This window comes from Anopheles nili, chromosome X (genome assembly GCF_943737925.1).
Source record: "Anopheles nili chromosome X, idAnoNiliSN_F5_01, whole genome shotgun sequence".
Classification (NCBI taxonomy): domain Eukaryota; kingdom Metazoa; phylum Arthropoda; class Insecta; order Diptera; family Culicidae; genus Anopheles; species Anopheles nili.
The window spans coordinates 1,882,027-2,020,077 of record NC_071293.1 but is presented as its reverse complement, the minus strand read 5'-3'; the positions used below and the strand labels follow the sequence as shown (position 1 = coordinate 2,020,077).

The window sequence follows — 138,051 nt, the reverse complement described above, 5'->3', positions numbered from 1 at the left end:
TGCCTTGAATAAAGTAGCGAGAAAGAGAAAAACATGCAGAGAGTGCGCGAGAGAGAGTGCAGGATAGGAAGCTTATGTACAGAAAGAGCAGGCGCGGGGATTAAAAAAACACCCAACATGATATTTTCCCCCATCCTTTTTTCTCCGATTATTTTACACATCGCGCAAAACCATACGGGTGAGAACGAGCGGCAGATACACGTTGCCGTCTCTATCACACTATGTAACTGGAGCTTTTGCTGTACAACCCAGCCGCAACATTATACATGTAGGTTTGCATCACGAACAGATAATAGTTTGGTTTCCATGCATCATTTTAGACATTGCCTATGTTTAGAATAGCTAAATGCGGAGCTAACGATTTATTGCACGCATCAAATTTGTTTTTCCAACGACCAGATGTGTAAGCATATCGTGCTGTTTGTTAGCTATGCTCAGCTACGTGCTAACAAAATATGTTCTCATCACCATGCTGATGCACATGGTTGCCTTGGGTTTTGCAAGTGGAGCACTGCTAATGCTGATGTTTTCAATTCCAACACTGTCTAGACAGCATCCGCCCTGGGCACCATGATGCTTTCGCAATTTCTCAGGAAAGGTTTGTATCATAAGCCTAGGGGAATGCCAAAATGATGCTCGAGTTCTTCGGAGAATCTAGGTCGATGTATGCATATGACGATGATTGCGTTAAGTTGATATTTTAGATGCTTGTGTTTTAACTAAAATAAGTAGACCAACGATGTAGGGAGTTCGAACAATGGTACTCGTTGTTTCCTGTTTTCTTTGCGTAGGCTCTGCGCCAACTTTCTACAAACGCAACGTATTTATAGTAAGCTTCGTGAACCGGGCTCGGTATCGTGCAGGAACGGCTCTTCACATAGGCAGGAAGCATTTCATGCGGAAATTTCCAAATTTTTTTCGAATAATTTCTTTTCCAACGTTTTTGGTTATTTCGGAACATCCAATGATTGTTTTTAAATCATATGCAAGCAATGATAAATTTAAAAACGTATAAAATAAACGAGTTTTGTTGTTAACTGAAGCCAGTACAGATACTCGAATATTCTAGAGAAAGAAGGTAGAAAACAGAGAGAGAGAAAATACTTTAATTAACTTTTTATTGTTCTGGTATGGGCCGCTGGGTGCTGGCTTGTATTCCACTAACGAATTGAATCACATCCAGATGTGTCCATTGGAAAAATTGCATACAACACACGCACATGCTCCTCCAGGATGCTTCGCCCATGTGTTACTCTCAATTTCGGCATGCCGTCGGTCTCGCCGTAAGATAAGCGAACACTCGGCAAGCCGTTTACAACAGCACGAACAACGCTGTAACAAGGGTAATCAGAGTAATCGTCGAAAACATCCGCACCAGTGTGGAAGAAGACGACCGCTATCATCGGGACAGTATCGCAATGGTAAAGATTAGGTCGATTATTGCGGCGAATCGGGCGCTTAACATGCCGTCGGCGGACCTTATCGCAGGCGGTTTGATCCGCGGAACCACTTAACAGCTCTGATGGATGGAAACAATAGAAGAAAAGCACACAACGAGACAGAGGGAGAGAGATACAGCTGAAAGAGAGAGAGAGAGAGAGAGAGAGAGAGAGAGAGAATAAAAAAAGTAAAACAAACTATGACGAACTTGACGTTTTCATGGGGTTTTACGGCGGTTGGTGGCCTTCAATAGCTACAAATTTAGCCGTCGGCTCGTTTGCAACAATATTTACCATTTTCTCAACTCCCACTGCTCGGCCTTGACCAGTGAGATAGTACCAGTAGGCCAGCAGGAGCATAGCTCAGCATAATGGATCATCGACACCACCTCTCAAGCTATCAGATAATCGATGAGCGTGCGAGAGAGTGATGAATGAACACGACGTCGCCGTCCATCGCAAGATGCCCTGTTCTAGGCGGTGGAATGTGCACGCATTCTTGCAACTTGAGGGTCGCTCTTTATCGCCTAAATTTACTACTCGATCGATCGCTCTCGAGGGTTGGCGGTGCCGTGAGTAGGGGTTGTTCTTTGGAAATAGGTACAGCTGTAATGGTTGATGGAAACAACATGATGCGCCCAGGTTCCCGGCAGTGGTGCAGGTGAACAATCGATCGAATACGAGTGAGACGGCTGTGATAAGATAAGCGAACCTGATGGGCAGGTAGGTTGTGTTTACGTTTCCGAGGGCTGAAGGGCACGCGGACCTGATTCATGAGCACGGACACCTACTCGGTAAAGTGTAAAGTGGCGAGTTTCCCTCGAATTTTGGCCTATGAGCAGGCACGTGACGCAACACCCGAGCCCGGTGTGGTGCTCACAGTCATCGCAGAAATTCGAGGGTTCGCTCCAATCGATCTCGTAGTGCCTGAGGTACTTCTGCAGGCGAACGCTTTGGATGATCGATACCCGCATCGAGGGCTGAGGTAGGTGATACCCGTAGGTGCGTAGAGCGACAGGAGGGTTTATCGATTGGATGGGAACACCCGGTCAACATCGAGACCCATCCACGCAGGTCGAAGCTCTCACTCTGCTCAGTCATCAGACGCACTCGACGCTGATAAGACACGATCGATTCCGTGCACGTTCCTCTGCAAGCGGTAGTTTGCTTGTTCGACTTAGTGAAGAACAGAACCTAGTGTTAACTCCGCCGGCCACCATCGGGAGGCTCGGGACCTCCACAAGACGCCACTTTCTCCATTCGCTCTCCGACCGATGCTGCCACCAACGGCACGGACCCTCTGAAGGGACACGGACAAGATGGACCACATCGTCGAGGTGACGGCCGGGTTTGCATACGTCCCGGCCGGCCTCATCTACGGCTATCTACTGCTGCTGCCACTGAGTGAGGACAAGACCATAGCCTGTCTGTACGACGAAACGCTCTACTGGCCGCATGTCATCGCGATCGTCGCTATGCTGATCACGGTCGTGGTGACCAACGGGCTCAAGCTCAACTACCGCAAGACGCAGTTCGTGCACCTGTACCTTCAGCTGACCGCCACCGTCTTCTCCATCACCGCCGGGCTCGTCTTCTTGCTTGTTGATGGTAAGTTGAGCTGAAGCCCTTCTGCCGCTCCGTTCAAGTACTGCTCCTATTGCCAATATCTATTCCCCGGTCCGACCTTATCTTATCTGTCGTGGCCATACGTGGCCGGCATAAGTGCTGTGTGGTACCCCTCAATGACCATCCCGTCCGGCCCGTCCGACCCGTCCATCACCTCCCCTGTCAACCCGTCACCACCTTCGGAGCTGAACAGCGCAGAACATTCTTGCCGCTGACTCATCGAACACCTCCACAACACGCTATCAAACAGAAGCATCTATCAACCGACGGCAGTACCGCACCCTCGCCGATTGCCAGATTGACAGCTGTCAAGCAGCTTCGACACGCGTGCTCCCGTTTTGTTGTTCCAACCGGCTGATGATGATCGCTATCAAAGCACGCCTCTTGCCGACACCTGCAAGGTGTTTACCCCCTCGCAATAACACACCCTCTTCTCTGTCTCTCTCCTCTCTCTCTCTCTCTCTCTCTCTCTCTCTCTCTCTCTCTCCCTTTTTGGCAGATGTCGTGCCAGCGATCTACCTGAGCGCGATCGCCCTCGGTCTGACGCTAGTGCCAGGTTTAAGCTACCTACACGTCAGGGCACGGGCTCGCCATCGCGCAAGCCTAATGTCCCTCTGCACGGTCTGGTTCTTGGCCGGAGTGGCGTCAACGGCCACCATAGGAGCGTTGGCCGCTTCCGACTCGACCGGGCAGGAACAACTGCATCAGAACGTGGCGATCGCGCTTCTAGCCAGCAGTGTATTGGTACTTGTCCTGATCGGGCTGGTGGAATTACTGCAGCGTGAGTCCTTGGTGGACTACCGACGTCCGCTTGACTACGACACGGCGATGGCGCATGACAGTGGGCGGCTATTGAGCGTTGAAAGGCGCTCGTTCGCGCCCTACGCACAGTTCGGTAGAGCTGCGCCAGCCCTTGGAAAGGGCGTCACGGGTGCCGGAGTAGGTCCAGGCCCAGTGTGGTCAATGGATCGTACTGAAGGACCGGGTTGTCGCTTTCGAGGGCTCTGGACGGTGTACGCTATCGGCACGCAACTAGTAGGCGTTCTCGCGTTCTACTGGGTGTTGTTGGTGTTAGGCATGAACGCAAGTGTGGAGCTACTGGAGCATGAGGACGTCTGGTATGTGCCATTCTGGCTGCTCACAGGTGGAGCCCTAGTCTCTACTCTGCTAGCACTTTGGCTTGCCCCAAAGACGTTGTTCGTGGGTTCATCCGCGCTGTACGTGGTGGCATTGGTGTTGGCTATCGCCTTCTATTCGGCAGATTTGCTGCTTGTAGAATTCGGTGTGGCCAAGCTGCTGTTCTTCTGCTTCATTGGTGCTGCGATGCCTTTGCTTGCCATTAACGTACTCGAGCTGGCTCCACTCAACTGCAACGAGGCGGCATTTGCTCTGGGCAAAGGAATGGAGCTGCTCACCATTGCCTTATTGCAGTACTTCGGCACTGCTGATGGTACGCTGTTCGGGATGGAGCAGATAGACCCTGCTGAGGATGCTACACGCACCGATAACCACAAGGACGTGATCGCAGCTCACTACATTGCCGCGATCGTTCTGGGCGTAGTGGGTGCTGTGGCTACGCTCTGGCACGTCCCGAACACTGGCGGAAAATCCCTGCCAGAGATCGACCGTGACCTCAGTCATATGCGCTCCTACTTCGCATTCAGCCGCAGCCGTCGTCAACCATCGACTCAGCCGCCGGCCCCAACAGTTACCGAGCCACCGATCGAGCAAGAGCCGCCTCTACCAGCAGCAGAACAGCTGTCAGCACGAAATGCGGCACGGTTCGCTGCCTTCTACCCAGACCCGGCAGATCCGATCACATCCGACCATAGCCCAGCCAGTCGCAGCCGCAGTCGTAGCCCTTACACCGATCTCACCGATCAGCACCACCTGCAGCTACAACATCACCAGCAGTACCTTACCGACCCTCAGGACCTGCTAGATCTTCATCAGGAAGCGCTCCGGAGGCAACACGAGGCGAACTATTTGGCCGCCCGGCAACTCCAGCAGCGAGCTCTTGGTCGAGGGTCACCCAGTGGCTCCGACCTCCTTGCACCCGTCCGTCGTGCCTCCCCCGATGTCATTCAGCCCCTGCCACTGTTACCTCCGCTCGTAGCTCGCGCAGGATCTCGATCGGAACCTCCAATTGGGTCACTGACTGTGAAATCGGAACCAGGCGCAGCCCTTCGGCCGATCCTTATGACGCAACGGAGTGACGCCCCAGCCCCCCCACCGATGCCTCCTGCGGACTACCTCACCAAATCGCTGCCGCGCGTCAAAGCCGTCCGCCAGTCACGCATCCCCCCGATCGTACCCAAGCCGGAGCAGCCCGAGGAGGTGGTGGTGCCGGGGGTCGAGTACTCCCACAACCTCGTCCCAAGCCAGTTCCTGCGTCAATCACTGCAGAACTCCCAGCTGTTCCGCTAGAGTTGGACCTCGTGTGCTGTCTTGGTGGGAAATAAATGCCCGATTCAAACCTAGAGAGCTGCGTTGATGTTTTAATTTTTCGAGAAAAAGCTCACGTCAGGGAAAGTCACTCGAGAAGAGCTTTTTAAGCATTGCTTGCTCAGACTCATGCAAGCCATCCCCACTCACTGAACCGCATTTTGTTCGATGTTTTCAATACTCCAGAACAGTCAGGTAGACTTCTAGACTTTTTAGATCGTGGAATTTCGGAAATGAAGCAAAATTTTTGCAACTGCCCATTTTATTTCTAAGGCTCAAATCACCGGTCCATGATGTCACGGCAAAAAGCGTTTTTTTTTTGTTTCTTGGGACAAGCATAGCTTTTTATCATTCAAATATCCACTGTATTGCGTCGTTTTAGAGGGTGCATATAATCGCTCCTCTCTTCACACAACCACTAGTATTCGCTTTCATACTCAATAGCCTCAAGGAAAGAATAAAAAACGACTGATTTTGCACTCCCCCTCCTTTAACGAGTAAGTTGTAGAGGAAATAATATAGTTAGAACGAGACAAGATGATGCTGACGACATAATAAAGAATGCAACAAAAGACATACAAGTATGTGAAGGTACATTGCTTTCAGGACACACTTAAACACAAGCTCTTGCAAGTAAATGCTTTCGTGCTTTGGAGGGGATACGATCAAGAATGAAGTAGGCAGTTATAAAGGAAAATAATTTTTAGATCTCCAATAACTCCGTGTGCATGACGTCAACTTCAAAGCTGATGTTCATATTATTGGATTGAGCAGGGACAGTACGACCGATCTAGGTGAACATATCCCCTCTTTTAGAGTAAATATTAGAGGTAGTAATATAGTTAGAACGAGTCAAGATGATGCTGACGACATAATAAAGAATGAAACAAAAGACATACATGTACGTGAAGGTACATTGCTTTCAGGACACACATAACCACAAGCTCCTGCAAGTAAATGCTTTCGTGCTTTGGAGGGGATACGATCAAGAAAGAAGTAGGCAGTTATAAAGGAAAATAATTTTTAGATCTCCAATAACTCCGTGTGCATGACGTCAACTTCAAAGCTGATGTTCATATTATTGGATTGAGCAGGGACAGTACGACCGATCTAGGTGAACATATCCCCTCTTTTAGAGTAAATATTAGAGGTAGTAATATAGTTAGAACGAGTCAAGATGATGCTGACGACATAATAAAGAATGAAACAAAAGACATACATGTACGTGAAGGTACATTGCTTTCAGGACACACATAACCACAAGCTCCTGCAAGTAAATGCTTTCGTGCTTTGGAGGGGATACGATCAAGAAAGAAGTAGGCAGTTATAAAGGAAAATAAATTTTAGATCTCCAAGAACTCCGTTTGCATCGATAGAGGGGATAATTGAGAAAACCCAAAAAGTATGAGGAGCAAAGGAAAGCAATGTTCACAAATAAATACAGACCATAAGGTACATAGCCATACATGCAACTCTTTCTCTCTTAAGTGATTTTCATTGCTTATGATGGAAAGAAAGAGAAAACGAAAATATAAATGCGATATAATATAAACTTATATGTATAAATATAAATACGCGCGTTTGGCCCATCCCACATAATGTGGAGGGGAGTTGAAGATCTAGTGGAAAGAGAAAAAAAATAGAGTGAGAGAAAAGAATTGAGAGAAACGAAGATCGGGAAATTTAAGAGAATATGGTTGTAGTGGTGTAAAGATCGCTCTCCAAAACCCGTATAAAATCTACGCCATTCGCAGCTTCTCTTCAGTTGATCTTCAACATTGCGATACGTTCATAGTGAAAAGTGAAATTCTACTGAAAAGTTAAAAGTTGTTAGTGAAAAAGTATAGTGAAAGTGTCACGATTCCTACGAGTAGTCTTTCAAAAGTTGTGTACTGTGCTTCGTGAAGAGTTAAATTTTAATTTAGTGTATTGTGTGTTCCGAGAGTTGCTGTTTGTAATACAAGAAATAAACTGTTTTAACGATAATTTTCCAGTAAGTCAGAACATAAACTTGCTAATATACTTTTGTCGTACAATAACGCGTTTTTTACCCAATTTGTTCTTTTTATAACTTAGAAAAATGTTATGTTATGTATCAGAATTTGTGTGGCTTATGGTACAAAGCTATTAAAACAAATCAAAAGAGTTTTCTCTTTATTTCAGATACAATCACATTTTTTTTCTTTTAAATACAAACGCATTTTTCCTTCATTTCAGATACAAACGCTCTTTTGTTATCTAATCAGGTCAAATAAACATTTAATAACAACATATTTTGCAAACTTATATTGTTCCATGTAATGTTTATATATTCTTATACAACGCTTTTTCATCTTTCCAGCTCGTGTTAGATTTAAACCCATTGATCAACATCCCATACCACGGTAAATAAATTGATTATTGAAATTCTCGTAGAACGATTGCTAACCAAATTAACAAAATTGTGAAAGGAAAACCTGCAAAGGTCTTAAATCTACAAAAGGTCTTAAAATGGCATTAACTATAAGGCTTAAGCTACGAATATTTGATTCTAGCTTATGATACCTGTATTACCGACGACTTCTCATTACTTAGGTTTATGAAGCCGACGGCAGGTTTTAATTATATGCCTGTGCAGCTGCAAATAGTTGTTGTTTAGTGAACTCTTTTACCGAAGGCATTTCCTAACTATGTTTATAACTTCTCATTCAAAACTATCTTTCCTAAATTATTATTTCAAAAATGTTGTGTGAGGATAATTATTTGATTTGATACGACTGTTGTCTGTTGTATTAAAAATAAAAGAATAATTTGAGCATGCTTATAATGAGCAATCTTGAACTGTTATATCTATAACGCTCCGAAGACTTTACTTATAAACATAAATAATCAATGAATTTATGATTCAGAGGTGCAACTAAAGATGCAATAAACCTTCAAATTGCTTTGATTAGATTGATAGACTGCCAATAATTGCCTCCAGCATAACACACCTGTTTTGTTTACAACTTTTACTTATTATTTCTAAATAAGTGTTCAAATCATTATATAACATAAGTACATTTTACAAATTCATATTATTTCATATAATATAAATATATTCTAATACATCCCTTTTTCATCTTTCCAGGTCCGTCATAACTTTAACCCATTGCTCAAAATCACGTGTTGCGTAAGTAAATCAACTGTTGGAATGCTTGCAGCAAATGAAAGGTAAACGAAACAAAAAATGTTTAACATTTGTTTCGTTTCCAAAGTGAACGAAATCGGATGTTTCCTCGATTTAACAATCCTAGCAATAAACAAACCAAGCTTAGTATGTAGTTTAGCATAATTGCTATTTACTAACTTTGATAGTGTGTTTATGTATTGCTGCTAAATCATTAACGCTTATAAGACTTATACGAAAAGTTGTACATTTAAGTTGTTAAGTACATTTTACATAATAACACTTTTGCTATTCTTTCAGCCATTATTATATTCTATGATATATTTTTTATTACTTGACATATTTTTTATTATTATTTTATTAAAATAAATCTAATAACGAAAAGTTGTACATTTAAGTTGTTAGGTACATTTTACATAATATAACTTTTGCTATTCTTTCAGCCATTAATATATTCTATGACATATTTTTTAAAGGTCGAAGATAAGTGGGCCACGGTTGTAGTAGGAAAGAGGAAAGTCTTCATTTCGGAAATGTAGGGGCAGGAAAAATATCAAACGGGATTTTGTGATAGGGAAGATAGGTATGTTTTGATGGGAGAGGACAAATCATAGATAGTAGGTATTACGTTTCACGCTACGTTTTACATGGCATGAAAGGCATGCCGACGATCGTTGCTTAGTTTGATTGAAGGATTATGGAGCAAGAGAATGTGATGGATGTACCTAACTGCTTTTCAATGGGGAGAAATTAACAGTGAGAGAGAGTATTAATGATTTAGTGCATTGGAAGCTAATAATAGATGTTAAGAATGGTCACAATAGTTGGTTTATAATTAGTAAACAAACATGGATAAATAGAAACAATTTTTTATAACATCGGAAAAAAGTGCAAAAAAGTAGACCATAAAATCCACCAATGGTAAGAAAAGTCAAAAATGTTCATGGTATGTGAATCTTGAAATAATTTTCCCACATGACCAAAAAAGTATTTCCGTAAAACAACATCGTAGCAGCTGAAATTATATAACTAGCAGTAGAAAAGAACTAAATAGATAGGTTTGATATATAAAATGAAAATCTCATCAAGCTGGTATCATTGAAGAACATTGAAATCAAGCAGCGATAAATTGAATTCATAATTTATTTCGCAATATTCATCATAGGCAACGCGGTTCCTAAAACAATAAGGAAAACGAGAAAAGACTGATAGCTGGCCTGATGCTGCATCTTTGTAATTTGCTCTCTATATGAGATGATGATACTTGTAACAGTAAATTTTATCGCTCCATTTCTTTGGCGGAGCGTTGAATCAGCAAATTTTGTTGCTCCATTCCTTTGCTGGAGTGTAATCGGATGGCATCCGAGACCTAATGGTTGTGACGAGTTGCCATTCATTTTTTTTTTTTCGTATCCGTTGGGTGGATACATGGTTGGCAAATGGTGGTTGATAGTGGCTTTAAGCCACGGTCTCACAACTCCGATCCCTACCTCCAAGTGGTGCCAACCGGGGTACGATCTTTCTTCGTGGTCGTACGCAAACAGGGACGGAGGCTACTGAGAGCTTGACAGCGACAGAAAACGTTCGATCAAAGTCTAGCTTCGTTCAGATGGCTTTGCAAAACTGTTTTTAGTAGGTTGTTAACAGCCCTACAATCTGACTTGTGTTATTTGGAATTGATTTTTAAAACTACTAATATCTAACTTATATCTAAACTAACTAAACTAAACTATAATAGCCTAAATTTGGCAGTTACAAGGTTCGATGCACGTAAAGAGGCATTTGTCACTGTATTCAGAACTGGCCATAGCCGTTTGTTTAATAATTTTGTAATCGAGGTGTACCTAACAGCTCGTTTAACTATTCTGTTTTTAAGCCTGTCAAGTTTTCTTTGCTCAAAGTGCGCAAGTGTACTATTTTTACCATCGGTACGCCGCGCTCTTTATTTTAAACTCATCTCTTATTACTAATTCTAATTACTAATTATCTAATGGTACAAACACTAATAACTTGATGAACACTATAATAACACTTTTGATGAATAGCGAAGTAATTTGTGGGATGAACAAATTGCGATAGCTATTCATTTCTTCGCCAATCTATTTTTGTGTACTGTATTGACCTTTATGCCCTCACAAACGGGTCATATGATAACTACTTGTTATTCTTAGTCTTTCTTCTTCAGATGTTACCCACTCTGGTGGCGTAAATAATATTATAATAATGAAAATGGCTTTGTTTGCGATTTCCTTTATTGTTTGAGTTTGAATAATTACGTCTCTGATGGATAATGCCATCCTGTTTTTATACAAATATATATATATATATACACATACATACATACATACATACATACATGTATACATACATACATACATTCATACATACATGCATACATACATACATGCATACACACACACACACACACACACACTTTTGATCTTAGGTATACGAGAAACTCCAACCTCTTGGGAGGGGTGGAGAACTTCACTAATTTCATGGGGGGAATGGTATGGAATGGGTTTATGCAAAAACTGTATGAACCACTTCTGAATCTGTCCTTGAGAGAGTCGGACGTACCTTTAGCGCACTAAATTCACGGGCCACACAGTCACATAATCACTGATTTGAGGACTTGCTTGTTTGCGTACGAATGACGGACGTCATTAAATCAAACTGCACGTGCTACTAAGCTTATGTCTTCGTAACGGGAAATACACATATTTTGGTAATTGGACATTCCTCGTGACTATTCCTTTTGCCGTTTTTAGTTTTACCACGCGCGTAAAATGATCCTGTTCAGGGTGTATATCGACGGGGATGGGAACAGCATACATTGATGTTCCGATTAAGAAGTGTGCAGGAGTAAGCCCCGCCAAATCATTAGGGTCATCCGTTAGTGGCAATAAAGTACGCGAGTTCATTGCTGCCTAGCTGCCTGTAGAGGTTTCTTTTGGCAGTCTTTACCGCTGCTTCCCATAATCCACCGAAGTGTGGGGTCTTAGGCGGTGTAAAATGCCTGATGATAGATTGTGTTGACTGTTGTGTACATGTCTCGTGTCTTGCGTTGTGTATAAAACGGGTGCAATATGCAACTACGTGTAAAAGCTTGGTGTATCAACGATGTCAAATCGAATGGCTCAAAGCGACGAATGGCTTGAGATCAAGGCAGACCGAGCTTTTCGGCGAAGTCGGGCTGTTTTGAGAGGCGAACAACCGGTGTCGTCGCGTTCAATGGTGGCCTTGTAAAATGTTTCGCAATATCGTTCATCAGGTGAGTATGTATCATTTACGGTTAGTACCTCTAGGTTTCAAAATCGTTGTAGCGACTCCTCCAAGGAGGTCATACAGACGGCCGTATACGATGTGGTAGAATCGGTGCGATCGCTAGTGGCATCGTGTGTGTGGTGTGGTGGTGTGGTGCAACGTGTATTATTGTGTGTGAAGTGCAGTTTCGTGTGGTGTGCAGCGTTACAGTAACGGCATTTGTATAGCTATGGGCACTCACGAGCCATGTGATTTTCCCTCATACAATTCAGACACGCGGTCATGGCAAACCGATGACGCTCCTTCGGTTCCAACCCTTTCCAACGCGGGCGTTTAACAAGATGGTGCGCAGAATTGCATAACTTACAATTTTGGGCTTCATGCGATGTAGCAGCAAAACTGACATTGCGAGTTTGGGTAGGCGTCATTCGATGCGTGCTCCTCCCAATCACGTAATGTAATTATGGGCTGCTTGGTGCAAAGTGGATGCTCCAGAATGCTACTCCAAGTGCCCGTTTCTTCTCCTAAGTGCTGCAATTTCTTTTTATGCCGTTTAAATTTATCCACAAGATGGTGCAGTGATGCTACGCTTTCCATCTGTGCAGCAGGAATGGCAAACATGGCTTGTAAATGGCGTTTTTTAAACAGATATTTCTTAGAGTATCACTCGCTTAATGTGTTCCACGTTAAATCGTAGTTAGCCGCGCTTATGGTGATTGACTCTATCACTTGAGCCGCTTCTCCTCCTGAACCGGTTCAGAAGCTCAAAGACGTGAGCTTTTGAACTGGGAAGGGTTTTAGTATAAAATGCAGAACAGGGGTCCTGCGAGCTCTCTTTTTTCGCGACCATAATGAAGATCTCTTTAAAGTTTTTGTCATTTTCTTCCTATACCGTTTGGAAGATTACTAAAAAAACGTCTTTTTATTGGTGTGCAATTGCATTCGCAACATTCTTTACATAGAGTGTTTAATACGAAGTATATTATAAGAGATATTTTGCAGCGGAATTTCCGATAATTCAGTACCCTAGCCGCTTAGTTTCACTAAAATCCACCCGCGTGTCTGAATAAGTCGCCGAGAACGTTCGTGAGAGTCCCGAAGTGAAGTGTATACTCGAAAGCGCTAAGTAAATCCACGGAGAGTTACGGGAACGGAGCTGGAAAAGCGTGAGTGAATAATAAGGACGAAACAAAAAAGTGAAGTGCATCGAGATGAATAATAACCCCATGGAAGGAGGCTCTCAGTGTGTGCAAGTGTCCGTGCAGCAGGACCAGCGGGCAGGATCGACCCCAATCTCGATGCTTCGCAAGCCTTTATCGATGCTCCGTCTCCCTCTTACGCGATGGCATCTCGTGAGCTTTTAGCCCGAAGAAAACGGCTCGACCTGGAGAGGCTTGAGTTTGAAGCCAAAAATGCACGGCGAGAGCTCGAATTCGAAGAACGCGAGCTAGAATTTAAACCGCGAAATGAGAAACAGAGCGGAGACGCCGCCACAGCCCGCGTCCATAAAACAACGCAATGGCTATCGGAGACAGCCCCCGGGGTGACGCGGTCAAGTTTCCCACCACTGTACGATTGCACTTGAGCATTGGACCAGCAAGCAGCCCAGGAACGTGAATTTGCGGAGTGGCGATACGCAGTTGATGCGTCGATTGAGAAAATACACATAAGCCAACGCGGAAACACTCAAAACACTCCCGTAGATAGGTGAATATCACACACAGCCCGATCACTAAATCATAGTTTACGTTATTAAACCAGAGCCAAACATTGGCGCGACATACGATCAGTAAGGATCTCCCAACCTTTTTCCCGGCGCTATTGAGCAACTAAACCAAGAAACTAGACTTTGGAAACAGGACGTGACCCCGACCGATCGCGAACAGAGGCTGGTCGATCTGTTGAAAAGTGCCCAGGACGAACGGGAAGGCTTGATGCTGAAATAGGAGGAAACAAACGCTGAGGTGAACGAGCTGAAAGGAATCATCGATGAGATAACTGGCCAAGTGCCACGGACTCTGGCTCGGATCAACATGCTTGAATCGTCCCTCGAAGCAGCAAACGCCGAAAAGAAGGATGTAAACGGGCAGCTGATGGAATCGAAGCAAGATGCTTCCGTAAAGCTGATGAAAGTCAGTCGGTTGACCACGCTGCTTGAGAACGCGCGGGCTAAGATTGACGAACTCGAGCAGGACCGTGCGATGGGTGACAAAACGGACCTGGAGGATCTGCTGGATGGGTTCCAGTTTGAATAATCTAGCAAAAATTAATCATCAGGAGGTGCCTGTTGGAAAGGAGGCACAAGAAAAGCCGTCAACAAAAGACAATTATGCAAATGATGGTTTAAAATCGAACCTCAGTTTACGTAATAGACGATCAAACTAATCAGTTTGTGCTGGAGGAAGAGCTTCTTAGACGCAGACAAGAGCGGGCGAGACAAGCGCCAATCTTGCAGGCAGCTATCATCCAACTATCATCTAGCCTCCGAGAGACTGTACGAAAACATCCCGATGGATGACTTCAACATGCATCTGACAGGTGACATCCACGCGGCTACGGTGGCAAATAATCTGCTGGCAACGCAGCTGGACGCACTTATTTTCCACGAGGCAACCCAAACCGACCAGGCTTTGTACGAGCGGCTGGTGTCGGCCATCAAGGGATCACGCAAGTTCGCCCCGATCCAGCTACGTCGACTAAAACGCCTTGACATCGACAAAACGGACCCGTACACTCTTACGCCGGACGAGATTTGTCGATTCGCCCGACTCAATGTCGACCCACACAAAGTTGTTTGGACGCGCGGGCTGGAATATTTCGGGCCACTCTACGCCGTTGCTGGACGCCGTAAAGAAAAACGGAGAGGAGCGCTATTTACCTGCCTCACAACCCGAGCGATACACCTGGAACTGGCATCCAAGTTAAATTCGGAATCCTGCATTTTGGCAATTCAACGATCCATCGCCAGAAGGGAAACGCCGAGAGAAATCATCTCCGATAGGGGCACCAACTTCGTAGGAGCGTCGCGAGAACTCAAGGTGGCTGTCAAGGAGGTAGATAAGGGGAAATTAATTGAACGATTTGTGACTCCAATTTTAAGTGGACGTTTAACTCCCCAGCTGTTCAACCTACCCCAGCTGTTTCGACGCGAAAAAATACATATCGCGAATGATGTTTTGCAACGGCCGGCCACTAACATCGCGATACTCGATGTAAAGTGCCAAAAAACGCGAGGCGGACGAATGTGACAGCGCGAGAGAATTGGTCCTGCGACTAGATATGGAAATGGCCATCATGCTATAATACAGCTGTAGAAGTTTTATGGGAAATATAGATTCTTTTAAAGTTTTAGTGGGCCAATACAATTGCGACGTATTTGCCCTTAGTGAAACTTGGCTTACCCCCGACATAACAATCTCCTTCCAAGGATATAATGTCAAGATCGAATAAGTTAAGGGAATGTTAGGCGCGGTAGGGAAGCTGGAATAGGCATTAGAAATAGTCACAGTTTCTATAGACTCCCAATTTCCTCACTGCAAGTCGTAGAAGCTGTCGTAATCCAGGCCAAGTTAGGCAGTTTACATGATGTATCACTTGCATCCAATTATATCCCTCCGGAAGCCAAGATTGATCCCAAGAAGATCGATAAAGATCTCGAAAAGTTAGCGATGGCTCTCAAGAGCCATTTTTTATTCTAGGTGACTTTAATTTACATGGATACGATTAGGGCTGCAATAAAGATAATCGCATAGCACCAATAATCAGGACCTTTGTTACAAGTATAGATTGAAAATTATAAACTCTGCCTCACGAATATATGCGGGCTCCGAGGGATCTCTGCATGGCACGCTGACAGATGCTATGGAATACGGATAAGTTGGGGAGGTTCCTCTACTCGGTTTGTTTCCTCGGTTTGTTTGTTCCTCTAATCCATCGGTTTTTTTCGGCCAAGGGCTTGGTCATCTGATTCCCTACCAGAACCCCCCCCCCTCCTCCCACTCTCATCATCACATTACCATTACCGAACTGTCCATGTTGATGGGAGGAAATGCCCACCAACCATTGAATTTTTAAAAATGGAATTTTGTATAATGAATAACGTAGATTAAGAACAAAACGGGCAGGCCGTTACTATTATAATAAAAAAAAAATTTTTGAAAAGAAGATACTGCTAGCTGACTTGATGCTGCATGTTTGGAGACAGAGATGATACTTAAATCAGTAAATTTTATCGCTCCATTTCCTTGGCGGAGCGTTGAATCAGCAAATTTTGTCGCTCCATTCCTTTGCTGGAGTGTAATCGGATGGCATCCGAGACCTAATGGTTGTGACAGGTTGCCATCCATTTTTTTTTCGTATCCGTTGGGTGGATACATGGTTGGCAAATGGTGATTGATAGTGGCTTTAAGCCACGGTCTCACAACTCCGATCCCTACCTCCAAGTGGTGCCAACCGGGGTACGATCTTTCTTCGTGGTCGTACGCAAACAGGGACGGAGGCTGCTGGGAGCTTCTTCTTCCTCTTCTTCTTCTTTACTAAGGTTTTAACACGGTACGATGCAGAAGTCCAGCTACCTGGGCCCTCCTGTATTAATCCGTGTTCTGACTCCACTCAACCTTAGTAGTAACTAGGACCGGCAACGACACTGGGAGCTTGACGGTGACAGAATAACATCGAGTGTCGCCGATACAACGCTCGAGTGTCGCCCCAGTAGTTGTTAGTGAGGAAACGCACGCGCCTGTGCAGTTAACAGCAGGTCACCAGCTGATGGCATATGAAGCCGAAAAAAGCCGAGCTATGAGACGTCCCAGTATTTTTGCTTGCTGTGGAGTTACAATAGTATGGTGAGTAACACAAACCGTTCATTAGATTTTCTCTGCTTTCACTCCAAAAATGGGCTACTGGGGCTTTTCCGGTATCGTTTCGTTTAGCAAGGACTGGCTTGGGTTCGCTTGACAGGCTGGTTGAGCTGAGTTGCATGTATAGGTCATCTCTTGAACATATTGTGGCCTTTTCCCGTTGAACTATGGATTCTCGTTCGTTGGCTAACCCTGCACTCTCATGGCCGTTTCTCTGTGTCTATTTGTTCTCTCACGCTCATTTCTCTCGCTCTCTCCCTCTTTAAGCCGATTGTGAATCTCTACTCCGGCGAAATTCGACATTGTTTGCAACACGAAGCTCCTTGTCAGCAGTAGCAACTGAGACAGGGAAAACGTTCTGCATAGACTTTCCGCCGCACAGAGCCACAGAGATTTACACGAGTTAATAGTGAAACGGTTCGAAGATAGTGATAGAGATAGTGTTGTCATCCTCATGAGACACCGCGTTGACTGAACATTGTGTTTAGTCGCATAGCACCCGGGGAGACGTTCGTATTTCGAGAAAACACCACATCTCACAGACACGGGAATCGTCATCTACCCACGCTCGACAACCGTTTCCGAGCCTGTAATAGAGGCCCGGCCTAGCAAGCAGAGGACGATGGCGCCGCGAGTATGTACGCCTGCATCGGTTTACCAGCCGGCTCGAACATCTGTAAGTGTCAGTGCAGTGCCTCTGTCCGACGAACTTTGAATTGCTAGCTCATCAGCTGATTGCGGCAGTCGCAGTACACGAGCAGGTTCGTCTTTTTGAGCCTGACAGCGCCCAGCAGTACGTGGAGCTCCACGACGACCGGACGACCGGACGACCATCAACAGTGCATTTCAGGAAACCCGGTTCAGCTTTCAACCGCATGTATGAGTTGCCCTTTAACGTCCTCGAATCGTATTTATAGGTGAGTAGATTTGACTACGTAGATATGTTTGATGTGCAAGTTCAAAGCAGTTCCGCACGCTAGAGTAACGAAACCTTTTAATGCGATAATGATTGGATTAATAATTGGATTGTAATGTAATTACACCACCGTTCGGTGCCTACGGTTGGTGGTAGCTCTATCCTGTGTTTGTTTCCGTGGTTATTTCTGGGTCTGCCTGTGATGGCAATATGCTATCGAAGGACAAAGCGTGAATTGATCCGAGCATCCTACTTAGCATGCAGTAGCCATAGTTTGAACGATGATTCTGTTTAATACCGCCAGCACATGACGCCACTACAGGGTTATGGTGAGCTACTCAACCCCGATGAATCTCCATCCAGCATACGTACTCTGCGGAAAAGCTCGACAGCAAAGGGATGCTGTATAGCTGCGTGTGGCGTGGAATCGTTTTACCACCCATCATCTCCTTTCTGGCGGAGGTTAAAGGGAAGCCAAAAAATACACACATACCCAAACAAACAGTGGTGTGGAGGACAACAACAAGCGTGCCTGCAATCACTGCAGTACCATCGGAACGTGGCAGGAAGAGCGAACGACTGAGGTGAACGAGAGCAGCTCTCGCTTTTCTCGTTGTATTTTTCATTCGACGCCAACTGCTTCCCTTCTCTCCAACATTCCGACGGGCAGAAGTCAAACGCCGGTTGCCTGCTCCCATCTCGTTGTAGTTCGCATTGCGACAACAGCACGCGGAGCCCGTTTAGGGACGGAAAGAAGAGGAACGGAGAGTGGGGAGGCAACGGCTATGGCATTTTAAAATGTTGCCTCGTTTGCTGCAATCCCCTGGAGGGCTTTATTTTTAGCACTTTAGCTTGTACCGCTGTGGAGCGTTGTGAAGTGTAGAGAACAACCAAAGGAAAGACCGTAGGCGGAAATTGAGATAAATATGGGCTAAAATGGAGAGCGACGACGCCAAGCTTCAGTTGGGTTCTTGTGAGAGGCTCAGATTGACCATTGAGTGAGCGTACAAAGGATACGTCGCTCGCTTGGAGCTTTCCACGTGCTTTGGAAGCCGACCGGGAGAGAGCCCTGAAATCATGCGGGAGAATCATTCATCCACACATTGATTTGTGTTTGTGCTCCACACCACATTCGTTTTACTTCTTGTAAAGCTGCCACTCAATCGACGAGACTTTCACTGATTCGGTGCAAACCACACTAACCGGGAGGCGAGTGAACAACCAGGCGCCTCCATTTGGGCCGTACGCGAAATGAAAGTTACTGCAAAATGGTATAATTTGGAAACTGTTGCAAAATGCAACGTTCTAATTTTTCTCACGTTTGCCATTCACCGTTCTAAGATCTCTTAGTTTTTTTTTTGTATAAGAGAGATAGAGAGAGGCTACTTCTAAATCTCTCCATTTTCCCTTTAACAGCTTGAATTCTTACATGCTTTTTACTCTCCTATTTTCTCATCCGCTCGCGTTTTTTACTTTCTCTATCTCCCGCGTTTATACAGATTCTGCACGTGGTTTCTGTTTTTAATTTTTTATGAGCAGTCACTGCTGAATTGCCTCGGCAATTATTAATAGCCGGAAGGCACACGGGTTTATCTTCATGAATCTGACATGCCCCAAAACAGACTTTACTGCAGATAAGCAAGCTGCCCTGGAAAGCAAACGATAAATATCTAAAAGCAAGCATCTTTTCAACACACATTTTTTTTTAACAATTTTTGTTACCTATTTCTCTTAGCAAAGATGTGGAGCGGTTTTCCAAAATGTTGCGTCACGTAAAAACATTTCCATCTGCCGCTACCATTTAATTTAACATATCGTTATATTCTGGAATTTGTTTGTTGATATCGTTACGTCTTTGTATGGAACTACCAAATGCAGAACACGCAAATGACTTTTTAAATCACAATTCTTCAATGAATCACTTTTAATATTTCCCTACGTAACGATCCAACCTTAATTTCGATTTTCTAAAAAAAATGGAGGCGTAATATATCCCTGCTGTTTTACTGAACAGAGCTCCTGCAGGGGACAAAATAAGATCCCAAATACGCTTATTCATTGCTCTCTTTCCTGTCCTTTTGCAGGCATGCAGCACAAGCAGTTAAACCGCACGATCGCTATCACGATCGGTCTGGTAATGTGTGCGGTGTACGTACTATACACGTTCCATGCCTGTCTGCTGTCTGGTCTCAACCGCAGCTTCCATCAGGTAAGCCAATCGAGTCTATATCCTGTCGCCAGTACGAGCTACCTAACCACTCTTACCGTTACAGGCAGCGGCTGTGGCTACACTAGAACCAATCGTGCCCGTGACAGTTGTCGAGCCAACACCACTACCGCAAGTGCGTATCCTCGGCTCGATCGTCCGTATCGTACCACTAGTGGCCGATGACGCAGTCTCTCACCAGGTGACACGTACAGTACACCTGCTCACTCCAAACGCGACCGATGGGTCACCAAAGTACCGCTTCCTGCGCCAGCAGGGCTTGCAACCATCGCGCCACCTACCCGACGCGCTCATCATTGGTGTGAAAAAAAGTGGGACACGAGCCCTGCTAGAGTTCGTCCGATTGCACCCAGACGTGCGGGCAGCCGGTTGCGAGGTACACTTCTTCGATCGACACTACGAGAAGGGTCTGGCCTGGTACCGACACCACATGCCACCCACGATCGAGGGTCAGATCACGATGGAGAAGACACCGAGTTACTTCATCACGCGCGAGGCTCCACGCAGAGTGCGCCATATGAACCCGGCCACGAGGTTGTTGGTGGTTGTGCGCGACCCAGTCACACGAGCCATCTCCGATTACACGCAAGCCCGCAGCAAAAAGCGTGACATGAAGCGATTCGAGGAGCTGGCGTTCACGAACGGATCCTCCGGTGGAGTCGTCGACACCAGCTGGGGACCAGTGCGTATCGGTGTGTACGCGAAGTACCTCGAACGGTGGCTCGAGTTTTTCCCACTGTCGCAACTGCTGTTCGTGAGTGGCGAGCGGCTGATTGCCGACCCAGCTGTGGAGCTTGGACGCGTGCAGGACTTTCTTGGGTTGAAGCGCGTGGTCAACGAGAAGCACTTCTACTTCAACTCAACGAAGGGGTTCCCGTGTTTACTGAAGTCGGAGGAGCGTTCCAGCCCGCACTGTCTCGGAAAAACGAAGGGTCGCAACCATCCACACATCGACGGGATCGCGATCGACAGACTGCGCGAGTTCTACCGGCCGTTCAACCAGAAGTTCTACCACCTGACCGGCATCAACTTCGGCTGGCCGTAGCCAAGAGACCCACAGCAAGGTGACGCGGTAGTTAGTGCTTAATAAGTAAGTAAGTATGGCGATAAGTCTATTTAGAATCTACTTGCAATATCTATTTTAAATCTAAGAGCATAACTTCAGAAGGTCGAATCGAATTTTAGGATAGCGAGGGAGAATAGATAATTTTGCAAAGCGTCGAACATTCTTTCCTAATCACTTCTTGATTAAAATACTCTTTTGTGTTGCTTCATAACCTGCAGGGTTTGATCCGACACAGGTGACCAGGTCAGGAACGAATATTGCATTCGCATGTCATCATCTTTACATACTGCGATTATAAATACGTGCTCTGAATATCGTTTTACGTTTTCTGAGCCATTGCGCTGCGTAGTTCACAAACTCTTATGTAAACCTATATCTTTTCAATAAGGACGATTAGTGCTGTCACTGTTGCAATACGATAATTAATTAACTTTTCATTCGAACTGACTACAACAAGGGGTCAACGTTTTACGTTTTCTGAGCCATTGCGCTGCGTAGTTCATAAACTCTTATGTAAACCTGTATCTTTTCCATAAGGACGATTAGTGCCGTTACTGTTGCAATACGATAAATTATTAACTTTTCATTCGAACTGACTACAACAAGGGGTCAACATTTCGCTAAAGATACGAAAACTTGTATGTTGGATGATAATAATATTTTTTATAATGGCTCAAAAACAGGTGTACGGCCAAGGCCTGTTCCAGGTGTTAAGCCCACTAACAAGCATTTATGTAAACCATTCAATTTAAGCTCCTGTTGAATTTCAGACATTTGTATACATCACATTCGATATTATATACATTATACGACTAAAGTTTATGAATGTCGCTCAACACTAATCAAGACGATTCGCTTCTGAGAAACGGATTTTCCTTTGGCATACGATGGGTCTTATGGTTGAGGCCACAGTTGTTGCATTTAAGGGCCTCCAACTGGTCGGCCTGGCACACACTCTGCCTGGATTTATTCAATCACTTACCTTTCTAAAATCAAAGGCATAAATTGTTGCAATTCATGTCCTTGATAATTAATTATGTTAATAGCTTGTTAATCATCTCACTACAGTTACAACCACTTGAATTATTGTTAATAATATTAATTTTACTAGCATTTTTTGTTGCTGCTGATACTTGTGTTAATTCTGCTGCTGGTTCTCGTCCTACTGATACTGATTCTCGTCCCAACAGCAGATGCATCCCAGGCATGGTCTTTATAGTGGGTATAAGTGAGCATTGTGGTGACACACCAACAGCTCATCAACTGATTTCTTGAATTTTTGATTCATTAGCTGTTCAACGGAGTGGAAGATTCCTATTATCTATCAACTTCGAACAGCTGAGAAAAATAATTGACATAAACGGAGACATAGGAGGTCTCATGAGCCAGATCTATACTGCATGTAGTAGATGAGTAGATGGATATTGATGGCGTCCTAAACTTCACCGAACTAAAATTTGCCACTGACTATAGGGTTGTTTGATTAGAGCATGCTGCCTAAATGCATGAGATTCGATGCTCAGTAGTTTGCTCGTTTGATGAATTATCCCTGTGGGAGCTTTTGTTCGGTTTCACATGTTTCGGAAAGAAATTATGTTTTCATTATGTGATTTCTTCAATCACTTGTTTTTTGAATATCAAAGGCATGAATTATTGCAATTCATGTCCTTGATAATTAATTATGTTAATAGCTTGTTAATCATCTCACTACAGTTACAACCACTTGAATTATTGTTAATAATATTAATTTTACTAGCATTTTTTGTTGCTGCTGATACTTGTGTTAATTCTGCTGCTGGTTCTCGTCCTACTGATACTGATTCTCGTCCCAACAGCAGATGCATCCCAGGCATGGTCTTTATAGTGGGTATAAGTGAGCATTGTGGTGACACACCAACAGCTCAAAAACTGATTTCTTGAATTTTTGATTCATTAGCTGTTCAACGGAGTGGAAGATTCCTATTATCTATCAACTTCGAACAGCTGAGAAAAATAATTGACATAAACGGAGACATAGGAGGTCTCATGAGCCAGATCTATACTGCATGTAGTAGATGAGTAGATGGATATTGATGGCGTCCTAAACTTCACCGAACTAAAATTTGCCACTGACTATAGGGTTGTTTGATTAGAGCATGCTGCCTAAATGCATGAGATTCGATGCTCAGTAGTTTGCTCGTTTGATGAATTATCCCTGTGGGAGCTTTTGTTCGGTTTCACATGTTTCGGGAAGAAATTATGTTTTCATTATGTGATTTCTTCAATCACTTGTTTTTTGAATATCAAAGGCATGAATTATTGCAATTCATGTCCTTGATAATTAATTATGTTAATAGCTTGTTAATCATCTCACTACAGTTACAACCACTTGAATTATTGTTAATAATATTAATTTTACTAGCATTTTTTGTTGCTGCTGATACTTGTGTTAATTCTGCTGCTGGTTCTCGTCCTACTGATACTGATTCTCGTCCCAACAGCAGATGCATCCCAGGCATGGTCTTTATAGTGGGTATAAGTGAGCATTGTGGTGACACACCAACAGCTCATCAACTGATTTCTTGAATTTTTGATTCATTAGCTGTTCAACGGAGTGGAAGATTCCTATTATCTATCAACTTCGAACAGCTGAGAAAAATAATTGACATAAACGGAGACATAGGAGGTCTCATGAGCCAGATCTATACTGCATGTAGTAGATGAGCAGATGGATATTGATGGCGTCCTAAACTTCACCGAACTAAAATTTGCCACTGACTATAGGGTTGTTTGATTAGAGCATGCTGCCTAAATGCATGAGATTCGATGCTCAGTAGTTTGCTCGTTTGATGAATTATCCCTGTGGGAGCTTTTGTTCGGTTTCACATGTTTCGGGAAGAAATTATGTTTTCATTATGTGATTTCTTCAATCACTTGTTTTTTGAATATCAAAGGCATGAATTATTGCAATTCATGTCCTTGATAATTAATTATGTTAATAGCTTGTTAATCATCTCACTACAGTTACAACCACTTGAATTATTGTTAATAATATTAATTTTACTAGCATTTTTTGTTGCTGCTGATACTTGTGTTAATTCTGCTGCTGGTTCTCGTCCTACTGATACTGATTCTCGTCCCAACAGCAGATGCATCCCAGGCATGGTCTTTATAGTGGGTATAAGTGAGCATTGTGGTGACACACCAACAGCTCATCAACTGATTTCTTGAATTTTTGATTCATTAGCTGTTCAACGGAGTGGAAGATTCCTATTATCTATCAACTTCGAACAGCTGAGAAAAATAATTGACATAAACGGAGACATAGGAGGTCTCATGAGCCAGATCTATACTGCATGTAGTAGATGAGTAGATGGATATTGATGGCGTCCTAAACTTCACCGAGCTAAAATTTGCCACTGACTATAGGGTTGTTTTATTAGAGCATGCTGCCTAAATGCATGAGATTCGATGCTCAGTAGTTTGCTCGTTTGATGAATTATCCCTGTGGGAGCTTTTGTTCGGTTTCACATGTTTCGGGAAGAAATTATGTTTTCATTATGTGATTTCTTCAATCACTTGTTTTTTGAATATCAAAGGCATGAATTATTGCAATTCATGTCCTTGATAATTAATTATGTTAATAGCTTGTTAATCATCTCACTACAGTTACAACCACTTGAATTATTGTTAATAATATTAATTTTACTAGCATTTTTTGTTGCTGCTGATACTTGTGTTAATTCTGCTGCTGGTTCTCGTCCTACTGATACTGATTCTCGTCCCAACAGCAGATGCATCCCAGGCATGGTCTTTATAGTGGGTATAAGTGAGCATTGTGGTGACACACCAACAGCTCATCAACTGATTTCTTGAATTTTTGATTCATTAGCTGTTCAACGGAGTGGAAGATTCCTATTATCTATCAACTTCGAACAGCTGAGAAAAATAATTGACATAAACGGAGACATAGGAGGTCTCATGAGCCAGATCTATACTGCATGTAGTAGATGAGTAGATGGATATTGATGGCGTCCTAAACTTCACCGAACTAAAATTTGCCACTGACTATAGGGTTGTTTGATTAGAGCATGCTGCCTAAATGCATGAGATTCGATGCTCAGTAGTTTGCTCATTTGATGAATTATCCCTGTGGGAGCTTTTGTTCGGTTTCACATGTTTCGGGAAGAAATTATGTTTTCATTATGTGATTTCTTCAATCACTTGTTTTTTGAATATCAAAGGCATGAATTATTGCAATTCATGTCCTTGATAATTAATTATGTTAATAGCTTGTTAATCATCTCACTACAGTTACAACCACTTGAATTACTGTTAATAATATTAATTTTACTAGCATCATGATATGATGTTACTGATATTAGTGATGTTTCTAGTACTGGTTCCCGTCCTACTGATACTGGTTCTCGGCATGGTCAGGTCAGGCATGGTCAGGCCAGGTAACGATACACACGATAGTATCGAAATCGTATCTCTTCTGAACCCCCTCTCCCCCATCCCCTTGTACCGATTGTCGGGAAACGTTACGATACACACGACAGTATCGAAATCGTATCTCGTCTGAATCCCCTCTCCCCCCTCCCCTTGTACGCATTGCTGTAGCGTTATTAATGATATTATTTCTGGCGTGATATTATTTCTAACACCATTAGCCGCACCAGGGAACGATAGATACACCTTATTAGCTCCAGTAGGGCTCCCAAATTGCATCTGAACGCCCTCATCAGGTCGTTTACACTTCGCGGTAGAGCCATGATCCAGGTGATGCAGGATTTCTCCACACCACAATGTAAGCTTTCTAGAGCCTTCGTTCTCTCAACCGGGAGTGCGCGAAATGTTGTCAAAGGCATAAATTATTGCAATTCATGTCCTTGATAATTAATTATGTTAATAGCTTGTTAATATCTCACTACAGTTACAACCACTTGAATTATTGTTAATAATATTATTTTTACTAGCATTTCTGTTGCTATTGTTACTGGTGGTAAGTGTAGCACTGCGGTGACACACCAACAGCTCATCAACTGATTTCTTGAATTTTTGATTCATTAGCTGTTCAACGGAGTGGAAGATTCCTATTATCTATCAACTTCGAACAGCTGAGAAAAATAATTGACATAAACGGAGACATAGGAGGTCTCATGAGCCAGATCTATACTGCATGTAGTAGATGAGTAGATGGATATTGATGGCGTCCTAAACTTCACCGAGCTAAAATTTGCCACTGACTATAGGGTTGTTTTATTAGAGCATGCTGCCTAAATGCATGAGATTCGATGCTCAGTAGTTTGCTCGTTTGATGAATTATCCCTGTGGGAGCTTTTGTTCGGTTTCACATGTTTCGGGAAGAAATTATGTTTTCATTATGTGATTTCTTCAATCACTTGTTTTTTGAATATCAAAGGCATGAATTATTGCAATTCATGTCCTTGATAATTAATTATGTTAATAGCTTGTAGATCATTTCACTAAAGATACAACCACGTGTATTTCTGATAATTAACGGTTAATTATGTGACCTTTATAATCCATTCGCTTAACAATTGTCTATCCATTGGAGTAATCGTCACGGTGTCAAACGGGCCAACATTTGTATGTTATTGGATCAACCACTCCCGGATGAAGCATACTGGGTCAGTGGCCTTGTGGTTGAAGCCACAGTTGCTGTATTTAAGGACTTCCAGTTGGTCGGCCTGGCACATACTTTCGTTGTGCGATTTTCTGCAGCTCGCACACTGCATCTGTAGTTTGCATTTGCGGATTCATGTCCAAACTGCATGCAGTGGTGGCACGTCACTAGTAGGTACGGTGCTTAGCTCGTATATGTTGATGGTAACTGTCTTCAAGGATACCAAATATAGCACACTAATGTACTGATACTGGTTCTCGTCCACTTCCGCTCGCGATAGCCCTAACATCCGTGGGGTGCGTACGATCGTCATGTGACTTATCCGGACGTCGCGTTGGAGTGCGTACATTGCTGATGAGACAGTCTTGTCGTCTTCCGTTGAGGTTCGCACGATATTGATTCTCTGATGGCTTCCGTTGGGGTGCACACGATATTGACTCTCTCATGGCTTCCGTTTCCGTTCATCACGATTCTCTTGAATTCAATATTGCTGAAGGGAAACTGTCTAGTCTGAGTCGTTACGACGTGCTCAATTGAGAACGGGCCAGTAAGGAAGGGGGGATCTGAGGGTTTTTGATATAGTATTAGAGCGCCATTAGAATGGCGCTGGACGACCCAGCCCATAAAGTCCTTTTAAGTTCTGGTTTCTCTTGGAGCAGGCCAAGGCCGCTTATCGGTTGTAGTGCCTGATAAGTGAGTTCACATGTATGTAGTTCAAAAAGGACATGAAAATTCCATATACTCGCGACGTAGATGATTTCAGAAGGAAATTATGTTTGCCATGAGTGATTTTTTTAAACACTCATTATTTGATTATCAATGTTATTTATTATTTTGAAAGCATGTTGATAATTTTACATTGCAATTATTATGCAATTCAACAACCGATAAAACAACTCAATTGCAATCATAAGCGGATATATCCGCATACAACCCACAAGGATTTATCTGATAGTATGGTGTTCGTATTGAGTATTTTGAAATATTATATTAATTTCAATATTAAGCTTACTACTTATTTGAACACTCTTTTCATCTCTCTATCAACATCGTATGAAAATGTGAAATCCACAATCTAAAGAATGCTGCAAAAAAATCTTGGCCTGGTCACCTGTGCGGAAATGAAAATCTCTATAAGTGAACTATGCATAACCATAAGCCAGCTGTATGGCCATCAATTCACAGTAATCACACGATTTTAATTCTACCTAGCAATTCTACGAGTGCTTTGTTATTTTAATTCACTTTGCACTTTCCTTATCTAATGAAGTTGTTTGTTGTTTTATTATTTTTTCCTTTAAATCAACTTAATGTATTGGTCAAGCAATAATAGAAGTAAATTAGGTAAAGTATGTTATGCAGGCACTATGTACATCATATAATATAAAGGCAATTAAAATTGTTTTAGTTGAAGCGCAGCTGCTGTACAGTCAAGGAAATATACGTATTTAATTTCCGCTATATAGGAAGCAATGCCAATCCAATCCATAATAAAAATAATAAAACATAATTGAAAGTACGAGATCTGAAAAAAACAAAATATAAAAAAGAACCACCACAAACCCTTCTTAGCACATGCTTCGTAGCTCAAACACAGTTTTTACGATACGCACAACTTGATTTTGATATTGAAGGAAAGCAAAATGTACAATGAAAAAATCAAAGTGCCATACAATGTCGAAGTGAGCCAAAACCACAATCAACGTGGCACATTTTGGAGATATAATGTAAATTTAACCAAACTGTTCTAGTATAATGATAGTCTTACGAATATAGTTAAAAAGATCGCAAACACCACAGCACGGCACTATATTGTAAATTTATGTTTGCTATGAATAAAATATACTGTAAAATTAGCCTTGGCTATGCTATGTAACCATACACTTTTGTTTAAAATCCGAAATTATTAACCAACAACGGTACACGAAGTACGCGTTCGGGCGAACAAACATACTGCCTCATTAACTCATTAACTTATTCTTCACTCATTAAAGGCGTGAAATGAAAGAAATTAACTGAAGCACAATAAAAACAAATCAAATTACTTTTTCAGGAAAAGAGAGACATTTTTTTACATAAGTAACGGGAGAGCATACCAGCTAAAGGCGACGCAAAAGACAGGCAAAAACTGTGCTGAAAAAAAATGTTCCTCGTATAACATAAACTGGTTGCCGTTTTACGAAAGCTTGCAGAACATGCATCGACGTTTCGTGTTGGCGACTACATACGAAAAAGAGCTAATTCTGGTGTCAAGTTATTCATTCCATTTCCAGCATGCACCCTGCTATTCCCGTTATTCCTTCATGAAAAATATGGAAAAATATGTTCTCTTCGCTACTTGATATGGAAGTGCAAGTTGTAATGAATTTCACGTAACTGTCATTGCTGAACGACAGACAATTTATACGAAGCTTTAAAGCTGCTTCAGAAAGCTATGCTACTCGGAACGACGAAAATGAACTATTAAAGATAGTTAAAAGATCTCCCCCTGTGGTAATTGAAGAAAAAATAAATTAATGCTTAATCTTAGTAATTAGTAATCAATGAAAAATTACAACTATTTAATCAGAGGATTCGAAAAAGTTTATTGAAATTCATAAACAAGGTATTCAGGTAAAAAACACTACATAATTTTTTTTCTCGTGTATATTCTATAATTTAAAATCTAAATCAAACGATGTGCAATTCGTATGTAATCTATAAGATTAGTTTCAATGCAGTTTCGAATAAATAAAATTTTCTGGCCTTTCACGAAACTTCCAAACATATGCAGCAGAAGAACATTCAAGCTGAGATATACTATGAATGAGTTCACTGCTACCAATAAAAATGTCACGATTTTGAGCCATTGAGAAAGAAATCTATTTAGTCCAAGAAACTTTAGGTATGTCGAAATGTTCAGTCAAACTATCGAGATGTTGGTTAAACTGTTCCACTCGCTGTTTGTGAGTCATTTGTGCCTTCTCAACGATGCGCTTATGTTGCTGTGAAATATACGATTTAAATGGTTATTAAGTTTGTAATAAATCTTAAATATATTAAACAAAATTACCATTTTCTCCTGCATTTTCTTAAATGATTCTTCTGCTTTCGTCAGCACCCTTCCTTTGCTTGAACTACCTTGTGGTTTTTGCTGCTCATCCAAACCACCTGGATTTTCCAACACGGCCCTAATTACTTTTTCCTTGTCCTTTTTCTTGTTTTTCTTTTTATGCTTTTTCTTCGAGTCTGATTCATTTTTCAGCTTCAGCTTACTCTTGCTCACAAGTTGATACTCGTTGTCCATTACTAGAAAATTGCTACAAAATAAATGCTTTGAATTGCTACTAGAAAATTGCTATAAATAACTCCAAATAAACACTGTGACACTGGGCAAACTATGTTACGGATGAAACATAAATTTCTGCTGTCGATAAGGTACAGCAAATTTGTATGTTACACAAACTCTATGAGCTGCTGCCCATCTAATACGCAGTAAACAAATTTTGTTTATATTGTTAGCTATGCCAGCCTCTCATTGATATATTTTAAGCTGAACCAAGGTAAATAGGTTTAAAGTAGGGTTACTTGTAGCTTGGTAATTATTTGTACACGCACTGCATGTATAGCTGTGATACATCAGTTGTATGACAGCGTTAGCACACGTAACACATGTCATACCGAAGTGTGTTTCAATGAAGTGTATGGGTATTCGTTGTTTTGCTTAGTATATATAAACAGTAGAGATATATTCCTGTAAAAACATGTTGTACATTTTATGCTTTAATGCAATACTATAACAATGTACTAGATGGCTGCACTAATAAATTCTATCCCACATTACAACTAGAGCGTGTATGAGCACACATGGCATGTACGCTCAACATAGCAGCAGTAGTCCCATTAAATTTGACGTTGTTGACGTTTATGTTATTTGTCTTTAGTTTAGTTTTCCCATGTGCAAGTATTTCAACGTTGTTTTCATGTTGTGCGTAATAATATATTCAACTTGCTTATATTCCTTATATTATTAACTTATATATTATATTCAAGTGTAAAGGCAGCAACACGATAATTATTGGATTTTTGTCTTACAGTGTAGGTGTTTCATATACACTTTTAGGTTGGCACTGGCGGCATTTGTACCATGTGGCTCTCCGTAACTTCTAAAAGAATACATGAGCCTAGCAAACATCTTATAAAATAGTTCTTCTATCGAATTATAGATATTCTCCACATAAGAACAAGTTGAGTAAGGAAAACAATGTCACGAATTATCGTGAAAAATATCCCAAATGGGGTAAGTTTGTGAAATTATTTAATTTTGTTTATACCATATTATCATATCGGAAACGTTACAGTTTGATGAATTGAAACTTCGCAACCACTTCAGTGCGTGTGGTATAGTTACAGACGTACAATTGAAGTACACACCTGAAGGTAAATTTCGTAATTTTGGCTACATTGGATACGAAACAGAGGAGCAAGCTAACAACGCAATCAAACACTTCAATAACAGCTTTATTAGAACTTCAAAAATTAATGTCGCAACTTGCGTTGCACTTAATGAATCCAAACATCTTAAGACTTGGAGCAAACACTGTCAAAAACCAACGGATTCAACCAAAAAACTCGAAGAAACCCCAGCGCCATCAAATATAGCTAAAACAAAGGCACCGAACGCGAAAGACGTACTAGAAAGCTACAAGGATGACCCTAAATTTCAAGAGTTTATTGACGCACATAAACGTGCCGGCAAATCATTATGGGACAATCAATTTCAAAAATCAAATATATTACCGACGACCGCATTCAGTGACGAAAATTCAGATAGTGGCAACGCTGAATCCGATCAAGAACAACCAACAGTCATCAAGAAAACACAGGAAACAAAGAAATCATCAAAAACATCAATGATTCCATTATTTGTTGCAAAAGTGCACAATATACCGGCGTCAACCAAACGGCAAGATTTGATACGGTTTTTCAAATCTGCAAAACCCTATTCGGTTCGAATTCCTCCCAAGCTCAAGGGGTTTGCATATGTGGGATTCAAAACAGAAATCGATCTAAACAAAGCTTTGTTGATGAACAAAAGCTTTCTTGGAGGAAAACAAGTAAAAATATATAACTTTTATTCGCGAAGCGAGCAAATTTCTGAACCAAAGGGAGAAAAACATCAAAAGTTAGCAAAATGGGAACGTCAAAAAGCGAATAAATCCACAGAAACTATTTGTGAGTCTGGAAAGCTATTTTTCCGGAATCTTAGCTATTCCGTGCAGGAAGAGGATATTCGCAAGATTTTCGAAAAATATGGACCCGTTTCTGAAGTTGATGTACCAATTGATTCCAGCACACAAAGATTGAAGGTAAATGAACATATCGTAAATTATTTGTTTAAAAATAAGTTTACACTGACTGTGTCATCATAATTTCAATTTCCATCAAACAGGGATTTGGAACTGTTACATTTCTGATGCCAGAACATGCAGTTATGGCGTACAATGAATTGAACGGCACTTTTCTCCAGGGTCGTATGTTTCACATTCTTCCAGCAATCGTTCAGTATGAAGATAACATTGAAGGTAGTGATCCTGAAAGTAGTAACTATAAAAGGAAAAAAGCGCATGGACTTAGAAAAACAGCACAATTGACTCACAACTGGAATACGCTGTTTATGGGAGAAAACGCTGTCGCTGAAGCGGTTGCGCGGAAATATAGTACGACTAAGGAAAAAATTCTACTCTCATCAGAAGGCGAATCAAGCGCGGCGGTTCGACTAGCACTCGGCGAGACAGAACTTGTCATAGAGATGCAAAATTTTCTACAGGAAAACAACATATCGTTGGACGCATTTAATTCGAAAGACGTGAAACGTTCAAACACGATAATACTAGTAAAAAATCTGGACCCTAGATGCTCTAAAGAAGCATTGCGGAATTTGTTTAGCCCCTTTGGAATATTAGGGCGCGTGGTTCTTCCTCCAAGTGCCGTAACTGGTAAGCTAACGTATTTAAAATTAGCTGACTGTACTTTTATTCCCAGATGACTAAGTGAGAACAACAAAGGTGACACTTTCGTCATATAGGAATATAGAACAATTTATTATTAGATCTAGAATATCTATTGTTTAGATGACCTTATGAAAAATTTGTAATTTACAGCTGTCGTTGAATTCCTCGATCCAAGCGAAGCTAGAAAAGCATTTAAAAAACTTGCATACACCATGTTTCAATCACTACCATTATTTCTGGAGTGGGCACCGCAGGATACATTCAAAATCCCGTTCCAAGGTGCATCTGTAGTAGATGTAAAGAATCCTGACAAACAAAACTCTAACAGTAACGTTAGAAAAGATGCAATAGATAGCAACAATTCAGCATTCACAGCAACTGACACGAATAGCGAGGCTTTTGACGAAACCACAGAACCAGAGGATGGTACAACGTTGTTCATCAAAAATCTGAATTTCATTACGAGCGAAGTTACCATTAGGGAACACTTCTGCGGTATCGGTACCATCCATTCCGTACAAGTGGTACGTAGTCGGGATCATTCAGGAGCAGACCGCAACGAAAGCCGAGGATATGGTTTCATTCAGTTTAAGAAGCGTCAAGTAGCAGAAAATGCGCTTAAAAATCTTCAATTCACCCTAATTGACGGACGCCAAGTCGAGCTTGCCCGAAGCGACCGCACGCTTAAAACGGCACATGATAGCTTGGAGTGTAAAAAATTGCAAACAGGTAGCAAGATCGTAGTGCGAAATATACCCTTCCAGGCAAGTGCAAATGAAGTGCGGGATCTGTTCAAGTAAGTCGACAAGCCAGATGAGCTACTACTGACTATTTCAACCGCTTTAATCTTGATATATGCATCTTATTTCAGACCCTTTGGTGACATTAAATCTCTTCGCCTACCAAACAAGATGGCAGCAAGCTTGGACGAGAGTCATCGAGGTTTTTGCTTTGTCGAGTTTGTGAGAGAACCAGAAGCCAAGCGAGCATTCGAAGCTCTTGGTCGTAGTACCCATCTGTATGGTCGACGGCTTGTGCTAGAATGGGCTGCTCCAGACGACGGAATAGAGGAGTTGCGTAAACGAACCGCGGACCATTTTCACCATACCGAAGGTGCATCCGCCACTGCTAAGCGAAGTTCCAATCACAGAGGTTTGATGAATGCCAACGAGTTCGTTGCTTCAAGTGCTTCGAATCGGAAATCATTCAATGACGACGAAGAAGAGTTTGACTAAAAATTGTGTGGATTCATGCTAGAGAGGGATAGCGTAAATGCGATCGGCATTAATTGATGGTTCATTTTCAAAATTTACTGCCGATATCTTTTTATTCCTTCTGTTAGATTCATGTTACGTTCTGTTACACATGTGTTGAAATGCAAAATATGTTGACATGTTGAACGATGAAAACTTATGGTATGGATTATAATGCGAGATACAAATTTGTTCATTTTTCTTTAGGGCTGTTGGTTACATCCTCAATCTTTGCTGTGGAACCTTGAGTAGTGTTAAGCTTATATATACTATAATTTAGTGCGCTAGCAAACGCACACCAGGCAAAGTACGGTACGAACAGATATCCAGCCAATTTGTTCGTTTGATAGAAAGCGATACCTGTTGCCGCCACAGATCCAGTGAGAGCTAGTATTTCCACAAAACTCTGTCAATACGAAGTAAATAAATAAAGTGCACAATATTATTAAAATAAAAAACATGTTGTTGGCCTATGGTCACTACACTTTCTTACCCATTTCAGTTCATGCATTCCGAAAAAAATAGGAGTCCAAGCCCAATTCAAGGCTAGTTGTGTACCGTACAGAATCAGAGGAAATTTGGCATCTCCGTTAAAGCCACCGCCGGTTTTCCAAACTAGGTATGAAGCGTATCCCATACCGGTGTACAGCGTTGTCCAAACGGGCCCGAAGATCCAGTTAGGAGGTTTAAACGACGGAAACTTAAGCTGGTTGTACCATCCAGTTATTTCTTTCCGTGTATTCCGTCCATTTACGAATCCGCCCACTTGCGGTAGTAGCAACGCAGCCACGATCTTTGCGATTTCACCGCGATTCTCCATAATAAGCGTTCCTGCTAAAATTGTACACTCAACCTGAATAAATGCACCAAAGAAAATGAACTAATCGGTCTTAAGGTTTTGTAGCCAGACTACTCAAATTGATAAGACGAAATTGAGATAACAGGTTAAGACAGATATCATCGGTAAACCGTTGTGATGATCTGGCAATTTCACAACATTATGCTACAATGACGATGTTGTTTATCAGTGCGAGAGTGTGCGTGAGATCAATATACACATATGGGCACTAACAATTTTGAATAGAATAAACACGTGAGTTAGAATTCGGCCATAAATTGTCAAACGTTGCTTTAGAAGGAGTAAACCAAAACACTGGATGAAATATACCCTTAAAAGCAAAATATTGTTTATTGAGAGTGTAAAGCTATCGCTGATCGCTGAGAACAGATATAGCTAAACCTTAACTAAAACAAACCAAACTGGCCATTCTATATTAGCTTACGATGCATTTAACTATTATCATGACGGATAGATTTATTTGAACAGCATTGCATCATGCAGTTAAAAATGAATATTCTAGACGAATACTTTCTTCTACCACATGGCTCGCTGAACACCGGATAATTTGTTGTAATCTGCCATGTGACGCCAGACAATGCGGCTCACTCTCCATTTATGGACGATTCCGCGTGGTCGCGAAGTTACAGCGCATCTTTCCCGCACACGCACTAGAGAGGAATCGCGCGGAAATGCATCAATTTCCTTGCTTGCTATATCCTGCAGCTCCGTTGGTAGAACGGTGTTTTTCCGCAATGAGTTTACCCTCAATCGGGCATCTGCATGTTGAATTACACATTGTCGACGTTTGTAATCTTTAATCATTCGCCAGTCAGCCCATTTATATCGCACTTGTTGAACCTGGAACTGTATTAGAAAAAGCGTTAGATATCAAATTAAATGAAACTTTTCCCAAACAATGTTTACATTGTGAATTGCTGCACAACATCCCAAAAAGGACCGCGATACAATTAAAGGAAACGCCGCTAGAGACATTTCATACACTATGTTCAATATTATTTCTTATGTAATTTAAAGTCAAAACAACAGATCAAAAATAAGCACACCAGGGTTGATACACAAAGGGTAGGAACATGCTTTAAACTAGGTGTACAAAATTTTAGTTTGACAGCTCTCACATTTGTTGGCTTACGCTAGAACTACACTGTTCGCACCTAAAGTTCGCTTAAGGACAAAAGCCTTTGCAATTCTTACGAGATTCTGACTTGATTACGTCCAATAATATAACCATTTTGAATTTAACATAGAATCTTAAACAAATACAATCTCAGTTCGAGAGCTATATTTTCAAAATATTAAAATAGTGAATTCTTACAGTATTCCCCATGTACCAAAGGCCAATAATAACAAATATATACTAATTTTCGGAACAAGAATCAAATCATGCCAATTGTATAGCATGTAAGCTCTTTATACTTTTAATCACACAAATTGAAATAATAATCTATATCTACATTTATTTTATTTCAATTTTCTTTACCTTCCAGTTCGTCCTCCAATGAGATCCATTCTAAATTCGCCACTAAAGCAATGTGATCGGAAGGAAATACAGGCGATGGAAGTGCTTCATACATCGATAGCTCTTCTCTGCTGGGCATAGGAATAACATCGTTTACTTTCAATACTCCCGTCTGATAGAATATATAATCAATACACGCAGCAAACCCAACGGTATAGTTTGTATACTCTGGGCATCCACAAGCCGAACCCATAATAAAGGGTTGTGTTAGCGAAACGTTCCGAGCAGCTTCATTCTTATTGCTCTCCCAATCGGGAAAATCGGGACCTACATATTGTTCCGTCAAGAGTTTGTAGATGCCACATTCTGGAACTGAATTGAAATCCCCACAAAACAATAATGCTATATTGGTTTTTGCTAAACCATATTCCAAACATATTCGATCGTATTGCTCACGAACATATAACATAGCAAAACCCATTTGTAGTAAACGCACATGGTCTGCATCCGGACTAAAGTATAGGTGCGTGTTAACGACGAAGAGATGCTTGCTAGGATTATTTTTACAACGAAGAAAAGTTAGTTGAAGTGCTGTAGAACGATTTCTTATACGTTCTACCAATGGTTTGTTGTCTCGAATCTTTTCCCATAGCTCCGGAAATCGTTCCAAAATTTCGCTCACAATAATCCCGTCATGTTCAAGCAAACTATATAATTATAAATGAGAAGAAATAGAAACATATAAAACTGAGAGAAACACACACACAAAATCGTGTAAAAACCAAATACTTACATAAACTTATCCACATCATAGAAAGTCGCCAAACCTTCAGCGACATTTCGTTTGGATTGATAATGACCAGCCAAACTTTTCTGACTAAATATTGGCACCAAATCCATGTTGAATATTTTTGCATCTACTTCTTGTAGGCATGCAATGTCAGTTGTATAGCCGAGAATTTCTTTTATGAATAGTTGTTTTCTGTAATCGATGTCCAGCGCATAAGGTAAAGTGTATCCGAACAAAACGTTCCGACTGTACTCGCTGTCTGAGTACAACTCTGCAAGAAGGTTGTATGAAACCACTCGAAACTGACTTCCTTTCAACTTTTGCTGAGTAAATAAGTGCCGTACTTCGAACGGACACTGGCCAGGTCCAGCTTGAACGGGATGCGGCGAAATTATTTCAGTTTTCGGCCCGGTTGTGCATGAATCATTTTTTGGAGTGCAACTAAATTTCAAATAATATCCAACATCGGTCTTTTGAGCCATATACGTAAACTCATTGCCAACATGTTCCCATTGTATTTGTTGAGCGTTACCTGATTTAGGCATCAGCCCACGGTACCATTTGTACTCACTACATTCACGAGTTGCAAAATGCAGCTCAAATTTTGAGGGATAAACGAAAAAATCGGCTAATACGGATGATGGTAGTTTCAGCGCATGCACCTCCGGACTGTTATAAGCGATTTGAAACTTATTTTCTAGTACAGTAAGATAAACTTCTGTGAGACTGTTTAAGGTTGACAAAAGTTCAGCAATGGTAATATTGCTTAATTTCCCATTTGATGTACTTATCGTAACGTCGATCGGTTCTTGTAACGGAACTGCTTCCACTTGGCTTATGTTTGAATCTACTTCGTTGCAATATGAAACTTCCGACGGCTTCTTAACTTTTTTCTTGCGATTTAGTTTTTTTGAAAACTCCTTCTCAACATTAGATCGAATGCGCTCTAAGCTATTATCAATAGACTCGGTCAAACTGCGATTGAAGTTAAATACTTTATCAATCTTGAATTTCTCGATGATCAAATGAAAGCTGATTTGGCATTGTTCATCGCCTGCCACATGCTTGAAGTATGCGGTTTTCATTTCGAAGCTTTGCTTTGGTAAAAAATTCGAACTGATTCTGTAGGAATGTCCGATCCTAGTCAGCAGTGGAAAATATGAAAATTTAATAATATTGATCGTGCACGCAGATGATGATGTACACAACATCGAATATCTTCGAGTATATAGATATGGAATAGATATCTTCGAGTTTTATATACTACTAGATGACTACTAGATGAGAGCGTTACAGTTGATACGAATTCTAAACCAGAAGCTACAAAATAAGAAACTGTTTAGTTTGACTCAATAACTTCAATAATTACCACATTTGTTTTCAAATGAACAACATACTTTAATTGAAGGTTTTGATATTTTAACAAACCCACAAAGCGAATAGTGAGTGAAATTGTTTATTGCACAAATAAATAGAAATTTCCCATATTACACCATTACCCAAAACAACAGGAATATAATGAACATATGTTATTTGACACATGAAACGAGGAACCGCAAATATATTAACAGTTAACCCAAGGTTATTAGAATAAGGAAGTTATGAAGTTCAGAGCAGTTCAGCCACGGTTGCACCGGCTCTAATTCTTCCCGTTCCACGTTTGTGATGAATTTTTGGCTTTCTTTACGTTCATTCGTATTTCTGTTCGGTCAAGACTTTGATGTATGAGAATAATAGCTGTTGTAAACATATAAAAATTACATTTTAAAATCAAGCGTTTTGCCGTCACCCAAAATGGGTGACATGACGTTATGGAAAATTTGCCGTCACATACTTTTAGGTGACGCGGCACTCAAAGTGTTAAATGTACGTTAGTAACAAGAATCGTTATCTCTTTGCTTTTCATTAAACGCTTCGTGATTATTTACAACATCTTTAATCCAATCAGTAAATAAATATTGTATAACCATTATTAGCTCTGAAAATAATGACAAAATGTGTTGTGGTGATGATCTTCAATATAAAGAGTTAATTTTAAAGGAACATATTTATTTCTGCATTTAACGAAACATGTTTGTTTCATATATCCTTCAAATGATTAAACGCTCATTTATATCTCCTGATTCACTATAATATACATCCTCGGAGGCACTTATTGTGCTGTTTTGAGTATAGCTATCATATTCGCATTCTTCTACATGACAGCTTGGTGTAGTATTGCTGTTACTAGAGGGATTTCCCTTAAATGTCAGCAAATTTGAACCAGTTTTATACAGTTCTACTTCAGATATATCCATAGTACTAAGCTCCGTATTATTAAAGTGTATTCCTACATCGAACCTATGATTGAAACGCCGCCAGTATATGTAAAATACTACAGCACTCGTTACTATGATTAAGACTGTGTACAACGTAATACTCAATATTTTTGACATGATCCCCGGGTCTTCGTCTGTATTTTCACTAGCATTTTTACTTATTTCAGCATGCGCTGCTTGGGTAAATGATGTTGAAGCTAAACTTTTATCCTTGAGCTCTGGGCATTTGTCACCTTCACGAATCTCGAAACCATTTTGGCATATACACTTGCCTTCCGTGGCCATTGGAATACAAAGATGGGAGCAGTTAAATGTTTTGCCATCACAAACGTTGTTGGTCAATGGTTGACGAGATTCCTGGACCAGTAATACTTGTTTAGAAGGTGGAACGTTTATGTGGAAACGGTCACATTTATACCCAGCAAATAGCTGACACTGAGCCAGAGTGGCCGACTCTCGGTTTACTATAAGTGCCTGATTTTCATACAAACTTATTTGTATAGGGTTTAGAAGAATCTGTGGCTGGTCACGCACTAGCACTTTCAGATGTTGACCAATATAATCTATATGGCTAAGTGTATTACCACTGAGTGTTGTAAAGTATATCATTTGACTTTGAGGATCGACAGCTATTGCAGATATTAGGCCAGCCTGCTTGGTAACTATTTCCTGAAGCGTTCCGTCCAGACGGGCTTTGAAAATAATAGAGTGTGGCACCTGAAAGATCCACGAGTACAATAAGGAGTAGAACATAAATTTGTTAACAGGATCGACACTGAGAGCTTTAACAAAATTACGTTGTGTGAAGGATATAACTCGAGCGCATGCTTCCTTCTCAAAACTGCATACTTTGATCGAGGGTTCAGTCGCATCAACGAAGTAAACATTTCCTGATATCCAATCGACTGCTAATTTTTCAGGCGTACCTACATTTGCTATCACAGTAGTTAAATTCGTTTTAAGGTTCAATTCATACAATGCTTCACTATTCTCAGATGAAAAGTAGACTTTTTCTTGCCGAATATTAATATCCATTGCAGTAATGCTGCTTCCATTTGCTTGCAGTAAGATTCCAATTTGGGGTGGGTTAACGGAAAGCTTACGTATTTGATCGAATTTCGTATAAAGTATAAATTGTGCAGATCCAATAGCCTTGCATGATACTTTATCTGATTTGAGCATGAACCCTTCGCGACACGAGCAGTGGAAAGAACCTTTAATATTAGTGCAGATTTGAGCACACGGATTACCATTGAGGCATTCATTAAAGTCGACACAATTTTTTTTATCTCCCGCCAATTCAAAGCCTTCCAAGCAACTGCATAAAGACCCGGACGGAGTTTTCTGGCATATCTGAGCACATGGCCCTAACCCACCAATGCATGCTGCAGCACAATTACTCTCTTCATCGTTACCGTTTGAACAATCTTTTTTACCATCGCACAGTTGGGACATGTTAATGCATTCTCCAGGTTTGCATTGAAAGGTGTTTTGTCCACACTCGCTTAAGTGCGTGTCTTCTGCCGTTCGCGCAGTGCTTGTACAATTTATTTCATCCGAACCATCTTCGCAATCAATATCCTTGTCACACCACCACTCCTTGCGGATGCATTTACCATCATTACACTGGAAGTCATGTAAACCACAGTTTGAGCAGCCTGCCTCATCCTCTCCGTGCGGGCACTCTGCCGTGCCGTTGCAACGTATAGCAACATCGAAACAGGTGTTGGACTTGGAACAGTGGAATACGGTAGAATTAGTGTAATCGGAATCACCGCACTGCGCAGCATGAGTTGGGTCACAGTTTTCTTCATCTGATCCATCTCCGCAGTCATCGTTTCCATCGCATAGTAGTGCATTTTCGATGCAGTACCCAAGAGTACATCTCGTGTACCCTTTCCGGCATTCCTTCGTGCTTGAGTGACAAAACGCATGTTCATCCGAAGCATCTGCACAATCGGGGGTGCCATCACATTCCCAGGATGCACCAATGCACTGACCACTGTTGCAACGGAACATGCCAGACGAGCATGTTGCAGCTTGCTCATGCTTACTCGCTAGCTGAGTACACCCTTCTTCATCTGAGCCATCTACACAATCTGCTACACCATCACAACGCTCGGTAGCATCGATACATAGCCCGTTCGAACAGGTAAATTGGTGTCGGGTGCAATTACTGAGCTTATCATAATTTTCGCATTTGGCTTCATCGGAAAAATCACTGCAGTCATTATGCTTGTCGCAACGACGGCTGTTTGAAATGCATTTGCTGCCGTCAGCACAACGGAACTCGTCCCATTTGCAGTTAACTAGGATCTTAGACTTGATAGGATCACAGTTTTGCTCATCCGATTGATCCTTACAATCAATGTGACCGTTACATCGCATTTTCATCTTTAAACACTCGCCCGAATCGCATCTGAATTCACAGCTAGCAGCATCGATGCACGTTTTGCTGAGAGAGGTATTGAAAACCATACCCGTAGGACAAACGCATGCACTGACATACAATCCACCGGCAACACAGATATGAGAGCACCCACCGTTTTTCTTCATGCACGGATGATCTTGCCGTTGAACGGGCTGAGTAGCAGTGATCGGAATTTGCTCCGGTACCTTCATGTCGGGTGGTAGTTGAATATTAATCTTTTTCGTCGCCCCGATGTTATGCTTATCTGACCAGTACAAGCGCTGGGATTGACGGCAAGTCCAGAACAGCTCGTTACCAATTAAGGTGAGCGATACAGGCTGCCGTAAATATTCGCGAAATAGATGTCTCGTGTCCCCTTCATAGCTGGTAATTTCTATGCGGCTCGAGCCCATGTCACTCCAAAACACAGCACGCAAGTCATGATCCACAGCAAAGCTAATTGTACCATTACTGCCGAGCCTGTCTTCGATCACATGTGCATGTGCACCACGCCCCGTCATATCCTGCCGATCGATGTGAGTATGTCGCACAGGTCCGGTAACCGACCTCAGTGCAATGAACATTTTCCCGATCTCTGGTATGATAGCCAATGCCACTGGAGCGTCGTCTCCTAAATAGTGCTGAATGATAGATCTATGTTGGGTCTGCAAACTATATATCTCAATAGTAGACCTTTCGGCATCAGACCAGTACAGCGTGTTGCTTAGATAGTCGAAAGCCAGTGCTGTAATCATTCCAATGTCGCTGCGGATGATTTGTTTCGTTCTGAGCGAGTCGAGTTCCACCGTGTAAATGGCCTTCTCGATATTATCAGCAATGAATACTTCACCAGTTAGAACATTAAATGCCATACGGCTTATAGTTATTTGCAGTGCTTCTCCTTTTCCCGTTTCGTGTCTCCCGAAAGGATGGTGTTTCAATGAAACTAAATAATTACCAATTCCCAGCAAAAGGTTCTGTCGCTTGGCCACATCCAGACAGGTGTGTTTATCCTGGTGAAGGTCCATTCCTTGTGGACAAGCACACGTATATGAAGCATTAGAAGTCAACAAGCATAGGTGTGAGCACGTGTGATTTAGACAAGGATGCTTTATTCTAGGCTGTATGCTCGAGTGATAAATATGAACATCTAGAAAAAGGAAAAAACATTTTTACAAAAAAATTGTTGTTAGCTTGTGCGCAGCACTGTACACTTACCGAAGATCATGCGATCATGTACCACTGTTCTACGCGCTTTTCCTGTAAATTTATCACATGACTGAATACTCTTTGTATCCCAGTCCGACCAATAAATGCGATCATTGAACACGGCAATAGAAAACGGATGTTTGAGCATATCCGACAATACAGTCACTCGATTGCTTCCATCGAAATGCATGCTTTCGATACGTTTCAGTTTTGCATCGATCCAATACAGGCGACTGTTTGGCCAGTCCAGCGTCAGTCCATTTGGCCAATGGACACCATCACTGACAATGATCGTCTGGTTAGAGCCATCCATCCGTGCTCTTCCGATCATGGCATTGTTTCCCCAATCGCTAAAAAATATTGAACCATTCTGAGGGAGCAACGCAATCGCTCGTGGTTTGTGGAGCTCTTCATGTATGATAGCTTTGCAATGGTACCCATCGCTCGAGCACACGGCTATGTGCATCTGACCGCTGTCACTAAAGTATATGTTTCCGGTGAGCCAATCGATAGCCAAATCTTCCGGTGAAATTAATCCCGCAGTCAGTAGCTGCTCCCGATCGCTTCCATCTTCCAAGGAACGTTCGATAGATTCAGTTTTACTGGAAATGTCGGTCCAATAAACGTGCATACCATCATATGCTACCCCAATCACTTGAGATAGATCCCTTGCAACGTAGTATTGATGCATTGATGATAGGTACATAGCACCAACAGCCTTCTCCGTTGTATACAACATAAGAGCTTCCGTTCCAGAGGATAGCTCGCAGGTCCTGCCATCGCGCATCAAGTGGAATTTATCAATGCACGTACAGCGAAACGATCCAGGCGTGTTAATACATCCCTGTGAGCATAACCCATATCGTTCGCATTCGTTCACATCCTGGCATTTACCTGAAGAAGCATCGAACTTGAATCCACGATCACAGATACATACTGCTTTCCCATCCGGCATATTCTTACACCCGTGAGGATCACATTTTAAAAGCTTACAAGCGCCCGACTGACAACTGGAAGCTTCATCGCTACCATCTCCACAGTCATCTACGCCATTGCAAACCATCGCAATGTCTATGCACGTGTGATTGTTGTGACATTCAAATTTTCCATATTCCAGAGTGCACTCATTTAGGCAGTGTTCCTCATCTGATTTGTCGCCACAGTCATCGGTTCCGTCGCACACCCAGCTGCTCGTTGTCAAGCAGTGCTTATTACGGCAAAGAAACCCCTTACATTTACTCTCTATGTCGAGGCATCCGATTGTCTCATCCGACCCGTCCAAGCAGTGTTCGATCCCATCGCATACAAAATCAGCTGGTATACATGCTTTATCCGTGCAAGTAAATTCGGATTTGCTACACGACGGAGCCTTGTGGGGAGCCTCATAATTGTCGCAGTTTTCTTCGTCATCTCCACCGAAGCAGTCTTTTTGCTTGTCGCAGCGGCTTGAGGCACTTATACAAGTTGATTCGTGCTTGCACCGATACCAGAAAGGAGCCTTGCAAAGAAAATAATCTAGAACATAGATCGAATTATGAAAAATATAAACGTTTAGCTTGGTGGCAGTCTATGAAATAGCCACCAGATAAAAATTTCAAGTTTCTAAACAGGGAATATTAGTACTATTTGTGAGTAAAACATTTCCTTATGAAATTGTGAGACGGTGAAATTAAGAGAAACGAATGGCAGATAAGGGATTAAGAATGAACATAAAATTATTGTAATGAAGAAAAAAAATAGCGCAAACATGCTCTCGGTCGCGCTTGCCAAGTATAACTTGCAACATGTGGTTTCCTGTCTGGTGCAGCTATCTTCGAACGACAGATTAATCGAACAACCACCGATAAAACGAATAGTACAATATTTGCTCAAATTAACTTACCACATCCAGTTTCATCACTTCCATCTGCACAATCTTGCTTATCGTTACAGTGATCTGAGGCTGGAATGCATGAACCATTGTCGCACTGAAACTCATGCGAACCACATGATTTGGAGGAAATTATCTCCACCAATCCATATTTTGCAGTAACATGAGTGATCAGTATTGCAAGAAAGGCAAGTAAATTCATACCTTGAATAAAATAGAACATGAACAGAAAATTACCTCATTAATACATAGTTTTAACGCTCGCTCGAACCACGTGCTGGCTAGGACATACTCAGTATATCGATGCCGTTCAACCGAATCCTCAAAACCTCTGATTTCAGCAACTTCTACTTCAATTACAGCATTTAAGCGAGAGATATCACACAAATTTGAGACACTTTTTCTCCGCTATTGCAACAAAATACAATACACGAATTTACCTAACACTCATTTCGACATCCACAACGGAAAAAATTACACAAAAGAATGGCTGCTGCAATATGCCAAGCGCACCGGACACGCGTAAGATGTACAAAATGGAGAACGAGAAAGCCCAATGAACATTTTGGATGCTGCATGAATCCTGAAACCAGCTTTAGGTTGTCGAGCACAGAGTAACAAAAAAGGATGACTATCTGAAATCCATAAAATTTCAACAATACATTTTCAATCGCTAAATCAGCTACATTAAAAAAATGTCTTAATATACCACTTGAAACACCTGTTTTTCGTTGTTATAATATTTATGATTTTTATTCGTCATCGTATATTATAAAATATTAAAGAAACTTCTTCCTATTGATAATTCAAAATCGTCCTAGCTAGTCAATTGCAAGCAGTTCAAGAAAAAAGAAAAAAAATCTATCTAATTGAAATGATATTGAAAGTGCCTTTATTTCCTCCTCAGGATATTTTAGGCAAAATAGCAATAAATGTTTATTTTGCCATGTCGGTACGACGTTCTCAATTGAGAGCGGACCAGTAAAGAAGAAACATGCATGCATTAATCTGAATACACGTTTTAATCACGAGGGATATGTTTCAATCTCTATACAACTAATTAAAAAACCAATCTTATAAATTAAAATGAATGTTTGTATATATATATATATATATATATATATATATATATATATATATATATATATATATATATATATATATATATATATATATATATATATATATATATATATATATATATATATATATATATATATATATATATATATGTATATGCCTATGCGCGCGCTTCAATGGGGTTTCCACTGAACCGACTTGCACCAAACTTGGTACATAGGTGTATGATGGTCTCGGATTTAGGCATTTGATTTTTTTTATTTTTTAGAGCCCCCCATAAGGCTCCCATACAACCCCAATTCGCGAATATTCATTTACAAATACAAATGATGCCCGATTTGGTTGAAATTTGGTGCATAGACGTTTCATTACTTTAAACTTCTACTGGTAAAATTACAATCTCCTCAATGAACAACAAAGTGGGGCTCCCATACAACCCCCTTCCAAAAAGTGAATATTATCCACTTAAAATTATAAGTGATGTCCGATTTAGCTGAAATTTGGTGTATAAACGTTTCATTACTAAAAATTAATACTCGCTAAATTTGAGCCATCTCAATGAGGAACAAAGGGGGGCTTCCAAACAAACCCCCCCCCCTTTCAAAAAATAAATAGAACAAAGAGGGGCTCGCATACAACTCCCCCCCCCCCCCCCCCCCCGTTTAACAAATCATAAAATATCACTTTGAAGTGCATATGTCGTCGAAATCAACTAAAATTTTATCACTTAATACAAAGACTTTCAAAATTTCAGTTCTACAAGCGGATAACCAAATGGTTGTGCCTCTCCCTCTACCAAACACAGAAAAATTATTGAAAAATACATATGGCTTCCAATTCAATTGAAACACGCTACAAATGCTTCTTCCTATTCATAACGCGACGAAGATTCATTTACGCCAGTGGGAAACAAAGGGAGGTTTCCAAAAAACCTTCTGTCGGTATTACCAAGAAAATAATTCGGTCATAGCAATAAAACTTGGTCCGGATGATTTTAGGTGAAGATGATTATTTTTACACAAAATTTTAAAAACAAGAGCTTCCATACGATCTCTTCCTATTAGAGTATTGGAAAATATGGTCAAGCTATCAATCATGTCTGATTTAAAAAGGAAAATTCTTAAAAATTTCCCTTATTTTCTGGAAAATTAGAATGGGGACGTTGCAGCACTCCCGGTTGGAGACATATTGATGGGAGGACATACAATACCTGTTCGGAATATTGAAAACAGAAATGCCCAAAGTAACAAATATCGTCTACTTTAACAACAACTTTTCATGTACGCCTTAACACAGTCTATGCAACAAGTAGCAAAATATCATATTCAGCAATGCGGAAATGGGAGGATGCAACTCTATTTTATTGGTATGTTCAAATATCGCTCAGCGTTACAAATGTTTTTTTTGTTTATTCTTTTTTACAAGTGACTTTTACATTATGGTCGGGAAAGGAATTGCAGTTTTTAGAAAAAAAGAAATTTAGAAAAATGTAAAGTCGTCAACAAACAGTTCGGTTTAGTGCAACTTTTTTCTCTTCAAACATTTATTTAGACACTAAGCTGGGCTTAGAAAATCAACTCATTTTCTTCCCATGCATGTTAAAATTTAAAAGTATAAAATATTTTGCCACACATAACCCTATGCCCTTATCAGTAAGATTCAATTTTTAATTGTGTTGATTTGCGTTGGAAATGTAGTTGGTGTAATAAATTTAAAATGGATTTCAGAGCGTAATGATTACGAACGTGGAATGGCGTTTTGAAAGAGAACAGCAATACAGATGAAATATAAAGGAAAATAGAAAACTGTTTCCAGGCAGCTTTAGTGACGAAATAAGAATAAGAGTTAGTAAAGTAGAAAGATTTTGAATGTCATACATGCTCAGGATGGAACAACATGCTACTTTTCCTCATTGGTATGTAAATAAATTGATATGAAGGAACCAAGAAAAATGATAGTGATAAAAACAGGGTTTTCGCAAGAGGTAAAGCGGAAAACGCTACTCCTAAAAAATAGGTTTTACTAATTTCATGACGTGAAAGATGCGAAAGATTAGCTAGAAAATTTTTGGTAAGAATGGGTTGATCATACGAAGCGAAGCTTATGTAGAGAAATGGTACCTGTGAAACAACAAGAGAAGAAAGGATTTGATATATAATCCTTTCCTGGATAGCTAAGATGGTTAAAACGGTAGATTTGTTAAAAAAGAAGTGCAGGACAGTTTGAAAAAGCAAGGTATAGCCAATCGGATAAGATGAGTCTAGATCAACAGAGAAAGATGAATTAGATGAAATAGAAAACTTGAAAGACGAAGCTAGGAATCACGTTCAAAAATTGAATACAACTAAATGAGAAAAAAGAATATACACACCAAAAATTGAACTACACCAGTATACGTAAAAATAACCCTTTACGTTTCCTTAAACTACGTCGACCCGAATGAAATCGGGTTTAACAGCTAGTTGAAAATAAATTTGAAGCTTACGAAGGTAACATGCCTCTATTCCGCTTGTAGCTGGCACCCTGCTTTCTGTTATGATTTCCACTGAAAGCCTTATTTTCATTCTTATGCTTTCTATTTAGCAATACCTTGCTATCTTGGCCTTGACCCTTCGGTTTCCCTCGAACATCAGCATCTTTCGCTACTGATGCAACGGTTCCATGACGACGTAGATATTTACTACTCAACCTGTTTTCATAACGCTGACGCGCTATCTCCGGATTTTCACAAAAAGCTAATGCTACATTTCGATTTGAATCTTGTTCGTGTTCACTTTCGTTATCCTTTTCGCTTTCACTCTCATTGTCCTGCTCTTCGTCAGCAAGGATGTTACGAGCTCCTTTAACCAGTTTAACATGTCGTGATTCACTTTCAGCCATTGCTTCGAAAGAGTCATCATATTCATCGTCATCTACTTCGTTTTCGGCAATCAAATCAAACTGTTGGTAAATGTGACGCACTTGCTGTATATGGCTCTTGTCGTCAAGTAGTTCATTGATGGTTTTTGCTTGACCTGGCATACCTTTTCCTTTTTTGATAATACCCTTGACCTTATCATTTACCATTACATCCAACTCATCACCATCATAAATGTTAAGGCGATCTATACCTGTACGGAGATAAAATTCATCTAATGGATCAATAGGAATATTTACTTCTCCTAGTTCATCATGCTGACTCTGATTTGTTTCTGAGAAATTGTTCTCCAGCAGAATACTGACGGCCTGTTCAACTTTATCGCAACAACAGACAACATTTCGAATATGCTCAACTCCTAAATGCGGCAACAGATCCTTAATTTGCTGGACATTTAATTCAATCTGCTGTTCAAAGGCGGCGTTTTCCTGGCCTACTACGTAATCAGAGTGATCGTTCGAGGTCTTTACGTCAAATTCATCTAATGGTTCGGTGGGTATATTGAGGAGAATTCTTTGTTCGCTGAAATCCTTTTCAATTGCATATGCTTTTTGTATGAAATCATACTTAACTTGCTCTACGGATTTATACCCCAGTTGAACAATTTTCAAATCGTCTTCGATATCATATACATTTTTATAATCATTTACAAATGTACTGTTTACGAGACATTCAGTGAGAATATTTATAAATTTATCTGCCGCCAGTAGATTCTCGTCGGAGTTTTCTAGTATTTTTTCCAATTGAATAATCAATATCGAACGGAAAGTATCCAGCATTCCAACACGCATATCATTTAATTGGGTCAAAAAACGTGAATGTTTGTTCATATCCTGAATGCTTCTATATAACGCAGTCAACACGTTTTCGTAAAAGTTAGTTATAACGAACTCGATATTCAATTCAGAGGACATATGACGAACAGATGGGGAGATTTCCACTAGCTGCATCAGAATACAACAGCAATCCTGTGCGTATAACGCTAAATCGTTTAAAGTTTCTTCAGAAACGCTGGGTTGTATTAGCTCTGTTTCACATCTTTTTTGAATAACAACAAACGCCTGTGAATAATAAAAAATATTTTTAACCGAGATATATAAACGTAATCACGCACAAAGAGATGCGTTACTTACATTTAACAAATAGCTTAGACCTTGTTTTATATCTTGTGTATAGTTCGGCTGAAGTTTCAATATAAACTCTATTATGCGAGACATTTCTTCCGCATTGTCTTTACCGTAAATTGAAACCATGTCAAAAAGGAAAGGCACAGTCACGATAAATTTTTTATAAATTAGTTTAGCGTAAAAATCAGCTTCCATCCAACACCATTTGCTTTCCTGCATTGTCGTTATACGACAACATACCCTGAACACAAGAGCATGAGCAGACGAGTATACCAATAAGAACCGCTCATTTTCCAATGTTTGTAAAACGGAGTTCAAGTAGAATGGTAATGCATTTTGCATAAACGATATAACACTCTCCATAGCAGATGAGTTGTGTAGAATAGTTGACCAAAATCTTAAAAGCAAAATAAATATCAATGAACTTTTCGCCTGCTCTGTTATGTGTATGCAATTTTTGCGATTCGGAACATCATAAACCTCACCTATGATGCTCCAATTTCAGTAAATATTTCATGTCCTTAATAAACCATTCTGTTTCATTAAACCATTGTTCAAGATTCGACTGGTTCACAATATCTGCATCTTCAATTTTAAAACCGGTGTATTTAGTGAAACATCTGCTGTCTTTCCATGTGATGTGCTACAATTGCAAACAATAAATATAGATATTATATTATGTATTATATTAGATTATTCATAAATGATTCATTTTATACCAATGCTGGAACTGTGCCATTTTCAGATATATTAATTTTTTGAGAATTTAGGGGAATGCCATCCGTCTGTAGGAGTTATAAATGAATTAATGGAATTAATTACACGTGTTAAAATTTTGTACCACAATTCTTCGCACCATTTTTGCAATTCTCTAGACACAAGTATTATATTCTGAAATACTACTTATTAATGCACAATCGAAAACATTCGCTCTTCAATTAATCAGCTTTAGTGTAGGTATGGTGTAAGGTAAGCTTTCAACATCATATGGCAACTTGGATGCTATGTTGACAGAAGGTGAATGGTTGGCCACTCCATTACATAAACAATATTAATAAATATAAATATAATATAAGCGATAATTTTATATGTTATGCTTTTACAAAAACAAGAACAACAAAGCTGTTGGTTAATTCAAATTATTATTTACTATTTTTATTTATATGTAGATTAATTGTTTTTCATTCTACTTTATTTACAACTACGTGTGTTTTGTATAAGTTTTTACTAGACCAATGTCAATTATCCAGCTAAAAAGCAATAGATCGCTTTCTTCAATTATTGGTTCATTAATTTCTGTTATAGTCTACAAAATGCAGTCGACATTGTTCCTTCTTCTACCTTGGAGCCTCTACATCAAATAGAATATTGTCAAATTGAATCAGATTCAACCAACCGCTCCAAGTAAAAATATCAATGTCAGGCGTTCAAGCATGAGTCATAACTTGTTGTTGTTTGTACCGAGTGAAACCGGCTGTAGCGCAGATAACCTTTGAGAACATAACAGTCAGCAGTGATTTTGTCAATAGGCTCCGCTATGGAAAAACAAAGGTAATATTATAATCTACTATGCAAAGTTTAGATGAATCGTGATTTATTTATGTTTAAAGATTTTCGCTGTTGCTTTTGGAGCCCGGAGAAATTTATTTTGAGGATTTCTCGGTTGACATTGTTAAAGAAGAGACCCCGCTTGATCTTGACAACGCACTGCAAATGAGTGGGCGATTGAAAATGTGTTCAAAATCGCTTGTTTTTGAATCGAAAACGACTGGGTTTGTACCTTTGATAAAAATCATGTACAAGGACTGCACAAAAATATGTCGACAAGCAGAAGAATCCAAATCAAATCCCGATTGCAACCAGCTCGTAATTCAATGTCGCCAGTATATTGAAATGCTGAAGAACAAAGTTATCCATCCGTATCATTTTGTGCAAAAGGAATACACATTTCTTTTTCATTTTCACTATGCTAAACTCGATGAATGTTTGCAACAAATTTGTCAACTATACCGTGCCTCAACGTTACCGTCTTATGAACAAAATAGTATGGTGAGTAACCATATTCTTATTATTCCAAAATGAATATGTTATCGAGGTTGTTTTTGTCTTAATTGCAGATAGCAACTATCGTGTATTCAAGACATAGCCGAGTGAAATTCAACCCTTTATGGTTAAACAATTTATACGAACGAACAGTTGCTGATTTTCAAGTAGAAGAGCTGAACCCTCTCGTCGTAAATCCAGGAAGATTACTTGTGACAAACTCCTATGTATATTTGCAATATTACAATAACATCAATACGGTGAGTGTAAAAAATATATTGTACATTAATGGGCAAGAGGCCATAAACCATCATGTTTGAGCCATCTAAATCGTTATTCCAGAATCCTGTCCTCAAAGTAGGTATCAAATGCATAGTCGGTTTATCAAAGCATCGATATCTTCTACGTCAGATTGGATTAAAAGTTCGATGGGATAAAAATGAAGCTGCGGAGCAATGCTTGTATTTGGCATTCCAAAATCAAACAGATCGTGACGAATGTTGGCGATGCATAACCGAGCAGACCGATTTCTCAGTCACCGAGCAAAGTCCAGAAAGTATGACATTAAAATGGCAAAACGGACTCGTATCGAATTATGATTACTTGCTATACTTAAACAGTCTTGCTGATCGATCCTTTCAAGACTTAACGCAATATCCAGTATTTCCCTGGATCATAACCGATTATGAATCGCCCGATCTAGACCTTACCAATGCTACGGTGTACCGCGATCTCACCAAACCTGTAGGTGCATTGAATACTGTACGACTAAAACGTCTTCATATGCGGCTTGAAGAAATGCCAGAGCCAAAATTCCTTTACGGCTCGCATTACTCCACTCCCGGCTTTGTTCTATACTACCTTGTGCGAAAACATCCCGAGCTAATGCTTTGTCTTCAAAACGGCAAATTTGATCATCCAGACAGAATGTTTAATTGCGTTAGAGACGCGTTCAACAACTGCTTGCATAACATGTCCGACTTTAAGGAGCTAATTCCGGAGTTCTATGACACCAACCAAATGGGTGACTTTCTGCTAAATACTTTGAAGATAGACTTCGGCGTGCGATTTGACGGAACGCCTGTGAATCACGTTGCTTTGCCTCCATGGGCGCTCAATTCACCGGAACGCTTCGTACGCATACTGCGCGAAGCTCTCGAATCGGATTACGTATCTGCAAGGCTACACCACTGGATTGACTTGATTTTCGGTTATAAGCAGCTGGGAAAGGCAGCACTCGAGGCGGACAACGTGTTCTATCATCTGTGCTATGAAGGATCAGTTGATCTTGCATTAATCAACGATAGGGCAGCACGGCATGCAGTGGAAGTACAAATTTCGGAATTTGGCCAAATCCCGAAACAATTGTTTCGTACTGCTCATGTGTCCAAGCTGTTAGCAATACCGGTCAGTCTCGGAGCAGGTTGCAAAATGTCAATTCAGAAAGAAATTGAATATTGTTCGCACAAGGATATGATCACCGCATTAGTAGTAGATGCCTCGTCTGGTAATATATTTACTACTAGCAAAGATGGTACAATGACATGCTACAATCTCGCTGAAAAGCGAAAAATCCGCAGTGTACAGCTAAGCAATCTTCCAATCAGTTCAGTACAAATATCGAACGACAAATCCATCATTCTTGGCGGTTGGGATGATACAATGTATGCACAAAGAAGCTTACTTTCACTTTCGTTTATGTTTTACTCATATGTACTTCGACCCAATTTTGATTTCTCTTTATTGTAGTTTAATATATAATTTTGACTTTGGCAAAATTGCAAGCACCATCCGGGCACATGATGATGCCGTATCGTGTCTATCCTATGTTCCGTCCCATCGGTTACTTATATCTGGTAGCTGGGACTGCAGTTTAAAGTAAGTTTCCTAATCCTAAACTTTGCAAAAAGTTTTACGAGCAGTACATCTGCAATATTGTTTCAGGATATGGAACAATTACCATAACGATTCCGTTGTTGGGTACTTCGTACTAGAAGAGAAGATCGTCTGCATCGACACCTCTGCCAGCGAACGCAGCATCCGCATGGCAGTCGGATTACAAAATGGGGAGCTATTACTGTACGATCTCGATGCCAAAATTATTCCGACCTCATACGCCCGCGAAAATCACAAGATATTGCAGACGCATCATAATGGAGTGTGTGAGGTAAAGTTCAATAACAAAGGCACATTAATTGCTTCTTGTGGAGAAGATCGGATCATGTACGTAACTGATGCTGATAGCAGTATGACGATCTGCCGGAAAGAGCTGAACGCAGTAGTGCGTTGTCTTTGCTGGACAACAAATGGCAAATATTTACTAATGGGTGATGTAAACGGCAAACTTCATGTATGGAACATGCTGCAGGGTGTTGTCGAATACGAAATGAACATCCACAGTGGTAAGTAAAATATGCAGAGCTATCGTGGTTAGCAATTCAAACGGTTTTGATCGTTTTAGAGTGCGTATACCGGCTTGAATGTTTTGATGATAGAAAACTAGTAAGCTGTGGCAAGGACGACAATAACTACTGTATAAAACAGTGGAGCATTGAAGATAAGCAATAGTCATTGAATAGCTTCAGATGTTTATTTTGTTTCGTGTTTAGTCATAAGTAATTTAAATGGATTCTGGAATTGTTTTAGATTTTTAGAAAAGCATATAAAATTGACAATATTTACGTGAATCGTTTCACGTGCAGTAGTGACAGGGAAATGATGCAATTTAACCATAATGAAATATTTTTAATAAAAAAGATTAAAATTCGAATAAGGAAACAAGTTTTTCATTAAAGTTATTTATGTTTGTGATTTTTTTATTTATTACTTATTTTTATAAATACCATGTAAACTTTGTTTTCGACGGAAAAAGTAAAAATATCGGTCGTTTGACAAGTTACACCAATAATTGGATTCATTATTAAAGAATGAGATAAAACAGGCTTACTGGAGGCCTTTTCCAATTTGTTCCAATGATTTCCACTTCGCGTTGTGGTTCGCGTTTCCAATTCTAAAAATGCACTTCCCTATCACGCCGCTTACAAGCAAGTGTTCGCGAGCGGTGCTCAAAAGGGAAGAATTAAAATCAAGAATCTACCAAAACGTGCCATCGGGTAATCAGCTCGGATCGTGAACTTGATTCGCGCATCTCATTCCAATGGATCATCTCTTCCGGGCCGCTAGAGTTGAGGCCCATGCTGAACCAACCAACCATTTCGTTCCGTTTCATATTCCGCTTGGCGTATATGGACACGATGAGTGTGACATCGTTCAGTTGGAATAGTGCCACCTGGACCAAAGAAGTAGAAATGGCATCAGTACTAACGATATACTCGTAGATATATCGATGACACTTACTTGGAATATAAACGTTTCCTTAAACAATGGATTGGATTGTCCGCGACGTGTAGATGTTTTAGATCGTGCAATTTCCTGGCCCATACTGCTTACCAAACACAGCTTGACGTACGTGTCGGGAACCTTGGGTAGAGAATGATTTCTAAAATGACTCCCTTTTACAATCTGAAATAAACGGTTAGATAGGCCAAAATTGTATATGTTCAACAATATAATTTGTTATTTTGCAAACAATCGACTTACTTCCACTGTTAGTCGGCCAGTTATTCCATTGTAGCCTAATCCTAGCAACAACTCTGGTACGCCACCATGCTGCATGGAAGTGGTAGAACCCGCGCTATCTGATCGAGCAATGCTCAACAAATCACTAGTAGATGCCGTATCCTGTTTAAATGAAAATCAAGATTAGGACTATTAATGGGACAGTCGATTATCAATGATTCCTAAACTCGATTGACTCTGTGATTCACGGCCATGCCATGCTTATAAGACTCTCAGCTTGTCGATTTAACCAAAGTTTTATGGGTGATGTGATTTGCAACTATCTAAAGAAAACCTACTGTATTTGTTGTGCGAGACTCTAACGGGAGCCATAGGTTCGTTTCTAACTCCAAATCAATGTTAGCAAAACTAACAATAGTCTCTCCAATTAACCGCTCGCGACGCATCCGCTCGCATCCATATACCCGAATGCGTAATCCCATCGAGTTGACCTCTTCTGGATTGACACGGTGTAGCAGGAAGCTCTCCATAAATTGTGGATTTTCTCCGGAGCGGATTTTGGTCTTGTGTTTCTGTCTTTTAGCCGGCAGCATCAGCAGACGCACCTGCGTGTGAGTTAATTGGCCTTTATCGCCCCGAGAAGATATACCACGCGCTTGCAGCACGTGCACGGTCATCTTGCGCATCGGCGCGTCGTACAACAGCGAAATCTCGAGTGTACCATTTGAACCGCTTGCCGAGGAGGGTCCGTCAAAACCGGCATTTGCAGCATCGCCATCCGATTTCAGTGACTTCAGGTCACTGGTATCGTAGAGGGGCTCGTGCGAAAATACTAAAATACACTGTGTTGCAAACGAAATGGTCATACGTGTTAGAACTGTCAGAGTATCTTCAACTGGAGCGGGATAATGATCCGCACGACACTTACATCATTATTAAGACTAAGCACGTCTTCTAAACTGTCCTGTTGCGTTAGTGACACCTGTCGGTAGCTGTCAACTACTGGGGCCGCAGGAGTGCTTTCGTCCGCCAATACTTTGCTTTTCAAATCGATTACAGATGTCTCGTTCGATGCAACGCAGGTACCGATACTGTCACTTTCAAGACGATGGCTGGTCGAAGATTTGCTTGATTTCTTCCTTATAGGCACCTCGCGCTGATCGCTTTCCTTCGTCAACTCCGGAAGAAGCATATTGTCCCTCATTTTTAGATCGGTTGTCTCCACAATACGGCCTTCGATACATGAATTGCTCTCCGCGTTCGCCAACCTATCATTACTAACATGCGCATCCAGGGACAGTCGTGTTCCGTAGTCTAGATTCACCTCAATGGAACTACCGGAGCTACAGTCGTTGCTTGAATGTGGCATCCCGATTTTACCGCCTTCAGCCATTGCCAACAGATCCTGTGATGAGTGGGTCAATTTTCCAGCTGACAATATTTTATTGTAACTGTTGAAGTGCGGTGTGTGGTCCAGAATATTTTCGTTGGTATGGTAACATGATGCACTATTGGTATAGCTATCGATGCACGGTTCCAACTTAAGCCGGCGCAATGACTCATCCTCGGAATCGGAGCTGTTATTTCCATCGTAGGCAAATCTGTTTCCTGCAAAATTGACAGTTAGTCAATTCGATCCTAATTTAAGCATTATAATGAACGCTACAACAGTAAACCAACAATCTAAAGCATCCAAGGACAATTTTCATTGGAGTTTTTGCAAAACTTTATAACCGATGTTGCAAACTGTATATATTAAATAAAATCCCTCCAATTAGAGCTCTATCATTCTATCGTAACTACTTACTAATACGATGAAACGTTTTCTCCGAAATCAGATGTTCATCGAATGAAAGGAAAGGAGGAGTCGATCCAAAGCACCGTATCTTATTAACATACAGAAACAACACAAGGATCAGCGCGACAAATCCCAATGCTAAGCCTAAAAATGTAGTTAGTTCCATGTGCGCTGTAGAAAACAATCAAAAGATGAAATAAAGGTGAGACAATGAGAATAAGTAAAAGAATTCGTACGAGTCACAAGACGTACCTTGTAAGCGTCCAGCAAAATTCAATTCATCCATTTCCTGTTGGTTGTCGCTGCTACCCTCCACAAACTGCACCATTGTTGTGGGAAGAGGATTTTTGCGGTAACGAATCTCTTTGAAAGCGCTCGTTCGTGAAAAGGAAGCGTTTGGTATGTCTCGGTAGTGTACCGGATGCTCAGTATTCCTCGAATATGTTGCTTGCTTCGATTGATTGTGCGTGCTTGTCCAAACGTTACTGTTGCCATTTGTTTGCTGAAAATGCAAATACCGTGTCCATAAGGTATAAATTGTTAATGACATTTCATTCTGCTTGGATCTTGGTTGCAAGCGTGCTTTAATTTACAATTCCGCACTGTTTCTCGCACTAACGGTTTGTATGAATTTAGTTTTGCCTATCACGTACCAGATCTGGAGATTGGCTTTCTCCAGGCCACCAAGATGCTGTTTACACTTAGTAGTGACCCACGACGTACATTTTCCCTTGCAAACAAATCCATACTCAGAATATATGCATTTTCAGCGAATGCTTATGCATGCTGAAGTGCGCCGACGCGTGTTCGAGCTCTGCAAAAATGTCAATTGCTGGTTTGATGGGCACTAGTAGTACTCAAGCACTACTATAAAATAGCTTTCGTGTGAGCTGCGCCTAAATGGATGTGATTATTGAACACTCTAGTATAAAATTTCGAGCAAATAAGGAATGTCAAGCTATAGTCGATCAAGCACAATTTGGCGGTTGTTTGACTTGAAGGCTAAAATCCTTTTCGAGATCATAAACGCTTTGTTTGAGGTTTGTTCGACGTTTTACCACTGCTCGAATAATGAATGAACAAATTTGTTTAAATGAATGAATTCACTTAGAAATGAATGATGAATAGCATGAACAGCCGCATTTGTTTGTTCATCTAGCGATTCATTACATTTGCACGAAAGGATGCGAACGTATTACTGTGTAATTTTTAAACATCAAGCTAACTAAAAATATGACACCTGGGGTGAAATTATTGCAGTACTTAAACATTTTTGAATAAATTTTTAATATGTCAAGATACGGGATAGCCCTTTCTTTAAGGTATCACTTTATGAAAAACACTTTGTCTCCCGATAGATTTTGCAAACACAATCCAGTTTCAAACTGTATAACTGTCTTACGATCACTGGATACAATTAAGCAATTTGTGAGTTCAATCATTAACCTTATTGCTGCAGCTATTATTAGAATCAACACGATGTTGGGGGTTCCGATATAACAACATGACTAAGACGAATCAATTTTCTCAACAAAAATTATGTTATTTGTTCAGCAAATTTAACGAGACTATAACACATCAAAATTTTAATTTTATTATTTGTATAATTTATTTCAAGCTATGCCTCGTTGTGTCTAGGATTTCCATTATTTTAAATTTCATCTTTTTCAAAAATACTATGAGCGTAGGCTCATAAAAATACTAATTTCATAGATTCTGTGAAATCTTAAATATATTCATATATTCTCCCATTCACTTCAATTAATGTTGCCATGGTATAGTTATGGTTTTAGACATATCGAGTAGCTTAGTTTATTTCCCGCAATTGTAGCACATGCTAGGATTTTTTTGTCTACACATCACTTTAGCTCCAGTCACGAATATGATAGAAAAATTACGCGCATCGCTCTGAATATACTTTTTGAAGGCAATCAGAATTTCAAAAATGTACATATTGTTCAACGTTACAAAAGGGTTTGATTATTTAAAACAATTTCGTGGAGAATATTTTTGCTTAGCCAGTTGGTAAAGTAGCATAAATTTGAATATAAATGGCGCTCTTCTTCAGTCAAGCATATCTATCCCGAGACGTGATGCTACAAGAATTCTAGCAAGTAACGCAAATAGAATGCATAATTTATAATCCCATCTGCGAGCAATAAATTAAATAAGGAACTAAAGTAATCTTATAGAATCGTCTCAAGTTCCTGCGTAATGCTATTCGCATAATACATTTAAATAATAAACTTACAACTACAAAAGTGCCAATAAATAAAAAAAAACACAATTTATCGTATCTCGCCAGGCTCACATGCAAACCCAACGAAAACTGTATATTTTCCTGTGCAACATGCTCCCCGATCGTCTCCGATGGAGCTGAGTAGGAGCCCGAAAACGACCACTTTTTTGCAACGGCACCACATAAAGCTCGGGTCGGAGTTTTTTATCTTCTTGCTCAAAAACCTCCGCTTTTCCGACTCCGGCCGTTTCAGAACGCGCTTCGATTCGTCGCCTTGCGTAAAACGGGCCGCTAGCGCCTCCATAAGGTCCTGGTGGGTGGCAAGAGAGTGATTAACTGTCGTCGATTTCGATAAGGGAATACAGTTAAAAAATAACGACGCACAGCACGATGTGCCATGCTAGAATCGTAGGCGTGTCCAGCTCTTCGAGACCGGCCCTGCGGCGACTATGTAGTGGACGTGGTGCTGTCCCTCAAAACCCCTCCGATGGTAACGTTTGCATTCGGGACGCGGAGCAGTGCCTCTGTTCTTTCCCCTACCACTCTGGTAACGACGCCACGGGAGAGATGTTTTACAGAAACATGTAAATCGCCACCAGGGCCCGACTGGCCCGGACGGGAAATAATGTACATTTTTTCCTTACACTATGTAACCTTAAACATAACGATTGCGAGCCGCACAGTCAAGTGTTATAAGTGACGTATACTTCTTCCTTATTATTGTACTTTTTTTGTACTTCACAAACCATGGAAATGCATGGTGAAACAGGCGACCGATCCAATCGTGAGCCCCAAATGAATGGCTAGGAAAAATCATGTTGTTTCCACATTTTCCATCCCAATTTTTCCCAAACCCCAAACTCTGCGTTATCTGTTATTTCTGGGCCAGTTTTTTTTATTTCTGTTTGTTTCGTTGTGTTTCGAGCGTTTACTTTCTTGCAAAGAGCTTGTGCTACTGGTTTCTTTCTGGCGACAAAGTTGGTGAATTATTTTGGGTGCTCTTGCCAGCGACAGTTTCCCGGTTGGCTGCGAAAAACCACGTACATGTACATGTATAAACAGCCGCCTTTCGTTCGAGCTCTCAAATCTAAGTCAGTGCTCTGGCAGCTGTATCATGATGCATCGTACAACACATCGCTAATGTAATATACTTGCGGCTTCCAACCATCGGAGGGGTTGTACAAAACTGTTTACATTTACTTGTTTTTTTTTTCGTGTTTTGGTGTTTTTAATTCGAACAATTTTTCTAAAACCCTATGCGAGTAGTAGAAACATTCAAATGAATTCAATTTCTGAACACAGCGAGACAACGATCACGTAATGCAGCATTTTCCAGTGAATCGTGGTACACATCCCAGAGTTTAGTTTTAAAATGCTGTTTCACTGGCGATGATAATAAATGCTCCAGTAGTCCATTACGACTCATTTCATTGCTGAACGTGTAAACCGTCTTAATTCGTCCCACAAGCAACCACAAACGAGCAAGTTCAGGGATGCTTTACAGCATGACAGCTATTCCCACGTCGTTTCGTAATAAAAGAAGAAAAAAAAACCGACCGTTACGATGATGTCGAAGAATGTCGGATAGCCTTCCATTTCCGCGATGCCTTGCAGGACGCTCGAACGCTCTAAAACGACCCAATTGTACTTGCGTCCTAATTATAGTGCGTTTATTGTTTTGTCTTTCGCTTGCAGGGGTCGGAAAATCCCCGTCTCGCAGGGAGCGTTTTCCACTCGTAACGGCGCGACAGAAATCGTAACTTGCATTCACGCCATTAACCTCCAAGGATTGCCCTGGTGGACAGCGACGGATATGACACGCTAACTTGGTCAGAAGTCGTGAATTCTTCGCTTTATCGCGTTTTTACCCACTCAGCTTGGAATCTCAAGGTTCGTGTGGTGCAGAATTACCATTTGATTGCGTTGCGGAAGACAACCCGCGTGGAAGATGCACCAACTCTTCGGTGGACGTTGACCGGAAAGTCACCCGCCGGGAAACCAGGATCTTGCAAATGGCGGAACAGAGCCTGCTCGAGCTAGTACAGAGCTATATCTATACAACAGAGCCAAGCAAAACGGCGATGACGTACATATAGCTCTGGCCCACACGACCGCGATGTACGGTTTACGGTTTGGCTCCAGTGCAGTCGAGGACGGCGAGGACGACGAGGATGACTAGGACGACAGGACGCCAGGATAGGGATCCTGATCCCAGGATCACAACCCGCTCTCGTCCGGTTTGCCATTGTTTCCGGTCCGGGCATATTTATTGTACTCTATTTTTTTATTCTTCTTTCAAGTTGGCGTGTGCGAGTGTGTGTGTGTGTGTGCGATGTTTTTTCCCGCTCTATCCATCGCTCTTTCCTTTCTTTTTCGGCTGTTATTTGCTCTTGAGCTCATTCTACTAACCGCTCAATAAACAGCACACAAACCGCGCGCGCAAAGAAAGACATGATGAAAAACTCAGCCGCCTTCCTGTTGGCCGCTTTCCCTTCACCACCCCCCCCCCTCTCCCCTCCCCTCCCCCTTCCCATCTTCCGCTCTTCCCCTCCTTCCTCCCTTCTAAACCAAACTCGCCAGGGGGTTGCGCTGGCTGGCAACCGGTCCAGCCCTTTTCTATTCCCCTGCTGCCCCATGCGTCCACCACCCCTCTCGTTCGGTTTCGCTTGTGCCACTCATTTTGGACGTTAAACGTTCTAGTAAATGTTGTTGTTTTTGTCCCTACGTTTCGTTCTGTTCCCTTTTGTGATTTGTTGTTCCTGGTTTTGTTTCATCTTCTTCATCCCTGGCCGGGCCATTGTTTGCCCTCGCCCATTAATCGTCCTTGGACGGCTCTGCGCCCCCAGCCCGCGCACGCCCATTCGGAAACTATAAAACTTAATTCGAGTAGTCGAGGCACGCAGCGGCGCGCGCGCACGGACATCTTGCGGCCGTCAGTTTTGTTCAGCGAGTTCAGCTGAGAAAGAAGCTGAAATATGTTGCCGAACAATGGGGACGACAATGGCGAACGCAATAATAGCAGTAATTGAAGCGATCTCCCGCGTGTGCGTGTGTGCGACCGTATGCGTGCGTGTGTTTTTTTTTCTCCCTTTATGTGCTGTTTTCATTCGTGCCCTTTTTTTCGCGTAACTACCACTCCTCGCATTGTTCCGCTTTCCTTCAGAGGTCCTTTGGAAGCGCCCCCGGGAGTGAGAGAGAAAGATGGGGCGGGGAGAGAGAAAGAGCTTGAGAGAGAGAGAGAGAGAGAGAGAGAGAGAGAGAGAGAGAGCAGGAGCGAGAAAAAAGGGGAAAATGGTAAAATGTTTATTATTTATCTTAATGCCGATTTAATACCGACGCTTGAGCGGTGTGAAAGCGGTAATTGGGGGCAGGCATTGTGGGTCTCGCTGAAAGGATAATCTATTAAGTAGTTTTAAGGATAGAGGCATATTTGGAAACGGATTCCATTGTTGTTTTGTGGTGCACTCTCGCAAACAACCACAAGGCAGCTTTTCTCCGTTATGCGTCAGGGGCTGCGGCGGATGTGCTTTGGTAGCCGGAATGAAATCAATCTTTATTTTATTTAGTGTATTATTTTCAGTTACCCAATTGGTGGCCGATATATCGTCGAAAAGCTGCCAAAAATGCTCGGTTCATGTTCGATTTTTCGATACCAATTGACTATTTTAACTACCGTTCACTATCCCGAAATGGTGCCGCATCAAATGGAGGTCTAGAAAAATGTAGAGGGCATGTTTTTTCGCCATTGATTTACCTTTTTGACTTACTTTATCGGCTTCATGATGTTTGTGGCTGTTCTGCCGTATTATTGTGACAAATTTAAGATACAAAATACAACAAATTTACACATGTAACATTTTTAACAAGATTTTCATGGAACATGAACAAAACGGTTCTAATCAATAAGAAATAAATAAATTTTCAAATGGAAATGAAAAGTCATATCCACCGAAGAAAAGTTTTAAGTAAATTAAGTTTTTTTATCTGTTGATATAAAATTACTTTCAAATTTTTTACGCTAATTTTCCCCATCTATGCAGCTGGTATGCACTAGAGATTCAAATACACGAGAAAATACTACACTGTATCGTTTATTCGTTGAACGCATTACCGCTGCAGCATCTGCTATTGATTTACATTTATTTCACAGACGCTGCCTTCATAATTCACTCTAACCACGGCATCGGTATTGGGGACAAACGCATAGAAGCATATCAGATCCTCGATGAGTTGTCGGAAGGCCAGAACAGTACAATAGATGCCCGCACATCTCAGATACTTGCTTTCCACAATTCACAACGTTCCCAAACATCGCCTTTTATTGTGCGCTTCATTTTTCACCTTTGTGAAGCAAATCTAATAAACGGCCGAAACCAAGCTCGACATTGACCGTTGGTAATTCGATACTCATGAACGAAATGTAATCTCTACGCTGTCCACGTCTGCTCGTATCCTTGTCTGCGAACTGCTCCCTGCAGCCGCCAAACAACACCTTACCAGGGTTTTAGTTGAGTAGTGGATAGTAAGAGTGTCGTTAAATAGCGTGGAATGTGTTTTTTTTTGTTGTTGCGTGTACGTGGTTAGCAGACGGCACGCTCGCAGCAGGTCGAAAAGGATATATATCGATATTCGCCTCTAGATCCTGGCCACAGATCATAATGCATCTATCTCCCTGTTCATAGCCGCTGCTCCTACGGATGGCATGCAATGCAATGTAAGCCTGACAATTATGCTTTATTTATATTGCGCCACATCCTTCGTTCGGTTGCTTTTTTTTTGCTCCTCCCAGCTTCCCTTTCGACAGATTCCAGGACCCCGCGGGGTAAAATGTGAATGCGATCCAAGCGAATAATGCTCGATGCTCCCGATTGCCGCCTGCGATTACATGCGGTGCGTATGCATCCGAAAGGCATTATGCTGTCAGCATAATAATAGTATAAGTTTATCGAGCAGCATCATTCCATTTTGGCTATTCTTCGATGCCGAGTCGGCGATGCCCCCGGCGGACAAATGGTTTTACTCCACGTGTGTGTATGTGTGTTTTATGTTGTTCTCCGCCTTTTATAATCCTTGCCGGTATCCTTCGGCGCACTCAGGGTTTCGTTGTTTGCTTCTCGTTTTTTTTGGTATTTGTTAAATATTATTATTAATTCTTTATTGGGCACGCTCAAGAGCGCTTTCAGGCGGCATTCATCCCTGCGGTCGAAGCTCATCCCGTCCCTCCCCCTTATGCTCAATTGAGGTGAAAATAGAGCAAAGAAAAGGACTGCCAAAAGGGTAAAGCACCAGCGCCTGGTTGGTAGCTGTGCATGTACACTAGAGCGCCAGAGCAGATCTGCTGTGGGATAATCGCTCACAAGTAGCTGCGTCGGTGCTGGGAATTGGTCCTTTTCTATTTTTGGTCCTTCGCCCGGAAACCCGTCCCAAGGCGAACGATTGATTGTGCGAAAGCAAGGAGTTGGGGGGGGGGGGGCATAGTTTTTGTATAACTTTTATTTATTCTTTCAAGATCTGCTTTGTTTCGTAATTGTACGGTTCGGAAACCGTACAAATGCGGCAAAATTATGGGCTGATGAGCATACAAACAACGTGCCACCTGCAAATGGACCGATCGAGATCGATCGTGGGTTTCCCAGTGATTGCCAGAACTTGCTACAGTTGCTTCATTTCCACCAAGCATTGATGAGCAGGCTTCCGGAACGTTAGATCAGATGAATTCTGAGAAGGACCAGTTGGAAGGTGATCTGGACCAGTTGGTCCCGAGATTCTCGCAGTGGTCACGAATGAAGGCTCACATCGAGACACATCCCAAGCTAAAGTCTATTGAGTCTCAAGAGGAGCAGACTATTGGCGATCGTATCATGCTGTGACAGTGTAGCAGCATCAGCCCAGAGATTCGCACTCTGCCGATTTCGAACAATTGCGAACACGCGAACAAAAGCATATTTTGCTCTAAATTTAATTAAGAAAGAATTCCGCTCCCGTCACAGCGGCGGATGCAAATAAACCCTTCCACATCCGGGTACGGCCCACCCTCGAGGTTGATGCCATTACCGAGTACCTCAGGCACCTCGGCAACAAATATCTTCGCCATCCCTCCCACGAGAGTGCATTTGAATGCGTGTGGCGGGCCCGCCCTTGGCGCGGTTATTAAAACAGTATGTAGCGCATAATGCTCCCTTCCTCCACACACACACACTCCCCCCCCCCCCCACAACCACCCCTTTTCACACACATACTCGGGTGGGAAAGCGTGCCGTTGTTATTGGCTTATTGATCGCAGATTACCCATATTTTACCCCGGGTCATCTTTATTTGTCATCGCCCGCGCTCGGATGATACCGCCGGGACCGGTACGGAGCTGGTCGAAGGGTGCTCCTTTACCCCGCACCCTACCCCTCACCGGGGTGGGGTATGGTTTTGATATATGATTCTGTTTAGTATTCCCCGAAAGGGCCGAATGAAAGAAATTAATCTCATTCCACGCTCAGTTGACAATGGTAACGACAATTGTTTCCAAACTGATGAGGGCTGCTAGGGCAGCAAAATTGGATTCCTTTTGATTCCTGCTAAGCGCTACCAGCGCCACCAGCGCCACCAGCGCCCGTTCTCCACCCATTCGGCTGCCATAACGACCGGTTTCGCAGGACTCGAGGTACATTTCGCCGACCCTTCGTAGGGCCTGGGCGCACAATTCCGGTTATCTCGAGCCCGGCGAGCCCGCGGAGTGGGAGATCGCCTTTTGTTCTTTGTTCGCGCTCTGGAGCGGCTTTTCCACGGGGGAGCAGGGAGCAGGGAGGATGGAAAAGGGCGAGTGTCAAGACTCCTGTTACATGCATCGAACGACGATTCGGCGCTATTGAATAGAAATTTATTTGCTGCGGGTGACAGTTGCAACACGTCGGAACGGGTGCGCGTTTCGAGGGCGAAATAGAAAAGGGAAATAGGAAGCAAACAACAAACCAAACTAAAAAAAAGGGCACATCAAACGAGCCACGGGGTGAGGTGATAAAAAAGCGTAATAACCGCAGTCCCTCGGCGGGAAGCCCGGGTTGGGTGGCGTATCCTTTTTCCTTAGCCGCTCGAGTGCGCGAGAAAGTTTTCGCCCGCGTCAGCTTGCAGTCCATTCGAGTCCTTTTGAGTGAAGAAAAAGGGAAGCAACAACAACGACAACAAAACCCCACGCGTGGGACGAGTAATTGGAGCGTGCTCACGGGACTTCACTTCCGGGCAGGCGTATTTTGGCAACCTAACCTCGAACCACGCGTGTTTCCGATGTCCACTCGAGTCTCAGACGTCGATACATCAATTCAAAGGGCGGCCTTTTCCGTTCGCTCCCATTGCCATCCGAACGCAGCTTAACCCTTACACTCGAACGGACGTCCATCACGGCCAACGAGCGACCCTCAAGGGTTAAGGGCCCGATAAATCAGGGGACGAACGACGGACGAAAGGGCGCTTCAAAAAATTATCTGTCAATAACGGAGTCCGCCCAACCCCCGGGAAAGTTGCTCACAGAAAGAAAATCGCACACAGAGGGGTTGCCGTGTCTGCTGAGGTTGTGTTTATTTACAGCTCCGAGGTTGCGAGAGGATGTTTTGATCCGGTTGATAAAATACGACCAATTGATGTGCCAACAATGCAACAAGCGCCGCACCAGACGCAGACAAAACACGCAACAACAAACCGGATTAGACGCCAGAGTCACGGCGTTTGCGTTCGCCACGTGGCGCCTGATGGAGGAGAAGGTGTATGGTAATGCTGAGAGAGACAACTGGGCCGCGTGCTGCGTGGAGTTTCAGATTCAAAAGCGAGGGAAAACGCTCCAAACACACCCGGTGTACTATAGCGTCAATTTTTATTATATACCTTTTTATCGTTTATATTTATACAACACTGTTCACTCGTTCCGATCAAACTTATTGTGTATGCGTGTTTGTTTTTGTGGTTGCTTTAGCCATTATCAATATGTTTTTAGACTGTTTAAGTAATCTCCAACAGCATGCTAGTGTTTCATTAGTAATATATGTATGCTTGCTGATGATCTTCGTGGTACAATGCCGATTCAATTAGTAGCCTCGTGAGGCTTCCTCGCTCGCGCGACCTAAGCAACTTGCCTGGGGATGCGAGACCGAGCACCGAAATAAGACGAGCTCGAAAGTTTTCCCGTCCATCGAAAGCATCGGTTTTGTTTGTCTCTAGCCGTCCCGCTACACCCTGGGACTCAACTTTCCACCGCTTTCCGACCGCTTTCCGACCGCTTTCCGACCGCCTATCGCTCGCAACTCACGCGTGTAATCAACTTCCCATCCGAGCCTGGCAACCAAATTAGCCACCCTCGACTCTCGACCCTGCCACTACTTTTCCCAGCACTTGTCACTACTTCTCCGCGCGGGAGCGAACGGAATGGAGAGCAAACGAAAAAGAAAATCCCTGCGGTAACAATTTACATAAAAATTAATCTTCATTTCACATTTCCACGGCTTGTTTCCGGGCCCGGCGTTGGATGGAGAGCGCACTGCTGGTTGTCGTGAGTTGTCCTGCATGTTGGATCGGTGTGATGGCACGTCCTTCTGACCGCCAGTGGAGAAGGAGATCAAGGGAAGTCGGTGTCCTTACTCGGATCCATCAACGCAGGGGCTGCTGGACGGTGGTACGGCACAGTTTGGGCCAACACCCTGCTGCTCGGACTGATGCTGCTGCTCGGGATCCTGCAGGATGGTCGGGAGATAGCCCGTACCCGTGTAGGGCGCGGACAGGAAACGCTTGGTGTGTGCCTGCTGCAGGAAGGAGTACCGCACCGTCGGACTACTGAACGTTCCGGAAGGCATCAGCGGCGAGAATGCCGACTTCACTGCAAAAGACGGTGAAGGTGTTGGAACACTTTCCACGCGGACAACGGAACAACGCACGGTACAGTGAGATTTTTTAGAAGGTTCGGCCAGATCACGGGCAAGAACGGTTGGACCTACCTGATGGGCGAGTGTAGCGCATCATCTCCACATAGCATCGCCTCCATGGCCTGGACTACGTCGCCTCGGTAGCGCTGCAGCAGTAACTCGACCTCACTTCGGCGCCTGTTTGGGAACACCCTGTGGAAACAGTGCGAAGACATACTTTGGGTGTTGCTCTCCAACAGGGACAAGATCCAGACGTCCAGACTCGGGACGAAGTACGCTACCGACGTTCGCACTTACCGCAGCAGCACATCCACCGGTGAACGCTGGCCGGATGCTGGGGAGGCACTGACACCGATGGCTTGCTGGTACTGAGCAACGGTTGGCTGCTGGTTGTAAGGCAGAAAACCAGCCCCGCCGTTCGCCACAGGCACCAGCGTTGCAGGCTTCGTATATACACTCGAGTCCTTCTTGAGGCTCAGGTTCTCCGGTGCGATCGAGTCGTCCGGTGTCGAGTCCACGTCCAGATCTGACTCGGGTGAGCTTGGTGGTCCAGTTTGGCTCGGTGATTGCTTGTCCATCGGGAGAGAGAACAGCGACGACTTGTGCCGGGGACTGCTGGGTGATGATTCTGACTCCGTCTCATGGTCTGTCTCGGTAGATATACGCTGGCGCTTTGGACCTGCAGGACAAAATGGGGTTTTTCAACAAAGGGGCCAAAGCGTGGTGATGTTACAATTTCCCCCAACGCTCGAGCGATCGAGGGATCGAAGAATGTCAAGTGAGCAATCATCAGAACAAGATCTTCCCTTCTGCTCTTCATCAAGGCCAGCAACAAGCCTTCATTTGGCATTGATGCTCTAGGCAGCTTGCTACAATGTCAATCCAATGCGAGAAGGGCTGTATGAAATATGAGCGAAGATCACGACTGTCGACATTTAACCTTAGAGATCCTGAATCTCGACAGCATCGTCATCTGTCTCCCGTCGGTCAATGTGTCACACGGCCTCTTTTGCGCCGGCAATGGCGGACCTTTTGGGCCGGTTCGTCAGCTACGGGAATGTCTTTAAATGTTTCGACAAATATTGACATCCTCCCGAGCCGAAAAATGGCTTTATCCAAAACAATGGAGTGGAGTTTCAATATTTGCCCAAAGTAGGCTATTTATGTTAAAATAGATAGCCCTGCCGATCGGGCTGCGGCACCGTGCAGGAACGCAACAGTACGTGAAAGTTTCGAGGAGCCAAAATGTGCGCTCAAACAATCATGCTCCTTTCTGCCAAGCCATACCACGCGGAGGCAACGCACCAGCGAACGACAACGCGACAACGAAAACGAACGTAAAAGAACCATCCGGTCTTGGCGTACGATAGAGTTTCCAGCGAGATGTAGCTGCAACAGTAAACACTTGAGCCAGGTGAGTAGACGTTTCCTGGGCCCGTTCGGTGTGCCTCGGAGAAAAGCGACACAAACTCGCCCGGCGTGGCTGGTCGGGGGCAAACATAATCAATCCAACTGCAACACAGCTTCTGTTTGGTAAGGCCCCGGCTCCGGCTCCGGCTCCGGCTCCGGCTCCGGCTCCGGCCCCGGTCCAGGGCCCCGGATGCTGTGAGCGTGATTTCTCAAGATACTTCTCAAGAGCGCTTGACTTCGCCTCCTAAAATGGGAATTTTTTTCTGCTGCCGTATGTCAAACGAAACGTCAAATAACGAGCATCCCGGGCGTGCGGGAATGTTTTCTTAGAGCTCCGAGGCAACCGAAGCTTCGTCCGTCCAGCAATTGCTTCGGCGACCCAAGAGTGGGGACCTGCCCGGCTCGAGAGTGCAAACAAATTCATTAACTGTATTTTGTGTCCCGGCCCGTGCGGTAATGGCGGCCGTTTATTTTGATTAGATTTGTCTAACCGCAAACGTCAGACCTCGTGTGTGTCACAGGCGGCTGGTCATCATCTTCCCACGCACAACGACGATCCGATAGCTGATATCACCACTGTCTGCAAGAGGGTGGGAGATCCTTTTCGTCGGTTCGTCGGTGTTGACAGCTCGTTGGGGACAAAAACCACCACTCGACACGTCAGTTACATCAATCAACAAACGGTCCGACCAGCGTCCGATAATGGGAAGCGATTAGCGCGGCAATGTTTGCCGGGTCACGGTTTCGGGTTGTGGGGGTTGCATGCTGCGGGTGGTTTAACCCTCCCCCTTTCCTACCCCCTCGCACACGCAACCCTTACCGAGCGCTACGTTGCCACGCGAACTTCGCTCATCCGCGCGCCCTAGGAACGTAGGGCGAAGTGTAATTAACTGTGCGGTTGCGTATAAATTTGCCCTACACACCCCACTTCGTGGTATTGACACCCACCTCCCACCCACCCACACTTGGGCACCGCATCAACGCACCCTTTAGAGGGCGCATTCCCCGCATGGAGTGTAAAAACGCGAAAAACCATATTGCAAGGATCAGTTTTAATTTGGTCGACCGGTTCCGGTCCCTTGGCAGAAACGGAGTTGCGATGGAGGGGGAGGAAAATGGTGAGGAAAAGCGCCCACCAGCATCCACGAAGGGTGATGAAGATAATTACTTTCCATCAAATCATCACCATAAAATTGAGCTCACGCACACGCTAGATTAAGTCCTAAGAGGGACAGTTTAGCGGAAGCCGCAAGCCAGCACGCGCCCTTCCGGTCGTTTCGGGAAGGGCAAAAAAGGGGGCCGGAGGTGGGTCGAGGAATAAAATAAAACACCCTTTCGCATACCGGGCGCACCGGGGCTGGAAATTGAATTAAAATCGAAGGAAAAAAAATGCGCTCACAGAAAGGGCCGACCATGAAGGGTGTGGGAATGAATAAAAAAAAATCGCTCGTTTCCAGCGTCCCTGGCGGGGATGGAACAACGGGTGAGGCCGAAGGGCTACCCTTGGAATCGAATTTAATTGGAAAGCCACGCCAAGCCAGCAGCAATAACAACAACAGCAGCGAACAAAAAAAAGTGGAAAAGAAAAACCACCCGGAAAGTTTCTGGTCCGAAAGTCGGGCGGTTGCGCCCTCCCTCTTTGACGAGGACCTTTCGATTCGTGCGTATGATTTACTTCTGGGCAAATTTTTGATCCGCCCTTCCCCTACCCCCCCCCCTCTACCTACCCCCGCCCCTGGGATGCTGGCGTTCGGTATTTCAATTTCGAACGCCTTCGGTGGTGGCGACGTGAAGTAAAACGCTTGCAACCATTACACCTCGCACATACCGCGAGTGAAAGGCAACCGAAAAAGAGAGAGAGAGAGAGAGAGAGAGAGAGAGAGAGATCCGTGCGCATCTGCTTATGCAACATAAAGAGGGTTGGTTGGATCAAATTGAAAACATATTTTTTCCATTGTGCCGGAAGGGCGAGCGAGGGCAGCGATCATGCTCGAGAAGGTCTCGACATGTCCTAATAAGATCGATTCTTTGTTGATTGAGTTTCGAGTGGAAATTAAATTGTATCCCATTTACCGCATTCCGCATCGAAGACACAAAATACCGGCGCAGCATAAGTGGGCGAAAGGTAAGGCGTGCAAGGACGAAAGAGGAGGTGAAGGGAGCAGGGAAGCAAACCAAAAAAAGGGAAGAAGTACCAGTCTCACCGCGCTCAACGGCTGCAACAAGGGCAGGTAGGGCGTGGGGAAAGCAAATCGCAGAAACAGATATTTCGAATTAAGATAAACTGTCTTTTGACGGCAGATCTGCCATTTATGCTCTCGGGTTCGAGTTTTTTTCTGCTTTCTTTCTTTTTGCTGTTGTGTGTGCCACCGTTTGTGTCCCTGTATTCTCGAGGGCCGGGTCGAAGGGCCGGGAAGGGCTGCCACGCAGGATGCATTCGTCCGTTCGGGCGGAAAAAAGGAAATGTAATACCTCTTGAGCGGCTATTGTGCTAACCGAGGAAAAATAAATACACACCAGTCAGCCAGACCGAGGAGCCAGCCCGGTTGATGCGGGGGGGAGGGGGAGGGTTGGAGGGGAGCACAGGACAAAAAGGAAAAAAACACACACACACACACACACACACACACGATCGCGCGCGCGCATCCCTGGTAAACGCCCCGGGAGGGGTTGCGTTTTCAACTTTACCCTTTCTAAGATGATCCAAGCGCAATAACGACGAGAAAAGTGAGCGAGAGCAAGAGAGTGAGAGGCAAAACGAGCACCACCAGGCAAGGGCCAGCCAAAGCGAAAAAGAAAAAGTAAAATAAAATAGGCAAGTACTATTTACACACGCCACCCCGAGTGCGGTTGATCCCTTTTTTGCGGGGTTGATTAAAACATTTTGCATCATAATTAAACGCCGCTGCACTTCGGCTCGAGACTCCCGTCGTACATTCAATTGGCTTCACTAAGGGTCGTGCCTTTTTTTTGCGCCCAACAGAAGGGCTCGCTTTTTTTTATTTTGCCCGCACTCCCTCTCTGCCTGCTCGGGTGCTTGCTTTTCCTCAAATATTAATTATTTGCGGTTTGGATTGCAATCGATAGCGCTCGTAAAGATCGCACCTAACGTTAAGTGGACCCAAGAGGGACGAAGGGCACCGGAGAAGCGTGGCGAAGGGCATGGTGGTTCCACATAATGGGCGAAACAACGCGCTTCCACGCGGTAAAGGGCGGCCTTACTGTTTCGGGGCGCGCGCGAAGGGCCGCTTTATTGCACCCCAGGCGTGCACTCGCCCTTCTGGGCCGTTGGCATGAAAAAGGCGCACAATGGCGCGGTACGAATGGAAGAGATACTTCACGATGCGTTTCTATGAATGTGCGGAATATGATGAGGCTGGAGAGCAGGGAGAAGAAGAGAGAGAGAGAGAGAGAAAAAAAAAGCCCTCCCATTAGGCTGGCAAGGCGGCGCTGAGTTCAATTTATATAAACGCTTATATTTATGCAAGGTAACAAGAGCTGAGGAAGAAAAAAGACAAACAACAACTTCATCCCCACACGAGGGGTGAGATTAGGACGCTAAAGCACCTTTTGATAACTTTGTAAGCAATCCCGTTTGACCGTTGTTAATTAAGTAAATAACCGATAATTGACTGGTTCGAAGGGCGCACTGCTGCAAGTGGCATTGCCGGGAAACTTCAGTAGCCCTTTGCGTCCTTTGGTCAGGCGCCCTTCGCTGTCGGTGTTCTGGATCGCCACCGAAACGAGGCACGTCTCAAGTGAACTGCCGGGGGTGCCGGGGTGCTTTTTTTTTACTCAAAGAAAAGCCTTTCTTTCAAACACACCCACACCGACACACGCATGCTAATCACCAACCTCACACCAACGAGCACACATGACGGAAGGGCTTGATGGTGACTTGCAGGACTGGAATGGAAGTCAAAATGCCAATTGCGCCGACAAATTGTGTGCGCTAATTGAGCGGAAAAACTAACCACCGTTTTAGTGCCGCAGACAGGCAGACAGGAACACACAGCCACACATACACCCGCGCGCTCAATCTGACGGCAGGCAATCGCAGGAGGAACAAAATCAATTAAAATCCGCACAAAAGCACCCTTGGAATGGGAGGGGAGGTGGAAACGGAGGGTTTTCCTCGATTTTTTCTCTCATTCCTTTTTCGCAGAAGGAAACCCAATCGCTCACCGGGCCCTGAATGCCGACACTCATCCGGTGGCGCTTTAGGGGGTTGGAGGTTTTCCACCCGTGGGGTGGGGGTGGTTGGAAGATCGAGTTACACAAGCGTCGAACGGTGTGCTTTCCCGTGCCTCTGTGTTCGTGGTCGGATTCGTGGAAGTGTGCGCGTACAGGTAGTTAATTTCCGCCAGCAAGGATTCCGGTGTTGAAGGATATTTTGTAATCGTTTAATCATCACCACCGGTACCGGTTGCGAAGTCCCATGCCCATGGAAAGCGTGAAAATGTTGCTAAAGTTTCCAACCAAGCACGAAAAGCGCACCGAGAAGGTGTCTCTCTCACCGAGAAGGTGCCACAGAAGCCCCCGAACGCGAGATGAACGCCTTCAAGGACCTTTCCTTTTGGGGTTTAGGGGTTGGAGTTTCCGTACTTACCCGGACTGTCCGGTTCGCTTCGGTTTGGCGAATAGGCCGAGTGCATGTGCTCCGTCCTCAACCGCTGCACGTCCGTATCTGGCACGTATCGTGAAGGTTAGATCATCATCAAAGCGATCATTGAGATCGTCATTGACTTACCTGCGTCCGACACCGACGTGTAGCTGTGGTGGGTTGTTCCTTCCGCGTCATTCGGTGGTGAAGGGATACCACCGTGGAAGGGCCCGACGGGTTGCGTGGTTCCAGGATCTCCACCCGGGGGTGTCTGACCCACCCCATGTACTCCTCCCGTGCCGTACAACAACCCAAGATCACGCACTTCGTTCTCTTCTTGTGCTTGTTGACGTCGCAAAGCAACCTGTGGGTGAAGATCGAACAGTTCGGGACGATCGGGACGATCGGGATGATCCACACACTTACACACACACACACACATACGCACTCCCACACACACACACACTCACCTGGGCAGCCATCACACGCTGGCGTTCGGCGATCAAGGTACATTTGGCACAGACGCAATCACGCCAACGGCAGTAGCGCTTGTGTCCTTTAAGGGCGCTCACCTGACCAGATCGAGATCACGTGTGGGATGCGAGAAAGAGAGAGAGAGAGAGAACACAGTGTTAGTGTTGCGTGTCCTGGTGGAGCTGGACGAGGGTAGCAAGCATGGCCCGGGCTTCTTGAGAGCATGATTACCGTGGAGATTTTTTTTTTAATTCTGGTCAATTATTTTGCGTTTTTTTTTACTTTGGGTTACAAAAAGGGACTTAAGAGGGTTGTGGGTGGAGAGGGGGATGGTTTGAAGCACAATCCAGCGCGTTTTAAAACAGGGGTGGATGGGTGGGTGGGTGGTTTTTGTTATTCATTTCGTTCGTTCAAATGTACCTCACGAGTAATGCGCAGTAAAGCATGCTCACGGTTGATTGGTGGGGTTTTATTTTTGCTATCGCGCTCTCCTTGCCACCTGGCCAGTGGGGTTTGGGGTTTGGCCGAGCACAGCCACCATCGCTGCACCCTCTGCCAGCCTCTGCGCTTCCCCTCCCCCGCACAGCCCCTCTGGTTCACGAGGTTGGGGCACAACTTACCACTCCATGGTTGCGGCAACGGGCGCATTTGGGCGTGCGCTGGTAGCGTTCTGAGGCCGCCCGCAGGAAAAAGGCCGGCGGAAGTGCCCCAAGGACCGGATGTTGCTGCATCAGGTTCGACATGTCCACGCCACTCGGTAGGCTCATCTTGCGCGCCCACCCGTCGCTGTTTTCGCCGCGCTCGGTTGTTCACAACTTGCCGTCCGTTTTTTTTTTTCTTCTTTTTTTTGCGGAACGGAAGCGACCAGAGCTATCACACACTTGCCAACTGGCACGGCACACTGTTACACACGCACGCACGAACGCATGCACGCACACGCGTGACCTCCAAAAAAGGTTGGTCAAAAAATCCGCAAACACTTAAGGCTGGCAAGGTGCGCGTTCGCCGAAACACCGAAAAAGGACACAGTGCACCACGCGCGAGGACGACGCTGACGAGTCGGCGGTCACGACGGCTCGAGCGTAACACATTCCACGCCGAACAGTCAAAAGCAACTGATTCAAAAATGTTTCAACAATTGCCATGCCGTATCTAAGCGCTAAGAGCCCTAAAAAGCGGCGAGAAGGGAAGCGGACGGTGCGGCGCCGTCGAAAGGGGCTGCAGGAGGTGGAACGTGCAGCAAGGCTTGCGGGGGGGGGGGGGGGGGGCTGGGGAGGGGTGGGTTGCCAAAGGACGATGCCGAGGAGCCAAAAGGCAACAGAAGCCCATCGTGGATTGGTAGACTCGCGCGCGCGCTTTTCCCGCAGTGCGCTTTCGAGCGGCCATCATTGCCTGAGGCGGTGGTGTGAGCGAGACAACCAGTGGTGTGGGGCATTTTTTTTTTGTATCCTCCCTTTTGCAGTGCGGGGCACGGTTGGAAGCGGCACGCTGCAGCTGTTGAAGAGTGAGTACATAAATGAAATACAATTATACAACTCAACCAACCAAGGCTAACGCGCGGAAGCGCTTCTTGCGAGATATAGCAGGACAACACCCCTCGACCATGTACCGATGGTCTCTTGCCGCCTTGCTCTAACTGGAGCTCTCTCTCTCTCTCTTTCTTGGTCGCGCACTTACTCGGGCACGCTAGCGATCGGGAGATTGAGGCATTAATCGGGTCGCAAGCCGATCCTGCTAGTATGTATCGAGGACGATCGAATCGACGGGCGTACTGGCAGGTCCTTATTTGGTTACACCCGGTAGGTGTTGAATGGTGGGTAGGTGTGCCTGTAACAACCGAAAGCCCTGTAGTAACACCTGCCCACTAACAGGGCTGAGATTTTCCATTGTAAAACCCCACAAAGGTGGACTTGGGATTACCGCCCGAGTGGGCAGTAGTTCGAATCCCGTCGGCTACTGTTACCGAACTAAACGAGGAATTTTTTGCTTTTGTTTCGCTCTACCTAAACCGATCACCGATGTGCTGGTGGAGTAGACAACTCGTACAACTCTCTGTGTGTGTGTCTCTCTCTGACGTAGCTTTGAGATTGACGGGAGTAGTTGCTTCTTGACGTTGGTTGTGTGGGCTTTTTTGGACGCTATATAATATGTCGCTTGGGATGCGAAGATGACAGAAGACACGTATTTAATAGCGTCCCCACCAAAAGCGTGTCAATCACATGGACCGCGAGACGGAGTGGGAGCATTAAATGCATTCCAGTGGAGGATTTTAGCTCAATAACGACACCCTACCACGAATGGTGAAGATATTGCCGATACAAAACCGAACGCTTCTTCTAGCCGATCGGTTTCTAAGCACGCCGTTCAGGATATAGGGCCATTTTTAAGGAGTGGCATTTACATCCGTACCGTCGCATATAGCGCTGCTATCGGGAAGCTGACAAGGGGAGGTGGGAGGTGGGGGGGGGGGGGGTTCGAGGGAAGCCGCCTAGAGAAGCACAGCACAGAGGACACTTTCTACCGTTCAATCTTTGGCCCGGGGTTGACCAATTACTGCGACTTGCGCTGAGCAGTGAGGGCGCAATGATGCAAGGAGTTCTTCACTCTCTATCTCTCCCTGTCGCTCTCTAGCTAGGATGTGGCCGAGCACACCTTGAATGCATGATGCAGTGACCGAAAAGTGTGTCCCCCCCCCCCCCCTCCCACTCCAGCATGTCCTGAGGTTCCTTCGCCGAAAGGAATCGACTCGAGGCAGTTGCAAAAACATTACATTTTGCCTCACGTGCCAAGCCGCCATTATGTCATCTGGTGGTACATATGTATATGCGTGCATGTCAGCGGCAAGATCCTGGCGAGCAAAGGGAGCAGCACAGTTGTCGCGAGCAGCTCCATCACTTCATTGCTCCACCAGAAGAACATAGTACCAGTAGTAGTAACAGGAGGAGGTTCAAATAAAAAACCCCAGTGCTTCTTCCCACGGTGTGCACATTGTTTCGCGTGATCCTTGCCGTGTCCTGGCGGCTCCCTTTGTGTCCTGAGGGGGACGGCAGGTTTCACGGTCGCATAATGTTGGCTCGCTCTACCGAACGGCGCAGAAAGAAGGCGTGGCCAAGCGTTTCAGGCGCAAATGTGTCAAACCACCGCTAGAGGGGGTTTACAGAGGCAAGTCGAAACAGTTTCCGCGGCTGGATCAGGATCGTGCGCCGGAAGCGACGAGTGGCAAGGGATGGCCGGCGCACATTAGGCGGATGTACATTATGTGGCAGTGTGCCCAGCCTCCACCAATACCGGCACTCCAGCGGTCCGTGCATTTAATTGATAACAGTAGAGAACGGGGCACAAAAGGGCGCACGCTAAGAGCGATTCGGTTATACTAGCGAACTGCTGTGTGTTTCGCCAGCCTGGCTTCCGGTCTCAGTTTCGCCAGCGTGCCCTCTCGCTTACTCGCGCGTGTTGTTTGGCGTCAGGATGCCAGCCACCGCGTTGTCAGCCTCGCGCGGTTCGCCCACGCGCGTTTGACACAACGAGTCGCTTTACGGGGTGTAATAACAATTTGTAGCTATAGCCTTCTGGTGTCGTTTTGTTGGGGATTTTTCCGCCACTGGCATTGCTATGAATTTCAATTGTATTGTACATCAGTTTTTACGGTACTCGCTGCGGCAGCGTTTCATTTTGTACGTTGTTTCGCGGTAGGGATTACTCGGCATGATGCTTTAGAACGGCAGCTGTTCCTGTGTGGCAGTCTTTGCTCTCACCATCCACAATTTAGCTTGCAATATGGTTTATTTTTAGAGGTTTGGGTCGATTGTCAGCTCCACACACGCCCAAGAACTAGTATCGCGCTCTAGTCGCAGCTTTCGACTAAAATCGCTGTACCTATTAATACCAACGTTCTTCGCGTACAAGGGTTATCCATTCGTACATGCAGTCCGCCATTATTCGTGAAAAGCTGATAAAACTTTCGTCATAAAATAAGCCTCTTCAGCCTTTTATGGAGTGCTTTTATGCTGCCACATGCTCGTCAACTACACTCGACCCTTTCTCTGTAATGGGCGCTTGCGCTTAATTTGCACACATCAACGTATGGCAACTGTGAAACACACGTTTGACAAAAAAATCTCTCGTTGCTTTTTATCTTGATTGTGCTCCAACTTGGAAAGCGTTCCAAAAGGCACAAAGTTTGCTACAGACGGAGGAAAGAGGCTGTGTTCCCATTCAAGCCATCAAGAGTTGCTCATTTGATTCCCACTATGGTTGGTTGATTTTATCAAGCCTTACGGGCTCGATTGTGCATAGTACATGTCTCCAGAAAATAAAGATAGATTGACAGATGAGATCGGTCTATGTGGACTATTAATGAAGTGGTCAACGATGGAACTAATTATAACACCAGAGGTGAAAACCACCGATGGACCCCTGTCAGAATAGAGATGAGTAAGGGTGTGATAGCATTCTAGTGCGTCTTGTCCAATATCACCATTGATGAAAAACTTTAGCTCACGATAAAGCCATCACTTTTCCAGGATTTTGCACATGTTCTTAAATCTGAGGGGATTGAGAACTAGCAGCCCATAAATAATGTTATGTTTCTTTTATAGGCAATGTCTGTTCAAGAAATTATGATTCATTCAGCGAACTAAGAACACAGCATTACTAAATCCAACAGCAGACACTGTAAGTATTGACTATTAGAACGAAAAACTGGCAATAAAATATACAACCAGTTTTCCAATGGTACAACAAGGTGTATATATTGTGTACATCAGGTTTGTTTCTTTTTTTATTGCTCTGATAAAAATGCTTAAATTTGATATGCATTCCTCTTTTTTCATTTATTGAATATATTACTAAATAGTTTATCAGATGTACTAACTTGGTTATGGAATTATATTTCCTTTATGTAACAAACAAAAACATTCCCAAAATAATATACATGATCAGTTAACTCAAATCCATATTTTTTTCCGATTAAATAAGAATTGATGCCTCTTTGAAGAGATTATTACATTCACCAAAATTCTAGAATAGTACCGATCCACCATTGTATCTGATTATAGCAAAATTCATATGTTTGAACTGTTTTTAAAATTATTATTTGACTTCAAACGCTAACTTTTTGGTCAAATAAGCCAAATTTGGTCGTTATTACTCATATCACATTTCTAACGCCTAACTCTAAACTTTTAGTAGTATATTTCAATTTCCGTTAGAAGCTTATATTTCAACACGACGAGCATTCGTTTTGAGTATTGCCGCTTAAACAATTTCCCACAACAATTACGGTAACGTTAACCTTTTATCAAAAACCGTACATGCGCTTTTGATGGGTCTCGTATCATGGATAAATGACACAATGAACCAATAATGAATCAATAGTCTAGCTTATTGAGGTACATATCAGGCAACTGCTCGACATCAAATAGTCATCATGAATATTTCAAATGTTCACAGGGTTGAACTCGTTTGCTCGAATGAATCTGTGTTTATTTAACTATATAATCCAATTTTTGGAGTCCAGCACATGCTTTATTACTTTAAAAACTTATGAATTATACATAACGCTACTGTACAATAACAGTTTTTGATTGTTCGGATATTGTTTAGGTGCTCGCACATGTTGTGTAAATGTAACCATTACATACTGTCAGTAGCTGTTTGAATGAATGACGCTTCCGAAATTGGTAAGATTGTCTTTTAAAAATAAATATTGATAAAAAGGACTGTTGAAGCAATACCGAATCGCACTGCCTGTGCCTATAATTGTAAATTAAAAAAAGGTTTTTTTGTGTGTATAAATCAGCTGTATGGGCTAACCTTATCAATATCCAATTATGCTTCATACAATAGCATGTTGACGTCAAAATAAATCCAAACGTCAAAACTGATGTGTTGCGCAAAGAGCTGGAATTCAACGAAAATACTACCTTGAATCGAACTTCGTTGCATTTGTTTTGCTCTAGTTCGTAACTCCGATCGACTTCGCGAAAAGCCTGCCAACGACGTTAGAGCGATTACTTCAACAATGGCAAACTGCATGCTACGTAGTTCTCTGTCCAAGCCAGGTAAATAAATCCAGCGCGAAGTGTCGATTTTAACCATTACTACAAAGTGTCATACATTACATAATTTCCATTTTAGCCATGGCTTTCGCTCGTTCTCTCGTCGCTGGCCAGGCTGTCGCTAGAGCGCCATTTTTCTCAGCTACATTACTAACTCCAGCACGTAAACCGCAAGTATTCTCTACCACAGTGCGAAACTTCACCGTTTCTCCTGTGCGCTGTTCCAGTGGCGGGAGCCATGTAACGCTATGGAATGCTGAGCGAGCCCTATCACTGGCCCTTCTTGGAGTAGTTCCAGTGGGTCTTATGTTTCCTTCCCAAGTTGGTGACACTTTGATCGCTGTTAGCGTCGTTATGCATCAGCATTGGTAAGTTACTGAAACGATACAATATATGAACAATCGCTAAAGAGTTGTTTAACCGCCAATTTTTTTCAGGGGGTTGGAAGCCATCGTAACCGACTACGTCAGGCCGATTCTGTTTGGGACCACTGTCCCGAAGATGGCCCATGGTTTGTTGCTTGTCGTGTCTGCCGCCACCCTTGGAGGACTGTTTTACTTTAACTATAACGACATCGGCATTGCGGGTTTCGTGAGAAAAATCTGGGCAACCAAGGCTAAAGAATAGAAGACAGGCCTCTTGTACAGATGTATGGACAATAGTTCGTTAAATTATTGAAAACCAAATTTATTGTAAAATAGGTCTCAGCAACCCCTTTCTGGGTCGTCAACTTGCGAGACGCACTGCTAAATAAAACATCCTTTAACGAAATCTCTATTCAACAAGTATCCTTTTCACTTTATTTCACAAACTAACAGTGCCAATTGTAATTTTAGACGAATCCATCACCAAAATAGTTAAGATTGCTTTTCCCTTATAAATTGTCATACATTTTCTAATAAGTTAAGGACCTTCCTACGATGGAGTTTTAGGAGGACATTTAGTTTGCTGGAATAATCGCAATGCTTCCCATTGCTTACTCCGCAGAAGGATATGTGGACGGCATTGACGCATATGCTCGACAGCTTGCTCTGGACTCCAACCGTTTTTCTGTAAGAATGGAAAATTAATAATTAAAATATTTCAAAAAGATTTTGTTCAGTAATGATTGATTACATCATTTTAGTTTATACTTCAAATAAGCCATGTAATTCTTTGTTGAATTTATGGTGCATTTTACTTTCATTGTCACTATTATCAATCTTACCATTATCAAGTAACATCCAACGAGAGTTGCACTTCTCGTCCTTCCAGCTTTGCAGTGTACATAGACCGTTCCACTTTCCGGTGAAGGCTCGTCGGCCACTGATAAAGCAGTCATTTTGTCATTTGCTGGCAAGAACCGGTTCATAAAGTTGACACCTTTCCATAGTTTTTCCTGACACGGTGATTCAAATATGTCTGTTGTTTCCAACTGCAAAAATTCAACACCAAGCTTTGCCCATCGCGCTTTGTTGTTGGAAAATGCCCACAGCTCGTAGTCTTCGTTCATAGATACAACCGCTTTTATGTTCTCTTTTTGCACCATTTCCTGTGCCATTGAACGGAACGGAAGAGCACCTAGGATAACATTTTCATCGATGCGATCATACCAGTTCCGGGATGTGATTTTCTCCATCATTACATTGTAAAACAACGATGGGTAGAAAGTGATTCTTGCAAACATTGCCTATAAATAGTAAAAACAAAATTTGAAAAGCCATTAGAGTAAATTAGATGTGTTATGTTTTATACATGCAGAAAGTTTGAAAGTACACATTCAGCCTACCTGGCCTTGCTGTTGCTGCAGTTAGCATGAAAGATGTATAATAAATGTATGTTAATAAACCTGAAGACGAATACTAAATACAACGCACAACACACAAGACAAGCACTTACAAAAAAAGATAAAAATTTAAGCAAAAAGTTCAAAGTTTTTCTAACACGTAGCACATGGACCAATCAAGCTAAAATTATGGAAATCTCATAATTTGTTACGGTACCGTCATCCTCAATAGTTTGGGAGCCTTTGGCTGGCAGGTGTTTGTAATATGTGAAATACCCCACTCCTGTTTGTGAAATCACTTCGCAGCCTTGCAAAGCCTTATTTATTATAGACGAATAAAAGTAACAGATTCATTCGATGTTTCTATAATATAAAAACGCCGCTCTGTGTTATGTTTAACTGACGCACAAAACAACATAAATTAAAATTAGAACTTGAAATGAAACATTCACAGCCACATAACAAAAAAGAGAAATTTTATGACATCAATACACTATGGGAGTATATTGGCGGATCGAAAGATTTTATAGCATATTTACTAGGTTAAATTTCATTACTCAGCCAAAAATAGAACATTATTTTACACAGTCTGATAATATAAGTTTGGCCAGCTGATGTGAATTTCTTCAATGCATATAAATATTACAACCTATTTTCCTCTTATAGTCTTTTAGCCATACAGTATAGATTGGATACATTTGGCAGCCATTCGACAGCTTTTGAAGTATGTCTGTCAATAGCGTAAAATTCTCATTATAATCATAGTTGACATCGTCTACCAATTTTCATAGTCATCTTGCGCTTCGAATCTGTAGCACGGCTTTAAGCGTCGTTTACTCTCAATTTGTATCACCAATCAATCGCGTCGTGATTTCTACGTAAAAAATGGCTGGAAATTTGGAGGATCGAGAAATCTGGGAAGACACTGAACTAACGCTCAGTGAAGAAGTGCTACGAATGCACACCGACGAGCTTGTAAGCCGTACTCGTCTCATGGATAATGAGATCAAAATTATGAAGAGTGAGGTGGTGCGTATCAACCACGAACTGCAAACGCAAAACGAGAAAATTAAGGATAACACCGAGAAAATTAAGGTGAACAAAACGCTACCCTATCTGGTGTCGAACGTGATCGAGTTACTGGACGTCGACCCTCAGGAGGAAGAAGACGATGGAGCGGTTGTGGTACTGGACTCGCAGCGGAAGGGCAAGTGTGCGGTTATCAAGACGTCCACGCGGCAAACCTATTTCCTTCCTGTGATTGGGCTCGTAGATTCAGAAAAGTTAAAGCCGGGCGATCTGGTCGGCGTGAACAAGGACTCCTACTTAATCCTGGAGACCTTGCCTGCCGAGTACGACGCGAGAGTGAAGGCGATGGAAGTGGACGAGCGTCCGACCGAGCAGTACTCCGACATCGGTGGTCTTGACAAGCAAATACAGGAGTTGATCGAAGCAGTCGTCCTGCCAATGACGCACAAAGACAAGTTCAAAAACCTCGGCATTCACCCGCCGAAGGGCGTGCTGCTATACGGCCCACCGGGAACGGGCAAAACGCTGCTGGCTCGTGCCTGCGCTGCTCAGACGAAATCTACGTTCCTCAAGCTGGCTGGTCCCCAACTGGTCCAGATGTTCATCGGAGACGGCGCAAAGCTGGTGCGGGATGCGTTTGCCTTAGCGAAGGAAAAATCTCCCGCCATCATCTTTATCGATGAGCTGGATGCGATCGGAACAAAGCGCTTCGATTCGGAGAAGGCTGGCGATCGCGAGGTGCAGCGTACGATGTTGGAACTACTCAATCAGCTGGATGGCTTCAGCTCCACGGCCGACATCAAGGTGATTGCGGCGACCAACCGTGTGGACATTCTCGATCCGGCCCTGCTGCGTTCCGGGCGTTTGGACCGTAAGATCGAGTTCCCGCACCCCAACGAAGAAGCGCGCGCCCGCATCATGCAAATTCATTCCCGCAAGATGAACGTCAGTCCGGATGTGAACTTCGAGGAACTTGCCCGTTCGACGGACGATTTCAACGGTGCACAGTGCAAGGCTGTCTGCGTTGAAGCCGGTATGATCGCCCTGCGTCGATCTGCCGTCTCGGTCATTCACGAGGACTTCATGGATGCTATTATGGAGGTACAGTCGAAAAAGAAGGCCAACTTGAATTATTTTGCTTAGAGCGGAAGCTGAGAGATCTCTTCAATTCTTCATTGCTAATTACTCTATAATCCAGTTCAGGTTTGATGGAAGATCAGATAAAATTACATTATTTTCGCACTCCATATCTGCCTCGACATAAATAAAAACAAAATTGTAAAATAATGGAAAACTTTCAATTTCAAAACATCAGCACGCTATATTGCAAAGATGGACTTGGTTTATATGCGTGATAACTATTTTCAAACAAAAGATAATATCACATTTATTTACAAATATTAAACTTCCTAACATTACATCTACTCTGCATGCCCATTTAACGCCGGATCTATATGATGCTCGTTATTACGATTCACTCGGTTGTCGGGGTTGGCATTATCACCGTGGTTCACGTTTGCCTCGCCTACGTTGTTGAAGCCAGCTGTAGCGGAATGGTTGTTTGCCTCGGTTTGGACCTGATTTCCGCCATCGGCCACGTTATTGGCTCCCGGTGTAACAGGTCGCCGGAAGTACAACGCGGCACCGCATAATATCGTAATGACAGTGATAAGGTAAAGATCCCAATTTGAGGCAATATTTTCATCCAGGTTGAAAACGATTTTCAATGGTGTCTGTAACAAGCAGAAAATAACGAAACACATCGTTACGCTCTTTCATTGCTCATAGCTGCTTTCAGCTCGTACTTCTTTCAACGATTCCAGCTTAAATAGAAGCTGCAATTTAATGAGTGCCAGCGTAACGGGCACTTTTGCGTCGACGCTGGAATCCGCCGCTAGATCGTAGCATCTCTTCGCAAGGTGGATGTCTTTCTTCATGCCTAGCCCTTGTTCGTGCATGTAGCCAAGGTTAAACATAGCTTGTGCATTGTTCTGCTGTTCCGATGCCATCCTGAGCAAAGATATTGAGAGACCAAATATGATTATGAGGAGTAAATGAGTACAAACTAGGCTTCTCATACCTGTAATGTGATGCGGCCATTTCGTAATCGATCAGTGTGCCCATTCCATAATAGTGGTAGTCGCCGAGTTTTACTTGCGCTGCCGAATAGCCCTGTGCCGCTGCTCGGCCCCAGTATTGCAAAGCGCGAACAAGCTCTTCGCCGCGATTTTTAAATAAATTCACCTCTTCGCGATCGAGCAGGAAGCCGGCATTACTTTGGGCGACCTCGTAGCCCATCTCCGATAGTAGAGCGTATTGCATGAATGATTCCTCAAAGCGATACGATCGATAGTCCTGATAGCCGGACATCAAACGGTCCGCCCATTTGCCACGTTCGGCGACGTTTTTGAATAGCTCCACTGCTGCGGGGCAAGAGCGAATCATACCCAGCCCAATCGCGTGCATTTGGCCGAGATTGTAAAACGCCAACACGTGACCGGACTGGGAAGCCAAACTAAAGTATTTAATCGCCAGCTTGAAGTCTCGGTTCACTCCTATTCCACCTAATGAGAAGAGATTGAAATTAGTTTGAAAAATCGCTTTCCACTCTTCCAGAACAAACTTACTGTAATACATATTCCCAAGCTGCAACTGGCCATCGACCCAACCTTGGTCCGCTGCCTTGGCGAAATATTTCAACGCTTTCATCGTGTCTTTACGGACACCTTTGCCGTGTAAATACATGATTCCCAACCCACTCTGTCCAACCGGATTGCCGAGATCTGCGGCCTTCTTGAAATATTTGAATGCCGTCTCGTTATCCGCCTTGATGTTGTCACTCCCTTCCAAATAAATCTTCCCAAGAAACGCCATCGCCACGGCGTTCCCGGCGTTGGCTGCCTGGCTGAAGTACTGCAGTGCGCGTTGATGATCAAGCGGTATACCCCGACCACCCTGGTAATGCAGTTGGCCTAAACCTACTTGAGCCTGCACATCGCCCTTGTCAGCCAACAGCTGATAGTAGTCGATCAGATCGTTATCAAGAATGCCCGAACTCGGTCCGGAATTGTCCACTTCATCCAGCAAACGGATCCGATGGACAGCGGCACCACCGGAGAAGGTAACCTGCGATGCTACCTTGGTGGCAACCTTTCGATAATAATCTAGTGCTGTTTCGCAGCTGTTCGGGACACCAACCCCGGCCCAATACCGATAGCCAAGTGCCATTTGTGCCCAAGGATTGTCGCCTGCAGCGGCAAGGGTGTAATAGAGCAGCGCCTTTGCCTGACTCACGTTGAATCCAATGCCAGCAGCGTGCATAAACCCGAGGCCCATCTGCGCATCGGGCAGTCCCTCCTCTGCCAGATCAAGAAACATATATTTCGCAGTTTCCACCTCGAGTGGGACTGGATTCCCGAGCAGATGAGCCCATGCTACATGGCTCTTGGCATGCGAGTGGCCCTTCGACGCCGCTTCGACCATAAGTCTGTGTCCCAGCAGGCGATCCACCTTCGTTTTGTTTAAAATTCCCATAGCGCGGTCATATATTTGGTGACTCTCGCTGGATTCCTCGGTTGGCTTGGGCCCATCCGACGCTCTCGCCTGTTGATCAATTTCTTCGATTTCATCGACGATATTCTGTATCATTCGCTTTTGCACCTCTAGAATGTCGTACAACACTCCCGGGATCTTTTTGTTGTCTTTCTCCTTTGAAAAATCTGTGATTTGAACCAGTTTGATCGTGTCCAGGTCCATCTTTTCCCATGAGTGCTCCTGTTCCGTGGGTGGGCTTTTAGCAGTATCAGGTATGTCTATCAAACCTTCGGCAGATTTCCGTTGGTTCGTAGCGGCATTTTCAGGCCGGTCATTGCTGCTCGATTCGGCCTGTTCTTCCTCCTGCGTTACAACCTTCGCCTTCAGCTTGTCGACGTCGGAGCCCTGTACTTTCCAAGGCACGCTTAGAGCAATACATGCCAACGCAGAGAATATGATACACCTGCTGTCTAGCCACATCGTTACTACTGTCTACCTCGCAGCCAGCTAATCCTAGGATACCGAACTGGGCAAATGTGTTGGATAGATTAGATAGGTTTATTGCTAATATTGTGATGTACGCAAGTAGCGATGTGTTGATTGAATTGCTTGTACGAAATAGAGTTTTAAACAATAAGTATTGTTTCGGAGGTTTAAGCACTTATTTAATCCTCTAATTTTAAGTTGATTGTATTGGAACTAATTTGCGAAATACAGATAATTTCGACATTTTTTACACGATGAACTGTCATTTAAACAAAACATGACGTGTCTTTATCGTTCGATGTCACTATATTACGAAAGTATTTAATGACACTACCGTCAGCAAACAAATATTTGGTTTCACTGCTGAAATTAGTCCACGCAATTGTTTGCAGCCATTGCAGCATTAAAACATCTACAACTATTCATATTTTCCTCACCTTGTCAAGGTAAAGATACATGAGATTAGCTCATCGTCACATTTTGACAGATCTTTTGCATTTTGATCAGACAGTAATCGGGATCAGTCGTATTCACTAGCATTGGATACTGCTTCCATACGAACAATAGTTTGCCTAAAATAAAGTTTAATGCCAATTAAAGTGTTGCAGCTGAAGATAACAAAATTGTAAGTTTAGCTACCATACCGTTTTTAATTATGTTAATATAATCTACTCTAACAATATATCTTCGACCACAACGGGTGGAAAATATATTGTCTAACTACATTTTACATATGTAATATTTTTCTTTGAAATTGCGTGTGCTATTCTATTTGTTGTAAAATCTATATCTTTTTTGTGGATTTCTTGCGATCGGTAGTGAGCTAGGAAATGAATTATTCGATCAAATATAGCTAGGTGTTAGAATTGTACCATGGCCACGCTTAAAATAAGCGCCAAAATGAAGTAGATTGACATTTGAGATATAACGCCTCCTCCAATGTACCGGGCTGTCGTCGGAGTTCAGGGCGTAGAGGTGTACCCGTATGATGTATTGTTTTGCATTGACAAGAAAATCCGTCACAGAATAGAAACATGGTGCGAAATGTCAGTTCTGCGCTCGATGTTGAACACTGATATTTGTCTTTCCAGTGTTTGCTCCAGTTAGTGGCCTGGAACCGTTCTACATTCGATAAAAAGTGTATGAATGAATTTGTAAAATAATGGGTACCAATGAGCAACAGTCGGCGCGCTTGCGAGCCTACAACGATAAGTTTCAAGAATGGCAGGAGCGAGTAGAGCGTGCTGGCAGCTTCGCAGACATAGAAGCCATTGGTCAGGTAAGTAACCGGCTTTTCCCGGCGTCGGTGGATGCTTTTACCTTCTAATCCATTGTGTATCCTTTTATTCGGTAGGATATTTGCGCATTTTTTGGAGGATCTGCTACCGGAAATAATAGTCTGCAGCAGGAAGACGTTACTCTACAACGTGATTTACCCGGATGGAGTAAACGGATCAATTCGCATCGCCTATTAATGGTCAGATTTCATAAAGTCATCAATGATATGCAAATATCACACGGACAACGAAAAATACTTGCCAGGCCCTACTTATATTTATTTCAAAAGTATTTGGACTACGGATTTGAAGCGCCATCAGATCTGGACCAAAAATTGTACTTTAAGCAGGATCCGGACATACAAAGCATTATGATGCATGGAATGATCAAATCAAATTACCTCAAGGAGATGCAATCTGAGCCACGACTAGCTATAATGACGGAACATAATATGGAGCTCTTTTTGTCTTCCTCCGGATACCATCGCTGGTTCAATACCGTGTCCGAAAACATTTTGGCAATAGAAAAGATGAATCTCTTTCGAGACATTCATAACCCAGCTAAAAAGAAACAGATGTGGAACGTCGCGCTAATGAACTTAGAATCACCGTTCCATGGAACTCGCGAAATGATGCTAACGCTTATAAAGCATCTTATAAAGGATGAGCAATTCATGCGCCGTACCGTATTACCGGCAGTAGCTAAATGGTCATGGCTGAATCGCAACAAGTACCATGTACTGGTCATCTTATTGGGGCAATATAAGCTGATCACAATTATGCAGGATTTAGGCATCAACTTCGATCTGCTGCGTCCAGCCCTTGAGCTAACCCTGAAGTACAAGCATCTGTTCACCGGTGGACAGGCGCTCATTCGGATGTTGCACCGAGATCAGGAAATGCAGGAATTCGTTTACAAGCTGGTAGTAACCGTCATTGAAAATGAACCCATCCAACAGCTGCATAACATGTCGAAATATTGGTTCAGCTCGATGGCACCGAAAGACTATAAAAATATTTATCAAATGCTAGAGCTTGATGATCTTGACCCAACATGTATGCCAATATATCTAATGGGGAAAAAAATATTTTTCGTGACACACTTGTTTCGACGAGAATTTCAGTCTCACGCACATTTAAACGTTCTGCTCTGGAGGTTGTCCGAATTCGCAGATAGGCCGAAATTGCTGCCTGCTGACTCTCTAGTGCTCTTGATGGAAACGCTTGTGCACCATATAATGACATGCAAGAATACGGATAAAATCGACAAGTTGCATTTGACGACGAAAATTATGAAATACGTTCTAGCAGTTATCGAGGAACCTGGTTACATCAACGTTTGCAACGTTAGCGTAACATTGTTTGGTAAACTACTTAATCATATGGCTAATCCAACAACGCAGGAAAGTGACCGACGCGCTCAAGCTATGATATCGCAGTTCATGTCATACGACATGTATGACCGATACCTCCTTCCAACTGGAGCCAAGGAGCTCAACTATCAACCGACTATAACGGCGCTGCGCATGTTCGCTGCCTTCGTTGAGCTGTTCTTTGAATTCACTCCCTCGAGCCGGTACATATTACAGCCGCGTCCTAAAGAGTCGATTTGCTGGATCGATGAGCTGCTGCCGGCTTCGATGGGCACAGCACAGCTAGCGGGCACGTTCCGTACCATTGTGTATGGGCTGGAACATCTGCTTCGCAGCGATTTCGACGATGTTCGCACGACTGCGCTGAAAATGCTGTATAACAAATCTGTCGCATATCATTTCGAACCTTCGCTGCAGGCCACGTTGGCAAACATCTTTTTGAGCTGTGATGATGAGGTCATTATAAGCTCCATGAATACGCTGGTAGGCAAACATGTTACTCAGTTGAGCGCAGCGCTCGCATCACACAAGGAAGATTTTTACGGCACTATTATCAAAGAGGAAAACTGTCCAAACAGTCAGCTGTATAGAGTGCTTGATCGTTGTGTGGAAACCTTTTTCGGATTTCCAGAAGGGTCCAAAGTTTTGTACGATATCGATTTGTTCGAAACAGTAGTGAAGATGGTGCCGGAAGTCTTAGATTTTGCTTTGGATTCCTTGAACATCGCCAAGGATACGATGGAATCACAGGCGGATTCATTGATTGGTTCGAGCTTCGAGGTTATGGATCGCAGTCTGCAAATGTTGCTTGATCGATCCTCATCGTGGACAACTAGCGACGCGAGCGGTGCAGATTCGGCCTCAATTGCGATTGCTAAACGCAACATACTGGTCGTGCTCTGGAAGACAGTACGGGTAAGTATTGCAATGCAAAAATTCGAACAGGTCCGCATCAGTAAAAATGCCTTTTTGTCCCGATAGTCAGCTGCGGTTTTTGCAGAACGCTACGCCCTCTGGTTGTTGGATCGACATGTCAATCGACAAGGCACGGTCGAAGCACTCTCCATGTGCCTGGACATATTTTATAATATAATGCTGAACTGCTGCCACCGCGGTGCAATCGCAGTCACGGCAATCAGTCTGTTCCGGGTTGTTCGACGTATTTTGCTGCTAAAGGAAGAAAAGCTAACGGTGGCAAAGGTCGTCGGCAACGAACCACCGGAAAAGTTCCAAGCTACGACTGCAATAGTGCTGATGTTGGAACAGTTTTATCACAAATGTCTTGCCCTCCAGCACAACGAGCGCGATTTTCGGCGGTGCCGCGGTTTCCTCTTTCTAGTGCATTTCATTATAAGCAGCGAGGTGGATGGCAGTGTATCTGATTCGTTCCTTCGCTTCTATCTGGAGCAGCACGTACATCTTCAAGAGTACATCAAGATCGTTATCGAAGGGAAAGAATGCGACATCAATCGGAACTGCAAAATAGGAGTGCTGCAGCTACACCAGCTAAATCTGCTGGTCCGGGAGCCCTTACTCAACGAAAAGATCCTGCCCTACATCGACGACTTGTTGATCCTGGCGCTGACAAAGTTCCGTTGTCCCGAATGGGAAATCCGCAACGCAGCCCTCCAGCTGTATTCGACATGCGTGACGAAACTGGGCGGCCAACGGCAGCAGTACGACGATGCGGATTCACATTGGCCACCCGTGTACTCATCGTTTGACGAGATAGTCAACAAGCTGCCCTCCAGCATGCAGTACATTCTGCTCCAGGTCCAAGCGATGTTGCGCAAACCAGACCCAGAATGGAAGAAAGAATCGTCAGATCATTCCTCACAAACCTCGTTTCTGCTGCAGGTGCTCGAGTTTCTGTCTAAACTCGAGTATCGCGGGTACTGTGAGAAAAAACATCAAACGATCCTTCATGAATACCGGGTCATCATTTGGGACCTGTTGCGACACGAGCATGATGCGGTACGCAAGCTTGCGGCGCAGTGCTTTGCTCAGCTGCATGATTTCCACGTGGAAATACCGGACATGTTGGAAAATTTGGTGATCATGCTTTTTACTACTGCGGGGGATATGAACTTCCGTCAGGGATTCTGCCAGGCGTTGCATGCTTCCGTGCGTAAGTGTGCCACAATGGAACGCTATCTCTACAGTGAGGCTCCGTCCTACGTTGGCAATGATTGGATGTTGCGTATCGCGAAGAAATCACCAATTGTGCATTTCGTCCACAAACTGGTCGAACAATACTATCACCTGGACACAATGTACCATCCAGTAGGCTCGTACCAATACCGCTGTGTGCTGGCGCAGTTCTTGCTTTATCTCGGCTTCGACGCCAGAGGTGATGCTGTGCTGCAGCTGATCTTCAACCGAAAGGCAAAAAACATGCAAGGACTGGAGAGCTTTCTTCTACAAATGAACTCCTTATACAACTACGTATCGCACGGGAGCAAATATCAAGCCGTTCAGGGCACGCCGAAACCACCTTCGAATAATCCGTGCTCGACGCCGTACGATATAGCGCTGGACTTGGGTCTTGAAGCAGAGCAAGACGAGAAGCAATATAACAATGATTAAACACTTGAATTGCATCAGGAATTGATGAATTTGAATCAGGCGCACAAAGCCGATTAAAAGGGACAGCCGAGTGTTAATATAGGTCAACGATACCATAAGAGGCTATCATAAAACAACTGGAGCCAGAAATATCAAAAAGAATTAAATATGTTCCTTAGCTCAGGATAATCTTTATATTACAGCAATGTTCGTGAGACAGAACTACTGATAACTTATTCCTTGTTATCTTCTTGTTACGAATCCACGACTGCGATTTCATTCGTTTAGTTAGCATTGTTTCTTTTTTCGAATGTGAATCATTCCGATCTCATGTTTAACAATGCGCGATTGAATTATAAAAGAAGATATTACAAAATTTATTAAGATTGATGTGTTGAACTATAATTAAAGATTTTTTGCAAAAATAAAAATGAACTCATGATCAGATGAAAAAATAGTTTCTTTCGTTTAGATTATTTCTGAAACTTCGAAATTCCTTCTTTTCTATTATTATTATTGTATTCGTGTATATTCAATGCATTATAAGTTCCATGAAATAACTGTTTGTGATTTTCGTTGTTTCGACTTATTATACGCATCGCTGCAAATATGTTTCAGTCTTACAAGAGGCGGAAATAAAGTTTGTATAATTATCTCGCCATTTTCGCATGTATTTGTATTGCTTCAAACCATTTGTTTTAAATTTTGTCCAAACTCTATGAAATAGGGATAGTAATGATATTCCTCCTTTATTGTGCTGCAGCGCAACAGCTTTCATATAAACCAAAGAAAAAAGAATATGTTCGAGATAAATTATCTTTATTCAAGAGTGTGCTTACGATCGTTGTTGTTTATTAGGATCATTTAATATTGGACATTATACATAAAACATTAGTATATCCTGTCTCTCCCTCTTTTTCTCTCTTTCTTTACTTGTATCTCACTCACTCTGATACTATTTTGGATATAGTACAATGGAAATAGTGAAGAGATAATCATAACATATATCCTCTGAATTGTGATGTCCGTGTTGGTTAAGATAACAATAAAACTAATTTCAACTCATTTGATTGACGAAAGATACTACTATTGACATAGTATCAAATTACTAATGCACTTTATTGTCGTATGTCATATGCTATAGTGCATGTGCAGATGAGTATGTACATACAATCATACTTTGAGAAATTTAGAACTTGGAACGTGTCTACGTTAGTTGTATACGATTAACTTAAATTTGATAGGAACCAAATGTTGACAATGTGTGTATTACTTTCACATGTGATATATGTATGTGATAAATTATAGCGTATTTCTTAAAATTTTGATCGTCTCTTGCTTGGTTTATCATCAAGGCACGTGTCAGTGTTTATAGTTATAATAAATATTTTCTTCACATATCCATTGTTCTTTAGACACCATCTTACTTCTACAGCCAAGTACAGTTGTTGTATAAATACAAAATATTTTTTCGTGAGATTCTGTAGTCTCAGCTTTCGTTATTCATCCCTTCGATTTATAGCATTCGATGCACTTGTGTAATTCTTTTTTTCTTTTGTCACATTGCATTTGTCTAATACTGTACGATTTATAAATGAATTTCACCGTACGACATGCAATGGATCTGTCTTATCGAGTGCGCAGTAAATCTTTGATCGCTGTAAATGTCTTCTCAAGAATATGAAACCCTTTTACACTTTTGTGAACTACGCATCTTAGTTTTTTGTTCTCGGTTACATTATGGAATATTTCCTACGAATAAACAACTGAAAGCAATTTGCATGCTCATAAAACCGGTGTTTAGCAGAACAACGAAAATCTGTTTGGTGTTATTCTCGTACTATACTACGTAATCTGTAAAAGTTGCATATAAGAAAAAGAATGTCCAAAATATACTATGGAATCGCATTATGGCATGCACGCTCGGAAAATCGCTTCTGCAAGTCGTTTGAATTGAGAAAATATATAAGCTGGTAGGACGGCTATTGCGGATAGGACGGCTATAAAAAAAATGATCTTCGACTCTATTCGTACATACATTGTTCCACATACTTTTGAAATAATACTGATACTTGCATCCAAAGCTCACTACACCTCATTCCCACAATTTTGTTCGTCTTTCGAAAGACCCTTCTTTTGGCAACTTAGGTTCTTTTTATAAATTTCGAATTTGCCTATGGTTACGCGTATGCTAGATTTCCATCCAAATCTGTCTAGTTTATTGGGGTAAAAAATCTGTCCATTTTACAGATATAGCAAACAAGCCAAATAGAGCTGGGAATGGATGATTTTAGTTGAAGTACGGTTTGTTGAAAAAACCGATTAAATACAACTATCTACGCTGTAAGTTTAGAAGTACGACGGCTAGGCTAACAGGTACCTTCGAGAGCAAGTACTAAAACGTACTCTAACATGGAAATAAAGTGTCTAGATGTTCAGTTATTAGTCTGTATCGCTTTAATGAAGATTCAAAACCGCTCAAACCAACAATAGTCATATTTCCCAATCGATATCTTTTTTTTGGGAACTGCAAGCTCAAAACATCGTAATTAAAATTCAAAAAACCAATAAATTTAGTGTGTCGTTTTTGAGAGTACTGAATCTAAACGTTGTGAGGAAAAAACAAATAGAACGTATTTCCATGCTTCATCCGAAGAATTGGCGTGTATCGACAAATTAATCAACAGTTATGGAGACTGATTCGATAGCGACACAAAAGGGATTGTACTCTAACAGCACCCCAGTACCTTCCATCGCTGCCTTTAACAACCACGCAGCAGATGGCTATATAGTAACGTGAAATGCTAAAGCATCTCACACATTATTAGCTTGAATACGTTTCATGAGGATATTTACCGTATTTTGAGATTTTCAATCCTGTGTTAATTGTTGTAAGCCGCAGATTATATAGCAAACAAGTGTTCTACTTTGATTCACATCGTTGTAAACACAAATCACAGTCTTGTTTAGAATTGTTCAGCAAAAAAGTTGTTAACAAAGCCTATACTGCCTTTAGAAAGCCTTTTCTCGTCGACTTGATGTTTGCATTGATCATATGTGCAATGACTAAACTACTGTAGATAAAGTTAATATTGGTTAGCAAAATATTGCTTCGAATAGAATTTAAAATATTATCAAATAATGTCATATATCTTAAAAAATTTCATAGGCCTGAAATGCAAAAGGAATGTGTAAACAATTTTTATACTCTATGATACTGGTAAAAGAAAATAAAACAACCATGTAAATGAAACGGTACAATTTTCGATATTATACTGGCGCTTTGTGAATTAGAGCTATTCATGTGGTATTTCGATGTATAAATTATTCGTTCTGCTAAGCGCGAGTAAAGTGGCTCAGGGTTTAAGCGTATCAGATCATCCGCCAAGTCTACTAATGCTGCTGGCGGGTTGAAGGCGTGCAAGAATGTATGAAAATAGAACGTTAAGTTTCGAGAACCCATAAACAAAAAAAAACAAAAGAAACAAAGCACTGAATGCTTAAATGGCGTTGCATGTCGTCATGTATAATTCGATCCGAAAATTAAGTATAATATGTTTCTTTTTGTTTTTTCTCTAGACGACATCATGTCTCTAGTCGTTACATCATGTCGAAAAACATTCCAGTTGCTTGTTGCCTTGAGGACACAGCCTGCATAAAAGCCCACATAAGACGATTCCAAAAAGATGCTGTATAAACTTCGTATATTCAACGGTCAACAGCCACTTAGCAAATGCTTGAATAATGAAGCTTCGTTGTTACAATGGGACAGATCCGTGACAATCTCAACGCCGTGGCTTACTTAATTAAATTTTTACATCGCATCCCTCGTTATCATATTGCAATGTTCCTTTTGTCTCTCGCAAACATCTACACAAATTAATATATATATATATATATATATATATATATATATATATATATATATATATATATATATATATATATATATATATATATATATATATATATATATATATATATACATATATATATATATATGTGTGTGTGTATATATTATATATATATATATATATATATATATATATATATATATATATATATATATATATATATATATATATATATATATATATATATATATAACCTCTAACACAGCTGCACAGACATACGAGACTACACAGTAACAGATTACAGTTCCTTTCTCCACCAGAAAGGCCATTAAGAAGGCCACTCGTTTCCGGAAGAGTTCTCTTAGCTTGCTAAAAATTTCACAGCTGCGTTCATACATATACTGTGTGAAGAAGTACAAGATTGGACATGACAGGGACTAATAATAATGTACGTTAACAATTGTAATTACACGATGTGATTTTCGCGCAGGAGTTCGGAAGAATGAGTGATTTCGCAGGGTTTTGCGAAAGGGTTGCTGTGTAACGATCGCAGAAGAAGGCGCTAAGCGCTCGGTTCAGCTCTACGTCTCTTTTTCGCGCAATCGTTGCCATTTCGAGGTTGCTCGATTTCGTCTAGTCTATGGGTAGGATGGGACGTACCAATTACGAGGTTAGGCTTCGCCGTCGCTCGCCGGAACAGGTGCAGGACCGTTCTCTAGCGGCAGTGGTTGAGCCAGTGCAGATAGTAGAACACAGCCAGCACTACTATCATGGCAAGAAATGCCCCGTAATACATGCTCGCCGTCTCGATGTGGACCTTCGGCTTGCGCATGCTCAGGTAAGTCCCATCCAAGTACTTTGACTCACATCGTTCACCCATGAAGCCGTCGGCGCACTCACATGTCGGCATGGTGGAGTTGGCGATCGTGAAGTTGTAGCACTTGCCCCCGTTGAGACAGTAGTTCTCCTCGAACAGCTGCGAGCACTTGCCCATACGCATCATCATCTGATCCTTGTCACTACGTCCTGAACTGCCGGTGCCCTCGTTGGCGGGCGAACGCCCATCGGTGGAGTCTATTGCGCTTTCGCGCTGTTCCGGATCATTCACCTGGTTGGCCAGACCTCCGGCGTTAGTGCTGATACCATGGCCGAGACCGCCTGTGCCCTGGACACCGCCTCCTGCTCCGGCCAGACTGCTGCGCGAGTCCATCCCCGTCGAACCTGCGTCGGGAAGTTCCCTGTTGTTCGACGACGAGGTCGCATCCGGTCGGATCACCGTGAACGTGGTGGTGGTGGATGTCATCACACCACGGAAGTGTGACACTGGTCGGGGTCTTGATTTTGGCATCGATCTGCTAGAACAGCAGTCTGGAAGGTTCAAAACAGGGTGATTAGTACGCGGTCGATGAGGTGAAGGTCCCGAAAATCCCGACTCCTAAGCATCCTCCCGGAAGAGCATCCTCCGAAAGTGGATCAGATAATTATGCTCCCTTTGACGGACTGCTTCTGCTCAGAAAAGAGAAAAACAGCCCGTAATACATGCTAATCATTTCATAGACGTAGTCCTCTTTTAACCGACATATTTAAAAAAAACCAATGGTCAGTGCTAGAATCGGCTAGATCTCCCACCCTAGGTAAAAGTACGTACGAAACGAATGAAATGTACGGGTAATGGTTGCGATGCACACAAATACATCCACACCCAATTCCCAGCGTCCAAATTCCCACGATTTCATTGGGCTGCAACTTGCGTAGCCGAGGCACGAAACGAACGAGAAAAAAAGGCTACAAAATAAAATAAACGATTGAAAAGCGCCCAGCGACGGTACCACGAAGCATCGGCAAGATAGCTAAGACCCAGAGCTATCCCAATGCCAGCTAATTATGTTGATTGCGGTCTGTCAATTGGTCGACCACCTGGGCTATCGGCTATGACACAGCGCCCTTACCGAATATCCATCGCACCCACGCCACTCATTTCATCTTTTACCGAAATTCCGGCCAATTTTTACCCAAACCCCAAAACCCCGCAGCACCGTAATCGGTGGGATGAGGGATAATGAGATCGCGGGCGAAGAAAGCATGGCCTACCGTGGCCACCTTTCGCTCAGCTCAAGATGAAGACAAACAAGCCCGCGCGAGCCCATTGTTCGGATCCCGCACTGGGGAAGTTAAAAAAACACGCACCGATTTCTTCCAATTAAAATCTTTCTTCTTCAACTCTGCTTCGATAGAGCCCGACCGGGAACGTGCGGTTGCCGCAGCTTTGCTTCATCTCAAACCGATTGTTCTGCATTGGTCATTATTTTCAAAAAAAAAAATAATAATAAAAAACCCCTTAACAACAACCAGAAAAACCATGGAAAAGCCACCTCCACGACCGCTGCTGCATAATGCAATGCCCGTGACCGCACTTTCTATCATTAATTAATCTGCAAGATCAATGACAACGGAAACGAAGGGACATAAAGCTGGGCTGTTGTTGTTGTTGTTGTTTTTCGCGCGGAAAATGGAACCCACGGAAGCGCACGTTTCCCTATTACAGCTCATTAGCAACCGAGCAGGTGTGAGAACAGCTCCCCAGCGCTACTTACCTGTGTGAACCACAACTGATGACAGCATAACTAGTAGTATAGCACAAAATTTTACTGCACTTGATTTCATTGCTTCCAAGTGTGTTGGTGCCGGTTGTATCTTGCACGGGAACCGTCCTTCTTGCACGCGACCGTTAACGTTCAACACCTTTTAAAAGGGAACACCGAGTTTAAAGGGAAACAAATACACACAAAAAAATGCAATTTGTAGTCATATGCCTTCGATTGGGTTTCGATAAATGCACTCGCTTGCAGCCTACTTGGATAAGTGAACAATAAATCATTTTAGTGGCGTTATAAGTCATCTCATTAACTACTTTAAGCATGCTAATAAGCCTACTATAGGAAAGAAAGCACACCTAGCATGCATAGGCTGGGGTTTGGGAACTTTAATGCTATTTTAAAATGGCACGAACGTTGGATCCGCAGCCGTAAACCCGCAGGAATAAGGGAAAATAAGACGTTTCCACGCTAAGCAGCTCGTCGTGCGGGTTTACCAGCCGGAAAATAACGAACGCATTACGTGTGCGACATCTTGGAACAATTGACGAATTATAAGCTAGAAACTGAAACAAACAAACGAAAAAAATATGTCGATCCAAATTGGTAATTGGCATCGGTTCAGGCCGGCTCCAGCAAAAGGCCTGCTGCTTACCTCGTCGGTGAAACAATCGGTGTTGCTGCAGCTGGAATGGGATAGTTTGAATGCGGGTTTCTCTCTTCCTCTCTCTCTCTCTCTCTCTCTCTCTCTCGCTCACTCACGCACGCCTGCGTTCTCGGGCGTCTTCGCTCCAACGAGCTCGAGAATTGTGCCTGTTCGGGGAGAGTACGCACGTCTTGCGCGTACGGATCGCGTGTGTGCGAGATCCACACCACACGCACCTGTTGATCGCTGCGAGGTTATTTGACCCGCTGAGTGTAGCTTATTGGTTGATCGAAAGGGTGTCCAGATGAGTGACAAAAAAAAGCGGTGCGCAGCTGCGATATCCGTGCCCGGTGCTTGATCGTTTCTGCCACTGACAATTGGGCCTTTGTTTGTGGTGTTCTAGCTGCGGATGGGCTTGTATGCGGATATGGCCCGTGCACTTTCAACGGAGTGTTAAAGGGAGATTGCACACGCGCGAGTGCACGCGCACACACACACGCGATGCACCAAGCTTGATGGGAGATTTGAATGGCTGCGCGAAAATCGGCTGAATTACACGCGAGAGCTCGTCACGGTGGTGTAACAAGGATAGCACACACAGGATCGCACACTTGCTCGTTAGCTTGCAATTTCAATGAAACACGAATGAAGTGACTCTTGGGAGTGTAATTCCACGGGAAAGCGATGATCCCAGCCACCCTTTCCCTTTACACACTTGCCCGGCCGTAGTCACGAGAATGTCAAAAGGCAAAATGAAAAACAAACAAACAAACAAACAAAAAACAATGGCACAAACGCTCGTTCGCGCGCCCGAAAATATTTTACACGACGTTAGCTTTACCCCCGAATGATCGGGGGTTTTTTAAAGAGGTCTTTACGCAGGGACGTCTCACACGGTCCCTTTAGTCCTGCTGCAAGAATGCACGATCGGCTCCTGACACAACGACACCAAACGTTGAAACCTCGGAGCAAAGTAGTTGGTCTGCTCGTCCACTTGCCTTTGCCGACTGGTGCGGCTAGTTAGCATGCACGCACACACACATGCACGGCGGGTGGAGACGATGCGTCGTGATGATGCTGGGGGGCAGGGTGAGCCGAAGGGCATGCTAGAACACCCGAACAATAGCAGCTCAGTGTCCTCCCATCGGTGACAGCTGCGTTCAGCCAGGCGAAGTCGTTGTTGCTGCTGCTGTTGGTGTTGCTGGTGTTGTTGCTGCTGTTGCTGCTGCAGGTGATTGCGGTGGTGGTTATGATCGCTCAATACGCTGCTAGATACCCGTGCCCGGTGCTGCTGTATTTTCATTTTGTTCCCGATTCTGCACTCTCACTTCGGGTTTTTTTTCCTGCTTCCTTCAGATCCGCTCGTGTGCACTCGGTTCGAGATCATTCAGATGCACTCTGCGGCCTAATTCGACACTCGAGAGGGCATTTTCACACACGCGCGCGCGCACTCTCGGACACACGTTCGCGATCGTTTCGCACACAAATCACACACGCACAATACCGCTTATTGTCCCACGAATCGCTGTAATATCGAACGGGTTTTTTTTTGTTGAAACGCGCAGCAGGCCTTTTTCGCGCGTGTGTTTTCACGCGGAAAATGCGGCAAGGGGTGGGAGGGGTGGGGGGGAGTGGAGGGGGAACAAACACACTCTCGGGGCCACGTTTATGTCTTTTCGAAAAACTCGCACTCGACCACAACCGTTGCAGACGCACTCGTTGCCGTAAAGAAGGTCCCAAACGATGGTTTAGGGTGCATGTTCGGACCGTGAGACCGTTGGAGTGGGGCACGAAAACGGCACACGCTCCCGAAAAAGTGATGCTTTAAACAATACCGCAAAAAGGGATTTTCACACCGCCCGTCCGGAGGCCCAAGGAAGGAGAGTTGGTTCAAGCAAAACAAGCAAACCCAAAAGTGCGTTGGGCGCAAAAATAAATAAAAAGGAAAAAACCGCCAACGCAACGACTCGCGCACACACTGCACAACCTCACGCACGCTACCGCATAAAAAAAAAAAAACAAAAAAAAACAGCGATTTTGGAAAAGAAGTTCGTCGCTTGTGCTTACGCGCAGCTCTACTGTTTACAACGAACGGCTCACAAATGTCACCGCTACTGGCTGTTTCCACCAACGCCGCCGCCGTCGTTGTCGTCGTCTTCGTTGTTGCCGTCTTTGCTGCTTCCGTCGCCACCACCTCCACCACCGCTTCCACCCTCTTGCACCTTCTGTACCGCTGTCAGACGTGACGACACTGTGAAGGGCTCGCGCACCACGGCTCTAGCCCTATCCGTTGTGGCATTGTTTCGGGGCCGTTTTTTGCTTCTTCTTCTTCCTCTCGTCCTCCTCCTTCCTTTCTTTTCCTTTTTGTTTCTTATGCTGCTTTTCTTCCGGAGCGCGTTTTACCCTATTTTCCGTCTGTGTGCTGGCTGACCACCTTCGCTGCTGCCGCGTGTGAGCGAGAGGGCAACAGGCCCTTCGCGCTCACCTTCCTCCCACCCACCCGGATGATGGTCCGAAATGGGTCGATTCTGTTCCGCTGCAGCGTGGGTGTGTGGGTATGTGCTCGGAAGCCCGAAAAAAGGTGCTCTCTTCCGTCTGCGGCCCTGCGCCCTTTCGTTGACGATCGTAATCTTGCGCTTCTCACGCGCACGCTCTCTCTCTTTCGCCACCCACCAAGGGCCAAGGGCACGACGGTGGTACGGTGGTGACGGACTCTACACCTGGGATCGTGGTCCCTTCTCTCGCTAGGGCTTGCTGCTTGGGCCCTTTTTATTGCCGCGGTTATTGATTGTGTACGCGAGTGGAAGCAAGACACGGGAATGGAAGGGCAAGAGCGGCACACAACACACACACACACGCCCTCTCGCCGATCGCTTTCGTTTCGGCTGACTTGCACCTTAGCGAATCCCTCGACCGCGTCTTGCTTTCACCTCTCTCTCTCTCTCTCTCTCTCTCTCTCTCTTCTGCTGCTGCCCTTCCCCGCCCAAAAGGGCTCGACCCCCACCTGTGGGCCAACCAAGGAGGAATGGTGTGCTGCTGCGACTCGTACGTGAGGTTGCCCGATTGCCACCCCGGGTGGCAGCTCCGTCGCCTGTCTTCCACCTCCGCCCTTCACACACCCACTACCGTGGGTTGGCCCTTCCGCCACACGGACTTACTTCCTGCTGCTATGCGCACCCGCGTATTTGCAACACACACACTCACTGCCCCGTAGCTCTCCGATGCCCTTTCTCTCAGGAGCCCTTTTTTTCTCTGCTGTGAGTCAGCCTCCGCCGTCTGAAGGAGCTAAGATACCTTTTTGTTTAAGTATAAACCTGCCGCTGTTGATGTTGATGTTGTTGTTGCTACTCTCCTCTCAATCCACCACGCTTCTTCCACGATCGAGCTGCACTCCTTCCTTCCTTCCTTCCTGGCTCGGTGATACTTTACAGCACTTTTTTTTTCTTCTGGCTCTTCTTCTCACGCTCCTTTTGCGCTTCCTCTTCGCCAGTGGCCGGTGTTCGCCTCCTATGGTGGTCCGCCGGTGGGATATACGTACCGTGTATAGAAGAGGGGGGGGGGGGATGATGAAGGAAACGAAACGAGCAGGGAAAAGGGAGCGGAAAAACAAAAAAAATGGGAAGAAAGACGAGAAAGAGGCAAAATTTGAAAAAGAACACGTCGCGACTAGGCCCCCCTGGGAGGGGCGCGGGAGGGCTGTATAATAAAAAAAGAAAAAAAAGGGGGAAGCATAATGCGACGAAAGGAAACAACGAACCGAAAAGGAGGAGAGAGAAAAAGATCAAAGCGCACGGGAACGTGAGACCCGAACAGAACGCCAAAGCGGAATCGGTGAAGAATGATATTCGAATGAAAAATATAAAACAAAATAAAGCCGAAAAAAACAAGCCCAGCCGCGAATGACTAAGGGGCCACACATTAAAAGTGTATAAAGTGCCAACGTGAGTGAGAGAGAGGGAGAATGGGAAAAACCAAAAACAATTCACCGACTGCTGATGACACGATCGAAATGAGGGGATGGCGAGTGAGGGGATGGATTTGCCAATGGAAGATACGTGATGGGGTGGGGTGGGCGGCTGGGGAGGGGTATTGCGGGACGTGGGATGCCTTCGAGAGGCGATCCCAACCTACAGTGGGGTCCGAAACACACAGGCAACGAAACAACGCCGAAGAAAAAAGCCCAAAAAAGCCGTGCGTCTTGGGAAGCACACACAGCGAACAAAGAAAAACAAAAAGAGGCAAATGAATAAACTTTGACGTTGTTGCTGTTGCTGTTGTTGCTCGCGATATTATCTGGCAAATTTGGCTGGCCCAAAAACATTATGTGAAAACACCGCGGTGTTTAAGCCACGGCTCGACTTAAATCACCCCCTCGAAAAGCCGCGAGCAAGCGAGAGAGAGATAGGGAGAGGGGGTGGGTGCGGGGTGGGGAAGGAAGTGGTGATTTTAATTTCTCCCGGACAGCTGCAAGCAGCACCGCCACAGCCAACACAAATCGATCACAATCAGCCTAATTACGCTAACTAGTGGAGTGAAGGCGAAGAAGTTTAAACAATCCCGCCGCAGACGGGGAGGGATGATGCAAGGAAGGAGAGGTTGCGAGCGGTGGCGGATGACGAGCCTAGGCTCCCTTCTCCCATCTCTTCCTCCCCCACCTATGGTGGGGAAATGTACATCTCAAAATGTGGAAGAGGAATGTCTCAATCGAAATCTCCACTGGAGGCTATAATTATCACACAGAGCTTGGAAATCATGCTCAGACCACACAGATTCGAATATTACGACGCATGTATGTGTGGGTTGGTTGACGATTGTGTTCACGCTTGTTCGATCGAAGCCTCTGGCCAAGAAAAGCTCGATTCGATCGGAATGGAGCATTTTCGTTGGATTTTCCCGTACCACCGGGGGGGTCGATGGGAAGAATGGAAGGTGGTGGAGCAATGGACGTGCCACGAAGCAAACGCTGGGGTGCTAGTTGATTGTTGCATCGCTTTTGCCACCCACACCACCCGAAGCAGGCGGTGTGATGGAGGAGAAAGTAAAATGTAAATGTTAAATAAGCCGTGCGTGTTGGGTTGAGGTTAGGAGAGGAGCAAGAGGAACGTACAAACGCCGGGGATAGGAAAAACACTCCTTCCACACACACGCGCGATCGAGAGATTGATTAAATATAACATGGGAAACAGAGCGCACGCAGGCTCCGGGCGGCATTATCAAAAAAAAACGAAAAACACACACAACAAAAAATAACCGCAGTTAACGAATTTACTGAAGAGCAACTCCAAACTCAATTGCGCCCAAAAGGCAACCATTTCCTTCCCCGGACGTGGTCGGGAAAAGTTTTCCCTTTCATCCACCCGCACACCAGCGGGGCCACCAATTACGCACACCCAACACGATGCTTCTCACGACACACACCAAACGCAGCAGGTCACTGTGAACTTGCGCCGCCAAGGTCCAACACACAACAGCATCCGTAAGCCTTCGTAAGCCGCCATTGCGCTGCCGATTACACCCATAGACGAGTGCGCATTCCACCCAGCAGGTTCAGGTTCCCACGGTCCGGACTAGCCTGGGGGCGCGCGAACTAACACCAACGTAATACCCGCAGCTGCAGCCGCAGCACACACAAGCGCCCACAAGCGATGCAACCGGTGCCAATGGCGGTTTTGTGGTTTATTCGCCGCGTTGCAAGCTATTCCGTCGTAAGCGATGCCACCGTGGGATGCTGCACAATATTCGGTCGAGCGGGTATAGGTGTGTGAGTGCACGATGCGGGTTCGGGTTGCAGTGCCACGACGGCTGCATCACGAGCGCCACGATCGCCACGATCGCCACGACCGCCATGGACGTTGCAAATTGCACCGCCAGTGGTTGTATGAGGGAGACAGAACAAACCGCCGATCGAGATGCTGGTAGGCTGTCACACTTGGGGTGATGTTCTCGACACTCGGATTTGCGGATTCTGTGGGAATCGCACGTATGTGCATTAACACGCGCCCTGCTCGTTTAAGATGGTATCTTGAACTCTCTCTCTCTTTCTCTCTCTCTCTCTCTCTCTCTCTCTCTTTCTCTCTCTCTCTCTTTTTCTCTCGCTCGCTCGCGCAGGCGAGTGTGTTCACACGCATCGGGCTGTTCGCGCAAGCGCGTGTGCCCCTACGGTGAAACAATGCTGCTCCATTTCGCGAATGAAAGGAAAGCGAAACTATGCACCAGGTGCAAGAGCCGTTGCAGCCATGCACCGAAAGAAAAAGATTCCTGGAAACGAAAATTCATGGAGATCGCCTGATGTGCGCTGATAAAACATAAGCATACTTGTCTGTGAGTCCTTCCACAAGCGAACGTGAATAAAAAACAAAACGTATCTTCACCGCCATTTTTCTGCTTTTTCAAGGGAAAAAAAAGTCCCAATGTCAAATCATTGCCAATTTCTATAGGAGCCTTGGGTCAGTTATTTTTACGAACGTGTGCAAATTCGAATTTTGCCATCATGCACATCCACAGCCATACACCGACGACCCAGGCCGAAAGGCTGCTTTGGCACGTCGTATCCTTTTTCTTCCACCAGCAGCCACGATCGGTGTGCGGGTGTGTGCGTGTTAAAGTGGCGATCTCCGCCAAAGGCTGCCTGAGAAAGGCAAGAATTTGGCGTTGCAAAAACAAAGCCAAAATGCCGTGGATGCATCCATCCAGTTGTGTGGCTTGGCGTGGCGGGGGGCCGATCGTGAGCAATCGCATGTTTCGTGTTAGGAGCCTATATGCCCGTGGCGTCCATAATTCGTTTTTAATTGCTACCTCACCCACACAAGCACTTCGCCCACAGAGCCCCGTGGGTGTGCTTTCATTTTACAAAATCAGCCTCGTGCGATAATCGAGTGTGAAAAGTGTGATTAGGGTGGATGTGGTGGATGTGGCCTGAAGCAAGTGGCCACAGATGCCGTCATTCGCGATCGCGAAAGGCGCCGCAGGATCCACAGCGCAATGGCTGACTGATCTCGAACCGATCGAGCTGGTAATGGAGCTTACTTACGTGCAACGTTCGATGCCTCGCTGTGGTGGCGAGCCTATTCCAGAGCCCACGTTCGTACGTTGGTGTTGGTTCGCCTACTCACTGCTGCCATAGTTGCCAGCACCGCGAATGCCCTTCCGGGCCCGTCGCATGACGTCGTCGTATGCACTGAGAAAAGAAGAAGCCAACCGGTGGGACACTCGAGCGATTGCGTGCACCGTTAGTTGGAGAATTCTGGCGTGCTGTTTGTAGGACAAAGTTGATCGTTAAAGACAACACGTTAGTTGAGGGCTGCGGTAGGGCGACGGTGTGAGAATGCGGTTGGGTGGGCCGCGGATTGATCAGCGACGAAGGTGGTGGCCGCGAAACGGGGCATTTTTTTCGTAATACCAACCTCACAAAACTACACCTGATCCCGATCGCGAGATTCAGCGAAACGCGTATGGAGGAAACCGCACAGTTGCTATATCGATGAAATCTGTTACACGCACCAGCACTAGTAAACGGCACTTGAGGATGCACGTCGTCGCAAAGGCACACACTTCTGGGGCCGGAAACGGCTGCGGGCTTTGACTTCTGCGGAGCGGTGTACTGCGCCTTTCCAATCGCAATGGTAATTCCACGTCCTTTCGCTCGCGTGGAACGGTGTCGATATGATGCGTTTCAGCTGCGTCTTCTTAATTTAGCGAGCAATGTATGCGCTGCGATACTCGTACCGTGCTGTGTTCTTGCTCACGCCTGAGAACCATCGGTCTCACTCGCACCTTTGCATTGGAGCGCTCGCAGTCATATGGTGGATTCGGTGTTTACCATCACCTGTCGCTGTCTAGCTTCGCTATTCTGCTGCATGGAGTAGGTCTTCCTGGGAGTTTACTGCAGCTGATTCAGCACTCGGAAATCACATCCGTGCTCGTATCACTCGCATATCAGCCAATTGCACGCTCTAATGATTTTTTTTATAATTTTTACAGGTTAACACTAACTTATAGGATTGATTTATTTGATTCCACGTGCGTTTAGTAAAACTACAGCTTCCAAATGTGCGATTGTCCAAACGAGGTTAATAGAGAAGGAAATAAAATTTTGACATTTCGACAGGTTACTGTCAAATAGGCTAGAGAGCATTTTATGTTTATTTTCTAGTACTAGAGTGGCTATTTCCAAAGGTATATCAAATGAAAGATCAAATGTATTGTACTGATGAAGTTTTGAAAAAGAGTAACAGTGAACTATAAACAGAAATTCTCATATTAAAGTCTTTAGAAACCCCGACATCTGTCAAATGAGTACGGCATTGAATCTATAAAATCGCCATAAAACAACGCCGTGAATGCCGAAATGCGCAAGCTTGGATAGGTAATGACAGGTAATGATAAACACCGACTATCCTCGCCACTGCACATGGAATAGAAAGAGACAACTGCTGAGCATGAACAAGCGCTCTCTACGCGTGTCTCCCTTTGCGTAAGAAATATGGCATCATTAGCGAGCTCAATTAGAAAAACAACAACAGTACTAAGAAAACTATCGAACGTCGGCTGGTGAAGTTCATAAAGCAAGGTAAAACGAGGTCTAGAGTGTGTAGAATGGTTCTTAATTGAAGCGTAAAAGTGTGTTTTTTTATATTTAAAAAAATATCTCGTTGTGGATCGAAATGTAACAGTCAATCAATTGTTCCACCGTGACTTTTCCGTGCCGCCAATCAACACCAGCAACAAATCTTGCTTCAATCAACAACCCGCGCATCTTGTAGTCTTTGTCATCGATTGCTTTGTAATTGCACTGAATTCAAAACAAAGCCGAACAATGGTGCAACTAGCGACAGGAAAACAGCGGCTTGAATGCACTTTAGTAAATCGCGTCATTAATCATCTGTAAAGCGGCAAATCGACGCAATTCGTAGTAGTTCTATCAGGGATAGTGCACGGTGGTTGGTAACTTAGACCTAAAAGATTAGCTGTCGATTACAGACACTCGTGCGCCGGGCGTAAATAGTGCACGATCGAGAATGGCCAAAAATACGCAATATTGTTAGATGCCTTTTTTTGCTAAGTAGGGAATCGATATAAATAGTTTTCTAATAGGGATTGGCGTCATAACGTTAGTGTTTGCTTTGATTTTTTTACCTTAACTGTTGGCGAGAAGCTATCTCAACAGGTGGGTCGAAAATCTATGTGTAACTCAATACCTGCACATTCTGGCTCACAGAAATGTTGTTAATATAATCCTTTGGGAGAGTAGTTTAGTGTAACTAATCACAAACTTTATTTGAAATTTTACATAAGATTGAAAGGTCACGTAGTTTGGCGATGTGTTTGCCGGTTGCATTATCATACATTTCCCTATAGGTGCGCAACAATTGTCCTTGTTTTTGATCCTTGGTACTATCGTCTTCAACCATCCCCTGTTCCTAACTTCTGAATCGTTGTCTGCGTTAGCTCTACCGCCTCCAAACCCGCTTGCCTGTTCGGTTTTGAGATATTTATGGTGCTTTGAGCCGCGTTCGAACCAACCGATATAAATAGTTGTTACCGGTGAGTAAGATCTAGTTTCTTCTTTCCTTTTATCCGGTTTAATCAATACGCCACCGGCAAATCCGCACTCATCCTGCCGAGAAATGCCCATCGCGAAATGCGATGAATGCGTTTTCGTGCAACCTAGGCTAATGACACATTCGTACGTTGCACTCTCAACTGTGACTGCAGCAAAACCGTTGTTGCGACAGAAGCGAGTACTTTTAAGTTAACATGGAAAATTTGCGACGCATCATTCATCTTTCTAGGAGTCAGGAAGACGACGGAAACCAGCAACCTACCAGCATCGTCGTGAGCAGCTCGTCAGCCATAAATGTACCGATCGGAATCAGCAGTAGCGGTTTGTTCTCGTCAGTAACGTCTGGGCCGTTTGTGTCGTCGAAAGTACAAGTAGTCGAAGGTCTAGCAGCCGCTAAGGACGGCAAACATCCATCAGAACGATTTATACCCGTTGCACTCAATAGAATGTCCGGCACCTCGGGGAAACGCAAGGAAATTTACAAATACCTTGCACCATGGCCGCTTTATTCGATGAATTGGTCGGTGAGACCGGACAAACGCTTCCGGCTTGCCCTTGGGAGTTTCGTCGAGGAATACAACAACAAAGTACAGATCATCAGTCTAGATGAGGACACGAGCGAGTTCAGTGCCAAGAGGTATCGTATACAGCGTCCTTTGTTTTCCACCACTGGGCAACGTGCTTATGGTTTTTCCGTCACTCGTCCACAGTACGTTCGACCATCCTTATCCTACGACAAAAATCATGTGGATTCCCGACTCGAAAGGCGTCTATCCGGACCTGCTAGCAACCAGTGGTGACTATTTGCGGTTATGGCGAGCCGGCGAACCTGACACACGTCTCGAGTGTGTACTGAACAACAACAAAAACAGCGATTTCTGTGCACCACTCACGTCTTTCGACTGGAACGAAGTCGACCTAAACCTAGTGGGGACGTCTTCGATCGACACCACCTGTACGATATGGGGCCTAGAGACGAGTCAGCCACTCGGGAGAGTGAACCTCGTTTCAGGACACGTCAAGACACAGCTCATCGCACACGACAAAGAGGTGTACGATATAGCGTTCTCACGGGCCGGTGGAGGCCGCGACATGTTCGCGTCGGTTGGAGCTGACGGTAGCGTACGAATGTTCGATTTACGCCACTTGGAGCATTCGACCATCATCTACGAAGATCCCGCTCACACACCGTTACTGCGGCTGGCATGGAACAAGCAGGACCCGAACTATCTGGCCACGGTGGCGATGGATAGCTGCGAGGTTATCATTCTGGACGTGAGAGTCCCGTGTACGCCTGTTGCGCGACTTAGCAATCATCGAGCCTGTGTGAATGGGATTGCGTGGGCTCCACATAGCTCGTGTCACATCTGCACGGCGGGAGATGACCACCAGGCGCTGATTTGGGACATACAGCAGATGCCACGGCCCATCGAGGATCCGATCCTGGCCTATACGGCTGCAGAAGGTGAAGTGAACCAGATACAGTGGGGTGCCACCCAACCGGACTGGATTGCAATCTGCTACAAAACCGCATGCGAAATCCTGCGTGTCTAAATGGCAGCTAGCTCGTTTTCGCGTCTTTTGTTCGGAATACACTTTTACGGTAGTACTGTTCCGGTACGAAGCATGACATATTTGCTGCGACCTCCATGAGAACAGGTAATTAGCTATATTATCTTTTCGAGATTACAGAATATCAGCATGCTGATAGTTAGACATCAGGTATTTAGGAATGATAGGTAGTTGTTTATGAATTTCATTTACCATTTTCTATTTAGTTCATGCGGTGACAGTCACATCAGAACAAATCAGTTATCAGGGAGATGTGACAAAGAAGCATTTTGGTAAAACTCAGTTCTGCGATTTCAAATTTGCATTTTTTTTATTAACCTTACATACCAATCGCTCCCATCGTGTCGCGTGTGTGTTCTGCAATTTGAGATGAGGATTTGTTACATGAGAGAAGATGTGAATGCATTGTATATGTATTGTATTGAATTGTATAGCATCGCGATCCGTATCCTGCTGGGTAGAAGATTAGAGTCCAACAGGTCTTTGACGCAGGTAATATGGGCTGGAATTCCGCCCACTCGATTCGTACATTGGCGTTTCAGTAGTTCCATGAATAACATGTGAATATATATATAGTTCAAATGCATCATCTTCTTCATAAATGACTCAGCAACCGGTGAACGGTCTGCTTTGCTGAGCAAAGCTAAGGCTTTCTATGACTTGGAATTTTCACGTAGCTGGATAGTCAGTCCTGCGTACGGGGGAGGTTCAATCGATACTATCGAAATGCATCAACCAACCCCGAAAAGAGTTGATTTGGCATGTCGTCCATCTAAGACAGAGTCAAAAAAGGAATCGCAAATTTCTTTATCGTATCCGTTTATCACCGGTCATTGCATCGGCCACTGGTGACTACTGACACTGACTCTCGCATTCAAGCCACGTTTGTCACTGGTAATTGAATATTATATTCTATGATGCGAGCGTAAGTTGTACTTAATTTAACCCCTTCACAGTCTTTCAATTTTGAAAAAAGGGTCAAATAATTGTTACTCGTTTTTATATCTGCTTTGGAAAAAAACGTGCTCTGAAATTCAACAACAAACTTTACACTCTCGTCACTTGAGTCAAAAAATTATTTTTTTTTTTACTTTACTGACGTCCTGGTCGTATTGTTCTCAAAACTAATTTTCTAGTTCATAAATATATAATAAATTCATTCTAATTATATAATTCCACATACTCCATGGCTGGTGGGCATTTCCTTCCATCAAAAATTGTAATAATTTATAAAATTATTACGATTTATCCAAAAAAGTAAAAATTTCCAACACATATATTCATGGACAATCTATACATGATCATTAAAAAGTGAAGAAATAAAAGCGCACAAGGCAATTGAGGAAGAATAAATGAAAATCTTAACTGCCCGAGCACTGCTGAATTTGAGCAAAACTGTGAAGGGGTTGATATCGTAGGCAGTGCATTTGACTCGAACTTCAAAATAGATATTTGGTAAAATCTATTATTACTGGTGTACCAATGGTATTCTTTTTACCATCGCAATATTGTCAACAGTACCTACTTTAACATACGCATTGAACATGATCAACGATGCTTTTTAGCCCCATGGAAATGTCTTTAAATTAAAAAAAAATCAGTCGCCGTGTTAGCCGTGCCGTGTAAGTAAGTGCACTTGGCTCAAACTTCAAGCGAGATATTTGGTAAAATATATTATCGCTGGGGTTCCAGTGGTATTTTTTTTACCAATGTATTAATGTCAACAGTACCTACTTTATCATATGCATTGAACATGATCAACGATGCTTTTTAGCCCCATGGAAATGTTTTCAAATTTTAAACAAAATCAGTCGCTGTGTTAACACTAACCCCGCAAAACTGCAACTCGTTGTGAGGCGAGAAAATTGTATGAAAGGAATTCCTATACGGCACATCGTCCGTCGAAATGGCGGATTAAAAAATAACACTACGCTTTTGATTTGAATTGATTTTTCCAGAATGACCTTTACACGTTCTCGATATTATATTTAACGCTTATTTTATTTAGGTTGATCAGGTTTTTATAATGGAAAACATGCTACCATAGTGAGACACGGATATTACAACATTTATTTATATTGTTTATTACATAGCAAATTTTTAGCTGATTTTCCTCCGTCTTTTACCACGTACCGAATTTGATAGAAAATAGTTCTTGCTTATATTGGAGCGAGTTACAAGCCAGCAAACAAGAAGAATCGATAACACATTACATTTCGTATGTGGTCGCCCTGTCACTGGCGATAGCTGGTCGAGATTAGAGAGTTTGTACCTTATGTTCTATTTTACCATAAAAGTTTGCAATCTTCTCCTTGATCGCTTGTGAAACGGCCTAGAATCAGCAGTACATAAGTTATTTCTACCATCCTTACCCGCATCGTTTGGTTAATGCTGTGCTCCCGCATAGGCACGCGCTTCTCGAACGCTTTCATCAACTTTTATACAATAAAAAAAACAAACACATTGTACAAAATTGTGCGACATGTTATGCGTGGGTGAGAAATGGCATCGACGTCACTGTGTGAACGAAAACAAAGTATAACTATACTCAAGATTAACATATGGAAACAAAAAATGGGATTATATTTTCTAAAATCGGCTTACAAGCGATAGCGTCGTAAAATTTCTGAAAGCGCGTTTTTTATGCCGGTTCACATATCTTGATATGGAATGGACTTTTCCGTTCCGCTCTGCTGAGAGCTAACGCCTAATAGTATGAAGACAGTAATTGATTAAATAGTATCTAAATAAATGATTGAATTTTAATTCGTATCTTAAAAAAATTTAGTTTATTTAGTTTAAAGCAAATCCGGCACTAGAACAACTGCTCGAGATTGCAGATCCAACGGTCTAGACCCGATTAGGATAAACAACCCAGCACGAACAACGGATGCTGGGAAAGGAAAAGAAATGTAAAGACATGTACTAACAAATTAGAGACGTTGAGAGCTTTAAGTCTTAATGTATAGCAACGATGGATTGGGTAGCCAATTTCTCGTACCGATCGTATACAGTTGGCTTCTACTAAGGAAGGAATACCTATCTGGCGTCTTCTGGTTTTGTTCTCCAATAGAACAAGTATCCACAACTGCTCGAAGGTATGCACGTTCATCATCCAATCATTAATCTTGACATTAAAAATGGATTTATTTACGCAGTCGTTCCATTTCTGTATGATCCTATCACGCCTTCTCTACCATTTTACGCCTCATGGAATATTGCCTGAAATTAACTCAACTTCATATTACTTTCTTTGTAATGCTACATAGTTATGTTGTTAACTAAAAATCTAACTTAATTAGAGTCATCTGAGTATGCCCGGGATAAGGGAAAAGATTGAAGAAAATGCACGTGGTTTATAATACAGATCATTGTTAGCTAACGATACGATGATATAACCATCATATGGAAAAAAAGGTTAGTACAGAGTGGAACGAATAAAAAAATGATAGCATAATATTCTCACATGACTTGATAGAGTACATTGAAAAACGGATTTTGATTTTAGACAGTGCAAAAAAATTCAAATTTATTTATTCTCTATGGCTGCAAACCCTTTAAAGCTTTTCGTAATCTAATCTAGTCTTTTATATTTCTCTGTATTTTATGCTTCGTAGTTCCGTTTGAAAATTTACGTATGTTCATTTATATTAAGCATCGCGAACATCTTAGGATGTAAATTATATTTGTAGCTTTAAAAGGGAACCGTTTTAGATCGCCTAACATATTCAATAGTAGAAATCACCCAAGCTGCTTGTCAACAGCATTACAACTAGCTCAGTAATATGCATAGCAATAAGATACATATGAAATTCAGAAAGGAAAACCCAATTACTTGAAACCAAGCAAACCAATATTTAACTCATACAAGTAGGAAACTGATAATTACTCAGCACTAAAAAACATCAAAATGCAATAAAGTATAACATAAATACAGCCCTAGGATAAAATGCGTTCTAAAAAGAAGAACTATCAATCAATTACGATTAGAATAAAGATTTTCACAATGCGTAACACGTTGTACGTAAGTCATAGCAAACTAAAGACTAACGAATGGTATGTATACTAAATAAGGCGTTTCGTGGAACGCAAAATTTCGGGTCCGCTCGAAAGCGAACGGTGTTCATTCCAAAACAAAAGGACAGTCTCGTTTTTTCTGCTTGGAATGTGTGTGCATCTTCTGGTGGACTTACAAATCAAAGAGAACGCATCATGCCTTGTAAAGTGAGATATATTTTTAGCCTGCTGTTCTGCCGGCTGATGCAAGACGTTTATTTTCTTTCCGCGATAAGCGCAGAATTTCCTTCAGCGTTGCGGTTTTCAATTTATTCTGTGGTTTTACTTTTAGCAATATCGCGCTCTTTCCTTTAAGAACGATAAGCCGTGCCGATTCCCGCCAGCTTCCTACGGAATTGGAATGGTTTCTCTCTTTCGACAGTTCACACGATTATTAAATTCACACGCTTGCAGTGGGACATGTTTATCAGCATCCACAAGCGTTCTTCCAAGTGCTTCGACCTGATGTTTGATAAACCAACTGACATTTGTAGCAACACGAGCAAGCCTGCTTTTCTTATCGTCTCGTACCTTCTTATATTTGGGTGCTTCTGCGTCTCATCAGCCTCTTATCATTTAGCAAACAGTGTGACGAAACAAAAGTGGATAATCACTCTTCCCGAGACGATATTTTAATTAACAGAACGAAGAAGCTATTTAGTAGCTTCTTCGTTCCGTTTAAGCTGAAGCATGACTATGTTATCATTTGGCAGTGTTTACTTCGATAAGCTATCATGAGACTCAGCTGAACGGAGCTGAAAAGGGCATTCTAGGAAAAGAAATTTATACTCTCAAACAGTTTTTTGCTTCGATACACATGTTTCCATTTTATTTCTCAACTTGAAGATGCTTGATAAGGATTTGGTGATGAGGCAAAGATGCTGCAATACATCTCTCAAAATGCGATCATGTTGTATCCTTGTATTTTGGCGATCAAGCAGTGAAAACGTGGTGTTCAGGTCGTACCAGTTGTCTCTGCAGCGTTCCTATTTAGTACAGATTCCCATCGAATCCAACACAATGTGTTACAAGCAATGGGCAACGAAACAACGATAGATAATTCGCATGATATCAAATCACAATCAACAACAGTACGGACCCGTAATATTAACAAGCAACAGGGTAAGAGAGAAAGAGAGAGAAAAAGGAACGAACCAGTATGCGAGATAAAGAGAGCGAGTCGGCAGAGAGATAACGAGCGATCTCCAACAATAACCGGCGTCAAATAAAACGGTTCGCCTCTTAAAACTCTGGTCACAGTTTCATCGTGATTCTCTCGAGGCAAGTGGTGATCGTCAGGAGGATCGTTGTGCCGTGTCATAGTGTGAAAGCAAACGTGGCAACATTTCGTTTCTGTGCATGACGTGCTATTATTAACCGACGGGCCCAAGAGCATCTTTTAAAAACCACCAACTTCGAGACTGCATCGTTTACATTCAATCAACAATCAACAGGCCTCCTCCGGGTCCTGTTAATCCAGTAAATTCAATCCCCAAAGCCCGGGTTGCATCCGCTTGCTCTGTCGCGATGTGTGAGGCCAATTCGGACTGCAGCAAAAAGTACCAGGAGTGGGAAGCGAACGAGGAGATTCAGATATTTCGCGAGTATCTGCGCATCCCGACAGTGCACCCCAACGTGAATTACGGTAGGTAAATACTGGGCGGGTTTCCCACGTTACGAAGGGTCAATTGACGGAAATCAGCGGTCAAGCTAAATTGGATAAAAACACTCCCAAATGGAGCACCAACGAACACTAAACGCTTCTTCAATTGCCGCAATGTCGTATGCGCGATGCTGCCCGCTGGTATTATACGTCGTTTAATTATGCTTCGTAAAGGATGCACGAATCTGGAAGGCTTTGATCGACCCGCCAACGACTCGGCCAACGTGTATTTATTTCGTCAAGGCTTCTGCCTCGTTTTACTCCAATCGTTTTTCTATCGATTTTTCCAGATGAATGTGTGGAGTTTCTCAAGCGCCAGGCAGCTTCCCTGAACCTGCCTGTGCGAGTAGTTGAGGTTAATCCCCGCAAGCCGATCGTCATCATCACGTGGGAGGGTACGGACCCGCAGGAAAAGTCCATCATCCTGAATTCGCACATGGACGTGGTACCCGTGTACGAGGAACGTTGGACTCATCCACCATTCGGTGCCGAGATGGATCACTCTGGTCGCATCTATGCACGAGGTGCGCAGGACATGAAGTGCGTAGGAATGCAGTTTCTTGGCGCCATCCGTGCATTGCGTAAGGATGGTGTGAGCCTGAAGCGAACCATCCACGCGACATTCGTACCGGATGAAGAGATCGGCGGAAAACTCGGCATGATGGAGTGGGTGCATAAGGAATCCTTCCGCGAGCTGAATGCTGGCTTCTCCATCGATGAGGGTATCGCAGGAGAAGGAGAAGTTTATCCGCTATTTTATGGCGAACGCAGTGTTTGGCGTACGTAAATTTATTTTTCACAATGCAACAGCTGTGTTAATATCTATTTCCTTTTTGTTACGATCCGCTTCTAGATGTGTATTTCAACATGTCCGGCACACCGGGACACGGATCTCTGTTGCTAAAGGGCACTGCTGGCCAAAAGGCTCACTACATCATCGATAAGCTGATGAGCTTCCGCGAGAATGAAGTAAAGCGGTTGGAAAACAATCCTGAATTTACCATTGGTGATGTAACCACGGTGAACATTACGATCATGAAGGTTTGTGATGTCCTGCCAGGCTTAGAAATGTCTCCAAATCATGTCGTTTCGTAGTCTAACGAGTAGTTGTATATTTTAGGGTGGTGTGCAGGAAAACGTTGTACCGCCAGAGCTGACGGTTTGCTTCGACATTCGTCTTGCAGTCGATGTAAATCATCTCGAGTTCGAGAACCAGCTGCTCGATTGGTGCCGTGAAGCCGGTGGTGGTATCGAACTTGAGTACGATCAGAAGTGCCCATACGTAAAGCCTACAAAGCTCGATAGCTCCAACATCTATTGGGTAGCATTTAAGGATGCATTAGACGAGCTGGGACTAAAAGTTAAGCCGCAGATCTTCCCTGGAGGTACTGATAGCCGTTACATCCGTGGCATCGGCATTCCTGCCATCGGATTTTCGCCGATGAACAACACACCGGTGCTGTTGCATGATCACGATGAATTTTTGAAGGCTGATACCTTCTTAGAAGGGATTCGAATCTATCGGAAGATTATTTCGAACGTTGCGAACGTTTAGAAAGCGACATAATAAATGATTTAAAAGTATAAATCGTATGCATCATGTGGATACAAATATAAATAATCTATCTCACTCAAACGGATATGATGTGGCTTGATAACAATTACGATTGATTTTTTTTTATTTGAGCAGCTGATCTATATAAGCTCCGTGAATTAAATCATCCTCTGATATTTCAAAGGTGCGTTTCATTTGGGCTACTATTTCCTGACCTTCTTCTATGGATTGATCTGACCTCAACATCACCTCGAATTCAAGAAAGTGTCCCAAGGACTCTACAATGTCGAGATGAATTCTCGTCTGATCTTGCAAAAACAGCCATCGCTTTTTGATAACACGTCCTCGCACACCAACGGTCTCTGCCAACATTTTCTCCAGCAGCTGTGGATCGTCAACGTTCATTATAGAGAACACCGAGAGCTTTGGTCCAGCAACATCCGGTCGATCGTAGCTAATAAGTTCAGATTTCTTATCCTATTGCAAAAATAACAAAAATTAAATCAAATACCAGATAAGCTTCATTAAATCAATTTGGGATAGTTACCGTTAGATAGCGAAGTTTTAGGCGGCCTTTAGAAACATTGAAAAAAACATCTTTCTGATTTATTAGTGTGCCGGTTCCACCGGTAAGCTTTTTAGCAATAGCCAAACGATGCTCAAAGTCCTCTTCACCATTCACTTTTGCTTTTAATTCAATATTTCGATGTTTGTCAGCGTTATTCGTATTTTCACCCATCACGTTTTGAACATAAATCCAAATTTAAACGCATACAAATCGAAGCCAATACGCTGATTCTCTCGTCGCGAATGATCATGTGTTTTCATAGGGGATAAAGGGTCAAACAAGCCATCTAAAATACTGATTTTGTTGAAATCTGTGAGAGTTATATTTTTAATCTATACTACCGAAAAAAATAAAATAATAAATATGTAACTCTGAAATGACGATAAATTGAAAATTTCAAGTTTCGTTTTACTCTTAACTTTTTTAATATTTTGCAAGCACGTGTGCTGTCAAAAGGCGTCCTTTCCCAAAGGATGCGTTCTGTCGATAACGGCATTATGGCTACCATTATGAAATTATGTTTGACATGAATTGGGGCGTTCTAAAGCACTCAATAGCTACACGAGGTTAGCTTAAGCAATGAATGATAATTATTCCCTTTATGCTTACTTTCAGTTTGGCCATGTTTCGTAATACTATTGTAAGGATTTCTGTAACGTATCCTTCGAGTAATCGAAATGTTACGAATAGAATGGAAAAAGAAATTTAAATCAAAATACGCGTCATGCCTGACGTTTGTGACGTCAATGTACGTGCAGTGTGTATCGTCGAATGGACGTTTGTATGCGTGCTTAGATTATGCTGCAGGACTATTTTCCATGAGGAATTTGATAATATTTTTTATGCTAATTATGTAAACTTGTTTTTACGTTTTGAAAAGTACCTATGACACAATGACACACTAATGCATAATGCAATCCTTGATGCATTGAAAGAACAAAAACTACCTGCAATGCATTTTTTTAGATGATGCTTCAAAAAAAAATGACGAGTTTGCGTTAATATTTCAAACATATATCGTTGCCGGACTCCAGAGTTAGATTAGGCTAGTCCAGTTCATGGCTGCATATGCGTTTTGACACTGGCTCGAAGAGTAGGCCACAAAACCTGACTCTCCGGTGTTGTTGGCGAGAGAGAGAGAGAGAGAGAGAGAGAGAGAGTGTGTGTGTGTTGGCAAGGAAATCGTTGCTGAGAGTTGATGTCGAGCATCGATGCTGGAGTCGTTCAGTCGTTCAGCAGTCTCCACGGTGTGGACCACTAAGACGTTGTTTCAGTGCTTGTTAGTAAGTGCCAGGTGGCCAACAGCTCGAGTTTATTCGTACAACAAACCCAACAGTGGTGGCCTTTTGTGCATATCCATGTGTGAACCTTCAGTCTGTAGCCTTTCCTGTATTGAGCGCCATATCCTACTTTGAACATCGAGATTTTCGATCGAATCGTCGCAGCGCAGGGAAAACGATCACTCCATCCTGACCGGCAGTTATCCCTCATACGATCGTGTTGCGGAAACCCAATACGGCTGTCCTTCGAAAGGTGCGTGCGTGCTTTAATTTTGAAAGTTCACAATCTCCAGCTCGTGCTAGTTTTGAAAAGGTTTTGTGAAGTGTGTGTTTTTTTTTGGTTGTTGGTCGTAAGGTGGTTCACAAGCGCGTGGTGTGACCGGTGTACCCCATGCAGGGATACGTTGGTTGTGATATTTTGCCTTCGTAGGCCTTTAAAATCTTGGCTTATCGCGCTGCACTCTCGCTGCACGTGCGATAACACCGCTCGCTATCAACCGACGTCAACCTTCTCAACGTACCACCGTTCTAGGGCGCGAGATGTTGTGGAATTCGTGTCGCGGAGGCAAAAAAAAACTAAAACGGGATGGAGGCGATGGAGCCAACATAAACAAGCCCTTCGATGCCCTCTTCTCCATCCCTCCTCCTCATCCTCTCATCCCCCCCCCCCCTCTCCCGCCCTTCACAATCTCCCCCACAAAAAGACGCCTCTCGCGGGGTTGTTGCTGCTAGTGGAAGGTGCTGATTAGGCATGTTGTGATGAATGCAGCAACCTTTCTGTAGCGAACCGGCCTCAGGCCTTACCGGAAGCAAAACCGCGGTTGCTTTTGCAAACGCGTAATTCCGGCTTGCTCCTTTGTTTTTCGCATCACGGCTTGCTCCTCGGGTGTCCTTGCGCATGCCAGGATTAGCGCGATGACGGCGGCGAACACAATTCGCAGTTCACCGACTCCGTTCGGCAAGTGTTTGTTTGTGTTTTCCCGGTCATCCTCCCCTTTTCACCCCACACACGGTCCTCATTTCCCGGATGCAACCGTGGAGGCACACGCACGCACGCACGCGCAACGGTCACGTGTGCGTAACGGCGTGATGCTGGACCTCAACAACCACACGGCTCAAAAGCGACCGTTGGACAAAGGCAGGAAAAAGCCTTCCACAGGGTGCGGTTTTGGGAAGGGGCTGCGAGGGATGCGACCATTCGCGCTCCAGCATCCTTCGCTCCTGCGTTCTGTAGACCCCTCTCGGTTCGAGTACTTTGAACCGTGGCGTTCCACTCCATACGCAAGAGCGAGAGAGAAAGAGAGAGAGAGAGAGAGAGAGAGTACGTCGAGCTGGAACCGGTCCGTAGAGCGCAGCATCCGAGAGCACCATCATCGCATCATCGCCACATTTACACGGTTTTGGTTTTTCTCTTTATTCGGGAAGATAAACAAAGCCGAACGCACACTACGACGGGGGTTTGGGAAAAATAAAACCCATCGCTGCTCGACGTTCAACCGCTGCGGGGCTATTTTTCAGTCAGATTATCAGATTTTCCATGCTCCCATGCGTGTGTGTGTGTCTGTTGTGCCACATGCTGGCATGCCCGGTTGGGTTCATCTCAAGCGCATGTTCTTTCGCTCTCTCTCTCTCTTTCTCGCACACATGTCTGCCGGTACGTGGGAATCCTTCCTGGTGGTGATTTTTTGTTCTTCACTCCTTCTTGTTCTTCTTTCTATTGTTACTGTCCCGCTCCTAGCAGGAAGATGGACTCGCTTCGTTCTCATAGCGCCTGCCGGTTTCTCATAGCTGAAATCGACCCGCGTTCGTCCTTGAGCGGTTAAGGTCACGGGTTCAAATCTCTGACCCAAGTGGTGGGCCCCATTTTGTGTGCCTTTTTTTTCGGTGTCTGTTCTACGTCACCGAGGTTATGGTGCCGTTGCATTAGAGCCACCTGTGAAACGTCAGGCGATTGGTTGCTAAGTACTTGCCTTTAAGCTGCTTTGCTAATGCGTTATATGCTCCCCTCGCTCTTCCGTATCAATCGAAACAACTATCAGCTGGAAAAGAAAACCCCACAACCGAAGGACAACCAGCAGGCAGCGGGTTTGAAGGGTGGAAAGCGAAAGAACGGCGCCATCTCGTACGCTTTCTATCGCGTTATTCTACTAAGTGAAGGTAAGTGTGTCTGGCATCTTGAGGGCGTAGATGGTTGTGTTGTGCACTTTCGTCAGCCACGGCACCGGAACTGATCCTCGAGGCAGGTTGGGCGTGAAAATCTAGTGAACAGTTTTCCCACCGAAGGAGTTGACGGTGAGGGGCAGACGAATCGCGGATTCCGTCCGTCTGGCACCTCGCTGGTCCTTCCGCTTGCCAAAGGGAACTAATTTCCGTTCTGGTTATAATTGAAAATTGCATTTTCACCTCGCTCGAGCGCAGGGCGCCACAGGAAACCGGCCTGACGGGTCGCCAAACCGAGAGCTGATGGTGATGATGATGAAGATGATGATGATAATAAGCGAATCTAATCATCATTCGACCGTTCATCGTGGGGTGTCAATCGAGGGCACATCCTTGCCAAGGGAAACGATGGAAGACGAACCGTTCGGAAAACCTGTTGAGCTTTGGTCTCGGTGAGCTGTTGCATCTGTGTCTGGTGCATCGATGCACAATGCAATTCCCTAGCTGTCTATAAAAAAAAGCCCAACCTGTGATGCGCTCTGTCCGAGTACACCATTCGTTGGAGCGTTTGTTTGTTTCTCACCCGCTGAAGGTTGGTTCCCAAAACGAAAAAAAGAAACGTTGAATAAAAAAATGAAGAAAAACAAGCAACCCATGAATATAATGCCGATTGCGACGATTATGACATCCTGCAATTATTCCAATTGTGCGCCGGAGTTGTGCAAGCCGATGTCTCGAGAGCCACCGAAAAATCCTACCGTCAACACAATTCACATGGCGCGCGCGAAAAACCGATTAGCTTTGTGCTCGGGCGCTTGATTTCACCCTTCGCCACCCATTTCCCTGCGGCCCTTTTTTGCCACCATTTTAACCGGCCACATGTTTCGTCGTTGCCGCGACAGTTATGCATTCTGAAATTTGTCGTAAAAATGAGAAGAGCCGTTAAAAATGAAGGAAAAATGGGGGGGAAAAAAGGCTGTGGCAACCACTGCAGCCGCCGGTCGGTGCGAGAAATGCTTTACGCGGCCTACACGCGAGTTTCGCTTCTTCTGATTGACACTTTAACGGCTGGAAACTGGAGCAACGATGCGCGTTTTTCCACGTGCGCAACATGTGCAGCATATATGCGCGTTGGGGCTGGAAAAACCATCTCGCGCGGTTTCACTCGCCTCGCCTCACCACCGAGGGATGACGTAAGACACCCCTCTTCTCCCCTCATCGCTCACCCCCTTTTCCAACCGTTAGTCTGCATGCCCCATGCATGCATGGTCCAGCAGCTTACGCATCGCGGCTTACGGAATCACGGAGACGCTGCCCAATTGTTTTTCGTGACACGGCCCCACGGCTTTGGGCAGCTTCCCTTTCGCTGATTTGCCTATGTACGCGCTTGCGTGTGTGTGTGTGTGTGTGTGTGTGTGTGTGTGGTTTAACAGCCACCGCCTCTCACTTGCCGTGTTGCTGCGAGAGATGCAGTGCTTTTTGCAGCGGCTTCATTCGCGCCAGCTTGTAAGTAAAAGTGCCTACGCTTCCTTCCGGCTTCGCTCTGTCCGAGGCGTGGAAGATTGCCACGAAAGCGAGGAAAGAAAAGCCTCGGAAGATCATTTTTCATCTCCCCAACACGCGCATATGTCGCGGTAAAAGCGGCCCTCGAGAATTCGAGGCAAACCACGCGCGCGGTTACATGCTTGCTGGGCATGTCCGGGAAGCGGGAAAACCTTCGCACTTTTCCTCGGTTACGTGTGGGTTTCGAGGAGGGGGGGGGGGTGAGAGGTTTGCTCCCTCCCCGTTCATTCCCCTCACCGTACTCTCGCTTTCGTTCCGGACGTCTCCCTTCGGGGCAGTGGAGGGCGCAAAATGTAATTTCCCGAGTCCACCCGCGTGTGCCTGTGTCTGTGTGGTAAGGATTGCGCAAACCGCACCCGAGAAGGCGAAGTGTCACCTAATTTGTGGGCTCCATTAGTCGCAAAATGGTTGCCTACCGGCTATTAGACGTCGTGGAAAAACGCTCGGAAGCCCTACGTATCTCAGGTCCGTCTGTGGAGGAGTTTTAGAAAAAGGTTTGAGTCGACCTGCCCAAAGGAGTCGGTCGGGTGAAATCGAGATCGAAACGTCACGAGCAACAGGTCCACCCTTCGACCTTAGGGTGCCCCCACAATATAGCGTCTAATTTTGAGGTATTTCAAGCGCTAACGTTCTCCAATCCATGGGGTGGTTTTTTCGCAACCAACCGATCGATTTTCCACCGACCTGTCGGATGCAGAAAGGCTCTCAGTGGTCATAATACCCTAAGCAGGATAGGCTGAACCTTCGCCCGGTGGCCTGCACTTGCTGCACTTCACGACAAAACCCCCGAAAACCCCATCCAACCGAACCGATTCGTGCTGATGATGGTGACGTGCCATTGGGCTGCTAATTGCATCAATTGCCACGATTAGACCTTGGCCGGGTCGGTTCCTTTGGTCTCTGCCAGCGAAGGCCAGCGCACGGTTGGGTGCCGCGCTTTTCTTTCAGGCTTCTTCTACCTCTTCAGCCTCCACCTGGTGCTCCCCCCTTTTGGTGTGCGTTTCCAAAACCACAAACCGCAGAAAGCCGCAACCACATTTTTCCACACTTCCGATTCGATTGATTGGCGGCCATCTCTGGTGTTTGGTCGGAAGAGAAAGTATCCGACCTCCACCGTCTCACCACAACCCCCTTCAACCTCCCGCCCCCCCCCCCTCCCCCACCCCCCGGGGCCTTGAAAACCGAGCTTCAAGCCCAGCACCGGCGCGCTCGAATTAGACCGCTCTGTCTCTTTCTCGCGCGCCCTTCCTTTCGCCATTTGCTTTTGGCCCATTTTTCCCAACGAGAGTGGCCACACCACTGACCAATTTCGTGATCACCTTTTGCGATTTTCCCTCCGGTTTCGTTGCCTTTACCACCCTGCAGCTGGCTTCTTGGGGGATGGGGATGGGTGTGGGAGGGGGGTTGGAGGGGGGCGGTCAGTGAGACTGGCCAACCGCGTCCTCGAAGGCCACCCGCGTTTGTTGGTGTTCTTGCACCCCCCCCTCCCCCCCTCTTCCAGTCCCCCCTCCCCATCCCTTCAATAGCAGGGTGTTGAAACGAAAAAAAACGCAACCCTCCTTTAGCCTCATCACCTCCTCTCCCCACAAAAAACGACTTTACGAAATTGGAGGAGCAAAAAATGCAACATAAATAAATAAATCATAAAACAATTCGCCTCGGAAACAGCGCATCACTATTTGGAGGCCGATTCGCTTTTCTGATCATGACCGACCATGTGAGTGGGTGGGTAGGTAGTAGGTAGGCTGGGTGGTGTAACTCTCGCTTCTCAAGCACCTCCAACCTCACACCTCCCCCCCCCCCCCCCCCCCCTGCGTCCCGTCCCGTCCTTCGTGTTGCCGGTTGATTGGTTAGCGTGGCGATTTCTTGGCGTGTCGCCGTTTTCTCCCCGATCGGTTGGGAAAATGCAAATACAAACAGAAAGCTAATGCTGCTAAAAAAGCCAACCCTTGGCAGACGCGAAAGGGAGGGGTCGCATGCTGGCCTTGTCTTATCTTTTAAATCACTTCGCTGCGAACTCGACCCCTTTCGCGTGGGTTTTGCGATAGGGTGGTCGCTTGTGGGGCTCGCTTGGGGATGATAATTTATGGTGCTCCCTTTCAACCCCTCCCAAAGGCCACCCTCCAAATGGGCGGCACCCTTGGAAGAAGGAGAGCTGGCTGACGTCGCAGGATTGGGTCGTTTAATCACGTGCGTGCATGTCATATTCGGGACACTCCCGGTCGCGCCAGCTGTCAACACCGATCTGTCAGTGTCAGAACGAGGAGGGATGGTGGAGGGGGGTGTGAGGAGGGAGGGTAGGAGGGGGGAGGAACAACGGGCCCCGACTGATCTGCCGTTGACCTCGTTCGTGAGAATTGGTTCACCATTGGCCCGATCCGTCATCGAGCGATTGTTTCTGGCTTGTCTGGCTCCTCCAGGTGTTCGAGGAGGAGTACAAGGAGAAGGAGCGGGCGGGGGCGGAGGGAACGGGGTGGGTGTGTGTGAGGAGATGACCGAGCTTTCTCACGGCGCGGGATTGGCAAAAGATCGCGTTCGCGCTTCTCGAGACTCCTGCGTATCCCTCCAGTAGTTTCTGGTCTTCGCCATTCGCCATCACTTTCGCGACCTGTCGCATGGTTGTCGACTTAGTAGACCCAAAAGGGTTGAAGGGGGGTGGAGAGAGCGGTATCCAACCCCCACAACGTTCATGTACTCCTGCTCCACCTCTGCAGCACGGCACGACAGGTACGTCGTCTACAGCATGTCTTGCTTTCGATGTTCCACATTTGGCCTCTGCGTTATCTGCAAAGGTGAGGTTGTCCGTGGCGCAGGTTCCGGAATGGCACGGTGTTCCATCTTACCTCCCTCTATACCCCCTCTAAGCCCCTTTGACAGATCTCACTCACCCACCCTCCTGAGAGCAGATCTTCCGTCAACCATCTGACGGTTTTTGGTTATTCCACTCCAAGAAATGATAACACACAGCAGCCTCGGAGAATGGCACTGGCCGTTCCCTATTGTTCGTGGCTTTCCATTGTTTTCTTCCACCCATCCACCCTCTGTCCCCCTTCCTGCTCCACCACCCACTCTGAGTTGGGGCGTTGTTTTGATTTAACAGCTTGTGTTTCTTTTTCCATTCGGACTCTGCCATTTTGGTGCGGCTGACCAACCCACTCGCTCGCGGTTTGTGGTGGAGATGTTTTTCCTACCCTTCTATCATCCCCCAAACACCCAACCGCCACCACCCCACACAGTTACAGCGCGCGCGCTCGATTGCGGCCAGTGTGCATGTAATCCGTCGGACCTCTTGAGCTGCCACTCGAGAGAAAACCGCCCAAACACCCGTACACCGGCGCGCGCGCGCGTGTGTGTGTGTGCTTGTACGCGTAGTTTTTCCTACCGCGCGCTTTCCCGCCTCTCTCGGTGGTCGGAAATGCGATACACACGGTCCGTTATGGCCGGGGCGTTTTTCCCGCGGACGTAAGCCTCCCCCCGAAACCCTGGTGGTGGCGGCAGCTGTGAAGGGGTTGGGGGAAGTGGAGGATGCAGTGAGGAGTTGGTGGGGTCCGAAACTGTGGGCTCTCGTTGTTCCAAATATGGCCTGTGTGGGGTTGGGTGCGAGAGCCACAGTTTTGATCCGGCGTGCTTTTTTTTTGGCGCCCACTTCCTTGATTTCCCGAGCAACGCTGGAAAAGAAAACTTTCCGGCCATCTCCCTGCCTTCCCCCCGCCCAAACCACTCTTCGTACTGGTGATTCGCCCCTGGACTCACGCTGGGGTGCCGATCGTCAGACCCCCCGAGAGGGTAGAAAGATGGAGTAAAGAAGAAAAAAAAGCTAATCGAATTTTGGGCTCGTGTGTGCACCCCAGCTGGCAGAGGGTGGAACCAGGTGGTGATGCAGAAGGAGAGGAGAGGAGGGAGGAGAAACCACGGAGAAGCACCCCTATCGCTATCGCGTGTAATTGGCTCTACGCGGAATATTTCTATTCGCGCACGCTGTTGAATAATCGGAAAAATCCCCCCTGTGTGTTACATGAGTCCGAGACTGGCTGCTGCTGGGATGGTGAAGGGATGTTGACCACCCTGGGGGATGGGGTGGGTGGCAAAGGGGCTTCCAGAATCACGACAAACTATGGAGGGATCAACGTGTCGCTTGATCGCTTCCATCACTCGCAGATTACATCTCAACGTTACATTCGCAAATTCGTCACGGAATCGAGAACCTCCAGAGTTCCTGAGGTCATCCGAGAGTGCTCTTCCAGATGTTCCAGAGTTTCTTAGCTCTTTCGAGAGCGTTGAACGTGATACTGGGACGTCACGTAACCTACCTCAATGAACCGGTTGGAACAGTGACTTGATCCAAGAATAGATCAACTCCCCCAACGTGACGTAAAGCGTACGTTTCGCTCCCGGAATCTCTGGCATTGAAGCTATTTTCTGCTCCACATCTGGACCTGGAAGCGGTTTGTTTGAGCGGCAATAAAAAAAAACCAACACCGAGCAGCGACATCAAAGAGTCGACCCCATGCGTTGATCCATATGCGAGCCATCTGAACCGTGTGATGTGTGGAATGGGTAGGCGGATACGGATTGTTTTCTAACATCGACATAATCATACAATTGAAACATGTGTTGTTGGAAAGGGGGTTGAGTAAACCGCGGCTATTTGCCTCAGAACTTCATCCGCCACGCGGATTTATTTGGGATGCATTGAGGGCGAGCTGGGTGTTTTTTTTTTTTGCTTACTTCCTGCATTCCCACTCGAGGGGTTGGGATGTCCGCCCTTCGGATAGTTCTACAAGGGTCGTGGAACCTTCACCCACGAACCGCGAATACCCTTACCCTGGAGCACTGCGCGAGGCCCCACGTGCGAGGTTTTTTGTATGTGTTTTTTTTTTTATGCTGCTTTGATGTCTCTCCTATCTACCCCACCAAATCGTATGCAAGTGGGCCAACCCGCTTCGCACTGTTCGCATTCACTTGGCAGGCCATGCTATGACCACAAACAATTGCTCGACCGACCGAAATGCGGAAACGATTTGGCACAGTGTGGTGCACAATAATGGCCGCTGAACCGGGCCACTTAAGTGGATTTTTGTCACGTGCGAGCGTGTGCGTGCTTAGGAGGTTTTGCTTCGATGGTGTACGGCTTCCCACCCTCGCTCTCTCTCTCTCTCTCTCTACCTTCTCCCACACCTGTTGGCCTAGAACGAGCGTTTGGGTGGTGCGGTTTTGCGGCTTGAACCAAGGTCGCCCCTCTAGGGCACAATGCGTCGTCGTTCACGGGCCGGACTCCACATAAAACGGCCCTTTAGTGGCACGTACGCACTTTCCACGGTGTGTGAGTTGACCTCGCGCTAGGAGGGGTGGAGGGTTGTGGGGTGGTGAATTAAAAAAAAGCCCGTCCGCTCGAACGTCGCCAACGTCGCGATTCGGAAGCCGTAACACATCGAGCAAACGGGGAAACGGGTTCGCAAAACCGGCCCTAATCCGGTCCGGATCTCTAGTGCCTTCGCTCCGTTATTGGTACGGTTGGGTTTCGCGTTAAAAAGGGTGTTTTTTTTATCAGTTACGCACTCGCGCGACGTTGCGAAATCGCAAACGCCCAATACAGCCGGCTTATCGCACCGGTGCGCGAATTAGCGATTCAAAGTTATGCAACCGGTGTTGCATTCCGCTGCAGAACGCGCGCATGGCATGCTAATTACCGGCCCACGGACTGGCGCGAAAATGTAGCCCATCGAGGTGGGAAAATGGGCCGGCGAGACGACGCCACACGCCGGGACGCTTGCCATTCGAGCGGGCTACTTGTCCACGTACGCGACCAAGTACGTGCCCTTTTCGCCGTCTGCTCGGGGTGTGTGAGATAAGGGCTGCCGATGTTTGAGGGCTTGTGAGACTCGAAATGGCTAGCAGCATCTTGGAAGCTAGGTAGCGGTAGGATAATCAGATCCGTGCTCTGGCACACTGGGTCATATTCGTAACGGACCGGTGGACATATTTGCGAGCGTCCGGGTGGTGAGGAAGTTACGCAACTACTCCACAGCACGCGATCCGCACAATGCACACTTATTGACACACTTTTTGCTGATCACACCCAATCGATCACGTGGATCGTGGTAGAAACGAGTTAAAGTGGGTTTTTGGACACCGATTTTAGGACGCTTCCTGACAGGGTGGAAGGCTATCAACGTCTGCCAACCCCGGGTGGGTACCTTGAGACGTTGTCACTGGACCAGACCTGCTACTCACGACAAGGATGTACCGTCCACAGTTCCTGCCGGCAAAAACCATCCGCGAGAAAATGCGAATCTTCGAGCAAGGTTTGAGTCTGGATGTCCTTGATCGTACATACTAGTGTGACAGCAGTAGAGCTCGGTTCATCGCTCATCGCACATGCTTTATCGCTCTTGACGTGGTTTTCTCATTTCCTCGAAATCGCTTGTTGGAAGGTCTCAGCTAACGTCTGCTCTGCTCTTTCGCTGTGATAGATGAAACACACCTAGACGAGAACGCGGCCATCACTGGAAACAACGCACATACAGATCAACAGCAGAGGAGACGACGTGCATTGTCGGGTGATAGAGTCATCACAGGCAGCTCGCCCGGAGCGGGAATGATGCGACCAATCAACTCCAACCAGAGCGTCATGACAGACGCCCAAGGTTTGATAGTGCCAAAGAAGCTGGTTAACCCGGTGCTCGAGTCTATCGACCGTCAGAACCTGCACCGGGAGATGATGTTCAACCAGAAGATGTAAGTTGAACTACTTCTTTTAGGTCTAATCAACGTGCTCATGTCTCTCTCTCTCTCTCTCTCTCTCTCTCTTTCGGGGTCCTTTCAGTGGGAAGAGCGTACTCAACCAGAAGACGGAACTCCAGCGTGCTCTCGAGAAGCAAAAGGAACGTCAGGTGTTGGCGGCGCAAAACCTAACCAAGCAGACAGAGCAAACAATCGCCAGCGAGCTGGGACGTGTCATTATGCAACGAGCTCAGCGACTCGAGCAGCAGAAAGGTGGCAGTGGAACAGCTGGTGCAGAGCCTCCAGGAGGTTCCATTAATCCGGAGTACTTGAATGCACGCGCTAAGCTGCGGGCTACGGTTGATACGAAATGATGAGGTTCGCAGACCTGCCAGAACCACGTTAGGTCGACGTTCCAGCTCTGTTCCGTTTGTCCTTTCTCGATTTGTGGCTGCGCTTACGTGGTTTCTTGTTCCTTTTTTCTTCTGCGCAAGCGAGGGCCCTCCTCACCGGCGACGTGTAATGTGCTCGTTTTAGGCTTTATGTAGGCACCTTATTTTTAAAAAGAAGTATCACCCGACATTTCGCGGGCGATTGCAGCAGCAGTAGCAGCCATAGCAAGTAGAACCGGGTGGTGTTTGCGCGTAGCTTTTATCGATGTGATTTCAGCAAATGGCACCTTTTTGGGGTGGCAGTGGTATGCGGCCCTCCTCTCTTTCCACCCCCCCACCCCCATCACCCTGTTCATCCTCCTCCTCATCCTCCTCCACATCCTTCATCTTCTTCTCCACCCACTGTACCATTAGACTGAAACCGTAGTATGAGTGGGAACGTTTGAACGATCTTTTACGCCAGTGATAAGCGAAGAGTGCGTGCGCGGAATGTGTGAATGTGTGGTAAGAGGAGATGCAGATGCAACCGTAGGCTTTAAATAGGATTAGTTAGTGATGGCTCTGTTGGCTGCGTAATTATGTGTTTTTTAACTCTTAATGTCCTCCTACTATCCGTGCGTTTCACCTCATGTCTTCTCTCGTTCGTGCATTTCATCTGGCGATCGTTGCGTAATGAGGAGAATTAATTTTAACTTCCAAAGCTTGCCGTTCAGTTGAATGCACACAATATCAGTTTGGATGAGTACGATCGGAGATGGGTACGATCCCAGTTGAAGGACTGCTGAGTCTGGCAGTCGAGCAAGAGGTACTGATAGTGATACTGGGAAACGAAGGTGAACACTTTAAATGAAAGTCGAATACAACAACCGACATTGATAGTTCTTCCAAAATGCATGATGGTCTATCCTTTCCCCTTTTGGTACTCGATGAGCGTCTGTATGCAAGATTGAGAGATTTATTTATACAGTCGATTGGGATCGTTAATTGGATCGTAGCTAATTGAATATGGAATGTAGAATCAGGAACATAAACTCCCTCATGCGAAAGCCAAAAACATACGAAAACTCAAACTAATAGTGTGCCCTCTCGCCCTCTTGATGTGTGTACAAAAGTGAGAAAGAGAAGTAACACCAGAAAACCTGCAGGAAGCAATTGGAATACCAAAAAAGAGAAGTACATGACATTGACGAGTGGAAATCGAGAACCGAACATGTAGCAACGGAATGCCTAGTAGAAAATGATAGAACACGGGATCAAGCAAGTCTAGATGATTCAACCTTTCCCCCATGCATTGGCAAGCATCCAAGCATTTTTACAGGAACGATAGTATTTTAGAGCAGGTGCGTTCTGTTGCGATTTGTGCTCCAACGCCTGCAAAATGCCGGAAAAATCTTCCTTGCTGTTCGGCAGCGTAGTACGAGAGCACAGAACTGCACGCACATAGAATCGAATTTGCCATTAGGGACCCATGCAGGTGATGTGTAACGCAAGCAGGTGTACACCGAACCGACCGAGCACCGGAAGTCGTGGTTCTCAAAGGAAAAGCGTTATCGTTTTTCCCCCGGAACCTCGTCATACAAATGATATTAAGCGTTAATCCAGCAACCATGACAGGATGCCATTTTGAAACATCTACAGGAAAAGGACACCACGAGCGGGAGACTCACACACGCGCACTGAAACGTCACAAAAAGTCTAAATTCTACACATTAATCGAAACCCGAAATTTGCTCACCGCAACAAAAGGCTATTGCTTTTGTTGATGCAGTAGAGTTGATGTGGAATGGGAGCAAAAATACTTACTTCCAGCAACCACTTTCACTGATGAAAATGCACTCCATTAGGCTGATCTGGCAAGTTTATTTTTTACGTATATACGAGGGATTTGGCACACAAACCAGAAGTAGTCTTAGTGAACATTCAAAATTATCTAGTTGTGATACAAAAAAAAAACATACAAAATTGTGAATTGTGTTTCATAGTGGAAAGTAAAGTTAACATCGATTAAAAACTGTACACCCTTAGCCCGACTGCACCCCAATTGCACCCTAATTGTGCAAGCTCAACAACGTATCGACTGTTCTCTTTTATCACCAAAAGGTATAGGCAGTAGCGAGATTAAGTAAGCGAAACGACGACAACGGAAGAAAAACAAAATACAAACGAAGGGAATGTAATCATCGTAACAGAAATAACTACCTTACTAAAAATTTTGGCCTTAGCGTAACACATTGGAGACTTCCTGTGAAGAAGGGTGAACCTTACCATACAAAACAATCAATAATACACATTTTACCACCGTAGAAACAGTAAGTGAGATGTTTTTTAAGTTAATGAGTGAGGGCCCATTTTAAGCAAACTGTGGAAAGATGATCGAGGAGTGTGACGTTGGCATAGGATACCAATGAAAAAAGCACGTGCTGAATGGTATTATAACTTGAAGGTTTTCAAAAATGTTTTGTAGGATTTATCTTACTTCTTCTTGTAAACACACTTTTTGGTAAAGATTGAAAATGCCGTGTCTGTGCACGACGCATAAACATACTAAATTCACCGTTTGCGTCGTTGGAACTGCTCAATAGTATGATTACTTCTGTAACGATGTTTATGACGAGCAAATCATGCCGAGATGCCCATTTCTACATATGCAACATAACATACAAAGTAGCAATAGGTATTTACCAGTGCAGCAGTTGTGTCTTAAAAGAAGATTGATCATTGAATAATACATACAAACTTACCTTACCAACAAACTGAAATACAAATTGTGTGGTCAAATAAAAAAGGCGCATTTATATATTGCGTCACAGAGCGGTGTTACGTGTGGAAAATCAGCTGGAAAATATATAGGATAATGTATACAGTGTTCTACAGATCAAGCAAATTAGCATGCGGATTGGTGAAAGCATAACCGAACAATGTCATGTAGCTAGTAACAGCCGATCTTGGTTGCCTAGGGATGTCGTACATGATCATAAAAATTGAAGCTAAATGTTCGGTTTGGTACACTGCGGTACGATCAACTACCATAGCTTAATAAGGTGTAAGCCCTATGTCAGCTAATGAGTAGTTATGCTGGAAATGATGGAGAAAAGTACCACCGAGTGCTAAGCGGATAGTATGCCAAACGTGATTCGGATAGAAAATGTACTAAACACTTATCGTGAGACAGAGCAAATCAGCAAAATTGTAGAATTGTTTATTACGTGTAAGCATTATAACTAAGTTGAAATATGAAGTATTCATCTCAATCAAACAACGTTGTAGTTCGTGTTTTCTTTCATTGTTATGTCGATATTGAACATTGATTTAAACCTTTCATTTTCCATGCCTGAGGTAGTGGCTTTTGGAAAGACAAATCCTTTTAAAGATGACTAACAGAATATATTTAAAATTTAACACATTTTCAGCAACTATTTGACGACGTGTCCGCCAAGTGTGCAATTTGAACGTGTCCGAAAGGTTCACGTGAGTTCATCCGATGAACATCTGCAATGAGCGCCACCTATAGGCTGTATAAGTGAAGCATGTTCATTCGAGAATCGCAGCGCCATCTAGATTATGCTAGGAAAAATATGTTTAAACATATTTGTATCTTATATTGAACGAGAAAAACCTTTTAAAATCGTTTATTATTCAACAATTGGACTATTCAAATAAAACAACAAAACAAAAAAACTCTTTATCGGATTGAAACAGAAAAACTGTGAAAAGCAGAAATGATTTTTCCTGGTGATTGATGATTGAACGAATGTATCTTCTCTTTGTTTTCCTTCCGTATTTCCCATCTGCTGCTTGTATTTCGAGAGCGTTTCTTGCACGCTGTTGCTGGTGTTCCATGTTACAATGATTACATCTGAATATGTTTTCCTGGCCAAAAACAAATGTGCTTTTCATTGCTGCCAGTACACAAACGATATCACACGGCTACTTTGCATGCAGAATCCATTTTTCACCACCTTCGGCTTCATCACTTCGTTGTCTAACCCGTTTCACAGCCATCTAAGGACTTCAGACCCTCAGGAATGATGCCATCGGCATGGGATTATCCCAGATCACAAGACCGAACGCGGTGGTGAAAGGACGAAACCGAACGGAAATTGGATTAGCGTCTTATTGTGACTTCCATTATTGTTTGCCTTTCAACGCTGGCCGGATTTCCCATCCCCGTTCGTTCCCTTTGCCCTACCGAACACCCAACCCGGGTTGCGGGTGGAGCGAACAGCAAAATCCATAATTTACAACGGCTTAAGCTGCGCCGGGCTCGAGTTCTGTTAGCAAGCTCAGCAAGGATCCCGCGTTAGGTGAGCTGACCAAAAGTTAATCCGTTTTGCGCCTTCCCGGCTCCGTTTCTGCCCAGCTCGGGTCGGTGATGGAGAGAAAAGAGCGACAAGCCGCAAGGATACCGGAGACGGAAATTGAAACAAGCCAACCATGTGAATGTACAGTAACTTGGTGGAGCTAGGACGAGCTCCACGCGAGGTCCTGGTGAACGCGAATGGAGCACATAGTGTCGAAATAACGCCACCATCGGACGCAGGAATTAACGCAATTAGGCAACCAAAGGCTCACAACGAGGAAAACCAGGGTAGCGAAAGAGGACGTGGAAAGCTTGAACAGGCTTGCAGGCTCGTCTGGATGACCGTACCTGGTTGGTACTGGGGGTATTTCCCGCCTTTCGCTACGGTTTGTTGGTTTTACGGAAAAGCTAATTGGATTAGCAGATTTAACTCGTGGCTTATCCAGTGCCTTTTTAAATCGCTTCAACCTCCAAAAAGGCTCTACCCTGTGCTGTAAACGGTCGAGTACCCTGTGGGGATGAACAAGGACCATGTCGTCACTGTTCTGGTAGTTGTATCGCTACTCCTCGTTGGAGTCTGCTCATGAGAAGCCATCGATTATTCAGAGATGGCTAAAGGCTCGGCCCACCTGTGAGTCCTTCGGGCGAACAGCGAAACAGCGAATGTATCGTTTCACATGCCGTTTCCTTTCCAACCCACGATCCGCGCTGTCGCTCGCGTTTCCCGATCACGAGCGAGCACAATCGCGCTCCGATTTCCTTTGAAAAGAGGCGCGGACGCAGCAAGGACCTCGGTAAGGACCTCAACAAATCACCTACAATAAGGCACCCGAGCCTCGGCTCGTCCGTTGCGATCCGTCCCCGCGAAATCGGAAACTCCCAAAAAGGATATGCCGGGGCCCTTTTTTTTCGAGACCTTTGGACGCGTTTTTTTTGCCTATCTTCTATCTTGCCTTCCTTTGCGCCCACCGAGTATCCTGTGTCTGGGAGGAATCCCGGCCGGTGGGAACTCCGGTGGCACCGACAGGCAACCAGGACTCGAGCCGGGCACCCATGCGCTTCCGAAACCGTATCAGATTACGCTAATTTTTCTCACCAGGACTCGCCAGGACGCGCATCCTGCAACCATCCGTGCACGTAGGTGTGCAATCGCCGGTGTGTTGGCATGTCCATGAGATGGTTTTCTTTTGATCACGCTCCGGTGTGTCGGTAGCGGAAAAAAGGGCCACAATTGTGAAGGTTTCTCGCTCACCGGAAGCCGGTGTAAAATCGACGCCACAGGGCTGTGACGTTTCAATAAGACGAGCTCCGATGAGCGAAACAATGCCATAAGCAAATAATAAAGCACGCTGGGGTTTGTTTTTTTTCTCTCCTGCGAACAGCTGCCCCGGTGGGTCATGATTGCATTAATTTGCTGCCGTTCAAACCGCAAGAGGTCGCCACTGTCAACGGCTCGAGGACACGTTGCCTGCCTTACGCAAAAAACAATCACCTACTGCTGAGACGAACCACGAAAAAAAAAACCCCGATCGTCCTCGCGAGTTCGCTACCACCAGCCGCGAAAAGGATTGACGGAACAATGCTGTGCCGCGAGCGAAGCCAACGGATGATAAGGACACCCCAAGGTGAGGCAGGACTCGACCCAAGCCAAGGATCGATGCCGACCGCCGATTGTTTGTCAATAAATCAGCGAGCGGTCCGCGCCGCGTGGCATCACCGCGAGTCCCAATTTTCCCTATGCCAAGGTTCTATCAGGGGTTTCCACGTTCCCGAAGGACCGTGTTTTGGTTTCCCTGGTGGTGTGAGTGCGCCCATAAATTACGCCTTAGACTGCGCTAGGCCAGAGCTTGGCCAGAGTCCAGTTCCGGTGCAGCTGCCCAAGCGGAAGTGGAGCGCGTTGGGCTCCAGCGAGTGCAGGACTCGCAGGAATCCTTGCCGGAAGGACTATGCAATGGGTCGGTCTCACGCATCGCATCGAACCGTTGGACACGGTGCAGGTGCCGAGTACCTGGACCTATGCGGCTTGTTCGCCTGTGATCTTGGTCACACGGACACCGGTGTGTGTGACAACCGTTGTTTTCGCGCACACACACCCGTCTTCGGTTCTCACGCGCTATCGGGCTGCGCAGGAGTCAAAAGTGTTGATTCGTCGGCCGATAAGCGAACCGAGGTCCTTCGGAACGCCATCCCTTCGAAACCGGTGGGCCGTTATTTATGGGAGCAGACCGATTTATGTGTCCCGGTTTGCCGGCACCGTTACGCGAAAGGTCCTAGCGCCGTAGGGGCCACAATTTGTCGGGTGTGCATCTCGGGCCTGGTTGCGGTTGGCTTTATCTGTCGAAGGTACAGGAGCAAAAAAAAATAAAGGACGAAAACTGCAGGACGGCACAAAGCGAAACGTGGGCTTTTAATTGGGGGCATTAACACAAATCTCCCGGGCGCATCGAAACCGGGCGCATCGTAAACATGCCGCAGCCTGACGAGTCCTTAGGATGAGCCGCAGTACGCAGCCCGTTTTTTTT

At 44.3% G+C, this 138,051-nt stretch overlaps 23 protein-coding genes across 23 annotated transcripts; 11 read left to right on the top strand and 12 right to left on the bottom strand.

Moving 5' to 3' along the window:
- Nucleotides 1-2,629: 2,629 nt before the first annotated feature.
- Nucleotides 2,630-5,536, top strand: LOC128728733 (uncharacterized). Its single transcript, XM_053822374.1, has 2 exons — nt 2,630-3,047; nt 3,565-5,536. Exons 1-2 carry the CDS (start codon nt 2,759-2,761, stop codon nt 5,490-5,492), a joined length of 2,217 nt encoding a protein of 738 aa, XP_053678349.1. The 5' UTR covers nt 2,630-2,758; the 3' UTR covers nt 5,493-5,536.
- Nucleotides 5,537-14,450: 8,914 nt separating this feature from the next.
- Nucleotides 14,451-15,173, top strand: LOC128728398 (uncharacterized). The gene has a single exon (XM_053822020.1). It carries the CDS (start codon nt 14,451-14,453, stop codon nt 15,171-15,173), a length of 723 nt encoding a protein of 240 aa, XP_053677995.1.
- Nucleotides 15,174-19,786: 4,613 nt separating this feature from the next.
- Nucleotides 19,787-20,972, top strand: LOC128729150 (heparan sulfate glucosamine 3-O-sulfotransferase 6). Its single transcript, XM_053822803.1, has 2 exons — nt 19,787-19,909; nt 19,974-20,972. Exons 1-2 carry the CDS (start codon nt 19,787-19,789, stop codon nt 20,970-20,972), a joined length of 1,122 nt encoding a protein of 373 aa, XP_053678778.1.
- An 8,224-nt stretch (nt 20,973-29,196) lies between these two features.
- On the bottom strand, nt 29,197-30,044 carry LOC128728780 (protein FAM32A). The gene is made up of 2 exons (XM_053822425.1): nt 29,675-30,044; nt 29,197-29,606 (listed from the first exon to the last, which is right to left on the bottom strand). Exons 1-2 carry the CDS (start codon nt 29,906-29,908, stop codon nt 29,484-29,486), a joined length of 357 nt encoding a protein of 118 aa, XP_053678400.1. The 5' UTR covers nt 29,909-30,044; the 3' UTR covers nt 29,197-29,483.
- Nucleotides 30,045-30,865: 821 nt separating this feature from the next.
- On the top strand, nt 30,866-34,308 carry LOC128729271 (probable RNA-binding protein 19). The gene is made up of 5 exons (XM_053822937.1): nt 30,866-30,901; nt 30,963-31,970; nt 32,054-32,600; nt 32,766-33,411; nt 33,487-34,308. Exons 1-5 carry the CDS (start codon nt 30,866-30,868, stop codon nt 33,848-33,850), a joined length of 2,601 nt encoding a protein of 866 aa, XP_053678912.1. The 3' UTR covers nt 33,851-34,308.
- Nucleotides 34,062-35,309, bottom strand: LOC128729272 (translocator protein). The gene is made up of 3 exons (XM_053822938.1): nt 35,238-35,309; nt 34,362-34,748; nt 34,062-34,274 (listed from the first exon to the last, which is right to left on the bottom strand). Exons 2-3 carry the CDS (start codon nt 34,686-34,688, stop codon nt 34,062-34,064), a joined length of 540 nt encoding a protein of 179 aa, XP_053678913.1. The 5' UTR covers nt 34,689-34,748; nt 35,238-35,309.
- On the bottom strand, nt 35,043-35,702 carry LOC128729273 (28S ribosomal protein S14, mitochondrial). The gene is made up of 2 exons (XM_053822939.1): nt 35,634-35,702; nt 35,043-35,573 (listed from the first exon to the last, which is right to left on the bottom strand). The coding sequence occupies exons 1-2, from the start codon at nt 35,700-35,702 to the stop codon at nt 35,244-35,246; spliced, it is 399 nt and encodes a 132-aa protein (XP_053678914.1). The 3' UTR covers nt 35,043-35,243.
- Nucleotides 35,703-36,174: 472 nt separating this feature from the next.
- LOC128728397 (2',5'-phosphodiesterase 12) lies at nt 36,175-38,472 on the bottom strand. Its single transcript, XM_053822019.1, has 3 exons — nt 38,468-38,472; nt 36,980-38,116; nt 36,175-36,893 (listed from the first exon to the last, which is right to left on the bottom strand). Exons 1-3 carry the CDS (start codon nt 38,470-38,472, stop codon nt 36,194-36,196), a joined length of 1,842 nt encoding a protein of 613 aa, XP_053677994.1. The 3' UTR covers nt 36,175-36,193.
- A 594-nt stretch (nt 38,473-39,066) lies between these two features.
- LOC128728395 (putative vitellogenin receptor) lies at nt 39,067-44,985 on the bottom strand. Its single transcript, XM_053822017.1, has 3 exons — nt 44,796-44,985; nt 42,923-44,428; nt 39,067-42,854 (listed from the first exon to the last, which is right to left on the bottom strand). The coding sequence occupies exons 1-3, from the start codon at nt 44,983-44,985 to the stop codon at nt 39,067-39,069; spliced, it is 5,484 nt and encodes a 1,827-aa protein (XP_053677992.1).
- Nucleotides 44,986-48,344: 3,359 nt separating this feature from the next.
- Nucleotides 48,345-50,766, bottom strand: LOC128728394 (activating signal cointegrator 1 complex subunit 2). The gene is made up of 5 exons (XM_053822016.1): nt 50,749-50,766; nt 50,627-50,692; nt 50,393-50,550; nt 49,914-50,304; nt 48,345-49,841 (listed from the first exon to the last, which is right to left on the bottom strand). The coding sequence occupies exons 1-5, from the start codon at nt 50,764-50,766 to the stop codon at nt 48,345-48,347; spliced, it is 2,130 nt and encodes a 709-aa protein (XP_053677991.1).
- A 678-nt stretch (nt 50,767-51,444) lies between these two features.
- On the top strand, nt 51,445-54,518 carry LOC128728393 (protein FAN-like). The gene is made up of 7 exons (XM_053822015.1): nt 51,445-51,458; nt 51,518-51,956; nt 52,025-52,210; nt 52,293-53,614; nt 53,700-53,828; nt 53,895-54,352; nt 54,412-54,518. Exons 1-7 carry the CDS (start codon nt 51,445-51,447, stop codon nt 54,516-54,518), a joined length of 2,655 nt encoding a protein of 884 aa, XP_053677990.1.
- A 150-nt stretch (nt 54,519-54,668) lies between these two features.
- On the bottom strand, nt 54,669-57,655 carry LOC128728725 (synaptotagmin-16). The gene is made up of 7 exons (XM_053822366.1): nt 57,580-57,655; nt 57,337-57,498; nt 56,458-57,137; nt 55,868-56,371; nt 55,551-55,691; nt 55,308-55,472; nt 54,669-55,239 (listed from the first exon to the last, which is right to left on the bottom strand). The coding sequence occupies exons 1-7, from the start codon at nt 57,653-57,655 to the stop codon at nt 55,036-55,038; spliced, it is 1,932 nt and encodes a 643-aa protein (XP_053678341.1). The 3' UTR covers nt 54,669-55,035.
- Nucleotides 57,656-68,181: 10,526 nt separating this feature from the next.
- LOC128728880 (doublesex- and mab-3-related transcription factor A2) lies at nt 68,182-75,720 on the bottom strand. Its single transcript, XM_053822530.1, has 7 exons — nt 75,574-75,720; nt 74,950-75,051; nt 74,627-74,843; nt 74,486-74,563; nt 68,764-69,145; nt 68,539-68,658; nt 68,182-68,449 (listed from the first exon to the last, which is right to left on the bottom strand). Exons 1-7 carry the CDS (start codon nt 75,718-75,720, stop codon nt 68,182-68,184), a joined length of 1,314 nt encoding a protein of 437 aa, XP_053678505.1.
- Nucleotides 75,721-80,872: 5,152 nt separating this feature from the next.
- On the top strand, nt 80,873-81,774 carry LOC128728257 (succinate dehydrogenase [ubiquinone] cytochrome b small subunit, mitochondrial). Its single transcript, XM_053821875.1, has 3 exons — nt 80,873-81,015; nt 81,092-81,380; nt 81,450-81,774. Exons 1-3 carry the CDS (start codon nt 80,976-80,978, stop codon nt 81,637-81,639), a joined length of 519 nt encoding a protein of 172 aa, XP_053677850.1. The 5' UTR covers nt 80,873-80,975; the 3' UTR covers nt 81,640-81,774.
- Nucleotides 81,739-82,795, bottom strand: LOC128728258 (phosphatidylglycerophosphatase and protein-tyrosine phosphatase 1). The gene is made up of 3 exons (XM_053821876.1): nt 82,781-82,795; nt 82,220-82,681; nt 81,739-82,062 (listed from the first exon to the last, which is right to left on the bottom strand). Exons 2-3 carry the CDS (start codon nt 82,676-82,678, stop codon nt 81,928-81,930), a joined length of 594 nt encoding a protein of 197 aa, XP_053677851.1. The 5' UTR covers nt 82,679-82,681; nt 82,781-82,795; the 3' UTR covers nt 81,739-81,927.
- An 850-nt stretch (nt 82,796-83,645) lies between these two features.
- Nucleotides 83,646-85,094, top strand: LOC128729206 (26S proteasome regulatory subunit 6A-B). Its single transcript, XM_053822863.1, has one exon. The coding sequence runs from the start codon at nt 83,663-83,665 to the stop codon at nt 84,947-84,949; it is 1,287 nt and encodes a 428-aa protein (XP_053678838.1). The 5' UTR covers nt 83,646-83,662; the 3' UTR covers nt 84,950-85,094.
- A 7-nt stretch (nt 85,095-85,101) lies between these two features.
- On the bottom strand, nt 85,102-87,820 carry LOC128728392 (protein sel-1 homolog 1). Its single transcript, XM_053822014.1, has 4 exons — nt 86,434-87,820; nt 85,887-86,370; nt 85,612-85,816; nt 85,102-85,539 (listed from the first exon to the last, which is right to left on the bottom strand). The coding sequence occupies exons 1-4, from the start codon at nt 87,818-87,820 to the stop codon at nt 85,228-85,230; spliced, it is 2,388 nt and encodes a 795-aa protein (XP_053677989.1). The 3' UTR covers nt 85,102-85,227.
- A 1,168-nt stretch (nt 87,821-88,988) lies between these two features.
- LOC128728391 (uncharacterized) lies at nt 88,989-93,062 on the top strand. Its single transcript, XM_053822013.1, has 4 exons — nt 88,989-89,105; nt 89,394-91,391; nt 91,458-92,249; nt 92,289-93,062. The coding sequence occupies exons 1-4, from the start codon at nt 88,989-88,991 to the stop codon at nt 93,060-93,062; spliced, it is 3,681 nt and encodes a 1,226-aa protein (XP_053677988.1).
- A 4,548-nt stretch (nt 93,063-97,610) lies between these two features.
- LOC128728559 (protein gurken-like) lies at nt 97,611-99,568 on the bottom strand. The gene is made up of 2 exons (XM_053822186.1): nt 99,490-99,568; nt 97,611-98,263 (listed from the first exon to the last, which is right to left on the bottom strand). The coding sequence occupies exons 1-2, from the start codon at nt 99,557-99,559 to the stop codon at nt 97,611-97,613; spliced, it is 723 nt and encodes a 240-aa protein (XP_053678161.1). The 5' UTR covers nt 99,560-99,568.
- A 10,575-nt stretch (nt 99,569-110,143) lies between these two features.
- Nucleotides 110,144-111,251, top strand: LOC128729119 (DDB1- and CUL4-associated factor 7). Its single transcript, XM_053822769.1, has 2 exons — nt 110,144-110,334; nt 110,408-111,251. Exons 1-2 carry the CDS (start codon nt 110,144-110,146, stop codon nt 111,249-111,251), a joined length of 1,035 nt encoding a protein of 344 aa, XP_053678744.1.
- Nucleotides 111,252-116,288: 5,037 nt separating this feature from the next.
- LOC128729255 (aminoacylase-1A-like) lies at nt 116,289-118,633 on the top strand. The gene is made up of 4 exons (XM_053822921.1): nt 116,289-116,970; nt 117,279-117,767; nt 117,842-118,029; nt 118,109-118,633. Exons 1-4 carry the CDS (start codon nt 116,853-116,855, stop codon nt 118,541-118,543), a joined length of 1,230 nt encoding a protein of 409 aa, XP_053678896.1. The 5' UTR covers nt 116,289-116,852; the 3' UTR covers nt 118,544-118,633.
- Nucleotides 118,634-118,666: 33 nt separating this feature from the next.
- LOC128729058 (uncharacterized) lies at nt 118,667-119,378 on the bottom strand. Its single transcript, XM_053822707.1, has 2 exons — nt 119,091-119,378; nt 118,667-119,020 (listed from the first exon to the last, which is right to left on the bottom strand). The coding sequence occupies exons 1-2, from the start codon at nt 119,280-119,282 to the stop codon at nt 118,667-118,669; spliced, it is 546 nt and encodes a 181-aa protein (XP_053678682.1). The 5' UTR covers nt 119,283-119,378.
- An 11,263-nt stretch (nt 119,379-130,641) lies between these two features.
- On the top strand, nt 130,642-131,211 carry LOC128729105 (protein FAM107B). Its single transcript, XM_053822754.1, has 2 exons — nt 130,642-130,852; nt 130,941-131,211. Exons 1-2 carry the CDS (start codon nt 130,713-130,715, stop codon nt 131,209-131,211), a joined length of 411 nt encoding a protein of 136 aa, XP_053678729.1. The 5' UTR covers nt 130,642-130,712.
- Nucleotides 131,212-138,051: the final 6,840 nt, after the last annotated feature.

Coding starts and splice junctions, on each gene's coding strand:
- LOC128728398 (XM_053822020.1), top strand. CDS start 14,451: ATGCATCTGACAGGTGACATCCACGCGGCTACGGTGGCAAATAATCTG.
- LOC128728394 (XM_053822016.1), bottom strand. Junction 50,551..50,626: donor ATGGCACAGTTCCAGCATTG/GTATAAAATGAA, acceptor TTGCAATTGTAG/CACATCACATGGAAAGACAG. Junction 49,842..49,913: donor GTCTAAGCTATTTGTTAAAT/GTAAGTAACGCA, acceptor TATTATTCACAG/GCGTTTGTTGTTATTCAAAA.
- LOC128728733 (XM_053822374.1), top strand. CDS start 2,759: ATGGACCACATCGTCGAGGTGACGGCCGGGTTTGCATACGTCCCGGCC. Junction 3,048..3,564: donor CGTCTTCTTGCTTGTTGATG/GTAAGTTGAGCT, acceptor CCTTTTTGGCAG/ATGTCGTGCCAGCGATCTAC.
- LOC128729272 (XM_053822938.1), bottom strand. CDS start 34,688: ATGGAGAATCGCGGTGAAATCGCAAAGATCGTGGCTGCGTTGCTACTA. Junction 34,275..34,361: donor GAATGCATGAACTGAAATGG/GTAAGAAAGTGT, acceptor TCGTATTGACAG/AGTTTTGTGGAAATACTAGC.
- LOC128729150 (XM_053822803.1), top strand. CDS start 19,787: ATGCAGCACAAGCAGTTAAACCGCACGATCGCTATCACGATCGGTCTG. Junction 19,910..19,973: donor TCAACCGCAGCTTCCATCAG/GTAAGCCAATCG, acceptor TTACCGTTACAG/GCAGCGGCTGTGGCTACACT.
- LOC128728880 (XM_053822530.1), bottom strand. CDS start 75,720: ATGAGCCTACCGAGTGGCGTGGACATGTCGAACCTGATGCAGCAACAT. Junction 75,052..75,573: donor GTTGCCGCAACCATGGAGTG/GTAAGTTGTGCC, acceptor CGATCTGGTCAG/GTGAGCGCCCTTAAAGGACA. Junction 68,450..68,538: donor GCGCTACACTCGCCCATCAG/GTAGGTCCAACC, acceptor CCGCGTGGAAAG/TGTTCCAACACCTTCACCGT.
- LOC128728391 (XM_053822013.1), top strand. CDS start 88,989: ATGGGTACCAATGAGCAACAGTCGGCGCGCTTGCGAGCCTACAACGAT. Junction 91,392..91,457: donor TGCTCTGGAAGACAGTACGG/GTAAGTATTGCA, acceptor TTGTCCCGATAG/TCAGCTGCGGTTTTTGCAGA. Junction 92,250..92,288: donor TGCAGTACATTCTGCTCCAG/GTCCAAGCGATG, acceptor CCAGAATGGAAG/AAAGAATCGTCAGATCATTC.
- LOC128728258 (XM_053821876.1), bottom strand. CDS start 82,678: ATGTTTGCAAGAATCACTTTCTACCCATCGTTGTTTTACAATGTAATG. Junction 82,063..82,219: donor TTGGATGTTACTTGATAATG/GTAAGATTGATA, acceptor CCATTCTTACAG/AAAAACGGTTGGAGTCCAGA.
- LOC128729271 (XM_053822937.1), top strand. CDS start 30,866: ATGTCACGAATTATCGTGAAAAATATCCCAAATGGG. Junction 31,971..32,053: donor CCAGCACACAAAGATTGAAG/GTAAATGAACAT, acceptor TCCATCAAACAG/GGATTTGGAACTGTTACATT. Junction 32,601..32,765: donor TCCTCCAAGTGCCGTAACTG/GTAAGCTAACGT, acceptor TGTAATTTACAG/CTGTCGTTGAATTCCTCGAT.
- LOC128728257 (XM_053821875.1), top strand. CDS start 80,976: ATGGCAAACTGCATGCTACGTAGTTCTCTGTCCAAGCCAG. Junction 81,016..81,091: donor TAGTTCTCTGTCCAAGCCAG/GTAAATAAATCC, acceptor TTTCCATTTTAG/CCATGGCTTTCGCTCGTTCT. Junction 81,381..81,449: donor GTCGTTATGCATCAGCATTG/GTAAGTTACTGA, acceptor AATTTTTTTCAG/GGGGTTGGAAGCCATCGTAA.
- LOC128729206 (XM_053822863.1), top strand. CDS start 83,663: ATGGCTGGAAATTTGGAGGATCGAGAAATCTGGGAAGACACTGAACTA.
- LOC128729105 (XM_053822754.1), top strand. CDS start 130,713: ATGATGCGACCAATCAACTCCAACCAGAGCGTCATGACAGACGCCCAA. Junction 130,853..130,940: donor ATGATGTTCAACCAGAAGAT/GTAAGTTGAACT, acceptor GGGTCCTTTCAG/TGGGAAGAGCGTACTCAACC.
- LOC128728397 (XM_053822019.1), bottom strand. Junction 36,894..36,979: donor TATGATGTGGATAAGTTTAT/GTAAGTATTTGG, acceptor ATAATTATATAG/TTTGCTTGAACATGACGGGA.
- LOC128728392 (XM_053822014.1), bottom strand. CDS start 87,820: ATGTGGCTAGACAGCAGGTGTATCATATTCTCTGCGTTGGCATGTATT. Junction 86,371..86,433: donor GCTTGGGAATATGTATTACA/GTAAGTTTGTTC, acceptor TCTTCTCATTAG/GTGGAATAGGAGTGAACCGA. Junction 85,817..85,886: donor ATGGCCGCATCACATTACAG/GTATGAGAAGCC, acceptor ATCTTTGCTCAG/GATGGCATCGGAACAGCAGA.
- LOC128729255 (XM_053822921.1), top strand. CDS start 116,853: ATGTGTGAGGCCAATTCGGACTGCAGCAAAAAGTACCAGGAGTGGGAA. Junction 116,971..117,278: donor GCACCCCAACGTGAATTACG/GTAGGTAAATAC, acceptor CGATTTTTCCAG/ATGAATGTGTGGAGTTTCTC. Junction 118,030..118,108: donor TGAACATTACGATCATGAAG/GTTTGTGATGTC, acceptor TGTATATTTTAG/GGTGGTGTGCAGGAAAACGT.
- LOC128728559 (XM_053822186.1), bottom strand. CDS start 99,559: ATGAAATCAAGTGCAGTAAAATTTTGTGCTATACTACTAGTTATGCTG. Junction 98,264..99,489: donor ATCAGTTGTGGTTCACACAG/GTAAGTAGCGCT, acceptor TGAACCTTCCAG/ACTGCTGTTCTAGCAGATCG.
- LOC128729058 (XM_053822707.1), bottom strand. CDS start 119,282: ATGGGTGAAAATACGAATAACGCTGACAAACATCGAAATATTGAATTA. Junction 119,021..119,090: donor TAAAACTTCGCTATCTAACG/GTAACTATCCCA, acceptor TTTTTGCAATAG/GATAAGAAATCTGAACTTAT.
- LOC128728395 (XM_053822017.1), bottom strand. CDS start 44,985: ATGAATTTACTTGCCTTTCTTGCAATACTGATCACTCATGTTACTGCA. Junction 44,429..44,795: donor AAGTGATGAAACTGGATGTG/GTAAGTTAATTT, acceptor TCTATGTTCTAG/ATTATTTTCTTTGCAAGGCT. Junction 42,855..42,922: donor ACATGATCGCATGATCTTCG/GTAAGTGTACAG, acceptor TCCTTTTTCTAG/ATGTTCATATTTATCACTCG.
- LOC128728780 (XM_053822425.1), bottom strand. CDS start 29,908: ATGGACAACGAGTATCAACTTGTGAGCAAGAGTAAGCTGAAGCTGAAA. Junction 29,607..29,674: donor AGAAAATGCAGGAGAAAATG/GTAATTTTGTTT, acceptor TATATTTCACAG/CAACATAAGCGCATCGTTGA.
- LOC128728393 (XM_053822015.1), top strand. Junction 52,211..52,292: donor ATTACAATAACATCAATACG/GTGAGTGTAAAA, acceptor TCGTTATTCCAG/AATCCTGTCCTCAAAGTAGG. Junction 54,353..54,411: donor CGAAATGAACATCCACAGTG/GTAAGTAAAATA, acceptor TGATCGTTTTAG/AGTGCGTATACCGGCTTGAA.
- LOC128728725 (XM_053822366.1), bottom strand. CDS start 57,655: ATGGTGCAGTTTGTGGAGGGTAGCAGCGACAACCAACAGGAAATGGAT. Junction 57,138..57,336: donor GAAAACGTTTCATCGTATTA/GTAAGTAGTTAC, acceptor TCAATTTTGCAG/GAAACAGATTTGCCTACGAT. Junction 55,692..55,867: donor AGTCTCGCACAACAAATACA/GTAGGTTTTCTT, acceptor TCATTTAAACAG/GATACGGCATCTACTAGTGA.
- LOC128729119 (XM_053822769.1), top strand. CDS start 110,144: ATGTCCGGCACCTCGGGGAAACGCAAGGAAATTTACAAATACCTTGCA. Junction 110,335..110,407: donor AGCGAGTTCAGTGCCAAGAG/GTATCGTATACA, acceptor ACTCGTCCACAG/TACGTTCGACCATCCTTATC.
- LOC128729273 (XM_053822939.1), bottom strand. CDS start 35,702: ATGTCTCTAGCGGCGTTTCCTTTAATTGTATCGCGGTCCTTTTTGGGA. Junction 35,574..35,633: donor GTTGTGCAGCAATTCACAAT/GTAAACATTGTT, acceptor TTTCTAATACAG/TTCCAGGTTCAACAAGTGCG.